General features: G+C 47.6%; 5 protein-coding genes across 8 annotated transcripts in view; 3 read left to right on the top strand and 2 right to left on the bottom strand.

The window, feature by feature from the left end:
* Nucleotides 1–14,641, bottom strand: part of TKTL1 (transketolase like 1) — a 23,411-nt gene extending 8,770 nt beyond the window's left edge. The window contains exons 1-6 of one of the 2 annotated variants that reach the window (XM_088795266.1): nucleotides 14,508–14,641; nucleotides 10,700–10,817; nucleotides 7,263–7,360; nucleotides 4,529–4,720; nucleotides 4,320–4,447; nucleotides 3,332–3,525 (exon numbers count right to left, since the gene is read on the bottom strand). In XM_088795266.1, coding sequence (XP_088651392.1) covers nucleotides 3,332–3,525; nucleotides 4,320–4,447; nucleotides 4,529–4,720; nucleotides 7,263–7,360; nucleotides 10,700–10,817; nucleotides 14,508–14,641 — 864 coding nt within the window. Of the gene's footprint in view, nucleotides 1–3,331; nucleotides 3,526–4,319; nucleotides 4,448–4,528; nucleotides 4,721–7,262; nucleotides 7,361–10,054; nucleotides 10,162–10,699; nucleotides 10,818–14,507 lie in introns of those variants that run through there. The other variant, XM_088795265.1, reaches the window with a different exon arrangement.
* A 3,517-nt stretch (nucleotides 14,642–18,158) lies between these two features.
* Nucleotides 18,159–29,168, top strand: TEX28 (testis expressed 28). The gene is given in 4 exon segments (XM_019755100.3): nucleotides 18,159–18,170; nucleotides 21,667–22,379; nucleotides 27,907–28,042; nucleotides 28,735–29,168. Coding segments are annotated over 4 exon segments (1,278 nt in total). The 3' UTR covers nucleotides 29,152–29,168.
* A 386-nt stretch (nucleotides 29,169–29,554) lies between these two features.
* Nucleotides 29,555–41,031, bottom strand: LOC109460066 (long-wave-sensitive opsin 1). Its single transcript, XM_019755096.3, has 6 exons — nucleotides 40,920–41,031; nucleotides 37,344–37,640; nucleotides 34,528–34,696; nucleotides 33,727–33,892; nucleotides 32,017–32,256; nucleotides 29,555–29,665 (listed from the first exon to the last, which is right to left on the bottom strand). The coding sequence occupies exons 1-6, from the start codon at nucleotides 41,029–41,031 to the stop codon at nucleotides 29,555–29,557; spliced, it is 1,095 nt and encodes a 364-aa protein (XP_019610655.2).
* Nucleotides 41,032–70,365: 29,334 nt separating this feature from the next.
* MECP2 (methyl-CpG binding protein 2) lies at nucleotides 70,366–129,403 on the top strand. 2 transcript variants are annotated; one of them, XM_074323944.2, is made up of 4 exons: nucleotides 70,389–70,526; nucleotides 75,454–75,577; nucleotides 117,775–118,125; nucleotides 119,509–129,403. In XM_074323944.2, exons 2-4 carry the CDS (start codon nucleotides 75,552–75,554, stop codon nucleotides 120,590–120,592), a joined length of 1,461 nt encoding a protein of 486 aa, XP_074180045.1. In that variant the 5' UTR covers nucleotides 70,389–70,526; nucleotides 75,454–75,551; the 3' UTR covers nucleotides 120,593–129,403. The 2 variants fall into 2 exon arrangements, with proteins under 2 accessions (XP_074180044.1, XP_074180045.1); XM_074323943.2 differs by lacking the exon at nucleotides 75,454–75,577 and having other exon boundaries at nucleotides 70,366–70,526.
* A 2,437-nt stretch (nucleotides 129,404–131,840) lies between these two features.
* IRAK1 (interleukin 1 receptor associated kinase 1) lies at nucleotides 131,841–140,821 on the top strand. Of its 2 annotated transcripts, none has more exons than XM_019755160.3 (14): nucleotides 131,841–132,092; nucleotides 132,176–132,343; nucleotides 132,458–132,589; nucleotides 132,708–132,817; nucleotides 133,004–133,189; nucleotides 133,430–133,494; nucleotides 133,681–133,795; nucleotides 134,555–134,673; nucleotides 135,160–135,367; nucleotides 135,681–135,746; nucleotides 137,264–137,500; nucleotides 138,199–138,634; nucleotides 139,074–139,217; nucleotides 139,714–140,821. In XM_019755160.3, exons 1-14 carry the CDS (start codon nucleotides 131,957–131,959, stop codon nucleotides 139,773–139,775), a joined length of 2,184 nt encoding a protein of 727 aa, XP_019610719.1. In that variant the 5' UTR covers nucleotides 131,841–131,956; the 3' UTR covers nucleotides 139,776–140,821. The 2 variants fall into 2 exon arrangements, with proteins under 2 accessions (XP_019610719.1, XP_019610718.1); XM_019755159.3 differs by having other exon boundaries at nucleotides 131,843–132,092; nucleotides 133,001–133,189.
* The last annotated feature ends 512 nt before the right edge of the window (nucleotides 140,822–141,333 follow it).

The raw sequence follows: 141,333 nt of genomic DNA, 5'->3' as shown, positions 1-141,333 counted from the left end.
CTGGGTCATGAGGTAGTTTTATTTTTAATTTTTTGAGGAACCTCCACATTGTTTTCCATAGTGTCTGCACCAGTTTGCAATCCCTCCAGTAATGCACGAGGTATTAATTATCATCTGTCTTAATAAAGAAGGCAAATTTGTGATTCAGCAATTATCTCCTTTAGGGTCATAAAAATGGACTGCTAGCCCACTTAAATCTACACTTGGCTCACTTGGTATCAATTTCTCAAACACAAATTGATTCTTTTGTACCATTCATATAGTTTATTAAAAATTTAAATTTCCCAAAACGCAAATGTCTGTGACTTTTTAGCTCTAAAACTGATTAATACTCACTGAAAAAAATTAAAATGTAGAACTTGAGAATACTAATATCAATAATAAAGAATTCCACTAGAATGTTGTTTGCGACTGGACTGAATTTATGAATCTCAGGGAGAACTGAAATCTTTACAATATTTTTTTCTATTGAAAAACAAGGTTTGACATTTCTTCAAAATGTTAAACATGGAATTACCATGTGACCCAGTAATTCTACTCATAGGTATACACCCAAGAGACAAATACATCTATATAACACCTGTATACAAACGTTCAAAGTAGCATGATTCACAATAGCCAAAAGGTAGAAACAACCCAAATGTCCATCAATGGATGAATGGATAAACAAAATGTATGATACGTCCATAAAATGAAGTACTGTACATGCCACAACATGGATGAACCTCGTGGACACTGTGCTGAGTGAAGGAAGCCAGACACAAAAGTTCACGTATTATATGATCCCATTTATATGAAATGTTTGGAATAGGCAAATCCACAGAGACAGAAAGTAGATGACCGGTTACCAGGGGATGGGTGGCAATGAACAGTGACTGCTAATGGGTTAAGGGGTATCTTTTGGGGTGATGGAAATGATATAAGACTGTGTGTGGGGATGGCTGCACAATTCTGTAAATATGCTAAAAACCACTGAACTGTACACTTTACATGGATGGATTCTATAGTGAGTTATACCTCAATAAAGCTGTTATAAAAAACAACAAGGTTTGCCTCTTCATTTATCTTTGTTATTCATCCACTCAAAAATATTTTTAAAAATAGGCAATTCATGTAGACAGTACAAAATTCAAATTATGAAATGGTATCAAGTGAAGAGGCCATCTTCCTCCTGCTCTCCTGTCCCCCAGCCACCCAGTTACCCTCCCCGGAGGTAAGTGGAAATGACAGGTTTATGCAGCATCCTTTCAGGAATGATCTACACAGAAATAGTTGGTGAGAATATCCTATGTACAAGGCACACAGATTTCTTTTAGGGCTATCGTTTTATAAGCATCTTAATAAAGATCTCTAATAAAGATATTTAAGTTTATTTTTAGTTTAGTTTAAGTTTTTTACTGTCATCATTAAAAGGATCACCTCTCCATTTTGTTAATATTAGGTTGGTGCAAAAGAAATTGCGGTTTAAAAGGTTTAAAAAAAATGGCAAAAACCACTATTACTTTTGCACCAACCTAATACAAGAAGGGAATTACTCCTTGTATATTAGTTTTGGTACAAGCTCTCTTTCTGGACTCATCTTATTTCTAACCATTTCTGGTTGATTCTCTTCAGTTTTCAAGACATACAATTCTGTCACCTACAGTGATGATAGGCTTGCCTTCTCGGCCGGACTGAGTCTTTTATTCTGTTATTTAACTGCATTTATTGTTATTTAACTAGTACTTCCAGAGTGTGGCTGACTCTCTGCCAGGTTAATGAAACATTTTTACCATGCGGTATGAAGAAGGCTCCAGGTTTAAGATATCTACATTCAGAAATCAATTTGTAGTGTTTCACCAATCCTAGTTTGTTTTACTAAGATGTTGTTTTTTTTTAAAACAACAGGAATGAATGAATTTTATGAACTCCTTCTGTTTCCCAAGTATCAAAATAATAACTTCCCCTCCCAAATATTGATAAATTATCCACATTACTAATTAGAACGACACTAATTCATGTACTTCTTTGAATGAACTAATGGAGTTGATTAGTGACTATCTTATTCAAAATTTTTACATTAACAGTCATAAGTGAGGCTGGTCTGGAGTTCTTCCTTTGGTCTAGCTTTGTCACATCTTGGCTTCATAAATGAATTGGAACGACGTGCTTGTCTTTCTCTATATTCAAGAAGGTTTGAGATAACCTAGGAATTACCCATCCCTTGGAGGTTAAAAGTCAGTCACTCTTGTAACTTGGTGAGCCTGGCTGGCACTTTGGAGGTGTAATTCTTTGGCAGTTTTCTCCTATGGCTGTTGATCTACTTAAGTGTTTTGTATCTTTTCAAGTCAATTTGGGTGTTTTATGTATTCTTACAAAATGGTCCATTGTTTTTACAGGTTTTCATATCAATTACCATAATTTTCTGAATGTTCTCCACATCTGTGGTTTATCTTTTGTAATGACTAATTTTATACCTTTATGGTTTTTATCTTTTTAAGTAGACTAGCTAATGGCTTGTCTGCTGGTTGGTAATTCGGAGTGCCAACTCTTAGATTTATGTATTAATGTGACTTGTTTTGTAATCCATTATTTTTTTTTTATGAACTGACCTACTTCCTTAATTTTTTCTATTCATAAAATACATAGACTTCTTTTAAAATATGAAAAGTTCCCATAATCCCACCTTCTAGAGAAAAACCACTTCAATTACGTGTCATTTCTCCAAGTATACTTTTCAATGCCCTTTAAAAATATGACACCTCTTTAAGATTTTCCACACAAAAATAAAATTATACTCTATGTTGCTTTGCAACTTAAAAAAAAATAATAATTTGGGCAAGCTCTTAGCTTTTTACTGGGTTGTTTCCAATTTTGTCATCAAAACCAATGGCGCAATCAACATTCATTCTGATAGACATCTCTGCACATTTGCACAGGTATTTCTGTAGGATAAAGTCCTTGAATTGCACTGCTAGTTTGAAGGGTGTGAACAGTTGAAGTGTTAACACATATTGCCAAAATACCCTTCATTAATATGAGCATTTTCCTTATTAACTCCTTTCATCTGCTTTTTGTTTTCTAATCTCGAGTATTACAATTTTAACCCATATTACCAGGCTAAGAAAACATAACAACACTCAGAATGTCCCCAAATAAATAAGGAAAATAAAGAAGGGCCAGAAAATGTTTTTCCTCCCAGCTCACCACCTTGCTTCCTTAGGTCCTGAAGACCCTGCCTATTTTGGGTCTGCTGTAATATATCAGAAGGCAGGATATAAAAATGATTAAAAAAAACCCCTTTCTTTCCTGTGGATTTAGAAGAAAGCAGAGAACAAAGCAGTCAGCCTACCTTGTCACCGATTTTGTAAGAAGGTGGAGAGGTCATTTCTATGTTCGTGATGTTGACTTCAGGTGCATCTTCAATAGGGGGTTTTGGTTCCAGATTCATGTTGGTCTGTATCTGGCTCTCGATAAGTTTGATAATTGCATCTGCTCTTTCTTTTGGCATTGGCTTTCCATGCCAATTTTCTGCATCTTCAACACCTGCAACAAGAGGGAGAGATGGAGAGGAGCGAACAGATTTGAGATATGCTTTAGAGAGAGAATCAGTTAGAATTAACAGTAGACTGGATGTGTGTGCAGGGGGCATATAAGGGAGAGGCAAGGATGATACGCAGGTTTCTGCCGGGAGAAAGTCGGTCAAGTGCTCCTTTCCTGAACTGGGTGCGCCAGAGTAAGACTGTCTTTTGGGGAGGAGTCATAGAACAGTTTTATTCTAAGATGTCAATATTAAAACACAACAGGAATCACACCCTTTGCAACTCTTTATACTTGAGATGAACAACTTCAGGTGTCAGCTTTGAAATCTGTAAGAAGACCCCCTCCTTCTTAAGAGCCCCTTTTAAAATACCCTCCTTCCCCAGGCCATCAGTCCCACAGCTGCCTTTCCCGGATGCACCACTTGACTAGTTGCCGGCATGTTCTCCCTGAGTGGAGGCGTGGGTGTGTGCACCCTTAACGCGTCTGCACATGCGTGTCGCAGCAGCTTCTCAGGCTGCACTCCTATGGAGAGCGTTCCCTGCTGGTCCTCTAACTGATGGACGAGCCTCCTAGCCAATCTAGTGCAGGCGAAAAACCACTGCCCACTCGCTGGGGCTCTGCACTTCGCCCAACTCTAACCAGACACATGATCAAAGCCAAGGAGAGCGAGTGCCTCCGGCACGTATTTCAGGCATAGTCACTGTGCACTAAGCCAGTTGTCTGCCCCGCCCAGCCTGAGTCTCCTGAGCAGATAGGTGTTTTTAAGAACCCCCAGTAGAAAAGAAACACTTGTTTACTTGGAATGCCACGGCCCTTGAAGGTCTTGGCAATTATAGCAGTGGGTTTGTTCTTCACTTGAGTTGCTTGCCAGAACACCTGGCACAGAGCCTCCACGTCGCGGCCATCGACCATGAAAGTATTCCACCTGTCAACCAAGGAGGAGGCTAAGTTACAAGGTGAAGGGGAGATGGGCCAAAAGTCGTGACATGAAACAGGACACAGTTACCCAAAGGCTTCACAGCGCTTCTGATACATGTCCATGCAGTGCTCGAGAGGCAAGGTGCCACTGTGGCCCAGGCGGTTCACATCAAAGATGGCCACGAGATTGTCCAGATTGTAGTGGGAAGCGAAGGCCAACGCCTCCCAAACGCAGCCTTCCGAAGACTCGCCATCTCCCACGAGGCAGAACACTCGGTAGCTGGGACAAGCCAAGAGAAGGTTAGGACCCTGCTTGGGGCTCTTTGGGGACATTCGAGCAAATACATTTCATGCAGAGAAACTGAGAAAGAGACCGAGGCAGCTGCTTCAGGTCATCAGACTCTTAAGAGTATTTTCCTCAACCCTGTGCAAACTCAACATCTGAGGAAACACAGCTTTAAAAGCTTTGGCCTCCCAGACAAGAAAAAGTGAAAGGAGTTCATCACCACCAAACCAGTACGACAAGGAATGTTAGAGGGACTTAAGAAAAAAAAAAAATTCTGAGTAATAAAATGGCAATACCATGTTTCCCCAAAAATAAGACCTAGCCAGACAATCAGCTGTAATGTGTCTTCTGGAGCAAAAATTAATATAAGACCCACTCTTATATAAGACCCACTCTTACATGATATATATAATATATAGTATAAGAGTGGGTCTTATATAAGACTGGGTCTTATATAATGTGAGACCGGGTCTTGCATTATATAAGACCCAGTCTTATACAAGACCCGGTCTTATGTGAATTTTTGTTCCAAAAGATGCATTAGAGCTGATTGTCTGGCTAGGTTTTATTTTCAGGGAAACACAGTAGCTACACAGCTATCAACAATTACTTTAAATATAAATGGATTAAATGCTCCAATCAAAAAGACAAAGGGTGGCTGAAAGGATAAGAAAAGAAGACCCTTACATATGCTGCCTACAAAAGACCCACTTCAGATTGAGACACACACAGACTGAAAGTGAAGGGATGGAGAGAGATATTTCATGCAAATGGAAAAAAAGAAAGCTGGGGTAGCAATATTTACATCAGACAAAATAGACTTTAAAACAAAGGCTATAACAAGAGACAAAGAAGGACCCAACAATTCCACTCCTGGGTATTTATTTATCTGAAGAAACCCAAAACACTAATTTGAAAAGACGTATCATCCCTATGTTCACTGCAGTGCTATTTACAATAGACAAGACATGGAAGCAACCTATGTGCCCATCAACAGAAGACTGGATAAAGAACATGTGGTACATATATACTACGGAATATTATTGGCCATAAAAAAAGTGAAATCTTGCCATCTGCAACAACATGGATGGACCTAGAGAACATTATGCTAAATAAAATAAGTCAAACAGAGCAAGACAAATACCATATGATCTCACTTATATGTGGAATCTAAAGAATAAAAGAATAAAACACAAACAGACTCACAGATATAGAGAACTGATGGTTGCCAGATGGGAGGGGGTTGGGGGAACAGGTGAAAAGGGGGGATGGATGAAGATGTGCAAATTGCTAGTTGTAAAAATAGTCACAGGGATGTCAAGTACAGGAGAGGGAATGTAGTTAATAATATTGTAATAACTATGTATGGAGTCAGATGGGTATGAGACTTATCAGGGCGATCACCATGTAAGTTATTTAAATGTCTAATCACTATGTTGTACACCTGAAACTAAAAAAAAAAGTATGTCAATTGTAATTGAAAAATTAAAAAAATATTTTAAAAAAGCTTGGGCCTCATGAGATGGGATTCACCTGTGGCTAGCTAGTTTTCTCATTCCAGTTGTAAAGTCTATTTCTAGGTTCTTGTTCCACTTCTCTGGGCTCAATAAACAAGGAGGGATGGGGAGAAAGCAGCTCCCTTAAATACCCAAACCTTTACATCCTTGGTAAGCTCCATTTTAAGCACTGCCACCTTCTACTCCTGATTTTACAAAGTTACACTCGTAACAATCAAAACAGTCTACCTCAGGAGCATATGTTCTGTTCTAAATGGTAAACTCCTCTGTAGCAAAAGCATGAAACGTATCAGTGAAGCACAACCCAGACCCCACAGAAAGGCTGTAAGTGAAGTTCTGAAACAGTGATTAACTGCAGGATAGGGACTAAGAGCAGCAACGACGACAGGTGACAATGTTAAGAGACTTATTGGAAAAGGAGCGAGGCAGCGGCCCGAGCAGTGGAGGAAGCAGGAATTGCCTCCAGCTAGGTCGCCTAGGCTGGAACCAGGGACTGAGGAGCTCTGGACTCCGGGTCCGCCTAGGAAGTCGTGGAGTAGAACGTGCATGCTACCACGCCAACCTTGGGCCCCTCCTTAGCCGCCCGCCCCTGCCTTGCTCCCCTATCCGCAGTGGCTGGGTCCATGACCCTGTAAGAAAGGCACTGATCTGCCTGTCTTCAGGAAGGTGAAACCACTCCAGAAAAGAGACTCTTGATTATTAATATTTAGGGTCTTCAATGCAAAGGCCAATGTGCCATCTGTCCAGCTCACCCAGATGGAAAACAGGAAGATGTCTCTAAGGAAAGACTAGAGTCCTAATAAACCAGTTTCTATATGCAGGCAGCACTTAGAACCCAACCAGAAATGCAAGAACAGTCTTCCAGAAACACGCTTTCTTTACTGCTTGAACACTTGGTAATCTGAGCTTTTAAAACAATCACTTTCTTCCCAAACTAATAAGCCATAAATAAAGCCAAAACACCCGGGGAGGGGTATGGTGGGGACAGTAGTCAAGTGGTTTCTGGGTAAGCGCCTTACCTGGCCTTGTCAAAGTACCTGCCAGTATAAGCCATCCCACACGCGGCCCCCAGGCCTTGTCCAAGTGAGCCGGTTGTTGTGTCAACAAACGGCAGTCTCTGGAAGAGAAAGGGCCAAGTGAACCTAGGGGTACCTGCAGGACATGGTATCAGCAAGCTGAGTAGCAGGATGACTTTTGGCAGGGAGCACAGGCAGCTCCTCAGAACGGCCCCTCCTACCCTGTGCAGTGCCTTCCTCGTCACTACACCCACATGCACCCCATGTCTCAGACCAACATCACAAATGTGGGAGCTGCAGGAAATCGACACAGCATGGCAAGGGCAACTGGAGCTTTGTGGACACAGGAGGAGGCTTTTCCTCCACATGGTCGCCTAAACAGAGCCCAGGAGCAAAGCAGAAAACTGAAGCATGAGCCTGGCCACTTCACAAGGCCTTTTATCCAGCCATGCACAACCCAAGTGACCAATCTTTTGGAACACAGGTTCTTAAGACACACTGAACTTATTCATCAATTCCACTGCTGCCATCTTGGCCTGGCCACAAACATCTCTGCCCTGCAGTTACTGCAGTGCCTCCCTGCTCCTCCACAGCCATTCTCAACAGTAGCCAGAAGAACCTGTTAAAACCTAAGCCTCTTCATCACTCTCTGCCAAGAACTGTCCAAGGTGTTGCCATCTTGTGCCAAGTAGAGCCCAAGTTCTTGCACTGGCCTGTCCACTCTGACCCCCATCACCTTCTACTCCCTCCCACCACTCCGGGTACCCTGGCCTCCTTGCTGCCCCTGAACGTACTGGGAACACGCCTGCCTTGGGGCCTTAGCATGTGCAGTTCCTTCCCCAAATGTTCAGTGCTCGAGCCTGAAGGAGCACACAGCTTACTCCCTTACTCCTTCCAAATCTCTGCTTGAATGTCCACATCAAGGGCTTCCGGCACCATCTCCTTCATCTAGTATCCCCCACCCCTCCACTTCCCTTGCGTGCAGGATGCTCAGCCCCGTCTGACATGCTAGCCATCTATTTATAGGTTTGTTTCTTGTCCGCCCGCTCCATTCAAATGGCAGCTCCTTTGAAGCAGAGGCCGGTGTGTGCTGTCACTGCCACGGATGGGTACTTGTTAGTCTCAGATTCCTCTCCCATCCTGCTCTACCCTATTCCTCTGCTCCTCCCGGGGCTCTTGAGCTTCCCTAGCTTTCTTCACAGGCTTTCTGCCCCGAGACTCCCTGTCCGTTTTGTATCTCTATGCCCACGGAACTACCCCACTGAAATCTCTCCGGATGACATAGTAGCTCTCTCCTCCTCCCCACGGCTCCTACCTTATTTCTGTAACGAGCTCTGGCTCCCAGTCGCCTTGCAGACCCTTGGACTAAGTCTGGGCACTCAGACCAACTCTGCTTCTCTTTGGCTTTAAAGCAGGGGCAAGTGAAACCTCCTCTCCAAGGCTGCACTGTACGGGTGTGATGGACACGAGAGCCCTCCTCGGGCAGCAGGAGGCCGTAAGATTTACTGAGAAGCCTGTTATGGCTCCAGCACGATGCTGGCATGGTAGAAGTGCTCCCACATGGGGTCCCTTCTCTTCTCCAAGAACTCTTATGCTGTGGAGGGAGGCACTCACAATTGAGGGGGGCCAGGGCTAGAACAAAGATGTGTACAAGGTGCCATGGGCACCCAGAAAAGAAAGAGTTCTTTTCCACGTTCTCATTTTTGTTCCAGCACAAAGTCCACTTCAAGAACAAGTTTCCAGAAAGGCCTTTTGGTTATTTTCCAGGCCGGCTTGGCTGGAGAAAATGAAAGAGTTGATAAAACAAAAACAAAGACCTGGGTAGGGGGATGGGGGCATCACAAGGACCCCTCCCCTGCAAGCCTTCAGCACCATGAGGGCTCTAAGGGAATCCAAGCACCTCACAGCGACACTGCCAGATGTTAGCAGTTGTCTGCGTAAGACACTCGTGTCCCAGGAGCACCGACCATGATGACCCTGGCTCTTCTGCCTCCAGTGAGTCCATTTACTCCACTCCCAGCCAAAGCCAGGATGGGCCACGCTCCCATGTTTTCTATTTTCTACCCATTTTATCTGCTGCTTAAATCTGATGAACACGAGTTCTGACAGCTGAACAGTGGCCAGCCTGCTGTGTGCCAGAAAGCCTCTTTATCCCTCCAAGGGACTCCGACGATTTGCTAGGATAGCAACAGCTATGGGATAGTCTAGGCACCTTTCCTTTTTCTAAACTGGAGATCTGAACACTCATACTGTGTTTGTACATCCATATTTATCAGATTTTTATTATAAGGGGTTCAAACTCATAAGCAAGTTGTAAGAACAGTGCAATGAAATCCCATATACCCTTCACCTAGGTTCACCAACTATTACTAATGGACCCCTTGCTTCATTTCTTTCTATACACATACTCACCTATTTTATTTATCTTATGCCAAACCTCATTTGAGATTATGTTTCAGACACCAAGACAAAAGTCGTCACTATGACCCCAGGTACTCTGACCAGTTCCGTATTCTGACTGTCTTTAAACTACTTCCTGCTGCCCAGATGTGGGGTTTCTATTTATACGTGGCACTCTACTAGTTGAGTTTTAAATGATTTCATCAGGACACAGTCAAGTTTCTGATAGCATTAAAAGAGCTGCTCATTCTTCTAGATTGACCTTGCTTTTAACATTCCTTTTCTGTCCCATCCCCCAATGTCATGAGGTAACTGCCGCCATATCCTAGTGTAATGAGAAAGTCTCACATTGATGTCAAGTCAGATCTGCAGAGAAATAGAGAAAACTGACTGACAGGGGGGGGTGTCCCTCCAAATCCAGCTCAGTTTTCCTCGCGCTCAGCAAGTCAAATCTGCTGCTGTCTACCTCTATCCAGGTGGCAGAGGATGGGAGGAGCACGCCCTGCCATGGGGGGCTTTAGAGGTAGTGGTGTGAGGCGAGCACCAGCGAAGGAAAGGAAGGGCGGCCTGCTGCCATAAGTCACCATTCCCACTGAGCAGTGCTCACCAGGACACCTTTTAGATCTTCATGAGATGCGATGATCTGAATGTCTGTGTCCTCCCCAAATTCATATGTTGAAAATCTAGACTAGTGTCCTTGTGAAAGAGGCCCTAGAGACACCACTTCTCCTGCCATGTGAGGATACAACGAGAAGTATGTCACCAGGGAGGGGGCCCTCACCAGAATGTGACTGTGATGGTGTTTTGATCTTCGACTTTCAGCTTCCAAAGCTGTGAAAAATACATTTCTATTGTTTATAAACCACCCAGTCTGTGGTGTTTCGTTACAGCAGCCCAAATGCACTAAGATATGAGGCAAAGAAAGAAGAACCAAAAAGATCAACAGAGCCCTTTTCAGGCCTTGTTGCCACATGGTGGCTTTGAAAATGAGTTTCAGAAGCAAGCATCTGAGCAGGCCCTGGGCTCCCGTGCCGATTTACCTTGTAGAGGATGAAGCGGTCATTGTTCGGGTTCTCTGGGTCCGTCTGCTTATATCTCATGACGTGGAAGAACAGCACGGACATGATCTCAGCAGCACTGCTGCATGATGTGGGGTGGCTGAAAGACAGTCATGGCATAGGTCACTTCTCACAGGTAAACGACTCACCAGGGACATGGTGCACGAGGAGGCTTCTCAGCACTTGGTCCCCTCAGACCAGAAGCAGCCGTCAGTACTCCCCGCCCTGGAAGAATCCAGCCAAGGGCAAGGGATATAGGGCCACTGCAGCCCAAGGCCCATAACTTTTAAGGATGTTTTAAGCCTCACAACATCTCTCCCTGTGGAGAGCAAGCCCTCCAAGACCAGTCCCCTTCTATCAATGGAGCCCATGTACTTGGGGCGAGGTCACCATAAGCACTTGAACATTCTTCCACTTGTTTGAATTCATCTGTGATATCATTCATCAGAAACGCCATGAAGCAAAAAGAAACCAATGCATATATGGTCAACTAATATTTGACAAGGGAACCAAAAATACTCAATGGAGAAAGAACAGTCTCTTTAATAAACGGTGCTGGGAAAATTGTATAGTCACACATGAAAAAATGAAACTAGACCCCTAGCGTATGCAGAAATTAACCTGAAATGGATTAAGAGTTAAGTGTAAGACTGGAAACCATTAAATTCCTAGAAGAAAACAGAAAAAAAGCTCCTTGACATGGGTCTTGGTAATGATTTTTTGGATATGACACCTAAAGCTCAAGTAACAAAATAAAAAACACGTGGGACTATAGCAAACTAAAAAGCTTCTGCACTGCAAAGGAAACCATCAACAAAATGAAAAAGACAACCTACCATATGGGAAAGAATATTTGCAAACCATGTATCTTATATAGGGTTAATATCCAAAATATATAAAGAACTCATACAACTCAACAAAGAAAAATCCAATTAAAAAATGGTTAATGGACCTGAGTAGACATTTTCCCAAAGAGGATATTCAAATGGCCAACAGGTACATGAAAAGATACTCAATATCACTAATCAAGGAAATGCAAATCAAAACCACAGTGGGATATCACTTCCTATCTGTTAGAATGGCTATCATCAAAAAAAACAAGAGATAAGCGTTGGTGAGGATGTGGAGAAAAGAGAACCCTTGTTCAATTGTTGGTGGGAACGTAAACTGGTACAACCACTATGGAAAACAGTATGGAGGACCTTCAAAAAATTAAAAACAGAACTACTATGTGATCCATCAATTCCACTTCTGGTAATATATCCAAAGGAAATGAAAACACTATGTAGAAGAGATATCTGCACCCCCTATGTTCATAGCATTATTTACAACAGCCAAGACATGGAAACAAACTACGTGTCCACAGAATGGATAAAGATGTGGTACATGTATACAATGGACTATTATTCAGCTACGAAAAAGAAGGAAATTCTGACATTTGCAACGACATGGACGGACCTTGAGGACATTATGCTAAGTGAAATAAATCAGACATAGAAAGGCAAATGTACGCTCTCACTTATATGTGGAATCTACAAAAAAAAAAAAAAAAGGCAAAAGAAAAAAAACCCCCGCCAAACATGAAAAAAGGGATCATCAGATTTGTGGTTACCAGAGGTGGGGGTTGGGGGAAGGGGAACTGGAGGTAGGTGGTCAAAAGGTAGAAACTTCCAGTTATAAGATAAATAAGTAGCAGGGATGTAATGTACAACTTGATGACTATAGTTAACACTGCTGTGAGGTATATTTGAAAGTGGTTAAGAATAGTTAAATTCTCATCACAAAGGAAAAAAAACAATTTTTCTTTTTCTTGTATTTGTATTAGATGATGGATGTTACCTGAATTTATTGTGGTGCTCATTTCACAATATATGTAAGTCAAATCATTGTGCCATACCCCTTAAACTTATCCAGTACTATGTGTCAGTGATACCTCAATAAAACTGGGGGAAATGAAAAAAAAAATACCATGATGATCCCATTCTACTACCTAAAATACATTTCTTTTAGGAAGTGAATGGTGAGACCGAGAAGTTTTTCATGGTGGAGTAACTGAAGGCTCTTATTGAATGCCAAAATAACCGCTGTTCTTAGAAAGCCTGCATGCATGTCCAGCCAATCCCTCATTAATTAAGAACGGAAAGGGAACAAAACCAATTCCCTAGAGCCCTGTCCCGACCGTTGGAAGCGTAGGATTTTAGGCCCAGCTCACATGTATTAATAATCTCTCAAGTTTCACACTATAGAAAATGGAGACTTAAACCTCTTGTCTTGCAAGTATTCCCTAAGAGGATGATCTGGATTTAAAAGCTATTACCGATCCCTTGAGAAAATGTAAACCATTATTAATTTTGAAGGTGAAGGGAGCAAAATGAAAGTGTAAAAACAAAACAAAACAAAACAAAATAGGCATGTCTTAAACAACCAATGGACCAAAGAGGAGAAAGTACAAGAGAAATTAGAAACTACTCAAAGACAAATGAAAATACAACATACCAAAATTTATAAAATATAGCAAAAGTAGTACTGGGAGGGAAATTTATAGGTGCAAATGCTTACATTAAGAAAGATCTTAAATCAAAAACCTAACTTTACCACTTCTGAACTAGAAAAAGAACTAAACCCAAAGCTACGAGAAAGAAAATAATAAAAATTAGAGTGTAAATAAATAAAATAGAGACTAGAAAAACAGAAAAAAATCAAAAACAAAAGTTGGTTCTTTGAAAAGATTAACAAAATTAACAAACTTTTAGCTAGATTAACTAAGTAGAAAAGAGAAAAGAAATTACTAAATTTATTAAGTCAGATTTGAAATTTCTAGTTTCATTTCAGAAATGAAAATAAGGACATTACTACCGAGTCTACAGAAATAAAAGACTATAAAAAACACTATGAACAACTGTATGTCAACAAATGGGCTAATGTATAAGAAATTTCTAGCAACAGAAAACCTAAGGCTGAATCACGAAGAAACAGACAAATCAGAATAAACCCGTAACTAATGAGGAGATTGAATCAATAGTCAAAAACCTCCGACAAAGAAAAACGGGATGTGATGGTGTTACTGGTGAATCCTACCAAATATTTAAAGAATTAACATTAATCCTCAAACTCTTCTAAAAAAGTGAAGGGAAATACTTCGAAACTCATTCTGAAGCCAGCATTGCCCTTAGACTAAAACCGACAAATACCTCACAAAAAAACTGCTAACATCTCTTATGAATATTAAGGCAAAAATCCTCATCAAATCACAAGCAGACCCAAGAGCCCACCTTTAGGTTTTATTTCCTTAAACTTCCATGTTCTGGGTTTCTAACCATCGACAGCAACCGCTTATAAAGAAAGCCCTGAACCCTCCTGCTCCAACATCAGCCTGATCCAAACCCCAGAACCGCTTCCGCCCGCCCACGTCCAGTCAGCCCGCCCCGCCGGCTCACGTCGGTTCTGGGGGCCACCGGTTTCAGCCGGATCACGAAGGGGGATCACGAAGCGGGATCACGAAGCGGGATCACGAAGCGGGATCACCAAGCGGGATCACCAAGCGGGATCACCAAGCGGGATCACGAAGCGGGAACCCGAAGCGACCGGCGCCTGAGCACGCGGCCGGCCGCCAACGGAGACTATGCCTGCATGGCGTCTGTGGGTGGCAGCCAAGCCCCCAGTGGCCCTAAACCAGGCCTCTACGACCAAGCCCATCCAGCCCCTTGGCTCCCTAATTTACCTCACACCCCCGCCATTGCTGCCGGGGATGGCGATTGGCACCACGTGGGCTTCGACCAGGGGACCTTACCCAGAGCTCAAGGCGCATGTGGCCCTGATGGAGTGGATGCGCAGGCGATTGGCCAAGTCCCGCAGAACCTGAAGAGTCAACGCGTCAGGCATGGTTTCGTAGGCCATGGCGGTGTTCGCCTCAGAGTCGGACATAGCTGCGATCGCTTTGGTCTCCCAGGAGCAAGTGCCGGAAAGGGCGCTTTGCAGTCCGTCTAATAAACCCCACGCACAGATCCCTCCGCTCCACGCTCCCTCCGCACGTACGCAGTGCCGCTTCCAGTGACCTCCACGTGCGGATCCCTCCGCATCGTGGCTCTCAGCGCGCACGACTTTCTGCGCAGTGCGGCGGCAGTGACTTGCACGTGCAAATCCCTCCGCACCTCCGGCCTCCTCAGCGCGCGCGACTCCCTCCTTGCGGCTTCTTCTGCATTCCTCATTCAACGGATTCTGAACATTTCTCACTTGCGTGTAGGACATTATTCAAAATCATTTAATTTATTTATATCTTCCCTAGTGTTATTCAAAGAGGACTGTCTCTCTAAGTGGGTATACTTTTGGGGTATCAAAAAGTTAGGGAACTAGACATTGTGGTGGTTGTTGCACACTGTGATGAAGGTAGTAAAGGGTTAACGGATTCACACACTTTAAAATAGTCACAATGGCAAAGTTTGTTTTGTGCGTTTTATCACGCTCTTTAAAAAGCCACGCTGGAATTTTACGTTGCGGGATGTCCCCCTCCTCATACCCCATAGCATCCCAGACCTCAGGTGGGCTTCTCAGGAGATGAGAGCACAGGGCTCTGACACAGCATGGCATCTCTGCGCTGACCTTTCTCTTTCTAGAAACTTCTATACATCAGGACCCGTGTGGCTGTTTAGGTGGCATTAGCCCAATGCTGGCCTGCAGCTTTCCCGGGGAGCCTGACTTGAGGGTACTGCCACTGACTTTCTGTATGAAGGTCCCCATCTTCAAGGCCATGATATAGTCTTGGAGAGCTGTCCCTCTGACTTTGAGACGGTCTGCCAAGAATCAGCGTGGCTCCCAGTGGCATCATCTCCACAACACTGTACCCTAAGTTCAAACACTGAGGAGCATCGTCAAAACTGCCGAGGTCCTGAGAGCTCCAAATGTCCCTGATTGCGGCTAGGCACTCACGTTCTTGCTTGGTTAACGGGTACGTGCATTGAAATTTGTCATCGCTATTGCTGATTGCTCAAAAAACCCCACCCTGTGTGTCCTCCTACTTGCAGAGTACGCGAGTGCTCGTTTCCCCACACCCTCATCCTTGTAGTCCGTTCTTTCTGAGTTGTCTATTGCTGTCCTTTACTGTTTTTATATTGGGTTATTTCTTCTTAGCTTCTCATTTGTAGGACTTCTTTATATGTTATGTTGATGAGCTATTTATCTATTAGAGATACCGCAAATCTCTTTCTCAATCTGTTGCTTTTTAAAAAAACGTTAACAGAGATATTTTATTTTTAAGAAGCAAGTATTTGAACCAAAACTTAAATGTTAATTCTTTTTAATTTTATATTTTCCCCCCATAAGAATGTTTGAAACCATTTTATGCAGTAAAATATGTAAATCTTTTGCTTTATGGTTTCAGTCTTTAGAAAGGTCTTCTCCACACAAAGATTATTTAAAAATCCTATTGTGTCCTTCTAATACTTTTATAGTTTCATTCTTATATTTAGTTCTTTATTCTGTCTTGACTTTATTGTTGTATCTAAGGAAACACTCTAACTTAATTTCATTAAAATCGGCAATTGTCCCAAGGCCATATTTATTATTCTTTCTCAAAAATTTCTTAGCATTTTTCTGTGCATTTTTTTCTTCCAAATAAATTTTGGGAATCAGCTATTTTAAAATTCATGAAGACATTCCTATTGAGTTTTTAATTAGGGTTTCATTGAATTTGTAGGTCAATATGTAGAGGGCTGACATATTTACTGTATTGAGTCTTAAAAACATGGTATATAGCCATTGAAAATCACAATTTATTGACATCCTATTTTATATTTTCTATTTTCCCTGCAACCTTGTTTCTTTTCCTTCCTTCCTTTTTATTTTTGTGTGGATATTTCAAGTTTCATTTTTTTGTTTCCCCTTGGTTATTTGGATGTTGTGTACCTGGCTTTGTCCTAGTGGTTACCTTTAATTTTTTCGACCAACATTCTTCTCTCAATTTTGAGTTTTATGTGATATCTATAAATTTCCCGAATAGAACAAGTCATTAACAAGTTCTAATATTCCTTATTTCCTATTTTGTTTTTAAACAGTTATTTAGTTCTTTCATTTATCAATGGTATATATGAACATAGTTTAAAGCAGGGGTCAGCAAACATTTTCTGTAAAGGTCCAGACAGTAAATATTTGAGGCCATATGGGCTCTGTTGCAGTACTGAACTCGGCTGCTGTGGTGGCACAATATGTAACCATGGACAATATGTAAATGAACGAGAGTGACTGTATGCCAATCACACTTGGTTTACGGACACTGAAATTTGAATCTTATGTAATTTTCACACATCGCAAAATCTTCTGACTTTTTTTCAACCATTTAAAAATGTAAAAACCATTCTTAGCTCACACCTGTACAAAACCAGGCCACAGTTTGCCCACCCCTGGTCCAAAGAGTTCAATGGTTCTACAATGTTTGTGACAAAAAATAGCAATCCCTGGCTTCCATCCACCCAATTGTCCATTCTCCAGAATCAAGTACGTTCCACCCTTTTTTAAAGCTGTTTCTTGGCATTTACCTCCAGTTCTCTAAATAAATTATTTATAGTGCTCTTGCTTTATTTTTTATATTTTAGGAATTATCAAATGACTTCTCACTATAAAGGATGATGATATAGCTCTTTCAGTCCCTACTCCATCCTTTCAGTATGGTATGCAGTGATTTGAGTTAGATCTTTCCTTGGTGTTCACATTACTAAGTCCATGGAAACACTGGTCACAGCTGAGTCATTACTCTGATGATGTTTCCTTTCTCTCCTGACGTTTTGTTTTCCTTAGTTAACACTTGTTTCCCCCAATCCCTGTGTTGTTTGTTCTCTGTGCTATAGGTCGGTACTTCTGCCAACTATCTACGTCTCCTCTCTAGCTGGTTAAAGATGTCTGGCATTTCATTCGTTTCATTTGCTCGGAGCGCTCTTTCCTGGAGCCTTCTGACTTGCCCCCCAGGCCCACTGCCCAGCCGCCAGCCTAGACTCCCCTACCATCATCCTGGAGATTGTATTTGCCTCTCTTTTGGCTTGGGGCCCTTGTTTCATACATTCTATCTCTATTTTTTTCTTAGGTTGCTCTCTGGTTTTGGTGAAACACCTTCTCTAGTAGCTTCCAGAGAAAGAATCCAGAGGTGGTAAACTATTTGAGTACTTCCAAGTTGGAAAATGTCTTTAGTCGAACCTCACAAAATGACAGTTTGAGTGTAGAATTCTAGGTTGGAAAATCATTTTCCTCCCAAATTTGGAAGGCATTAGTTCATTGTGCTCTAGTTCCCAGTGCTTTGCTGAAAAGTTTGAAGACATTCTGACTTACGATTGTTTGAATGTGACCTATTTTTTTTCTCACTGACAGTTATTCTCTCAGCATATTGAAGATATTATTCAACTCTCTTCTGAATTTCATTGATGCCATTGAGAAGTCAGCTCTCAGTCTAAAAGTCATGGTTTTAAAGGTAATCAACTTTTTAAATCTAGCTGCTTTTAAGATCTTGTGTCTATGCGTAGATCAATTTCTGTTCTTCCTGTTTGGGATTTATTGAGCTTCTTTGATTTGTGTCTTTCATCAGTTCTGGAAAGTTCTTAGTAACTGTGTCTTACAATCTCACCACTGCTTCAGTCTGTCTTCTCCTTGTGAGATGGCAATTTGATTTTTCTTTTAGACTTTTCAACTTTACCTTCCATGCCTTCTGTTTTTCAATTTTTTTTAATTTCCTATTTCTTTGTGTCTGTGTGCTGCATTCTAGATGCTTTCTTTAGCTCCGTTTTCCAGTTTACTAATTCTCTCTCCAGCCATTTCTAACCTAGTAAATCCAAATATTGAACATCTAAAAACTTAAAAATTGTGAAATCTGGCATATGTACATTAATGTCCAGAAAACATCAACATACAGTTTAGGAAATAATAATAAGGTGAACATACATTTAACTACTATTCAGGTAAAGCACCCTGGCCTCCACGTCTCTCCCAATCCCCATCCCCTTCTCCCACCCTAGTGGGAGCCACTATCCTAACTTTTTTTTGTTTTGTTTTGTTTTTTAATTAGTTTCAGGTGCACAAGACAAAGCAAAACTTAGACGTTTATCATTTATATCCCTCACACTGTGTGAACCCCCCTCCCCCCATCCACTATCCCTCTGTACGTTCCCAAAACCTCTCACCTTCCCCTTATCCCCACCCCCCCGCCCCTCTAGCAACCCTCTGTTTTTCCTCCATGTTTCCAAAACTGTCTCTGATTAGTTCATTCACTTATTCTTTTCTTTAGATTCCGCATATAAGTGAGATCATATGGTATTTGTCTTTCTCTTTCTGACTTATTTCACTTAACATAATGTTCTCTAGGTCCATCCATGTTGTTGCAAATGGTAAGATTTCTTTCTTCTTTATGGCTGCGTAATACTCCATTGTATAAATGTACCACAGTTTCTTAATCCAGTCATCTACTGATGGGCATTTCGGTTGTTTCCAGGTCTTGGCTATTGTGTATAGTGCTGCAATAAACATAGGAGTGCATAAAGATTTTTGAATTGGAGTTTTGGATTTCTCCGGATAGATACCTAGGAGTGGGATTGCTGGATCATAAGGTAGTTCCATTTTCAGATTTTTGAGATACCTCCAAACTGTTTTCCATAGTGGCTGCACCAATCTGCATTCCCACCAACAGTGCACCAGCGTTCCCTTTTCTCCGCATCCACGCCAGCACTTGTTGTTTGTTGATTTATTGATGATAGCCATCCTGACTGGGGTGAGGTGGTATCTCATTGTGGGTTTTATTTGCATTTCTCTGATGGTTAGTGAGGTTGAACATTTCTTCATATGTCTGTTTGCCATCTGTGTGTCCTTTTTAGAAAAATGCCTCTTCATGTCCTCTGCCCATTTTTTAATTGGGTTGTTTGTTTTTTTGGAGTTGAGTTGAGTGAGTTTTTTATAAATTTTTGATATTAACCCCTTATCAGATATATCGTTGGCAAATATCTTTTCCCAATCAGTGGGTTCCTTTTTTGTTTTATTGATGGTTTCCTTTGCTGTGAAAAAGCTTTTTAGTTTGATGTAATCCCACATGTTTATTTTTTCTCTTACTTCCCTCGCGCGAGGGGATATATCAGTAAAAATCTTACTCCGGGTAATGTCTGTGAAGTTTCTTCCTATATTTTCTTCTAGGAATTTTATGGTTTCAGATCTTACATTTAAATCTTTAAGCCATTTTGAATTTATTTTTGTATGTGGTGTAAGGAGGTGATCCAGCTTCATCTTTTTGCATGTGTCTGTCCAAGTTTCCCAGCACCATTTATTGAATAGACTGTCTTTACCCCACCGTACATTCTTGCTTCCATTGTCATAGATTAAATGGCCATATAGGCATGGATTTATTTCTGGACTCTCTATTCTGTTCCATTGATCTATGGGTCTGTTTTTATGCCAGTACCATGCTGTTTTGATTACTGTAGCCTTGTAGTATCCTAACTTTTATGCTACCAATGCACATGCTTTTCTTTATAGCTTTGCTGCCTGTGGATGCATCTCTAAACAACATCATTTTGTTTTGCCTGTTTTTGAACTTGATGTGAATGGAGCCCTATATAGTGTGGGTTCTTCTGTGTTTGGCTTCTTTTGTTCAACATTATGCTTGTTCATTCATGCTTCCAAGGCTCTTGTTCATTTTCATTGCTGTATAGTAGTATACTGTTGCCTGTATTACTGTTCGCTTACACATTCTACTATCAATGGGCAGGTGGATTGTTCCTAGCAGTTAGCTATTGAGAACATTAGTGTAGCTGTCTCCCAAGGACATACCTAGAAATGCAATTGCTGGGCCATTCGGTTTGCATGCCTTCAGCTTTACAATATTTCCAAATGCTTTCCCAAAGTGCTTGTACCAGTTGCTCTCCCATCAGGAGTATTTGAGAGTTTCTGTTGCTCCACATCTCAGTCAATATTTATTATTGTTAGTCTACGTTTTACCAATCTGCTAGATGCATAGTGGTATCACATTGTATTTCTTAAAACTGAGGCATGATTTGCATATAATACACAGAACCAAGCTATCTATTACAATACAATCACTCCTGACTTGTTATTGGGAGAGTGTTTTCAGATAAAAAATGATCGTGAACGCACTTATGGTTCAAAAGTAGAAAGAGAGCAGAGGCTCTACCTGTTCCTACCCCACCGATATCTCCTAGCTCATCACCGTCCACTCTGCCCTGGTCCACTGTGTTCTAGCTATGTTGCTATGGCAATCTTTATTTTAGAGATAAGAAAACTGACCCTCTGAGCAGTTTATTAACTTTCCCAAGGTCCCGGAGTGGTAGTAGAGTCAGGATTTGGACGGGGCTCTGTCTTGAAGGTGCTCTTTCTGTTATCCTTTGCCATGTGAAAGACTCGTTTGTTTGCATCACAATAGAATTTTCTACCCTGGACTATCAGCTCTATGTGAGCAAAGAATGTGTTTGGCTTCTGTACCATGTGACAGGCACTCAGTAAATAGATGTAGAAGGAATGATTGGATGAAGGAACGAGCCTGTTAGGATGCAAAGCTCTCTGCCTACCTCTTCTATCTGCCTAGCAGTAGCAATACAACAAGGCACATGGCCTAATGGGAATGAGTTTATGCCATACTTTACAAGAACAGTTTTTTTTATAGAATGAGGTGCACAGTTGGTAATTCTTAAAAGAGAAGAAGCCAAAGAACAGAAGGGGTAGGTGTGGAGGGGGGGATTCTAGCTGGCTGGGGGTTGTGATGAGGTACACCTATAGAGCAAGGAGTGGATGCTAAAACGGAGGGGAGGGGGCCCAGATGAACTCAACTTTTTCAGTCTGTGTTGGGTCCACCTTGAATGCATAAATCTTGTATATGTGAGTATCTGTGCATACATGTAAGTATTTTTATAGAGTGAAGCAATAATGTGTTCAAGTCTCCTACTCATTTTGTGATTTGTTTCCCAATGCAGGGTGAATATACTAAGAGCCCACGTGCAACCCTCCCCTCCAACGTGCCCTTGTGCAGGTCCCTGCATTCCAGCAAGGATGGCCCCAGTGGCCACTCCAGCCTCTCGGATAGGGAGCTGGTTCGGAACTTACAGGATAACATCCAGCATCGCATCCTCTACCTCTCAGAGCAACTGAGAGTAGAGAAGGCCAATCGGGATGAGAACACTGTGGCCTACATCAAGTTGGTATCCAACGCGGACCGGCACCAGGCCCCCCACATCCGGCAAGCCTTTGAGAAGGTGAACCAGCGTGCCTCTGCCACCATCGCCCAGATTGAAAGAAAGCTCCACCAGTGTCACCAGCAGCTGCGGGAGCTGGAGGAGGGCTGCCGGCCCAAGGAACGCAGCCCAGACAACTGCCAGCAGCCCAGTGAGAAGGCCCCACTTTCAGAGCCCCACAAACCAGGTGGGGAACACTGCTTGTCCACTAACCTGTCTGACATCGTGAGACACTTCCCTCCGGGGAGTGACTTTCCAGCCTTGCAGCAGAGGAAGTCCTCAGAGACAAAGCGTGTGGCCCAGCAGCGAAACCTGCCGTTGCAGAAGGTGAAGGAAGAGCTGAAAGAAGTAGAGAAGTTACACGCCAGCCTCCAGATGTCCTATCAGAGTCTAAAGGAGAGGTATCTGACAGACCTGCAGGTGTTGGTGGAGTCCCTTCAGGAGGAGAAATGCAAGTGAGATGGAACCCCTTCTGCCACCTTGGCTCTGGGGACAGCCCCCAGGGCCATCCAGAGGAGGGTGATGGGGAGCCGAGGAGAGGGGAAGCAGCTCAGTGTTCCTCTAGACCACTGGGCCCCGCAGTGGAGAGGGCTCATCCCATGTCCCAGGTTGCATACCAGCCTGGCCCTCTGCTGGCAAACAAGGCTCCAGCTCAGGGTCCAGCTCAGGGTCCTGCAGCTGCTGCTCTGAGTGTGGTGGTGGGAGACAGCCAAGGTGGCGGTGAGCCCAGCAGACAGCCATCATCAATTAGGGAGGTGTCCTGCCATCTTGTCTGCTGGGATGGTGTGGAAGGACTGGAGTCACCTCGCCAGCCACAATCCCTTCACTGGTGCTCATGGCTGAGCTGGGGCCCAAGGTCCCGTGTGGGACATTTATTCTGCAAATGACTTCCTTCTGGGGAATGCTTTCTTCCCACTGTGCAGTGGGTCAATTTTATTTTCATCTAAGATAAGACTAGCCCCCACCCAAAGGCAAAGTCAGTCTCTCGAAGGACCCTCTCCATTCCTATTTGGTCACTTCTCAGGGTCCCACCAGCCACCAAGGGTGCCACGCACCCTCCCGTGATCCCTGAAGTCTTTTGACTTCATTAACTCTAATCCGTTCCCTCTAATATACTGAGAAAGGGGTTTTTATTGTGTCCATTTCTGTATTTCTCACGCCTAAAGCTGTGCCTGCCATTCAGCAGATACTCAACAAATGTTAAATAAGTGAACTAAAAGGGGGTGGGTGGGTGGGATTCACTTAGATGAGCCCAGATTCACAGCATTTTCATGGAAGTAAGAACTCTGCAGTTCCTTCAGTACCTGTGTGCATGTGGGGAAGAAGCGTGGGGAACAATCCTTTTCTGTTTTCACTGGGAAATCCTTCCCGCACTTACACTGCTTGACAAATCCATAAAGGGCAGTTCAAGAATATTATGGGGCAACCCACTGTCCAGTAAGATAACCAATCAGAATTACAACTTTCTTTTGGAGGTGATTTTCATTGGACACGGCAACCCAATCTAAAATCTTGTGACTCTTAAAGCCCCCTTTGTCGACATAACATTTCCAAGGTTGGATTTGTATAAAAGTAAGACCAGAGCTCAGAGGCGGTTATACACATCCCGACACATTTCTATACTGCCCAGGCCAACCGGACTGTTGTGCTCAGGTGAGCTCTTAACCCCTTAGCAAGTCAGAAGCTGCCAAGTGTGCAGAGGAGCAGGGCAACCTACTTCCCCCCAGACTCTGTGAATCTACAAGTTAGTACTTCTGAGCTAGACACCCCACCACCACCACCATTGGACTGTGAAATAAACTTTGTGTTCCGCCACTGAGATTTTTCTGGTGGTTGGCTACAGCAGTTAGGTGACCCTGATGAATATACATGAGAAGCAAAAAAACCCAAAAAAACAGATCTGTAGGACTCAGATTTACCAAGAGCAATGGAGAAGGGGCTGAAGACGATGTTAGGTGATAACAGTGACAGCAGGGAGCATATAGCGTTGTTCACCTATAGTGTTCAGATGCCCACTTTACAGATGGGGAAACAGAATCTCAGAGAGGCGCAAGCAGGCCACACGGCTAGCAAGTGCAGACCTGACAGTATGTCAGCCTGGCCTGGCCTGGCTGTGTGGCTTCCTAAGCTAGGTGAGGGGGACACAGGAATTCGTTGCATGTTTAAATATATATACATTCTTCAAATACTTTTAAAATCCTTTATGTGAGCTAGATGCAGACATGGAAAGGTCATGTTACATATGTGTTCAAGTCAGTGAAGTGTTACCTGGTCTCCACTCCTGTGTGGTCACCACTCAGGCCCCTGTGATTGTCATGTCTTCTCTGGTGTGTCATGAACTGAACTTTCAAACTGAAAAATCCTATGACACTTCTCACAGGTAAATCTGTTTGTGTTCAAGATGGCTTTCTTTTTTATTTGTTAATTGAGATGAAATTCACAAAACTAAAATTATCTGTCTTGAAGTGCATAATGCAGTGACATTTAGTGCATTCACAATACTGTGAAGCCATCACTTCTATCTGGTTCCAGAACATTTTCATCACTCCAGAAGGAGGCCCCATCACTCCTGCCTCCCCCAGTCCCTGGTAACCACCAATCTGCTTTCTGTTTCTATGGATTTGTCTATTCTGACATTTCGTATAAATGGAATCGTACAGGATGTAGTCCTTTGTGTCTGGCTTCTTTCACCCAGTGTAGTTATTTTGAGATTCCTCCAAGTTGTGTGTTGGAGTAGTTCACTCCTTCTTGCTCAGCAGTATTCCATTGTGTGGATGCACTACAGTTTGCTTATCCATTCCTCTGCTGCCAGTTGGGGCTGTTATGAGTAAAGCTGCTATGAACATTCTGGTAGAAGTATTTTTGGGAACATATATTTTCATATGTGGAATTGCTGGACTGTAAGGTAGATATATGAGTATGTTGAACTTTTCAAGAAACTGCCAAACTGTTTTCCAATATGGTTACACCATTTTACATTCCCACCAGGAGTGTATGAGCATTCCAGTTGCTCCACACATTTACCAACATTTGGTATGGTCAGTCTTTGAAATTTCAGCCTCTTAACTACAACCACAACTTGGTGGGCCCTAAACTCCAAATTGTGTCACCCTAGCCCAGTTTTCTAAACCTCAACACTATTGACATTTTGGACCAGGCGATTCTGTGTTGTGGGAGCTGTCTTGCGCATTGTAGGATGTCGAGAAGTGTCTCTGGTCTCTACCCACTAGATGCCAGAGACACCCTGGAGGAGTTTCCTAAGCTCTCATAACAAATTACCCCAAACGTGGTGGCTTCATACAACAGAAATGTATTCTCTCACAGTTTTGGAGGTCTGACGTCTGAAATCATCTTTACTTGGCTGAAGTCAGGGTGTCAGCAGGCCAAGTTCCCTCTGGAGGTGTGAGGGGAGGATCCACTGCTGGCCTCTTCCAGATTCTGGTGGCTGCCTGGCTCCTTGTGGCAGTATCACGGTAGTCATTAAGGCCAGCATCTTCATGTCTGTCTCTGCTGTGTCTTCACACAGCCTTCTTCTCCGTGTGTAAAAGCTCCTTCTGTCCTTCTCTTACAAGGATATGTGTGATCGCAGTTAGGGCCTGCACGTGCTCAGGAGGAGATCCACTGTCCCCTGCTGCTTGAGTACCCCGCCCCACATCTGTTTCTCCATCTCAGACATCTCCAAGTTGTGGACCATTAGGTTCTAGATCAATTTGCCAAAAGCCAATCCTTAGGTGGAGTCAAGAATATACTGTATTGCAGCACCAATATAGTTTAGGACAATTTGTGTTATGGACGTTGGCCTTCACAGCTTTGGAAGACTTAGGAGGCATTTTGATTGGTCATCATTTTGTCTTCGTAAGAACATTTTCCGGAGTGCTCCATTTGCCTCTGCAACCTTAAGAGCTGGACAGAGAGGGATCCTTGACTAAAAGAGGGACAGGGAGGACAGCCAGGACGGTGCTGCCAGAGGGCGAGGCATCTGGAGGCAGAGAAGGGGGGACTGAGAGAATATCCTTATGAATTAATATCTTCTTACTCAATAATCTGTTCAAGAATACGTTTGAGGATATATTCATACATTCTTATAAATGTAATAATGAAGAATCTATTTGTTGACTTCATATTCGTGAAGAACGTATTCATGAAAATATAGTTGAACATAGTTAATATCTTGAATGTTGTGGCTAGGTCCTTCATGTTCATGGAAAGACAGTCGTGGGGAATCTACTTTTGGGGTGGACATCCTGCCATCTCCCCCTCACTGTGGGCAGTAGGGGCAGAGCAGATACTCATGGAATGTTCCTTGAAACGCTGTTGTGAATTGGCTCTTGACGAAGTGGCTTTCAACATATGAGTGTTCAGCTGCCCGGGGACATCTCCATATGGGCAACAGTCAAGTCCTTGAAACAGGGCCACATGACCTCCTCACTTCACCTTCCCTGTCGGTGCAGCAGCACCATTGGTTATGCTCTTGTGCACGTCAGAGCCATGGTCATCAGCCTGCTCCTTCGTGGCTCTGTTCTCCATAGTGCCCCAGGCAGTGTGTCTGCAGTGCTCTGCGGTCCCTTTCCTCTTCTCCGGTGTCACTGGCCCTGGCTCGGGTCAAGCCTTTCCTGGCTCTTCCCTAAATGACAGTGCTAGATGCCACCCGACATCTATCCTTCCGGCCTGTCCTTCTTGGTGCCAAAATGAGTAACCTCAAAGTTTTCTTTAACTTAGGAAACATTCTAAACCCAGGGAAAATGTAGAGAGTAACAGGATCAACACTATATACCCATTAGCTTTCTCAAATCTTAACATTTACCATTTTGCTTCAAATGTTATTTATTTTTTAAATGTATTATTATTTTTTGAAATTGGGGAATGTTGGGGAACAATGTGTTTTTCCAGGACCCATCAGCTCCGTGTCAAGTCATTGTTTTCAATCTAGTTGTGGAGGGCGCAGCTCGCTGGCCCATGTGGGAATCGAACCGGTGACCTTGGTGTTATGAACACTGCGCTCTAACCGCTGAGCAAACTGGCCATCCCCAAATATATTTTTAAAGTAAAACTTTACAAAATTCACTTCTGCCCACCTGGCTATCCTCATTGGGCACTTACCTTTTCCATGCACGTTTTTATACTTTTACTACTTACGTGCGTAGCCACAAACCACAGGTAGTGATGTTTTGTTTGTGTTTTTTAACAGTTCTACTGAGATATAATTTACATGCCATAAAATGCACTGTTTTAACTGTACATTTCAATGATCTTTAGTAAATTCACTGAGTTGTGCAACCATTACTCCGACACTATATTTGTTTTTTGTTTTAATAATAGCTTTATTGAGATATAATTCACATGCCATAAAATTCATCCATTTAAAGTGTACAATTCAGTGCTTTTTAGTATGTTTGCAAAGTTGTGCAACCATCACTACTGCCTCATTGCAGACCATAGCATCGTCATCACTCCAAAAAGAAACCCGTCCCCATAGGCAGTTGCTCCCCACCTTCCCCCTCCCCCGCCCCCAGCAACCACTATTATGTTACTGTCTCTCTGGATTGGTCTATTCTGGACATTTCATATAAATGGAATCATACACTATGTGGTCTCTTGTAACTGCTCCATCTCTATAACCCACAGATTTTGATGGAATAACTACTGCGTGCCAAACACTGGTGCTGGGAATATGTAAGGAATTTAATAGCATATGAGAGTAATTTAGATTTTGATTTGTACAAATCTTCTGGTCTATCTCTATTTTGGTAAAGCTTTTACAAAAGAGGAATGATATATACCGGTAGGAGATACCTGACTATCAGTGTGGGTGTGGCTGAGGTGCAGACGGGAGGAGGAGGAGGCAGGGTTTGACTAGAGCTTAGGACAAGAGGAGGAAGGCAGAACCCTGAACCCAGGTCTAGTTTTGACGTAGGACAGTCTCCACCAGCATGAGCTCCGGGCGGGGTACTCAGGAGTATTACTTTCTCTTTTGCTCCCAAGACCAGTGTTGCTGGGAGAACTGGTGAATGTCTACCTGCAGGGGCACCTGAATGAGATTTATCATCTCAAACAGCAGCTGGCCTGCACTGAAGAGAAAATGGTCTATCTGTCCTATGAGAGAGCCAAGGAAATGTGGGTGAGTACCTCACGCAGGAGCTTTTGGAGAAGTGGCCAGTGAGAAGGATGCAGGGATGAGAGTCACAAAGGATGAGCTAATCTGTTCTGATACCCTCCAAACCAAGGAAAGAGATGATCCACAGCTGTGCCCCTGCCGAGGGCTCAGTGGCAACTCACACATGTGTTTTACAGCCAGCAGTGCCCCAGCTTTATGTTCATGCCGCGCTTCCCCCCATCCAGTTTAGCTGATCTGGGAAACTGGGGCACTGTGGTTCTCATACTTGAAGGTGCGTCAGAGCCACCTGCAGGGGGTGCTGACGAGTCCCCAGGAGCTGCTGCTGGTGGGGGGAGCACCCGCTGGGAGCCCCTGCTTTTGACCCTGGGGTAGCAAGAAGTGGGTGAAGGACTTCCCTGTCCTGTGACAGAAAGCCTCCCTCTCTCCCACATCCTCGGACCTTACTCGTGTCCTTGGCCAGTGTTCTCATGGCCGGGTTGTGTCTCAGGCCGCACTGGGTCAGGGCCATGTCAGGGGAGACCTTCACTGTTACAGGGAAACACAGGCCCTCCCAGGATATATGTGCTCTGGGTTCTCCACCTCCCTCCTAAATCTTCAGCTCACCAACACTTGCTGCGCACGCCTTAGGAACTCAGGGAAGTGACCTCGCTTCCCTTCTGATCTCTGGCAAGGGCATGTGTTTTTGTCACCCGCAGGATGTCATGGAGACTTTCAAGAGTCGTATATCCAAGCTCGAAACTCTACAGCCAGCGACCCAACTGGAAATGACAGAGAGCCTCCGTAGCCGTCCCCAGTTCCTGTTCCGATTCGGGAACCTGCTCCTTACACTGGCCACCATCCTCCTCGTCTTCATCGCCACTGTGTGCACTGGCCCCTTGCTGCTGGTGAATTCGCACCTGCGCATGTGCACCATTCTCATGCTGATCGGTCTTGGGGTCCTGGCCTGGCAGAAGTGGCATGCCACCCTTGCCCTGCACTGGCAGGCCTGGGTCCCCTCCAGGTGAAGACTGTATTCCAAGGCCTCCAATCCACTATCAGACGGACCTAAAGGGCCTGGGTTTGCTAGGTCCTCCCCCTTCCAGGTGTCAGGGCGCCCAGCCAGTCCTCCCTAGACAGCTACTTCTCAGCTCTCCCTTTTGGATTTCATCAGCCCCAGCCCCAGGAGAGGTGTGCGGACACCCACCTGCCTCACACTTCCCTTTCTCACAATTCATCCATGCCATCTGCAGACACGAGGTTTGGAAACGATTAAAGTCTCTGAAGTGCAGTGCCACTCTCCTTTCTAAACCCCTCACACCCTCTTGCGACTCAGTGACTGAATACTCCGAGGCTCAGGTGCCCCCAAACTTCAGTGGCAGCCTCTGTGACTTGTTTTTGGCAAGAGAAACTACATTTATTTCACAGGGATGGAGAAGAAGGGACGGTGAGGGTGGTAGCCAAAGCCCCGGTGGGTGGGTTGGGGGTTACGTTTTCCGGTAGGAGGCAGATCTTTTTGTTGTTGGGGCCAGGAGCTACTCATGCCGGTGACACCGAAGAGACACATGAGGCCTCCGTTTTGGAGGTGCTGGAGAGTTCAGAGCTATCATCCACTCTCTTCCCAAAAAGCTGCAAGATGCAGTTTCGAAACTGGCAGGACAGAAAGTGTTATTCAGCAAAGCAGGAAGGGCCAGTGTTCCATGCTTATGTAATGCTTGGGGCATTCGGAGGAAGGTGTTCATTAAGTGTCACCTGGATGACTTAACACCTTCTCTTTGACTATTCCAAACCCCACAGAGTGAGTGGAGGAAGGCTCAGGTTGTTCCTTGCACATGGGGATAGTCTATTCCTGACTATTTGGTCATCTATGTCATCTAATTCAGCAGCTGGTGGTAACTACTGTGGGTCACATCGTGTCCCTCCAAAATATGCGTCCATGTCCTAATGCCTCAAGACTGTGAATGTGACCTTATTTGGAAATAGTCTTTGCAGATGTGATTAAGATGTACATTACTATGAGGTCATGCTGAAAGGAATTTGGACACAGACAAAAGGCACAGAGGGAAGTAGGCCATGTGAAGGCGAAGGCAGAGATCAGGGTGACTCGTCTACAAACCGAGGAACAGCAAGTACCCACCAGAAGCTAGGACAGAGGCAGAAACAGATTCTCCCCCAGAGCCCTCAGAAGGAACCAACCCTGCTGACACATTGACCTCAGACTTCTGGCCTCCAAAATTGGGAGACAGTATATTTCTGTTGCTTAAAGCCACCCCATCTGCGGTAGTTTGCTATGGCAGCCTAGGGAACTCACACAGTGACTGAAGATGATGCCAGCTAAGGGGCCTATACACAGAGTGACCTGTCTCCAGAATGTCCGGGAAGAGGCATTTTAGTGTAAGGGAACGTGATTGTCATCTTGTTTCTAGTCCATCAATTTGGGGGCCAGGCTAGGACTAGGTAGACAACAGTCTAGCCACCACCTCATCGCTTTAGCCTAGAGAGTCGTCCGGCAGCAGGGGGTCCCTGCTCTTTGCTACTTGGTCCCTAAAGAGATCTGGGCCCTATTCATTTCTCAGATTATATCTCAGATCATCACTGAGCTAACCACAATACTTTGAGAACCAGACCAGATGCATTTCCTATTGTATTCCAGGCCTATTGTTGACTACCTCCAGCTCCTTCCAGCATCAAAACTCTCAAACATAACAAACCTAATTGTTGAAATCGGTAATATAAGAAATGGGCTGAACAGCAGAATCAACTCAGCTGAACAGCTGGCCGATGAGGCTGAGGAATTCATTTGACACATTCACTCAGCATCTACCTGCTGAGCACCCATTCTGCACCAGACTTGTGTCCTGGGGGGGATCAGCAGTGAATAGAAAGAGCCAAGTTTCCTGTAGTCATGGAGTTCCATTCCAGAAAGTTCTCAGAATGCAACAGGAAGTGATAACAATGTGGAAAGAGTGAAAGAAAGCTTCGAATGCCTCGAAAGGTCCAGAAGTGCAGACAGCTGGGGAGAATGGGAAGAGTCAAGCAAAGACAGGACTTGGTAAGCTAGCCTAGGATTCCGCAGACAAAGCCAGACCTAAAATGAGTCTCATGTACAAGACAGGGAACGGGTCAGGGGAAGAACTGCACTCTGGGTATTGAGGTGCCAGCAGTGGAGTCCTGGGGAATTTGTTGTGGTCCTAGTGAATATTTCAGTGTTACCAAAACAAGGCATGCTGAAGGAACTCCAGAGAGTCAGGACCAGGCTGGAGGGGGCGGAGCCATGGGACACCTGTGAAATGGAGGCTCCAAGAAGAGCCAGTGGGAAGGAACGGACTGGTGAAATGGGAGGTTCCTGAGGGGGTGGTATTTCTGACCCACGAACCTTCCTGGCCACCATCCAGTCACATCACAACTGCACCTTAACGAAGTGGATGTGATGGGCTCAAGGAATAATAAGGCAAATTGCACTTGGGAGATGATGAATCTCAATGGTCACCTGTAACCTGCCGAGAAGTCTAGGAGTCACGGGCAGTTTGCCAGCCCATAATGGCTGCCATCTGGCAAGACCTTGGGCGGGACCACCGTGTGTCCCCCTTGAACTAACCCATGAAGTCATGAAAACCACAGGTCAGTGCAGCAAAGAAGGGCCTCTTTGTGTCCCTGTTGGAGTTCGGGGTTGAAGATGGAAAGATGAAGGTTGAGAGGAGTTGCACCTAGAAACGTAAGACGTGCACACCTACGGTAAATGTAGCCGTGTTCAGGCAATCCTCAGGTGTTTGAACTCTAGGTCAACAGAAGGGGAGAGCACGCAGCACGCAGGCGCTGCAGGCAACGCCCACCCTTAGGCGGAGAACATAAAAGGACCCAGAGGGAGCGCTGCCTGGGGCTGGGTCACGTGCTGTGCCTTCTCTGGTCGTTTTCCCGGGGACAGACAGGACTCCAGGTGGGAGCCATCACGGGGCTCTTCTGGGGTCTTTCCAGTTCGCACCACCGAAGGTGTGACTTACCTGCCGGTTCATAAAGACATAGATAATGGGGTTGTAGATAGTGGCACTTTTGGCAAAGTAGGCTGGCAGGGCGGCCACCAGAGGGTGGAAGGCATAGCCAGGGTGGGCAGCAGCAAAGCATGCGAAGAAGGTATAGGGCCCCCAGCAGAAGCAGTATGCCAGGATCATCACGACCACCATGCGCGTCACCTCCTTCTCTGCCTTCTGGGTGGACTCGGATTCTTTCTGCTGCTTTGCCACCTGGGGGAGACAGAGAGTTGTGCCAGGGGACAGTGAGTGGGAGTCTCTCAGCTCTCTGTATCTGAGGGGACTCCGTGTTCCTATTACTTGGGCAGCAAGTCCGGGAGGCAGTGAGAGGTGGGTGGTCCAGGGATGGGGAGTCGTGGGAAGGAGATGGGTCCACCCGTGGGAAGGGGATGGGTCCACCCCGGCCAGCCAGCAGCCAGCTCCCACCTGAGTGAGTGCACGCCTGGCCCAGGGTGGCGTCTCGGGAGCTGTGCAGACTTTGAGGTAGCAGCTGGGCCTGGCTAAGATGGCCCAGAGCCGGGGCCTTCCAAGCTCTTGGCTTAGCTTGGCTCCCGTTAGGAGTTGGAGAAGCAGCTAAGGAGGCTGTTCTTGGCCTCACCTGGTCCGTTATCAGCGTGTCCCCTCCTGTGCTCAGGTCTGAGGGGCTGGGCAGGAAAAGACTCAGAGGCTGGCCACTGCCTGCTGAGGGCAGGAACTGACGGCATGCAGCTGAGTGGACGTGAGGGACACGTTCTGGAGCCTGGGCTCCACAACCCAGAGGTAACATGGCCCAAGCCATGGTTGGACACGTGTGGGAACCAGCTACGTTAGTTCTGATTCCTGACCACTGACAGAGTCGGGGGAGGAAGAAAGGGGCAAATCGCAGGCTGAAGGCAGTGAGGGGAGGGGAGCTTATCTTGAGGCTCCAGCCTCCACTTTAGGGAGAGCTTATTAGCACATGCTGATCGGATTGTGGACACAAGCAGCTTCATATAGGTAAGGCACCACCCCAAAGGGCCTTCAACCACCTGTGCCAAGCAGGATCCCAACAGGAACAGATGGCACATCCAGATCAAGCTAATTGTAGCTTAGTTGATTGATAAAGGGACAGCTTATGATGTTCAGGGGACCACAAGGGGAGTGCAAAGCTCTAAGCACCCCAGGACCCAATTTCAACCTCCTGTCTCTCTCTGATTTCCTACAAGGGCCCCCAGTGGTAGCTCAGCATGCGGGGGTGAGATGCAGGGGGCACTGGCTGTGTACGGGATCAGCTGCCCAGGGAGGAGGGTGGGGAGAGTGCGCCTGGGGGGCCGCTGGCACCTATGAATCCACTCCTTAGCCTGCCCACCGGCCCATGAAGGAACAAGGGCCCTCTGCTGGCAGCCTTTTAAAAATACCCCTTGATTTGAGGGTTTCACTTGCAGATCTGGCTGCCCGGGGAACTGTCCTGGGTCAGGAGTAATGCAGCTCTGCTCCCTTATTGGGCCTCTCCATGGGGAGAGGGCGGGGGCAGTGCCTTCCCATCCTATAGGAACAAGGACAAGGGATTCAGGGCTGTAACTGCAGCCCTAAAGAAACTGCTTGAGTCACGTCTGGCTTTGGGGCAAGAGAGTGGGTTGGGTGATTCTCAGTCCCTACCCAGACCTCCCTGGCCCTCCAGAACCTACCAGCCGGGGGTACGGCCAGGAGGGCATGGAGACTTACTGCTCGGATGGCCAGCCATACTTGCAGGTAGCAGAGCACAATGATGCTGAGTGGGATGATACAGCATGTGATCATGAGGACAATCATGTACGACTGCACCCCAGGGTACGAGCTGCCGCTGAACACGTCTGGGCCGCAGGAAGTCTTCAGGCCATGGGGCCAGTACCTGGAGAGAAGGGCTGGCAGCCTATCCTGGTGCAGGCAGGTCAACCTGGGCCCCACCACCACCCCAGCTCAGGCATGCCGCTGACTTAGGTAGGGTTGTGGCGGTTTTTTTGGTTTTTAATTGAGGTGAAATTCACATGACATGAACTGACCATTTTTAAAGTGAACAATTCAGTGGCACTTAGTACAGTCATCACCACTATCTGGTTCCAGAACATTTTCATCCCCTCAATCATACCCCTCTTTTACAAGAGAAGGGTAAGGCATCCTCTTGCCTTCTAAGAACACGTGTGAATATCCAAATCATTTTTCTGGGGTCAACTAGCTCAGCCCATGGCCTGAGGTTGTCGGTGTTTTCTCCATGTGTTTCCATGAGCAGCTCGCACTTGGGAGAAACAGACATTTCCAGAGGCTTGGAGACCACGGGGCCCATTTCCATGTTGCAGCCAGCCAGATTCACACATTCATAGACCCTGTATGCTCCAAGGGTTCTCAGGGAGAGTCAGGTCCATCCTCACCTTATTCATGGGGCCCCGGAGGCCCAGAGACAGAAAGCAATTTGCAAATGGAATCACAAATCGGACCCTCCCCTCTCCGTCCTAACAAACTACCTTCCTGGCCCCCTGGCCTCCTTACCTGCTCCAACCAAAGATGGGCGGGGCAGTCCACACGGCAGACCAGACCCAGGAGAAGGCGATGCCTGTGATGGCCAGCTTGGTGTCAAATCGCATGTTGCCAAAGGGCTTACAGACCACCAGCCACCTCTCCCAGGAAATGATGGCCAGGGACCAGAGACCCGTGATGCCTGCAGGGGAGAGCCAACAGACGACGGCTTTGAGCCTCCCTCCCACATCACTTCTTCCCTCCAAACTTGCTGACGGTTCTCCACATGAAGAGGCATCTCCCCCGCCAACTACCTGCAAAACGTCATTCTCCAAAGAGTGTTTTCAGGTGCAGGGAGCACTGAGTCTCTTGGTCCATTTCTTTTTCTAACACCTGCTTTCCAGTCCTCCCCCATTTGGCCTCTCCTTGCCCCCTCTCATTCAGCCTCTTCGTCCATCTCGCTTCCCCTCTTTTACTTGGCCACCAGCCTGTCCTCTGATGCCATTGAGGCAACCCCCCAATGGCCATGTACACACCAGCGTGACCACTGCTATGGTCCCAGCCAAGAGCTGTGCCCCTTCTGCATTCCTTAGGCACTTGGAACCCGGTCCCTGATTTCCCACCACCTATCACCATTTGGTAGGCGGGGACAGCGTCTCCCGTCCTGCTTAGTCTCTGGAGGTCTATGTGCAGAATTCCGGGCTCCATGAACTGGGGAGGGAAGAACGACATCTTTGTTTCCACTCACCTCTATTGGCATTTCCTTCCAGTACGGGTGTGACAGCATTAGCAGTGCCTGTGACTCGGTCACTCTACAGAGGTGGCAGACAATTCCCAATATCACTATGTTCGTTACCACTTTGAAATTTCAGTGGCTGTCAGGCCCGATCCAGTTATTTGATATTTTAATGAAGAATGATGTCACTAATACTTCTAAAAACTACTTCTAATACTATTTATTGAATTATAATATAATTAAGTTGAGTATTATAATTTTAATACTAATACTTTAAACAAAGGACTGTTGCTAATTACTGTTTAATACGTCGATAATTATATTTCAATATCGTTGACTTCCTTTGTAATCCTATGGATCTCATTATGCACATTTGCAAACATTCTTCTGAGAAGGGGTCCATAGGCTTCCCCAGAGGACCAACGGGCATCCATGGCACCAAAACTGGGGCAGAAGTGCTGGCTGCTTGGCAGCTGAGCGACCCAAGAATGGACCGCAAGCAGAACCAGAGATAGCCGTGAATGTGGACACAGAGGCCACTCAGGGAGTGGCCATTCAACTGCCACTGAGGTGCATGGAGCAGTGTGTTCATTTAAATCTTCCTTCCTGAGTCCTGCCCCCATATTGCAGATGGGAAAATGGAGGAGGAACAGAGCAGGTAATTTAGTGGAGATCATACCACTAGTAATTCAAATCTGGGGCCAGGTTCCTCCCTCCCCAGACCCCTCTTATCTATCCTAGTGTCTCTTTCTTTTTCTACGTATATTGTCCACCTCCTGAGAATCTGAATTGGAGATCAGTTTAGGTGGCAATGAGACAAGCCCAAGTTAGATGTGGGAGCTAGGGACCCAGGCGTGCCAGGTGGCCCTGCGAAAGTTGAAAAATGGGACAGAAGCTGCAAGCCTTGGCTGGTTTGACAGCCGGGGGCCTGGAGACAGGCTGCACATGCCGAGTGTTATGGCCCTTGGGCTCCCTGTCTTCTTGGGTGTACACTGAGCTATAAACCTACCGCCCTCTGTTCTCTCAGGGGGACATAGTGCAAGGGTTCCTGGAGGGGACCTCAGCCTCATCAGGCCTGCTTGTCCTGCTCTGTTTCGTGGGCCCCTGAGAGAGAAACCTGGCCTCCTGGCAACCACCTCGCCTCACCAGGTACCCAACTGGCGACAGATCCAGTTCCTACTCTAGCCTCCTCGCCACTCCTACCGATATGGCTTTGGCTCCCTCCCTCCCTCCCTCAGCCTCCTTTCCACTTTCCAGCCTCCTCTTGGGTCTACCCCTCCAGTCTCCTCCGCCCCAACTAAAGTTCCCACTCCTGAGTGTGTCATCCCAGACCTGCCCGCCATTGTCTGCTCAGCGGTGGCTCGTTGTTCACCAGTCCTCTGCCCACCCGACCACTGACCGAGCCCAGCTGTCCTCAGCTTCTCAGCACCAGCCTCCTTCTCACGCTGCCGACTCAAGATGCAGCTCCTCCATCGCGCCCCCAGGACAAGGTCCTCTGAGAGGGCAGGTGGCACTGTGTAGTCCCTCTCTGGCTCAGGGCCCCCTGTCCTCAAGATGGGAGCACCTTGGGGCTCGGCCCTGTGTGTGGAATCCTGTATCCTGGTGCCCAGCACAATGCCCACACACGGGTTCTTCTCAGCCAATGTCCATCTGGGTGGAGCCGTGGCCCACAGAGCTGTTAGTGACGGGGCTGTGGAAAGGGGTGTGGGAATTGCTTCTTTCCCTGGGAAAATCCAACACAGGTGAGCTGAAAGGGAACGTGTCCCTAATTTGGGTGGGCGTTCTGTTTGGGGTGCCCAGAGCCCTCCCCTCCTACCTTGTGCTGGGGTCCCCTGGCTCTATATCTGTTTCCTCGTATGCCAGCTGCATGGCCCCAAACGGGCTGTCCCCGAGCAGAGCCCATCTCAGAGCAGGTACTCAGGGTGTGTGGGACTGCAAGTCCACACACCTACATGATGACCCTGGCCCAGCTTCCCCTGTGGGTCTGTCTCCCTTCCAATGTGTACTTTGCATGTGCATTGCAGGCACACCTGGGGTGGGGGTGTCATGTGAGTGTCTCCTTCACGTACAGCAGGCTGGGTCTTCCCCGAGCCCGGGCCCTTGGCTGGCTTACCACACAGGGAGACAGTGTAGCCCTCCACGACACACAGAGGGTGGCCCAGCACAAAGTAGCCATAGATCTGGTTCACAACGCTGATGGAGCTGGCAATGATGGTCTCTACCAGGTCAGCAACTGCCAAGTTCACCAGGATCCAGTTCAGAGGGTGGCGTAGCTTCTTGAACCTCATGGTGGCCACTAACACAAGCCCATTAGTGAACACCGATGCAATGACTACAAAGACCATCCAGGTGCTGGTGAGGTGGTACACCCATCTGGGAGCGATGTGGTAGTTGGGACCTGCAAAAGGGCCTGGGGCCAGGAGGTACAGAGTAGGCAGCAGCATCACTCACCTGTACAGCTACGCCCATCCCACCCCTCCCCGCCCTGTCAGAGCCTCCCCTCAACCCCCCCCAGTCTCCTGCGCACTGCCTTTGCAACTGGTTCTTTGCCTCTAGCTTTGCCCATCTGCAAGCAACCTGTCTCAGGACAGAGGCCATGGCTTGCTGGACACCTGCAGGGACATCCTTGAAGTTAACAAAGGGGAACGCTTCAGCATCTCTGCTGGCTGTCGCTCCCTCCTAGGATTCACCACCCCCAGTATGCTGGGCCAGCCCCATGGAGTGCTGTGGGCAGGTTTCTGCTCCCATGAACCCCCTGCACCCCCTGCACTGCTTCCCATGCACACTCCACGTCTTTCTGTAGCTGGATCTCCGCTCTCGCTCTCCCCTGTTACTGGGTCCTCTTTCCTTCCATACCATAAAGCCTGGTTCAGGTGCCCTTGGCTTCTGGAAGTCTTTCCAGATTCCCCAGCTGAGTCAACTTGGCCCCTTGAGACTACCATGACGCACCTCTATGACGTTCTAGTATGTATTGGAGTTACTCAAAAGGTGCAGAGGCTTAGCGTGAGAACAGCAACTGGAACAGGGAGGTGTTTGGAACACTCCAACTTGCAGGCAAATGCAAGAGGCCAGAGCAGTTTCAAAATGAGGCAGCCTGAGTGTCCTTCCCAGACGGTCCATGGAGTCCAGATTGGACAGGGTGGGGACAAGGGCTGTGCATGGCTGTGAGGGGACAGCAGCACTACGAATGTGGAAGGCCAGAGAGAAGGGACACTGGAGCAGGTGTCCCAATCCGCCCCTCCCTCCTGAAAGCTCTGGGACTCATTTCTGGAAAAATATGAGCATGACAAAGGTATCACAGTGAACACCCAGGCAAAGAACCACAGGGAGGGAGGGAATCAGATGTGGGGGCAGGCAGAGAAACAAGATTTCTTCCAATATACCTTGTTTTTCTAGATTTTAGTTGGAAGCCCTATAAATATTTTATTACACAATTATAAAACAAAATCAAATTTTAAAAAGCAATCCCTGAAAACAAAAAAATGAAACAAAATGGACCCAAATGCATTGCCACTTGGTGGCATAAGCACACAGAGAAGGATGATTCTAAGGGCCTTGAAAAGAGACTAGCTTGAGTAGGTGAACCGAGTGGCATATACCCTACAGATAAAAAGACCTGTACAAATGTTACATTTTTGGAAATCATATTGTTGGCAGTTGTGTTAGTGTCATATTACGAGACCATTGTGAGTGTGTGGCGAATAAAGCAAATGATTAATTAGATGATATTCAAATTCTGATTCTACTCAAAGCCCTCGAGACCACGATTCTTGGTAGGAGAGAAAGGACACACAGAGGTCAAACCCCATTGGCTCCACTGAGGAGCCAAGTCGTTATTTTGAAATGGGAGAGGAACAGAGGAAGAATCAAGCATTTCTCCCACCTTTTCCATACACACTACCCCCGGGGAACCCAATAGTGGATGAGGGCAATTTCTCTTTATCTGTTAGTCCAGCTAACAGATGAGGACAGTCAGAATGCTATTTTTGCAATTCCCAGTGGTTTAATGGGTCCTGACATTGGGCTTCAGCAGCTGCCAACACCCCAGAAAAAGGGACACCCTCCGGATGGCACGGTCTTGCCAAAACACCCCAAAAACCCAGCCGGCCTCCCAGCAGACCTTCCAATCAACTGCTTGAGAACATGGGAAGACGTCAGCAGAGTCTGAGGTGGGTGAGTCCAGGAACAAATGACTCATTTTCTTTGACACAGAAATTGTAAGGAGATCGAGGAGGAACCTCTAAATTCAAAGAGGATGAAAAGACATATCGATCAATGGGAACATGTGGGCCTTATGTGAGCCCGACTCAAGCAAACTGAAAAAAATGTTTAAATGTTGAGTGTTTGATGCTATCTTTTAGGTGTGATAATGGCATTGTGGTTATGTTTTCTAAAAAGACCTTTTCCCTTAGACATGCATACTGAAGATTAAAAGAGGAAGTGGTGTGATGACTTGGATCTGCCACTAGAAATCAGGAGGAAGGGTAAGTAGAGAGGGTTACAGATGAAATAAGACAAGTGGGATCAAATATATGGTGATGGAAGGAGAACTGACTCTGGGTGGTGAACACACAATGGGATTTATAGATGATGTAATACAGAATTGTACACCTGAAATCTATGTAATTTTACTAACAATTGTCACCCCAATAAATTAAAAATAAATAAATAAATAAATAAATAAAAAGTGAAAAGAAAAAAAAAGAAAAGAAGACAAGAGATCCATACCCGGGGCTTCCTTATACTCTTCCCTCTACTCTGGTAGATACTTGAATTTTGTGGGAAAAATTCACAAAAAGGAATCTTGAGCATTAAAGAAGCCCCAGAGGCCCCCAGGGAGAGCATTGTTTCATCTCCTTCATGGCTATTCTGGGGTGCAAACAGGTCAACACGAACTTCAGGGTTCTCAGCCAGTCTGGCCGTGACCCCTGTTGCTGATCACTGCCCGACCTTGAAGAATCCACAGCACATGAGATGTTCTTGAAGGAGCCAATGGTCTTTGGTTTGGAAGAGGCACCTGGGGAGGCGGCCAGGGGCTGGCGATCACTAGTGTCCTCAGCTCTTTGAATGGCTCACATGCAAAGCTTTTGGACTGGGCCACTCCCAGGGCAGAACTCTAGCTGCCTTAACAGTTTTCAGTTTCTGTTGGGCCCGAGCCCTCTCTTGGCATGGGCCAGCTCAAAGCAGAAAGGCGACCCTGGGAGCCGAGCAGGCTTCTTCCACCGGAATCTGCAGCCTAAGACTGTGGGCCCTGGCTCGGAGTTGGGAAGATGACCACTACAGTCTCTTCTGACCCTAAGGTTCTAGAAGTCACTCACCCCCCTCCTCAAGCCTCCTGCTCCTGGTGTTTGCCTCCTTTTGGTTTCAAGACATGTAAAGATGCGTCAGACCCAGCTCCTTCCCCAGCAGTGTGGGGCCACAAGGCAAGAGTAATGAACTTTCCTCAGACAGCGATGCTCAAAGGGTCTGGGAAGCCTCTGTGGTTAGAAAGTGCATATTTGATATGCTGGTGTCCATTTCTATTCAGAAAGGAAAGTCCCATTCATGTCATCATAAAGCTAAGGGAGAAGACCCTCTCGGCTGGTGACAATGTGCAGAAAACAGACTCCCCCATGGCCCCTTGGGCCTGGTGTCCCAGGGGGCCGCTCCAGCCAGCACGACCCAGCCTCTCTGGCACCTGCTATCTCACCTCTGGTGGTGTTGCTGTTGGTGTAGGTGAAGATGCTCCCCTGGGTGCTGTCCTCAAAGCTGGCCTGCGGCTGCCCTCCTGAAAGCCTTTGGGGGTCCCACCGCTGGGCCATGGCTCCAGAAAACCCTGCCTCTGATGCCTGCCAGCCCTGATGCCATCTGGGGGTCACAGTAATTTATACAAGCCTGCGGGATCAGCCTCCTCACCTTAAAAGCTCCCAAACCCTTTACCATCTGATCTCTTAATTGGGCCCTGGACTTAGACCTCCTCGTCCCCCACCCCCGCCTCCTGGCTCCTCAGACAAGCCCAGGAGGGCGGCTCAGAGGGATTTGCTTGGGACCAAACTCAGAGATCCCAGCTTTCTGAGGTGGCGGCGGGAGCTGCTGTGGCCTCTTGCTCCTGTTTATGTGTTCTCTGTTCCCTTCTACTGTCCAGCTCCCACTCTTAGGTCAGGCGGGCCCAAGGGTCAGGATTTTCAGATTGGGGTATGGGTGAGGAAGCAGCCTTTCCCATGTGATTCACCCCAGAGCCCTGGGAGGTGGGAGGCCAGGAGGCTTTGCAAGGCTGACGCCTGGAACTGGAGCTTCCTTGAGTATCAGGCCATCTGGGGGAGGGGGGCACACATAGATGCAAGTGGTGCCGGTGGGGGCTCCTCCCCTAGGAGGGGAGGGGCAGACCTGGGAGGAGGTGAGGAGACTCCACTGTGCATCTTTCTCTTTGCTTCCCCCTCCCCTTGCCCTCCATGAGCTGCAGCTCCTTCGGTCACCAGGGTGCTCATCCAGGCCCTGCCAGCAGCCCTTCTGCGGCACCTGAAGGTACCCACAGACACTCAGACCCCACCCGCTCAAGTCTTCCTCCCCTAAGTTCACGACCTTTCCTTGGACTGCCCCTGACTAAAATCTCCCTCTAGACTTGCCTTCAAAAGAAAACCTCTTTACAGTGTTCTAGACGGGAGGTCTCCACTGTCCCTCTGCGGCCACTGCAGTCTGTCTGCTGCTGGCTCTGCGCTTGGCCTGGGCACTGATTACTTGAGAATTGCCCAATTCTGCAGCCTTACTGTTTCCAACAGAAGACCCCGTCCCCCTCGGGGCTCCCCTGAGGAAGCACATCCTTTCTCATGGCTTCTGCCAGCTCCCCTCTATTCAGTCCTGAAATCCAGCTGTCTTCAGGCACCTCCTTTGGGTTGGCCTTAAGCTCACTAAAGCCAAGACATGGTGTGGGGACAGAGTCCCAGAGAGCAGTTTCCAGGCTCTGGGCCTCAGGTGCTGGCTCGGGTAGTAGATGGCCGTTAGCTGTGGCTAATTGGCCGTCAGTTGTAACCAGTTAGCCAATTAGCCCCTGATATAACTGCCACGGCTGCACTGGTTGGTGAGTCGAGTCAAATCGAGTCGGGAATACAGTCAGTTGGTTGGCAGGCAGAGAAGCGGACAGCAGGTCGCACGTCTTGTGGATCCAGCCTCCAGTGAGACTATAGTGGTATGACTACCTATGCCTCAGTGGGTGTTCTTTTTTGGCCTAGCCACATCCTGCGTTCTTATGTGGGAAGCGAGACCAGAGACCCCGCAGGCTGTCTCGCATGACAAATGGCGCAGGGAGCAGTGTCTCCCGTATGACACATGGGCTCATATCCTCGCTGCCCTGTTCTCAGTGCCAGGACTCTTTAGCACTCCACACTAAAGCTCCCAGTGATATGACCACTCCTGCAGGCAGAGGGGAAGCCTTGGCTGCCAGGCTGAGAGCCAGAGCTGCATGGAGCCCCAGCTGGGCCACCAATAACAAAAATGACTCTTAGCATTGGTCAGTGCCTGCCATGTGCCAGGTGTCAGGCTATAATATAGGCTCTGCAAGGAATTGAAGGAAAGCATCCTGGCCACAATCTTGCCAGGGCACATTGGCAGCCTGGAAAGCTGGGCTCGCAGCTCAAGGACACCTGGAAGACTGTGTTTTCCCTGACTGCAAGAGGAAGTCCAGCCAGCGCTTCTGCTCTTAGGTATCTACCCAAGATGATTGAAAACACCTGTCCACACAAAACCTTGTATAAGAAGCTCATAACAGCACTATTCACAAGAGGTCAAAAGGTAGAAACAGTCGAAAAGTGAATCAGCAGGTGAGTGAATAAACAAAACATGGTCTATCCGTGCTATGGAGTTCAGCCATAACAAGGAATGAAATTCTGACCCATGCTACACGCTGTATGAACCTTGAAAACGTGATTCTGAGTGAAAGAAGTCAGCCCCAAAAGGCCACATAGTGTATGATTCCATTCATATGATATGTCTAGAATAGAAAAATCCATAGAGACAGAAAGGAGATTAGTGGTTGCCGGGGGCTGGAGACGGGGGGCAACGGGGGATGACTGCTAATGGGGACAAGCATTCCTCTGGGGGTGATGGAACTATTCTAAAATTAGATTGTGATGGTGCAGTCGCTGTGGGAAACAATTTGGCAATTCCTCAAAAAAATCAAAAATAGAATTACTATATGATCCAGCAATTTCACTTCTGGGTATATACCCAAAAAAAGTGAAAGCAGAGGCTTGTAGCATGAACATAGCACGTTCAAGTGGCTCACAGTGTAGCTTGATGTAACAAGGTCAGATCCCAGGTCATTGTGACTTCTAATTCCATGCTTTTCCCTCTTCCCGGGTCCCAGGGAGCTCTATTGGCCTGTTTCCACCAGGGTCAAAGAATAAGAGCATCTGAGAATGTGGGAGCTGGAAGTGAGCCTCTTCTGAGATTGCCTGCCCCACCTGGTCCCTTCTGAGCACTGGACACAGGACTCTCTTGCCAGCACCACCATAGACTGGTTGGGTGGCCTTGGATGGGGCAACCTCTCAGTCTCAGACCAGGTTCTCCTTCTGTCTAAAGGGAGATGGTCAGTCCTGCCTGCCCCCCCCCCCATGAGGCTGCCGTGGGCATCCAGGACCACCATGTCATTTGGATGCCCTGTGTGAGCAATGTGACGTGCCATCTCAGTGGGGTCTGGCAGAGGAAGATTGGGCCATCTGAGGGAAACCTCCAGCTGGAGCCCACCACTTGCTCCACCCCCCTTGGTCCAGAATGACATTAATGACTGAGCTCAGTCTTGAGTTTGCTCCAAGACCCTGGGGAAGAGGAGACAGCAGAGACGGGAGGAGGTGGGGATGGCAGTGAGTCCTGGGACATCACCATCTCTGCAGCGCTGGGTGCTAATTGATCATTAGGGCTAACAGAAGATCAAGTCCTGTTTTAGCAGAAAGCAGATTACTGCCCTGGAAAGTCACCCAGCACCGGGGTGTACATGTGTGCTCCCCGAGGCCCAATGAAAGCTCACTTGGGGTCCCTCACTATGGCAAAGGGTGGATGAAAGGGGAGAGGCACTCAAGAAGGGGATGAGGAACAGGGAGGAGGAGGAAATGTAGGTGAAGGGCAGCAGGAGAAATAAGGGAGGTCCTCCACTCTGCCCGGTCTCCCTCCCTCGTCGCCAGCTGGGGCCGGCTGGAAGATAAGAAGATGGCCAACTTGTCTAATCCGACTACTCCTAAGTGACTGGCGGGGGCATGATTAGGAGTCCTGGGGTCTGACTGTCACCTTGACTCAGCTCTGGCTCTGGCCAGCAGCCAGAGGGCTTTGTCATTAACAGCCAGTGGCTGCTACAGCTACAGAGCTAGGAACCACTTGGCCATTTGCCTCTGACTTTTTTTCTTGTGATAAAATATACATGCATAACATCAAATTTACCCTCTGAACCATTTTTAGGTGTACGGTTCAGGGGCATTAAGCACATTCACACTGTTCATCCCAGAACTTTTCATCTTCCCAAACTGAAATCTGTCCCCACTAAACACAATCTCCTCCTCCTGCGCCCCCAGCCTCTGGCACCCACCATTTTACTTTCTCTGAGTTTGACTCCTCCAGAGATCTCATAGAATGGAATCATACGCTATTTGTCCTTTTGTATCTGCTTTTCAAGGATCATTCATTGTCTTTGTATTTGGAATAGATTTACGTACATGGGATTTAAGTTTTACATGGTCAAGTATGACTCCATTTCTCTTTTGGTTTCTGCCCTTCCTTCCTACCTTGTTGGAAAAGTTCTCCCACCCTAAGTTCCTCCGAGATCTGTAAACATGTACCATGTATCTAAAGTCCAAAGACAAGGGTTGGACTGTTTCCCCATTTCTTTGACGGTCCCATCGCATCCCGAATGGCTCAGCTCAGGACCTGACGACAATCAGATTTTCCTCACCCCTCCAGCTGACTGATGTTTCCTCCTCAATATAGTCTCTATATTCTCAGTTCGGTCCCATAATCTCACCTCATCTGCTGCAGGCCTCTTGAAGTGCTGCCATGTCTGCACTCTGTGACCTTGAACAAGTCGGTTACCACCTCTAGAACATGTGTCTTCATCAGAAGATGGGGATAACGTTTACTTGCCGTAAAGCTTGAATGAGGCCATCCTTTTGAAAAGTCCTAGCACAGTATTTGGTACAGAAAATTCCGTCGACCATTCATTACCCAGATATTCATTAAGTACCTCCTGTGGCCAAGGAACTGTTCTAGGCCCCTGTGAACAAACGGGTGGGTATCCCTGCCTTCTTGCAGCTTCCATTCTAGTGGGGGTGGACAACATGAACACCAGACATAATAAAGAAGTTGTGATGAGTAGGATGGAGAATGAGAAAAGGAAAACAGGGTGCGGAGGTTGGGGGTACCAGGCTGGGAGGGAATAGATGCCTATTTTCATAGGGCATCAGGGTGGGCCTCTTTGAGAAAGGGACATGTGAGCAAAGACTCAAAGGAGGGAGGGAAGGAGCCATTCAGACATTCAGAGATCTGAGGAAGGCATCCCAGGACAGGGAACAACAAGTAATTGCAAAGTCCCTGGGGCAGGAACCAGGGTGGCTGGAGCAGAGTAAGCCAGAGGAGACTAGAAAGAGGGAAGGTCAGAGAAGGGGTAGGGGCCAAAGCCTGTGTGTCCTGGAGGCCGTTTTCAGCATGTGAGCTTTCACTGTGAATGAAATGGGAGGGTCGTATGGTTTTGAGGGAAAAGTGATATGATGTGATTTAGATGCCGGCCAACTCCCTCTGGTTGCTGTTCTGAGAATTGTAGGGGCCAGGGTGGAAGCAGGGGACCAGGTGAAAGGCAGCTTGTGAGAGTTGGTGATAGCTTCCACCAGGGAGGGGCCAGGAGGCTGGTGGGATGTCAGATCCTGGATAGTTTTTGGAGGTAGAGCCAACAGGATTTCCTGGTGGCCCAGGTGGAAGTGAAACTGGAGGCTGAACGAGTCCGGGGCTTGTGCTGGCCTGCGCCACTCAGCCAATAGACCGACACAGGAGTTGGGTCATAGAATAAGCGTTTATTATCAGAGCACCGGTGGTCTGAGAAGGCAGGGGATTAACACCTCCAAAAACTGCCTTAACATTCTCAGACCAACCTGGGATATTTAAGGGAAAATCTGGGCATTCCTCTAAAGGCTTCGTGATGGTTCCGGGGGTCTGCATGCATGGAGCCTCCCCTCTGGCGATGTGGCTCTCCAAAGTGGTAACCAACCCAGGAGCAGTGATGACAATAACCTGAAAAGAATGCTAGGCCATAAAGATTGTAATCAGCAAGCCAGCAAGCAAGGTGGGGGGGGCATTGTGACAAGTAAGCAAGTATAAGTTTCAGGGTAATTATCTAAAGCAGGGAACTGGGACAGGGGACATCCTAAGCTTGGGAACTGGGACAGGGGACATTCCAAGCTCAAACCGCAGGGAGGGGGTTGATCAATTGTCGAGCTCTAAGGGAGGGAGAAGTGGAGCCTCTTTTGTGGGGGTCTCAACCGGGCCCTGTTTCAGAAGCAATTGGAGAAAGGGAGGAGTCAAAGCCCACTCCAAGGTTTGGGGCCTGAGCAACTAGAAGGATGGAGCTGCCCTCAGCCAAGAAGCCAGGGCCACGCGTTTGGCTGGTGGAGGGAGGGTGTGAGCAGCAGGAATTCAGGCATAAATGGCCAACATGAAGAACCAAAAGGGGCCATCACCTTGACCCACAGACATTAAAAGAAGATTTTCTGAACAACTTTATCCCAATCAATGTGAAAGTTTGGATGAAATGGAGAAATTCCTAGAAAAACACCACTTCACAAAATAAGCTCCAGACGAAATGGTACACCTGAAGAGTGCTGTATCTGTACAAAGCCCTACTTTCCAACCTGCCGACAAGGAAGGTCTCTGTTCAGTTTATGACCCACACACGGCTTAAGGTGATTTTTACTGCCTGTGCCTGCCTTTTTTGTATCGTCTTCACCAGGAATTCTCAGACCTTTGCAGCTCATCCCTAGAAGTCTTTAGTCCCACATTAGCAAAAGGAATCAACAAGTGATACTTAGAAAGTTGAGGTACAAATATCTGAAATTTGAATGCATTAAAACCCATCACACCTCCACCCCCAATCCTGCTTGCTGTGGTAGCCACACGATCACCACAGAGAAGAAACACTGTCTTGTTCAGTTACGGTACATGGAATTTTACTCTCAAAAAATCTTTTGGGGGCCGGCCCGGTGGCTCAGGCGGTTGGAACTCCCTGCTTCTAACTCCAAAGGCTGCTGGTTCGATTCCCACATGGGCCAGTGGGCTCTCAACCACAAGGTTGCCAGTTCAACTCCTCGACTCCCCCAAGGGATGGTGGGCAGCGCCCCCTGCAACTAAGATTGAACATGGCACCTTGAGCTGAGCTGCCTCCCGGATGGCTCAGTTGGTTGGAGCGCATCCTCTCAACCACAAGGTTGCCGGTTCAACTCCCGCAAGGGATGGTGGGCTGTGCCTCCTGCAACTAGCAATGGCAACTGGACCTGGAGCTGAGCTGCGCCCTCCACAACTAAGACTGAAAGGACAACAACTTGAAGCTGAACAGCACCCTCCACAAGTAAGGTTGAAAGGACAACAACTTGACTTGGAAAAATGTCCTGGAAGTACATATTGTTCCCCAATAAAAGTCCTGTTCCCCTCCCCCCCAAAAAAAAATCTTTTGGGGTTTGTTGCTTTTTTCTTCTTCCTTTTTGTTTGTTTCTTTTTCCTTGTATTTTTAAAGTGATGTTTTTCTTCCTCTTACTTGGAAAGAAAAGTGTTTTATTTCCAATCTGATCTAAGCCTTAAATTGGGCAGAATTTGCACTGTAAGTAAACTGTAGTGTTTGGGTTGTGCAGGGAGGGGGCGCTCTCAAGCAGGGGAAGGCCAGCTGGGAGAGTGCCGTGTCACTCTGTGTCCCCCTCCCCACCACAGGCTTCTCTTTTCACATTAGGATTATTATGTCCAAACTGGCTTCTTTATATCCTGGGACAAAACAAAAAGAAATTTGCTTCACAAATCCTGATCTTCAGCGTAAGAGAAAGGAGAGAGGTGTAATATTGCCTGTTAATTGGAAGTTTCCATCTGAACTCATTGTTTTAAATACACATGTGTGGATTTGTATATTGTCTGCGAATTTCCTAGTACTGTCTATCGGAAGTACAGGGTGAGCCTGGCACAACTCTGTTGTGGCAGAAACCGTGGGGAATGGCGAAAGGACATGGAAGCCAGCGTGAGGGGGTTCCCACTGGCCAAACTTGTGACAAATGGAGCATCAGAAAGACTTTCTGACAGGAGTGGAGTCTGTAGAAGCCCCTGACTCTGGCGCACAAAATGTTTCACTGTTTGTGTTTGATCGGCTTCGGTTTTCCACACTACCAGCTCTTAGCGCTGGTACCCACTGGGGGCAGGAAGGGGCCACCATTTGGCCTGCTCGCTAGCTCTCCGGCGCCCTCCTCTGGCGCCGCCATGCCTCTCGCCCACCTATACTAGATGCCCCATCGCAGCAGCCGCTTCCACTTTCTTGTCCTCTTTGATCCCTCCTTCAGCACCAGTCTCTGTCCTGATCCTTCTCAGATCTGCCCATAGCTGTCCCCACGCCAGATCCGTCTGTTCCTGAGGGGTGGGTCCTGGTCAGTGCGTCCTGGGGACCGCTGGGACCCTTTGTACCGCCCCGCCACCCTGCTACACCCTAGTGGCTTCGGGTCCTACAGATTCTTCCGGTTACCAGTTGTCTTCGCTTCCCGGTTTCACGAAACACGGAGCTTGGGGTGGAGGGTGGGGGGTGTCATTCGTTCTTCCTGTGTTTTTGTGCTTTTAGAAATGGGGGAATTCGGGTTTTTGCTGCCTTCCTACTCCTACCTGAACCCAGAAATCTCTTCATTATTATTTTTTTCTTTTTTAAAAACTGGTTTTTAAATTGTGGTAAAATACGCATGACGTTAAATTTACCATCACAACCATTTTTCAGGTCTGCAACTCTGTAACATGAGTACATTCACATTGTCTTCATTGGTGTTTTTGTATTAAGATCATGAATTACGTTTGTGGTCCAATTAATTGTTTTTTTAATTTTCTCTATCAGAGTGGAAATCAGACAAGCTTATACACAACATATACACAATTAAAATTATCAATAAGATGTGCACATACAATGATTCCCTTTAACTGTCTGCCATTGTTAGGGAAGAAATTCTAAACAGAAGCCCAGTTTTAACAGTAGTATTTCTTGTAGCTCAGGGCCAGGTGTCTTCATTGTGTGTATACCCTTTATCTGTTATTGTGTGTGTTCCTTTTATCTGTCCCATCTTTTTTACACAGTGCAACAAGAGATATGCTTTGTTTCCATTGTTCTAGAAATGTTTTTAACTGCCTTTGATTCAGGGACAGAAAGGTTGTTCCCACTGAGTCAGAATGCAGCGCACCCCTCCTTCTCTGGGGGAGTGACTTGCTTGCCTCTCTGTAAGGCTCTGACCCTCCTTGTTAGGCCATTTTCTGTGAGTTTCAGCTTTGTTCTTAAGGCTGGGTGTCTGAATCTGAGCTTTACAAGGGACATTTCTGGTGAGGATGTGATTACAAATTCAATGTTTCCAATTATGGTGTGGGAGGCAAGAGGACCCAGTTGGGATTGACCAGTGCAAACAACTGCTTTGCTATGAAGCAGAGAGGCCTCTGGGAAGAAGCATAGCACATGGTTGGCACCATAATACTCGGGGATGAGCCAACTGCCTTCAGTCAACTTCTTCATTGACTTTTTATAAACTGTACCTGAAGTTAGTTAGGTATAAATGTATCAGAATTTTGCTATGGTCTGAATGTTTGCCCCTCCCCCAATTCATATGTTGAAATCCAGATGCCTTATGTGCTGGTATTAGGAAGTGACGCCTTTGGGAAGTGATTAAATCATGAGGGCAGAGCCCTCTGAGTGAGATTATGTCCTTATAAAAGAGGCTGGAGGGAGACAGACCCCTTCCGATTCGGCCATGTGAGAATACAATGAGAAGTCTAAGGTGACTCAGAAGAGGGCCTTTATCCAACCATGCTGGAACGCTGATCTTGGACTTCCAGCTTCCAGAGGTGAGAAATAAATTTCTATTGTTTATAAGCCACCCAGTCTACAGTATCTTGTCACAGCAGCCCAAACAGACAGGCATTAAATTGGTGCGGAATAGTGGGTATGCTGCTTTAACAGATTCCCCAAAATGTGCAAGTGGCTTTGGAACTGGGTAATGAATAGAGGCTGGAAGAGTTTGGAGGAATGTTCTAGAAAAAGTCTACATTGCCATGAACAGACTTTTAAAAGCGATTCTGGTGAGGACCCAGACATTAAAGAAGAGAGCCTCAGTCTTCTTAGAGAATACCTAAGGGGTTGTGAGCAGAATGTTGGCAGAAATATGGACAGTAACGGCCATGCTTATGAGGTCTCAGACAGAAATGAGGAACACTATTGGAAATTGGAGGAAAGGCCATCTTGTTACAAAGTGGCAATGAACTTGGCTGAATTGTGTTCATGTCCTAGTGTTTTGTGGGAGGTAGAATTTGTGAGCAATGCATGAAATTGGTATTTGGTTGAGGAAACACCTAAATTAAGTGGTGAAGGTGTGGCATGGCCTCTCTTGAATGCTTGCAGTATAATACAAGAAGAGGAAAATGACGTGAAGATGGGATGGTTAATCAAAAGGGAAGCAGAACTTAACATTTTGAAAAATTCTCAGCCTATCCATATTGCAGAGAGAGAGAGAGAGAGAGAGAGAGAGAGAGAGAGAGAGAGAGAGAGAGAAGGCATGTTTGGAAGAGAATACGGGGGGGGGGGCAAGAGACCCTCCAATGAGACTAGTAGGGTTGTGAACCATGGACTTCATTGCCATCCCAGCAGGAAAACTGCCAATTTGAACTGAAGGGGAAGGACACACAAAGGAGTGAAGGAAAGCTGTGGGACTCCTTAGATTGTGCAGGATGGGGTCATAATGCTGTTCTTCAAGACAAGGGAAGGACCCCAAAGGCTATATCAGCATTGCTTTCAAAGGGGTGAGTGGGGAGCATTGCCTGGGTTGCATCAGGCCCATTGACTCCCGCCCAAAGCTGTGGGGACAGTGCCTCCCAATGCCCTGGGGATGGTGCTATCCAGGGAGTAGGGGCTGACACCTGCCCAACACAGCTCTGGGGATGTGGCTCCTTCCACCCGGATTTTGAAGGATGGAGCCGCCTGGAGCTGCAGGTATGCAACCCTAGCAGAGGGCTTCAGCTAGGGCAATGCTTAGCAGAGGGTGGGGTTGGGGCCACCCCAGGGCGCCAGACTGGTAGAACCACCTGCGTGTGATTCCAGCCTTGGGAGAACTGCAGGCACGCAACTCCAATCTGTGAGAGCTGCCACATGGGCTATGCCCAGCAAAGCAATGGGGACCAGATGCCCAGTGTGTCCAGAAGTTAGGCCCCCTGCCTCAGTGGGCCTGGTGGGCAGAGAATCAAGTTCAAGACAATGATTCTCAAGCCTTTAGATTTGATGCTGTTTTCCCTGTTATGTTTCGCACTTACTTGGGACCTGTCAGCCCTTTCTTTCTGATTTCTCCATTTTGGAATGGAAGTGTTTACCCTCTGTCTGTTCTGCCATTGTATTTTGGAAGCACAGAACTTGTTTGATTTACAGGTTCACAGCTGGAGAGGAATTTGCCTCACGATGGATGGACTGGACCTCGAGTCTCACATGTATCTGATTTAGAGGGGACTTTAGACTTTTGAGTCAATGCTGGAACTGGTTAAGAATTGTGGGGCTGTTGGGATGGAATTAATGTGTTTTGCATGTGAGGAGGACAAGAATTTGGGGAGTCCGGGGGCAGAATGCTAAGGCAAATATGAACAAATGAAAGTCAAGTTTAATATGTCCTCAGCCTGAACTTCTCTATCAAAAGACAGGTGTGGATTTTCAAATCATGTGTTATGCAAATATCTGAATCTCCCTCTGTGGTCATTGTCTTCATGTTTTCCTGCACGTTTTCTGCATTGCAATACTTCCCTTTCCTGTGGTGGCAGCTAGGAAATCTAATGTGATCCTGACGTTAGTGGGCTTTGCAGTCCAGTCTGCACAGGTATAGCATGTTACATGGAGAAATCGAGAAAGAGCAGGGAGGAAAGGTTTCATTGTATACCTACTAGAAAATGGGACAAAAAGGACAATGCCGAGAATATTCCAGGACTGATAATGACAGCTGGCTCTCCCTCATCAATTTCACTTGTTCCCTGAAAGTCCTTTGTAATTATGTCCCGTTCCACTGGTCTTGGGCCAGCAGCCTACCTTGGAAGTTGTCTGTTTCTGGTTAGGGTTTGTCCTAGGAATCTTGAACTTTAGTTCTCTATGGGTGGAGGTGTTTTTTTCAGGTAGTTTCAGGCTATTCTCAGGAGTTCACATATACCCTATGGTTTAGTCTGGATCGCGAGTGTATCTAGTGCTGCATAGCAAGCCACTCCAAAGTTTAGTGGCCTACAACAACAATCTGCTATTTCTTATGAGTTTATGTGTTGATTGAGCTCTGAGGGGTGTTTCTTTGTGTTGGTTGGTGTCCCTCATGCGACTTCATTCAGCTGGGAGCTTAGCCAAGGCTGGAGCATCCAAGATAGCCTCAGTCCCATGTCTGCATGGCGCTGGCTGCTGGCTGGGTTGTATTATTCTCACCCATGTGGCATCTCATCCTTCAGGGCCTCTCTCTCCATGTGGCCTCTCAAGTCAGGCCTCTTCTTTCCATGGTACTGGCTTCCAAGAGGGCAAATATGGAAACTGCAAAGCCCCTTCTGGCTTAGGCCTGGTAGTCACCCAGTGTCACTTCTGCCACACTCTATTAGTCAAAGCAAGTCAAAGGGCCAGCCCTGGTCAAGAGAAGGGGAAATAGACTCTACCTCTTGTTGGGAGAAGGAGTGGCCAATTAATATTGCAAAAGGATATGCAGAATGGGAGTGATTGCGATGACCATCTTTGGAAACAGTCCACCCGTCCAGCGAGAAGTGCTCTGTCAGTCCTCACATCTCAGAGAAAACCCAAGGGACAGGAAGAAGTTGTTAAACAGTTGGCACTGAGGTCTCTGACAGGGGAGCATGGGTCTATGACAGCAGCACTGCCCCTTCCCCAGTATTGGTGTGCATGTTGTCACCGCTCGATAAGCCTTGGTGTGGATGCAATAACCAGGCTGCACACCATGTCACTGTCCTGCTGGGCCATTTGTTTCCAGCCACCTTGGGCCTGACAATCTGTCCATTTTGTTTGTCACTAAAGCTATTAATAAACAAGGGGATTTTAAACCTTGGAATATGATCTTTCAGAAGGTATTAAAGTCATTGTGCTGAGACTGCTTATGTTAGCTCTCGCATAAAAATATGAGCATTTTAATATTCATCAGAAGTTATGCAATTATCAAAACATATTTTTAATTGAAGTGAAATTCATATAATATAAAATTAACCATCTTAATGTGAACAATTCAGTGGCGCTTAGTAAATTCGCAGTGTTGGGCAATTATCACTCTGATCTAATTCCAGAACATTTTCATCATCCCAAACAGAAACCCTGTACCCATTAGCAGTCACTTGCCATTCCCTGCTCCCCCCCAGCCCCTGGCAACCCCTCATCTGCTTCTGTCTCTATGGATTTGCCTGTGTCTGGGTTCTTTCACTCAGCATAATGTTTTTCAGATTCATCCATAATGTAGCCTGGATCAGTGCTTCATTCCTTTTTATCAAAACACATTTAAATTAATGACATTTTCATAAATTTACAGGGTAGCTTTTATGATCTCATTGAGTTGTTTTTAATAACTGAGGCACATTCTGATCATGCCTCATTATTTCTGACCCCCCCCCCTTAGTCACATGTGCTTTGCTATGGGTCACCCAAGCCAGGCGAAGGGGCAAGCACTAACACCACCATGCAGCCATCACCCAAGGACAGTGGTGTGGCGAAGACCCTTGTCACCACTGTCATTAATTTGAGGACTGATCTTGGAGAAAGCCAGCATCAAAGAGAGTTGAGAGGAGGCTGGTCGGTTGCTTGATAGGAGCACAGGTGCCCTACAATTAGAAATGCCCAAAGCCTTGACAGTGTAACCAGAGTCACAATATTTGATAACAACCCACAGGAGAAAGTAACACGATAACTGGTAGGAATTTCAGCTCCTCCACTAAGGAAGAGCCTTGGCTGCTTGTTTTGTTTGCTTCCTTATTTTCTTATAATTGGCCTCAGTTGTGAAATAACCACGCCAAACAAGGAACAGCAGAAAAGCACCTCTGTTAACAGAATTTTGAGCTGCCAGTTCCTACTGGGGTGATAAAAAACCTCTGCCCTCTGGGTAGAATACCTGTGCTAAAAAGATATTGATTACTTAAAGACCCTTTTTCTTCTCAGCACCCAGGCCTCTCTACTCTATCATACATTAGCTTTTAAAACATTTACTGACTTAATATGCCTTGATATGTATTGTGCAAATTTACACATATACAATCACAGTAAAGATGTTCAGATGGCAATATTATTTAAAGCTCTAAGACTTTAGGTTTTAAAATATGATTAAAACAATCAAGCAGAGCACAAAACAATGTTATACTACAGTGATTTTCTGAATTTAATTTGAGTGCTACGAGGGGCAATTGTGATTATACACAGACAAGAATATAAGTAAAAAGTAACTACGTACTTCTGCATTCTCTCTCTCTCTCTCTCTCTCTCTCTCTCTCTCTGTCTCTGAATTTTAACTCCTTTGGAAATTATCCAGATAGAGATTACTTGCTAATTACCTCAATTTATTATTCGCCCAAGGTCTCAAAAATCAATGAATTAAGAAATCCTAGAAATTATAGTAGGTTGACATAGAAAAACAATACAATCACAGTTGATGAACAAAAATTACTTTGCAAAGTGGAGTAGCTTTGCAGGGCTACATAATTACTGCTATTGTTGGAAATTTGAAAGGATTAATTTTTAAAAATAAAGACATTAGTTATTTTAACTCAATTTAGTTTATTTCATGTGTTTACATTTACATAACCATAGATATTTAATGTAAGAAAGAACATGTCTAGGATAAGTATCATGAGTTTAAAAAGTTCCATTTGATAAAGTTTTTTGTAATAAATACATCTCAAATCTTGCAAAAACTCAAATGTAGTGTTTGCATAGTACTTCATACTGTGATAAAATTAAGGAAGAGAAAGAGCTCTCTTTTAAATGAAATTTAGCACAATTTAATTGATTCAACAGTTTACCTTGCATAAAAATACTGATGGAAATTGGAGATTTAGGTTATTTTCTTGGCTTCGTTTTACCAAGTGGAGTATAACGAAGGCCACAACTTGATAAGTGGGGCCCAAAAACCTTTATCACAAACAATGAGGGGTTGCGTGCGTCATTTGGTGATGAGTGCAATGACCAGGGCCTTCGCAACCCAAGGTCACCCAGTTCTCAGCTTAAATGGCTGCAGAATCCTGTGGACGACGAGGATTTGAGGAGTCTCCCAACAGTTAGCACCTGTCCCTTGGCCTGTGGAGGCGTGTGGAATTGGGTGACCACCTCAGTGGTCAGGGACTTCCTCTCTGCTTTTCCATTCCCACCAGGCTCACAGGCCACTTCCCTGTTTGTCTCTCCTACGTTGCTAGAACATTTGAAATACTGGTAAAAGTGTTGAATGCAGAAGGGGTTCCTGAAGCTTCTTTATAACTGTTCATGTTTGGCCTGATAGCAATTTGCTTTTCCTTGTTCCTTATCCTGTAATAGCAACCAGGACATCGCGGCAATTGAAGAAAATAAACTCCAGTTTTCCATTTTTCTCGCATCCAAAAACTTTATTTTAGAGAGAAAGCGTGTATTAAAAGTCCTTAACTGTATTAAGGAAGCAGGACTACTGTTTAGACTTTTACTAATAGCCTAGTTGGTTTTATCTGGTTATTTACACATATTTTATCTTTTTTTATTAGGGTGTAATAGTCCCAGATTCTATGATTTTATTGATTAATTTTTCTCTTTTCCATTTTGAACATTTAGAAATTACCTTTGTATACAGAAAAAAAACACATGATCTTGTCCCCACAAGATCAATTTTTTTTAGATTATTTAATATCTAAATAGGTATGCCAGAGGGTAGATCCACGTTGTACTGAGACTGAAGTTTACACAATGTGAATTCTTCTTTTAGAAAGAGAATATAAAGTTAGTTCTAAGAGTGTGGATTAATTTAGACAAAGGAAATAAATCACAACAAATTACAAAATTTAAAAAGCTGACAAATACCACAAAAATAACAAAAGCCAGCAAAACACTATTGATATTGTTGCTGTTGTTATATTTTGTACTTGACCTACCTGTCTTATCTTTTTCTCCCTGCATTTGGGCTGCATGCTCTTTGATCACATCTTCATATGACAGTGCTTTTGAAACATAATTTCTGTAGCGGGGACAGTGTGATAAAGCAGTCTTTCTTTCAGCATGCTTGGGTTAAAATGTCTTATAGTTGATGGTTTAGAACAGCCTCTTTCTGTTTCACAAGTCCTTATCAGGAAAGCCACCTCAGGAGCTTCCCTGCTCCTTGTTCTTTGGGTGTGGCCTGGGGGGGTAGGCACGGAAGGCCCATCTCCCTCCTTGTGCCCACTGGGTCACTGTCCTGGCAGCAGTTGGCCCAGCCTGGCCAGGCCTTTGCTGTCCCAGCTCTCTCCACTCCAGGACCATCCTGATGACCTTGCAGCCCAGTTGCAGGCTCCCCAGCCAACCCCCCTTGACAGACCCCTCTCCGCAAGGTCACAGAGAAGTCGGGCTACTTAATGAGACCCACCAGCCCTGGAGCCACCCTGACCAGGGTGTGAAGGTGGCTCAGGGCTCTGGTACCAGCTCTCCTTCCCTGGGGAGAGCCCCCTGAGCTGGGAGGGGACTGGCAGTGAGGGCTGCATTGGGGAAACCTGCCTGGGCTCTGACCAGCCTGTGGTTTCTTTGTTTCCAAAACCTGATGGGTGAGTACTTTTACAGCATTAGAGGTGTGGGCTTGAATTTTGAAATATTTTCCTCTTGGGATTCTTTGGAACCAATCGAAGTAGGAGTTCCATCATCTCTGAGAGCCTCCAGAAAGTGGGCAAAGATGACTTTCAAAGCAAACTCCTCCTACTGATAGGCATACAGAGAAAAAAGCCTTGCCCTCACCCAGCAGATGTTACCTTCTCAAAGTCTCCTGCATGCTGGAAACTGTCAAGGAGGCCTTCTGTGAGGACAAAAGTCCCCCTCACTGCAATTGTGCCCAAACTGGGGGTCTTAATTGGGCATGGAGATTCAGGGTCTCCCTGGAGTGCATTTTGATAAGCTCAGGAACTCCTGGGTGTGGATTGACAGGTGGGGGCCTGTCTTTGTTTCCTGCAGCATGACAGAAAGTCGGTGTTTTGTTGGAGCACACTGAGGGCGAGCTAGGGCCCACAGCTTCTCCTGCCGCCCTGCCTTAGCCCACTTGTGTATTTTCCTGGGATTCCTCTGGTTCTTCAGAAGGGAAGAAAGGAAGAAAAAGCAGTCAGAACCGACTTCGGGGAGCTCGGGTAGAGATCGGACTTATGAGCTGGCCCAACCTCACTTGCTTCCCTCCCAGTACAAGACTCAGACCCCCCCATAGCTGTGCACCAAATGTCACAGGTGCCCTCCCTGGATGCCCCCAGGAACCAAACTCCCCCCAGGAAGTCATTCTCATGGGGCAGCTCTCTTGCAAACCTATCCCATTTCTACAGCTACTTGCATGTATCTTTCCTTAGAGGACACAGACAGGCAGCGTGCCCTGGTACCCTTGGGTGGTGACTCCAGAGAGCAGAGCTCACGGGCAAAGGCCATAGAAAACAGGCAGAACCAGTTCTGCAGCAAGAGCTAGAATCTAAGTGAAAACAGACCCCCGGGTCCACAGGGAGGGCTACTGGGCTGGGCCTGGCCCAGGCAGAAAGCACTAGCCCTTGGGCACAGCCACTCAGGCCTCAGACTAGAAGCACAGAGCGGACAACCAGGGTTGGCACTTCAATATGGGAGACAGGACACCTCACCTAGGCTTCCGGTTTCTCAGAAACAGGACTTTCAGTATCAAACCATGAAAGACAAGAGGAACTAACCAAGAAGGACCAGGGAACCAGAAACCTCAAGTGGCCACCAGACTTTGACAGACGAGAGCCCAGAAGCCAGCTCAATTGCTGAAGCAAGGTTCAGATCCCCAGTCAGTAGCAATCCTCCTAGGAAGCAGGACCCCAGATGAAAGGACCCTGCCGGGGCAGCTATCCTGAATATACTCTTGTTAGAAGGCAAGCATAACCTTGACACCAAAACTTGTCAAGGACATTATGAGAAAGAAAATTATAGACTAAGCTCACTCATGAACATAGACACAAAAATCCCAAACACAATAGTAGCAATATATAAAAATGAAAATAGACGGTGACCAAGTTGTGCTTATCTCAAGAGTGCAAAGTTTTTTTAACAATAGAAAATCATTTATTGTAATTAATGACATTAATAGGGTAAAGAAAAAAATTACATGATCATTGCAATAGATGCAAAAAAAGCATTTGATAAAATTCAGTATCCATTCATGGTTAAAAAGAAAACTCAAGAAACTAGGAATGAAAATGAGCTTCCTTAACAAAAGGCCTATAAAAATCATTACAGCAGCCATCAAATTTAATGGTAAAATGTTGAAAACCTTCTTTGGAGATCAGAAATAAGACAAGGATGCCCATTATCATCACCACTTTTCTAAACGTTGTGCCATTGGTCCTAACTAGTGCAGTAGGGCAAGAAAAATAAATGAAAGCTAAAGGCAAGAAAAAACTGTCATTATTATTGTTATTATTTTTTTAAATTTTATTGAGGAATATTGGGGGACAGTGTGTTTCTCCAGGGCCCATCAGCTCCAAGTCGTTGTCCTTCAATCTAGTTGTGGAGGGTGCAGCTCAGCTCCAAGTCCAGTCGCCGTTTTCAATCTTTCGTTGCAGGGGGTGCAGCCCACCATCCCATGCGGGAATTGAACCAGCAACCTTGTTGTTGTAGAGCTTGTGCTCTAACCGATTGAGCCATCTGGCCGCCCCGGCTGTCATTATTTACAGGTGATTTGATGCATGATATAAAACGCCAAAAAATCTAGAGATAAATTATTACAGCTACTAGGAGAGTTGCTGGATACAAAAATCATTTATATTTCTATCCGTCAGCAGCAAACAGTTCAAAATGAAATTTAGAAAATGAATGTACCATTTGCAATAGTATTTTTTTAAAACACAAAGTACCTAGGAATAAATTTACAAAAGATTTGCAAACTTATTGTGGAGGAACTTGTAAAACTTTAATGACAGACATTAAAGAAGACCCAATTAAAGGAGATATATCCATGTCCATGGATTGGAAGACTCAGTATTGTAAAGGTGTCAATTTTCCCCAAGTTCATTTTTAGATTCAATGCAATATCTATCAAAATCATAACATAACAAGCTGATTCAAAAATTTATATGAAAATGCATAGCCCCAAGAACAGAAGAGGTGCTTGTGAAAACGAAGGACAAGAAGGAAGATTTGCTCTCCCGAATATGGAGCATATTCTAGAGCTATGGCAGTTAGAACAGTGGAGTCTGGGGACGGGGACAGACAAATAAACCAGTAAGGCTGAATTGAGAGCCTAGAAATAACCCCCTTGTTTATGTGGACTCTTGAACACATGACAGAGGTGGCACTTCGGGCAGTGGAAAAAAGATAAACCTTTTAATAAATTGTTCCAGGACAACTGCATTCATATGAAGATATGAACTTGCAACCCTCCCACTGCCCGTCATTTGAGACTGGAGCTAGAATAGTGAAGAAATCTGACAAAGATGCTATTTCATTCTTGACACTGATAACAAAGGTAATAGAGGTGCAAGTGTGTTTTGGGAATTTATCCATTAGGTCAACTGACATTGAGTGCTGGCCATGAGCCAAGTACTTTTCGGGCTCTGGATAGAACAGAGGACAATGTGCGGCCTTGCCCTCGGTGCGCTCATCTTTCAGTGGAGGAGACAAAAGCTAAACCACCCCTAGAATCTGTAACGTTGGACAGAGGTGCCAGGAAGGGAGGCAAAACCAAGCTGTAGAGTGCTGCATAGCGCAGCCGTGTCAGCTGCTATTTCAGGTGCAGTGGGTAGGGAAGGCTTCTCTGAGCCTGGGACACTTGAGCGATTCATCGATTCCAATATGCTTTGCAGCATAATCTATGATCACTTTTTGTGAAATCACAAATTTCTCATTGGAACTAAAAAACATGGATTCTCTGTAATGTACACAGTTCGACATATAGTTCGACATGTCATGGATGATAGTTTTAGCCAACCGTATTGCAAATATTTTTCACATCCTAAAACTCCCTTCTCAGGGCTAGCCAATTCTTTGAAACAGCAAATAGCAAAGGGGCCAGCCAGGGAGCATGTCTTTGATATGCAAATTAACCAGTCCAGTGCCTTACGTCCCCTCGCTGGCCCTTACAATCCCGGAAGCAATAGTCCTCTGTCTTCATCATGCCAGGTCCAGGTGCCACGCAACTAGATACACCGCTACAGCCCAAAGCCCACCGAGACTATTCAAACTAGCCAATCCTACACTGTTTGCCCTGTCCTACGTGCGTTTCCCATGGAAACCCCAATAAAAGCTCTGACCTAAACCTCCCCTGGTTCCTCATCTCCTGACCACTCTGGGGCTTCCCCATGTGGCCCTGCATGACACGCCTCCTGTCTCTAGGACCAGTGAATGTATCATAATAAACGGTTTCTCGGGGCCTCTGCTCTCTCTTCTCTGGCGGCTGCACCTGACTGGTCATCCCACAGAAGAATATAAAACACCAACTTGTATCCTTCTCTTTGTTTTGCCCCCCAAAATAAAACTTAAATTTCTGCCCATTTCTTCTTCGTATATTTCTAGCAAATTGTGCTTTCTTTGCTTCAATGAAATACGAGTACTGCTCAGTTCACAAAGATTCATTACAGTGACCTTTTTATTGTAAAGCGCTCTCCTTATTGACATAAAATGATACTTTCGTGGTACCATTTAATATTCTTTTAATTCTACTTTGTCAGACACTAATATTGCTTTTCCCATGAATTTTAGAAGGAGACTGCTGAGATCAGACACTTCTCTGAAGAGTTCAGTGAGTGCACAGGTTGTTCAAATTAACTGGCACATCTAAGGGACAAACCAGTGAGCCTTGGCTTGGGGTGTCGGGCCCACGGGGTTTGGTAGGCCGCGGGGTGTCTTCAGTGACTGGTTCAGGTGGAATTATCCCGTTTTGGAAATAAGTGATTATCTGGAAGGAAACATTCTGAAACCTATGCCAAAATGCTTGATGGCAAAGTCTAATAACCCATGTAGGAACAGCGTTCTGAAGAATGACAAGCATTAAAGCCATGAAGATCAAGAACCGTGAAAAAGCCAAGCATCTGTGGAGCTGCTCTTCCAAAATGGAATGGAAATGTCCGGAACTGTGAAGATACAGAAATAATAACTCAGAGAATGAAATCAGGGGTGGAGGGAGAATAGGTGGGAGAAAGTTCAAGTAGGCTGATTTCCTTATTCTTTCCTCAAAATTGCTCTTGTCAATAGACTGGTCTCATGTTGATCAATAAAGTAGTAAAAGTTTCAATATGTTATTTAAAGGTATAAATAAAACCACTAGAAGAACTAAAAGTAATCACATAAACAAAAGTTTGGAGGAGGAGAGGGCAGGGAAGGAGGGGAGGTGGCAGGGAGGATAAGTCTGCTAATTTCCTAGTCTTTCAAAGTAGAGAGTTCATAAATGGGCCTGCCCCAGGCCTGTTCGTCCGTAGATCCATTCCTCACCTTTCCCTCACCCTGCAGAGTGAGGCCTCACTACCGGCTTTCCCAGGCTCCTGGCTCAGCTGGTTTCAGGGTGGGATTGACCATGAGAAGCGGGTGCGAGAGATTAGAGGGTGGAGGAGGGGAGCAACCAGAGTATTGCCTCTCTCCCTCTGCCCCAGGGGCAGCAGCTGCAGTTCCCACTGAGGCCCTCCATGATTCTACGTCTTCTCCCCGTGTCCCTCCAGCCTAGGGGTGGCAGCAACTTCCTGCCCATGATCCTCAAGCTACCTCACTAACCCCCATCACACTCCCCGTGGTCCTAGGTGCCCCTTTCCTGGCATTCAGTGCTCTCGATTGAAGTGCTTTCTGTTTCCCTGGGAGGACCCTAATGGATAAAATAGCCATTTTGAGACCACAAGAAGGAACAGCCCATGCTGGCATCATGGCAGAGGCAGGTGATGAATGAACCACTCGCCAGACATTAAGCAGGAAAGAGTCCTCAAGAAATTTCAAAAGATAGAAGAGAAAATAATATAGAATGCATTCTTTTTTAAAAAAAAATTCGTTTCAGGCGTACAAAACAATGTAATAGTTCGACATTTAGAATAGATTCTTGGAGTAGAATGTTAACAGAAAAATGGAAAAGAAAAGAAAACAAAAGCCTACCTTTAGAATTTAGAACTCCGTTAAAAGAAAAGCATTTGGTTAAAAAACAAAAAAAATCCAAGAAAAAATTTCAGAATATCTAGAAAACAGTAATGATGCGAACAGAAAGTACCTACTAGTTGGAACACAGAGAAACCAGATAACTAATAAATCAATCCCGAAACTGGTTCTTTGAGAACCCAAAAACAAGACAAGAAGATAAAACAGTAGCCAACCTAAGCAAGGGGAAGACAAAAAGAACACAAATTTAAAACCCCAAACTGGGAAGTAACATCAGACACTGACGAAGTCTCTAATCTCACAAGACCTCACAGACGTGGCCTTAAGCCCCCCGGGGTCATAAGCAACTTGCGATCCAGGCAACAGAAAAAGTACTAGTTATGGCAGGGGAATCCTTACGCACAGAGAAAATTCTCATAGAGACCCCTGATGCCTGATTGAGCTACTGCCACCGATTCAGATGTCACCTTGAGACCCAACACAGTCCAGGAGGAGCAGAAGGGCTGCGGCTTCCCAGAAGCCCCTGGAGTATTGGCCTGAACTTCTCATTGGCCAGAACTAGGTCACCAGCCACCACAGTTCACCACAGCAGGATTTCTTCCTGAATCACACAAGAAAAGAGTGGGAGCCAGACTAGTACAACCAGGGCTCTACTGACAAGGCAGAAGGGGGATCTGCCCAGACTGTACCTGGGTCTCTTCGGGACTCTACTCAATGATCATTTGTCCCTTTAGGCACCAAGCTGCATTGTTTACATCAATGTCATTTCAGAGTGTCTTTGGATAGCTGGTAAGACAAGTCTTCCCTTGAGTCAACATTTTTTTTGGCCCACCTTGTGCATTTACTCTGAAGAACCTTAGAATCATATCATCAAGTTCCATGACACTCAGGGAGAAAATGGATATCATTTACTGGGCCCCTTCAAACCCCAATATGCTTTTGTTCCCCCTTCCTCCACTCTCTCACCTCTCCCTTAGTGATTCTCTTTTCATCTTTACCGCGATGGGATGTAAAATGTTAACTCTGACAATGTGAAAGTGAAGTGTAGTTGATACCAAGTGATCAAGGATACATTACTATTGAAAGTTAATGGAACAAGAGGTTTGAGTGTATTGTTTTAAATCACAAAGAACTAAATATAGCGTGAATATCAAATATGGTGTGTCAGGGGTTCCTAAGACCACCCTCAGGAACACCCAGGCCTGCTGAGTTAACCGTTTCCTACACAAAAGGGGAAGAGGGCTATGTTCTATCCTGTAACAAAAACCTATTCCTCCATGTTTTGTGCATGGGTTGACTCTAAACGTTGAAAACCAAAGACAAAAATTAACATTATGATGTTCCTGTAACTATTTTGTAATGCCAGATCAAGAAGAAGCATGCTATGCTTATATTTCCTTCTTATAAATCTAGTTTGATGATCTCTGGACCGTTTGAAAAGAAAATTTTCTTAACATCAAGGTCCAGTGGATTCTCTTCTCTTACACACTATCACTTGGTAAAATTATAATATATTTTACCTGGCTTCTTATTTTGATCATAACTTTCTTGTACTTTTTCCCCTTGCTACTTCTAATTCTTTTCCTTATTTTCTTGCACTAATTACCATCATATTCAGTTTTCTTTAGACTCCCAATCATACCATCTAATATGTTGGGTTCATATACACACACACTTAAAAATAAATAAATAAATTCTTGGAGTCCTTTCTCCCAGAGCCTGCCATTCTCTTAGTCCAATCTGGATTGATTGCCAATCAGCCCTTCTGCCCAGTTGGCATTCCTGGTATTTCCTGTCACTGCTCTCCTGGATTAGATCCACTGTGTTGTGGATCCCACATCTTCTTTTTTCTTGGCTTACACCTTTGTTTTGCTGGAGAACATCCTCAAGTAGCTTCCTAAGAAAGTATATCTGAGAGGTAAATTTTCTTAGTTCTTGCATATCTAAAAATGTTTTATTCCATTGTCACATTTGATGGGTATTTTGGCTGGTGTAGAATCCTAAATTGAAAATCATTTTCTCTTGGAATTTTGAAAGCATTGTCCTATTACTATTTTTTAATTGTTGTTCCATTATCTTTTATCATCCAGTGTTGTTATGAAGTCTGGTACTGTTTATTTTGATTCCTATTCCTTTTTCTGGGTTTTATCTTTCAAAAATTCTTGTTAGTTGCTTTGTGGACTTCTTAGATCACTCTTCATAGTCCTAATATTTTCTCTCATACTTTTTGTCTGTATTGTTTTGTTTTGTTTTCTGGGAGACGTCTTTGGTTTTATCTTTCAATATTTCTATTGAAATTTGAATTTCAATAATCACATTTAATTTCCACTAATTCTTTTTTTTTTTTTATTTAAGATTTTATTGGGGGAGGGGAACAGGACTTTATTGGGGAACAGTGTGTACTTCCAGGACTTTTATTTTTCCAAGTCAAGTTGTTGCCCTTTCAGTCTTAGTTGTGGAGGGGGCAGCTCAGCTCCAGGTCCAGTTGCCGTTGCTAATTGCAGGGGGCGCAGCCCACCATCCCTTGCGGGAGTCGAACGGGCAACCTTGTGGTTGAGAGGATGCGCTCCAACCAACAACTGAGCCATCCGGGAGGCAGCTCAGCTCAAGGTGCCGTGTTCAATCTTAGTTGCAGGGGGTGCTGCCCACCATCACTTGCAGGACTCAAGGAATCAAACTGGCAACCTTGTGGTTGAGAGCCCACTGGCTCATGTGGGAATCGAACCAGCAGCCTTCAGAGTTAGGAGCACGGAGCTCCAATCGCTTGAGCCACCGGGCTGGCCCCTCCATTAATTCTTTCTTGTTCCCCACTCCTTTTACACAATATTCTGTTCTTTTCTTTTGGATGCAATATTTTCTGTCTGGTCTCTGAATAAGTCAATCAAATTAATTTTTTCCCCATATGTTCCCTGCATTTTCTGGGATTTCTTCAAGTTCATTTTCCCCCTATAGGCTACACTTGACTATTTTTAATGTTGCAGGCCTTATTCAAATTTATGATGATCCTTAGTGGTTGGTTAATATTTAATAAAGAAGGACTGGATAATTATTGTGGATTTATTCTGCTTTAGGGCAAATAGTTCCATTTTCCTGCTATGACTCTTCTGTGTAGGGTAGGGAGCTGAGGAACAGAGTATACATCCCACAAATGCTGGAATGAGGAGAAAATTGTTCAGGGGTTACCAACATCAATGCTGGAAGCCCTAGCTCTCTACAGACATTTCATTCAATTTCATTAGAGAACTGTCAGGTATTTTCGCTGCAGGCTTACACCGGCTGCCACCTCAGCTGTCTGTGTCAGGAGAGGAGGTTCCAACTGGTGCAGTCATTCTGTATTGGGCCCTTCAATCAATCCCCAAGTGTTCAGTCCCATTTAATTCTATTGCCTTCCACCATATGCCTGCTGATTTGGAGCCTACTCTCTGATGTTATATCTGACAAACTGGCTCCCACTTCCTCTGTAGTTCCCTTGTCAATTTTAGGCTGGATTTTTCCTGCCTGTTTTATCCATCAACTAATTCTCATCTGCTTTCCAAAATGAATGTTGAAATCTGTCCATCGAGGATAACTTCCTATCCTCACCACATTCTCTTCACTCTGATGGGTTTATTCCTTTCTGTTAATCAATACTTTCCTTGCGGTAAGCTTCTAAGGGTAAAGAAGGAAAACCCTGTTTGTATATCTGTGTATGTGCGCACGCACATGAGTGCAAGCATGATGTATCAGAATCAATTCATTTCTCATCTATTTTCTAATAAATGTACTTAAGGTTATTAATTTTTCTAGATGACCATTTTGGCCACACAGCATAGGTTTTAATGTGTATGGCTCTCATTGTTGGTCACTGCTGAAGAGTTTATAATTTTAGTTTTTGTTTCCTCTTTAAACGAAGAGTTATTTTGAAGCCTGTTTTAAAACTTCCAAATGGAGAGTGTTTTATTGTTTTGTTTTGTTTTACTTTTGCCCATTCTCTTCTTAAGTTTTAATTTTATTGTATTGTTGCCAGAGACTGAACTGCAGGATTTCTACATTTTGGAATTTACTGAGATTTTTTTTTTTTTTTTTGAGAGGTCTAATTTATAAGCAACTGTAGGAAATGTCCCATAGTGTTTGAAAAAAATTTGTAGTTTTTATTTACTTATGTTTTGTGATATCATCTGGGATGTTCTAAAATTTTGAGCTGTCTGTTTTACCCTTCTCATGAAAATATATATTTTCTATTAGCTGAAGGGATTTTTAGACAGATAGAGAAGTTTGAACTCTATCTGCCATATCAATAAATCCTTCTGGTTGTTGGTTTTCTGTCGTGGTTGCTATCTCGATGACGTTTTCCTGGTTTTTATCTTCTACAGTCCCATTTTTTAAATGGCCCATTTTAAATTCCCTAGTAAATACTTTACACTCCAGTATATTTTTCTACTTTTCAATGGCAAGAGTGAAATTCTATCATTTAAGTCCTGTTTATTCAAACTAAGGATTTAGCAAGACCCTAAATGCTCTCCATTGGTTTTTTTCTTTCAAAAATGTCTTGACTTCTATCCTTGTACACTTACTCTTCCCAACCTAGCATTAGCTTGTTATAGTCTATAAAAACTCCTGGATTTTGACTCAGGCAAAGAATTTCCAGATTAATTTGTGAAGAATTGACATCTTTATTGTGTTTTTTAATATAGGTTTTTTTGGCATTTCTTATGATGTTTATTCTCAACTGTTTTATAATTTTGTAGCTAGAGTGAGTTGAATCTTTTTCCCCCATTAAATTTCCCAGCTCTTTATGCTGGCTGGGTCTCTATGTCTGCATCCTAACAACCAGGGAATCAACTTGGAATTAATTGGTCTTTCTCCTTGCGGTGAACTCCAAGGATGAAGTTTAAAAGAGAATGGAAGGAGAAGCACACATGTGTTTTATTTTACACAAGTGATGTTGCCCTGTAGATCTTGTTCTGTTTCTTGCTTTGTTTCCACTTCACACCATTAAATCCGCTGTTTGTTCTAAGTTTTTTATAATAGACACCTTTGATTAGATCAAGAAAGTTCCCTTCTATTCATAGTTCTCTAAGTTGTTGGGGTTTTTTTTATCATAAGTGGGTGTTGAATTTTATCAAATGCTTTTTCTGCATCTATTGAAATAATCATATAATTTGTTCCCCTTAAATTAGTTAAGGTTGATTTTCTAATTTTAAACCATCCTTGCATTCTTAGGATAAAACTCACCTTGGTTATATTATTATATACCGCCAGATTCAGTTTATTTGTCTAGAATGTTTACATCTATTTCCACATCCAGTGTCATGCTTTTATTCGCTCGTTATAATAGCTATATTAGTTTCATAAGTTTGGAGAGATTTCTTCATTTTCTGTTTATGATTGGAATTACCCACTCCTTAAAGATTTGGTAGAACTCATCTGTGAAACTCTCTGAGCTTGTTTTATTACTTTTTTTTTGGGGGGGAGAGATTTTTAAAATACATAATCAATTCCTTTGTGGTTATAGAGGGTCTATCCAGGTTTTGTTTCTAGAGTCAATTTTGGTAAGCTGTGCTTTTCTAGGAATTTATTCATTTTGTTTATATTTTCCAATTTATCTACCATCTATTGTATAATCTATTCTATCTGTAGGCTGTGGCTCCTTTTCATTTCTATTATAATTGGCTGGTCTCTTCTCTCCTTACATGTCGCTTCTTAGAGGCTTGGCTTTTGTTTTTCAGCTTGTCGAAGAATCAGCTTTTGATGTTCTCAGTCTTCTCTATCACTTGTTTCTGCTTCATCAATTTCTGCTCATTGTTATTTTTCTTCTATTTTCCCCATGTTTACTATGTTGCTCCTTTGATAGCTTCTTGAGTTAAATGTTCAGCTTGTTGACTTGTTGACTGCTTGTTGACCCAAGCGCCTCCTAAACAGCTCCACTTGCACGTCTAATAGGCACTCTAAGCTTAACATGGCCAAAACAGAATTCTTGATCTGTACCTATAAAAACGTGCTTTTTCTACAGGGGAGCCCAATCGTGGTGAAAGGCACATGTTTACTTAGTTGCTCAGGCCCAAAACTCAGGAATCATAGTTGTTTCTTCTCTGTCTTTATAACCTACAGCCAATCCTTTCTGCCTGATTATGAAAACATGGCTTGAATCTCACAACTTTTTAGAACCTCCACTGCTACCATCCTAGTTAAAGCCACTCTTACCTCTCCTAGATTGTTGTCAGGAGCTCCTGACTGGGCTCTTGCTCCTAGTTTTGTCCCAGCATGGATAGTTCTCCACACTGCACCTACAACATAGATTTGATGTTGTCAGCTCCCAGTTCAAAATTCTCCAAGGGCTTCTCATTTCAGAATAAGCTCCCATTTCCCATAGTGACTCCATCCCTCTCTAGCCACATAAGCTTCTTTGTTAGTTCCAGGCATAGTCTCTCCTCAGGGCCGTTGAACTTTCCTGAAATGTTCTCTCCCAAGATATCTACATGGGGGAATAAAATGAAGGCAAAAGCCTGTGGATATCTAAATAGCACCTCTTCACCCTTGTTTTATGTATCTCAAAGCCTTTATCACTATGTTACATTATATTACATACTTATTTGTATGGTTAGTATGAATATTCCACATAAGAATGTTAGTTTGCTGTCTTATTCAGTTCTGTGCTTCCAGAGCCTGGAACAGTGCCTGGCACATAGCAGCTGTTTAGTAAATGAATGGCGGGCGGGGGGAGCCAAATCAGAATTAGAAGGTTCCTTGTTAATCATAGGACTTGCACAAGGAGCACTGGATGAATTGGAGGATGGCTGGAATCAGAGTAAGTTCGCCTTGACAAACAGTCTTATCCTGAACACCCCACTGACTAAAACTTTTCTCATACTCTTATTTTTCCAAAACAGAATAGCTGGACCTTAGCTCCCAAATCACCTCTTCTAGGAAATCTTCCGTTTCCCCTCCAGGTAGAGCTTAGGGCTGCTTCCTCTGTGCTTCCACTGCCTTCTTCACACCTCCACCAAACCATCTGATCCAACAATGATGGGTCTCATGCAGACTTGTCATGTACCCTTTTCCCCCACCACAGTTTCACGAAGGCCAGGGCTGTGATTTGTTGTCAGTTTATTCCCTGCCCCTATGAGAGTCTGGCTCATGGCAGGCTCAGATGAAAGAATGGAATGGATAGGCCTCTTAAACCAAGGTCCTTCAGCTGGAACGTCAGGCTCCAGGGCAGGCAACTTTGCTGCTTCTACTGAAGGTGGTGGCAATAAGAAAATGCAGGTGCAGTGAAACACTTATTGCAGCTTACTTGGCGTGTTTGTGGACAGCGCATCAACCGCCCAGGAGGGCCGCGCAAACAGGAGTGCGAAGGCTAGGCCTTCACTTGCCCCAGCATCCGCAAGGGCCCATTAATCCTTAATATTCAAATTCCTCCCACTAAACCAGCCCCTCAGTGCCCAAGCCGCCTCTTTTTCCCAAATGACGGCCAACGGCAGCCAATCGGCAGCTGGGCAGGGGGTCCGCCCCCTTTTCCCTGGCCAGAATGGACACAAACTATCGCCAATTGGTGGCTCCGCCGCGGAGGACCCGCCCCGCCCCGATCGTCGCACCCAATGGCAGACGGGCTCGCGGCAGCGCCGGGGGCGGGACGCGGGCGCGCAGGTGCAGCTGCGCGCAGTCCGGCCGGGAGGGCGGGGCGCGACGTCGACCGTGCGGAGTCCCGGCGTCGGCGGCGCGCGCGCTCCCTCCTCTCGGAGAGAGGGCTGTGGTAAAAGCCGTCCGGAAAATGGCCGCCGCCGCCGCTGCCGCGCCAAGCGGAGGAGGAGGAGGAGGCGAGGAGGAGAGACTGTGAGTGGGGCCACCGCGGCCGCGGGCGGGGACCCTTGCCGAGGGGCGGGGGGTAGGGGCGGGACGTGGCGCGGGAGGGGCCCGCGGGGTCGGACGACACGGCTGGCGGATGGCGTCCCTCCTCTCTACCCTCCCCCTCCCGCCGCCGCCGGTGACGGCTCCCCCCTCGGCCCGTCACCCGCACTTGCGGGTGACCGTCCTCGCCCCGGCCTCCCCGGGCCACCTTCGCCTGGCGCCCCGCTCTCTCCCGCCTTCAGCGCGCATCCCGGCCCCCGGCCCCACGGGCGCCGCTGTCGCTGGGGCTTCGCTTGTCTGGGCTGCGCGCGCGTCGTGCCCTTCTCGGGGCTTCGGGCCCGCGGCGCCGTCGCGCGCCCGCGGCCCCAGCCTCTCCCTGGATCGCGCTCTCCCCTCTCCCTCCCTCGCGCGCCCCCTCTCCCGTTACTCGGCCCCCCCACCGGCGCGCGTGCGCAGTCCGCCTCCCGTCGGGAGAGTGCGCCACAAGGGCTCCTGCGCTCTCACCCCCCATCTTCAGGCTCTGCCTCCCCCTCCTTCTCGCCCATTCCGTGACTTTCTGCCCCCATTGCGAGCGAGTCGGTCCACCATCTCCTTTCCCATCTAGCAGGAACAAGTAGGTGGGAATTATTGTCCACCCACAAAAGGGACTGGACATTGTGTTCCTGGTCCCACAACTCATCCGAAAGAGGCTGTTCTAGTTCCCATCAGGAGCCGTGGATAGGGGACTGTTTGTCCGGCAGCACCTGAGGCTCTTCTGTGGGAGTGCGCCTCCAGGGTCTTTGGGGTTGCTGTGGCCTCCGAATATGAGCGCCCTCCCATCCTCCCCCCTTCGCCGGCGATCTTCCAGTTACATAAGTGGAGTGGGACACCGTATGTAACGGGCTCCCATAGTCCTGGACGCGTCCTGCTCTAGATCACCAGTACCATATGGGGCAAGTTCATCGCATCGCTGTAGTTCCTGTCAATTGTCCCTGAAAGTTTATTTTCTTTTTAGTTTGGTTATGCCTGAATCGCCCACACTGAAACTCAGGTGACTTTTACGTGTTGTGGCAATGTGTCTGTGGTTTTGCGCTGAAGGCTTAAGGTCATTGTGAAGAGTCTAAAAACAGTGGTCTCTCAGAGGAGAGACCTTTTGCGATATTGCTAAGTATGGATCCGAGAGGGGGAAGCTTGCTCTGGAATACCTCTGTGGCAGTCGTTTCTGTTGTGTGTTCCGTGTGGATTGGTCACAGCAGAAATGGGCTCAACCACAAAATTGATATTCCTGACTCATGGTCAGGCAGATGTGTGCTTCTGGTTATTTTTCCAGGAACAGAAATGGGCTCTGTGGAGCCATTCACATGTTGTGTCTGCTGTGTGGGATCAGTACCCCAAGTTGTGAGACGGTAGGATCAAATTCAGGGGGTGGTTGGTGATCCTGGAACCATACCTACCGGCTTGCGCTGATGCTAAGTGGCTTAGACTTCCGGCGTGTGATGATGTGAAGTGGTTTAGACTTGGTAGGACTCTCCCAAGTTGTAGGCATTTTGTCATCCTAGAAAAACGAAGCATAGTCAGACCTTGGTGTAAAATTCACTGTTAATGGCAGTTATTACTCTAGAGGAGAAATTTGGGTTTCATGGCTGGAATTTTCATCTGGATCTCAGTGATTGCAGTTAACAATGAGATTGAGCCTGATCTCTTGGGTCTCTTGAAATATGCTAGATCCTTATTGAAAACACAGGGTCTGGATTTTTTTAGGTCTTCTGGGAGTTTCCCCCAGGGATTTCAGGGAAATGGGCTTATTTGTGGGCTTTTTAGGACTTGCACTTCAAATCCCAGTGGGGAAGCCTAGAAAACACTTTTATTTCCTTACCCACACATGTCAGAACCTTAAAGGGCACAATCAATCTAGTAGAAGTACAGTTGATTAAGTAAGTCGCCACAGAGCACCCATTCGTACATGTCAGCTAAGTGGCCTGTCACTGAGGTACATCCCGTCCAGAACACAGACACGCAAGCCTCGCTTGACAAAAGATTCCAAGGTTTGTACATCTGAACCTGAGATGTCACTGGACAAGGGCTTTGCTTTGTTTTGCCATCGTTGGCAATGTGTTTGCCTCCTCAGGTGCCCTCCAGCTAGCTGTTTGTCATACCCCAAGCCCTTTAAACAGCACAGGTAGCTTCCAGAATATAGTTTATCTGCGAAGTTCTTGGTGGTATGTGAAGTAAGCATGTTCTAACAGCTTGAAGAAACCTTCTATGGCTTTCTTGCTCATATTGGCCTATCACGCTGTTCTATTTCTTACTGTTACAAGTTTGCCTGGAATGCTTTAAACTGAGTACCAGGTCTTTGTTTCACCTGGCAAAGCATGATGCCGTCAAATCGTACTCCAACTTTTGGGCTGTTTGTGTACTGGGGGATGGGGTGGGGGTTAGAATACAGTTTTGCGTTCTATTTGTAATTTCCAGTCAGAGCCATTGTTTCCCTGCCTGCCCTGCCGCTGAGTGGCCGGGTCTAGTGGGGTAAGGAGGCAAGCTGTGGAGTTGGACAGCACAGCTGGCTAGATGAGTCCCATATGATGTTGCCCCCACCCGAATACTCCTTCCCCCACGTGGAGATAAAATGAGAAACTCTCTTCTTTAACTTAACTCTCTTCTTTAACTTATAATAAAGAAGAGCAGAGTTAAAATTGTTGGTTCCCGTCTCAGGCCCGTTGCCGCTGCTAAGGTACCTGCCTGGGACTGTTTGCACGATAAATGATGTGTCCTGGAACCAGTCATCTTTTCTAACAGCGAATATCAGAAGAAATCTTTTAATTGGCTAAGAGCAGTTTGTTGGAAGGCTGCCTGAGAGTCCATGAGAGAATAACAGAAAATGTTTGACATTTGTAGTAACTAGTGTTTTAAACGCACGGGGGGTAAAAGAACAGCCCTAGACTGGCGCCGAGTTGCAGGGAGTGTGGCAGGACACCTGCTTGGTTCCACTGCCCTCTGTTACGGTGACATGCGTGCAGACCAGCCTCATGTGGCCAACAGACACAACCGTTTTTCTTGGGCAGAGCATTACTGTCACTCCAACGGAAGGACCTTGTCCTCAGTGCTTCTGTAACAGCCCTCTCTGGGCAAACTGCCATTGTCACCACTGTGCTTCTACCTTGGTTTGGTTAGGACACACGTAAATGGGTTCCTCTTCCTTGGGCTCACTCACACAAAGGTTGCGCTCTTCTGCCTTTATGTACTCTCTTCTGCCTTTCTCTTGCAAGGAACCTTTGAACTTATTGAAAACTTGATTTGCATGCCATTGCTTAAATACTTGGTTCTACCACTTTGATGGTAGATAGGTGTGTAGGGAACCTGAATGGAAATGGGAATTTGGGGGCAGGCAGGGCACCCCCACTCCTATACTGGGAGAGGGCGGTGGCCATTCCATTAGAGGCCTCGGCCTCTATAGCTTTTTCAAGGCACACCTGTGTTGGGTCTGCTGGCATATGGCTATGTCCTCACTGTAGCTGTTTTGCTGTTACTGCAGAAGTCTGGACTCGGGAGCAAGCCTGAGGAAGTGGTCACTTGTCTTCCTTGCCTAAGAGCTGGGGCTGTTATGTATATGGACCTGCAAATCACTACTTTATTGGGTTTTCACCTAACTGCTCTCTTTTGCTGGCTCTTTTACTTCTCCATGAACTCCTTGAGTTAATCAAAGATCTTAAACTTTCAGAGTTGGAAGGAACCTTAGTCCAGCTCCCTCAGTTTACAAGTGAAAAACATTGTGGCTATGAAAAGCTGTGGCTTTTCGAGGGCCTCCCAGCCAGGATACCAGTTTGATTTTTATTATATATTAAGTTGGTGCAAAAGTACTTGTGGTTTAAAAGGTTAAGAATAATTGCAAAAACCGCAATTACTTTTGCACCAATCTAATGGCTAACTGAGTAATACTGCTACCTTGACTTTGGGATTTCAAAGCATTCTGTCACTCGACTGTTTAAGGGAATTATAAGGCTTCACTGCACCTCAGTAGATAATTCTAGGAACTATCCTGCTAGTTATAGACCAGCCGTAAGTAAAAGACTTGGTTGGTGTTGCCCTTCCTCTGAGTTTGATTACACAAGTAATTATTTGTGTGAATATTCTCTAAGTTGTACACGCTAGGCTTTTTTTAGTCTAAAGATAAAAGTGCTCCTCTTGGGCCAGCAAGGTATTAGAGATTAGCTTATATAGGCCAGTTTAGGTTTTAACAAGGAAATAGTGGTTATCTTAATGATGAAAAATGTAATGACAAAAGTTCTTTTTGAATATGTACTCAAAAGCAAAAGAGAAACTCAGATTAATAACTCAGTCTGTTGAACTTGGCGACTTGCTGATCTGAGAAGCTTAAAAGTGATTGCTCTGAGACAGACTTTTGGAGGATGGCTTTGGATCTCCCGGGGCACTTGGTGTCCGTTGGTGCTGCTTCTTTCTCTCAGGGTTAAAGCCCCTTTCCACGATGTCACAACGGCTTGTTGCAGCTTCAGCTGCTTGAAAAAGAAGGGAGACTATGCCTCTGGATTTCACGTGTTCTTTTTGGGATGACATTTTAATGCTGCATGTTCTCTTGAACATGTATTCTCTCCCCGAGTATTTCTATATGACGTGGTACAAGAAATACTTGTCCGAGATCACCACTAACGGTACGCTTTATAGTGTCACAGAGTCCTTCAGAGGAGACAAGCCCTGTCATAGTGTCGATTCTAACATGCATGAATCTTTCCTTTATTTTAGCACTGTGTGTTATGTGCCAGTAATTTGCAGTTTATCCTTTGTTTCTAGCTAGGTAAGCCGGGAAATAGCATAGTACTTTGTCTATATGTTTATCTTCAAAATGTCCCAAATAGCCCTGGGAAAAAGGTCGTGCAGCACAATGGGGGCTTTCAACTTACGATTTTCTTTGTTTTAGGCTCCATAAAAATACAGACTCACCAGTTCCTGCTTTGATGTGACATGTGACTCCCCAGAATACATCTTGCTTCTGTAGACCAGCTCCAACAGGATTCCATGGTAGCTGGAATGTTAGGGCTCAGGTAAGTAACCTTCCTTTTTTTTTTTTTAGTATATGTCCTGGTTTGGCCATCTGTTTTTAAAAAAAAAAAAAAAAAGGAAAAAAAACAAGATATACTACTCTTGGACAGTATAAAAGTACCCCAAAGACTAAAGACATAACTGTGCCAAACTGTGCCATATAATAAAAAAAAGTCACTTCCCTGAGCCCTGAAAGGTCAGTTTGGGTAGGGTTACTTGGTAGCCACAGCGTGATCTGGGGGCGGGCGTCAGATTAGAGCCGGAACTGGTGATCTGCAACTTCAGTTCACCTTGAAGCAGGTCAGCTGAGCTGAGAGTGCTTTGACTGAGCTCTTCACCTGCCGCTGCTGCTGTTGCCCAGTGGTCTTCAGCGGAGCGCTTTGTTTGCTTTGGTTTTGGGTAAATGACTTCCTGGTCACCGTTAGTGAGCAGTGGTACCACGCACTTTCAGATCCGGGAACCGGTGTGTGGTCCCCTAGACCGATGGCCTCCTGAAAGCTGTCATAGAACAGGGGAGCCCATGGCTAATGGCATGTGCTTGCTGCACTCCTCCCACGGGCACTACAGAGAGCAGCACCCAGACGCACGTCTGGCTCTTGAGACTCTTAGAGCAGAATGAACGCCTTTTGAAACGCTGGGGATACAAGCCATTCGAGGTCTGACACTCAGGTGCCTTATCGGCCGCACTTTTGGCTTCTTGGGTGCCATTGTGTAGACTTTAATTTTGTAAAATGAGTGGTTCTTTCATTTCTCAACTGTCAGGCTCAATATCTTAAGCTTTTAAAAACAATCAGTGGTCACTCCACATTTGCTGTTTTGACACCTGGATTTTCAAACATTCCATGTGTTAAGGCAGAACATTCTCATTGAATTTTTCCATTTCTTTTCCTGAGGAAAAAATGTGAGCTTACCCATATGCTGCCATTGTGATTCCAGCTGAGACTCCCAAGTAACACTTTGTTGTATCTCTCTAGTGGTTTCTGACACCTCAGTCTAAAGTTGTGTGGACATACCAGATAGCTGATTTAGGGACTCCGTGAGGGGCAGGGTTTCGGGGGGAGGAGAAGAGAAAGTGTGGACGGAAGGGAGGAGCATTGCACTGCCTCCAAGTCCCAAATTTGGTTTCACTCGTGATCCTGTGACTCAAATTGTCATTCCCTTTTGCCGCGGGATGTACCCTGGGCCCTGCTGACAGGACGTTCTTTGTATGCCAAGTATTTATGCTGGTGGGAGTTGTGTGGCTGGCGCTTTGTGCATTGTCTCAGAAATTGTGTGGACTACATGTAATATGGACAGTGAATGGGTTTCTTCTGGTAGATAGGGGTGGTTAAGGTTTTTAATAGTCTTTTTCTAAGATCACGAATGGATTTTATAAAACAGGCCATGATGACTCTATACAATTTCTTCTAAGAAATACAGAAGAGATGTTTTTAAAAATACCTCTTATTATTTATGAATGGGAACGACATGGCCATTTGAGCTTCAAGGAACTTGGAAGGAAATTCTCAAAGGACAGAACCTGTCTTTAGTAGATAAGTGCTTGTATCTTCTTATTTTTCTTCTTTTCCTTTTAAAGAAATTATAAAAATAATACATGCTTTTGTGGAAAATTCAAACCATTTTAAAGTATATCAAATAAAAAAGTGAAAGCTCCCTGTTACTCTCTGTGCCCACTACCCAGAGTAACCACTGTTAGTTCATAGCTTAACCTAAAGCCTTCTGAATCTTCTTCTCAGGCTATGCAAACATGCACCTTTTGTGTTTTTAACAAAATGAGGATAGTATTATACATATTCAGCATCTATCCGTATGGTACATTTCTGTATGCCCCATTTCTGTTACATACCAGCGTGGTCTGGTGCCGACTTTCTGTCATGCATTGTCCTCATATTGATTTTCCCAGTGGTTCGCTATTAAAGAGACTACTGGATTGAACATCTTCATGTGCCTGCCAGTCTTTCGGAAGAATGGCTGCCCAGACCTGGAGTTGCTGGTGGGTACCACCACGTTGTCTTCCAAAATTGCTACCCCAGTTCCCACGGTAGTCTGAGAAAGTGCCACTTCCCCATACCCTCCCAGAATTGGATAGCCATCTTTTAAATGTGTGCTCCTTGGGTTATTACTGAGACTAAACCTCAGCATAAATATGTGGCGTACAGCCCTCAGTCATTGGCCATTTGTATTTAGTCTTTCGAATTGCCTCTTCGTGTTCTGTATTCATTCTTCCATCAGGGTATTTTTAAGTGGATTTGTAAGAACTCTTAATGTCTGTCATCATGCAGATGTTTTTCCTACTTTGTCATATATCTTTTGATTCTGCTTGTCTTTTTGATATAGAAAATTTGATATGATTTCTTCTTTTGCTTTTATACGTAGAAAATTCTTTCCTACTCTAAGAACATGTCAATATTCATCCATATTTTCTTTTTTCCTAAAAAAGCTTGATACACTATTCATACATACTACATATTTGATATGTACAAAAGGATCTTATAGGTAAGTTACCCTATCTTTGGGGTGGTTTTCAAAAATACCTGTATTTGTATGTGACTTTAGGATGGGATGAGGTCTAGCTCCCACTTAGCCAGTTGCATCATAGCTATTTGGTGAACGAGTCATCCGGTCTTCACCTTCATCGTGTACTGACTTCAAGTGAACAAAGCATCTCTTACTTTTTTCTTTCTGTATTTTTTCTTTGTGAGGCTTGATGGCAAGCCTGTTAGCAGATAATTATGTATTCATTGATCCAGCAAATATTTGAGGCCCTGCTTTGAGCCAGGGGTGCTGCTGGGCCCTGCAAGTACTGCCTTCTCCTTGACTGCAGGCAGTGCTACAGAAGGCGAGGTGCCAGTGGCATGGCTACAGTGCTTATTCTGGAAGACTCAAGAAAGTAGTGGATCTTCACAAAAGTAGGTTTTAGGTAAACTTGGAGGAATCCAGAGAGAGAGCGAGAGAGAGAGAGAGAGAGAGAGAGAGAGAGAGAGAGAGAGAGAGAGATTCTGACATATAAGTTAGAGCTTTAGGGTAGGTTGCAACATAAAGCATAGTTTGTTTTATAACTCATGTAATTGCAGGCTGATTTTTGTCTTGAATTATGATGAGGGCTTTTTGCTGTTGAAACAGTTCTGTATTCAGCTTGGTTGTTATGATAGAATAAAAGTTGCGTACTGATAAAAATGGTAATTTTCTTCTATGATGATTTTGAAGCTTTTCTGTAAAAGCTGATAAAAATAAAGACAGGCTTTTGGTTAATACATTCTTAGGGGAACAAGTGTAATTTTTCACAACTTGCATCATTTAAGTCTAATAAATACCCTCAAAACTGAAGTGGAATCCTGATTTGGATTGAAAATATTTTTTACTTTAAGAAAGGATATAAATGACTTGTGATTAAGGAAAAGGCTTCTTGTATAGGCTGGGTTTTTTTAAAAATGATTTTTTTAATACCGTTTTTCCCAAAAAATAAGAACTAGCTGGACCATCAGCTCTAATGAGTGTTTTGGAGCAAAAATTAATATAAGACCCGGTATTATATTATGTTATGTTACATTATATTGTATTATATTATATTATACCCAGTTTTATGTAAGACCTGGTCTTATTTTAAAATAAGACCGGGTCTTATATTAATTTTTGCTCCAAAAGATGCATTGCAGTTGGTGGTCTGGCTAGATCTTATTTTCAGGGAAAGACAGTAGTTAGGTATGTAGTGCAGAATGAAAAAGGTGGTATAAAATGTTTAATGGTAAAAGATCTCCTTGCCACCCTGTCCCCAGATATCCATTTCTCTCCCTGGAGGCAGCCATCGTTATTTCTTATTAATCTGTGTGTGTGTGTGTGTGTGTGTGTGTGTGATTTTTAACTTGTGATAAAATATACATAACATCAAATTGACCGTTTTAGCCATTTTAAGTGCACAGTTTAGTGGCATTAAGTACATTCTCATTGGGTAGCCATCATCACCATCCATCTCCAGAACCCTTTTCATCTTGCAAAAGTGAAACTGTCCCCATTAAACCATAACTCCGTTCCTCCCTCCTCCCCCAGCCCCTGGCCCTCACCCTTCTACTTTCTGTCTCTGAAATTGACTATGCTAGACATCTCATATTATTACATGTATTTTATATATGTGTTTATGTACGTATTTATGTATATAAAAGCAAGGGTGTGTGTGTGTGTTTACACCAAGAATAAAATGCTGTGCACATTTGCAAAGTTTGCTCTTTTTAGTTGCTGTATCAGGTATCAGTTCCTGCAGAGCTATATCACTCTTTTTAAGGGTTGGGTTAGTACTCCATTACGTGGCTGCACTATAATTTAACCAGTTTTCTATTGAGGGATACTTCTGTTTCCCATGTTTTTAATTTGATGAATGCTGTGGTGAATAGTCTTTTAAATATACTATTTTGCTCACAGCCGACATTATCTGTAGGAGAAATTCCTAAAGATGGGACATGCTGGGTCAAAACTTTGATAGATGCTGCTAAATCAAGGGTGGTCCTTTAATGGCACCGTTTTAAAGGAAAGACTACATAAAGATAAGCATACAAATTTATGACTGCAAGGCTATTTGTAGAGATTAGAGAGCTGTTAATTAGGCTAAGAAGACATAGTTTTTAGCAGTTAGCACTAGAAAGCAAAACTTCAGAAGCTTCCGTTTCATCCCACGTGACCTCGTGTGAGTAGAACCTGTGAGGTAGGACCCCTTAGTTGGCAAGAGGAACTCCAGCCAGTTCTCCTTTGTGAATCTTGAAGAAAAAGGAGCATTTTGATTTTGCTACTGTTTGAAGTGTCAGTGGCTCCTTGGGATTCCGGTTTGAAGTGTCTGTGGCTGCAGGACCTTCTGTCTCGTTTGAATTGTAATATGCATAAAGAATAGTATCCTGGAAGTGGTCAGGACCAGACTGCTGTTGCTTCATTTCTCTTTCTCTGTTGTACTCGTCACATAGCTATACTTCGTTCATTTCCCCTGTACTAACTCAGCATCTATTAGGTGTTAGTTACTGTGCTAGATGTTAGGGACTGGCCTCCTCTCGGTGACCTCAGAGTCTAAAGGAAAATCCAGACAGACAAACGAGCCATTTCTTTACAAGGGGCTAAATGCTACAATGGAGAAATACTGGCCACTGAGGGAGTGCATAAGCATTATAGGGGTCCGGCTCACTTAGATGTAGGGGTGGGGTCAGGGAAGACACTTCTTTGAAAAGTGACCCCTGAGACCTGAGCGATAAGGCCACATTAGCTAGTCCCAGAGAAAGTATGAGTGGAGGCGAGACCAGCACGAATGAAGGCTCGGACAAGAAGAAAACTTGTTTGCCAGGGTCAGAGGAGTTTGGGGTGTGGAGGTGAGACAGGAGGAGCGAGCCCGGCTGGGGGCTGGGAGCAGTTCCGTTTGCAGAGTGTGGTGGTAGGAAATCAGACGCAGCCGCACCAGCTATGCTGAATAGGCTCCGCTTTCCTTCCCAGCTGCATCTACTCAGACGTTCCGCACCCTGGAAGGTTTTGCAAGGTGCCCTGGCCGTCTGTCCTGTCCCCTGTGCCCCCCTCACTGCTCTGGAGGCCGCCTGCCCTAAGCTGACTTCTCACCCACCCATCAGGCCCCTGGGGCTCCCACTCCAGGTCTCTTCATGGAACCTTCCATCCCTCCACTTCTACCCCAGGAGACCCTGGGGGACCCGTGAGGAGAGGGCTTCCCCTTTTCAAACACACTTCATTTTCTGCTACTCAATACTGAGAGAAGGGCAGGAGCGTGAGGCAACGATGGTACCACGTACATTGCTTAGTTCTTCTGATTTTTACAAATTCTTTTTGACCAAGACTTTCATGGTGAAAGAAGCAGTGCATAAGCAAGCTTACTCCTGGCTTGTCAAGGACTAGTTCCACCCCGACAGGCAAGCCACTGGAGGGCCCCGCTGTAACCCCTGCAAGCCTGGGCTAGGGGGGTGGAATCAGGGCCCCTCACCACTCCTCCGTGTGCCTGCCCCTGAGGTCCTGCCTTCCCGCAGTGCGCCCTCTCCTGTTCCTCCTATGCCTCTGCGCTCTGCTCATGTGCGAGCTACTTCAGGTGCTTTCCGCTCGGACTTTGGAAACGTTAGTACTTTGTGCAGTTTACACCAGCCTCCTTTTCTGGAATTCAAACGTGACAGCTCCAGAGAAATGCCAGCCTGTTGCTGCCCTGCCTCCCCAAGATAGCCAGTTCCCCAAAGGTGATGGGGATACTGTCCATGCAAGAGTTATGCTGAGTTCCGCATGACCAGTACGTAACATTTGAAAGAGTTTTTGCAAATTAACGTCACATTATGCAACTCACTCTTTTCACTCAATAGTTGGCTTTTGAGCCTGGTCCGTGTTGCTCTGTGCACACCTTCGTTCATTTAGCATGTCTCCTTGTGCTATAGAAACATCTTTACAGCAGAAGCCCCGCCAGAGCCCTGCGGGACAATGAAATGGTAGAGAAATGAGGATTGACATCTGGTTTATGTTTATGTCCTTTGGTCCGATTGACCGAGAAGATATTTTTATTTCTATGTTTGTTAAAGCTTTCCACAAAAAAAGGAATCCATTTTCTAGACTTATTAATATGGCAGTTCAAAGATTTTATTTTTAGATTTGAAAGAAAGCAAAGCAGGCTTCTGAGATATGCACATTTCCCTTCATTCCCATCTCCTTTGCAACATTCCACAGTGCTGCTAAAACATGAACTTGAGCACTTTTAAAGCATGAGCTGACTTTCTATGTGTGAGTTATTTTTGAAAATACTAAAGTGTTTTGGTTTTCTTGGGCTTCTAGTGGTACTTAAGTTTTGACATTACTTTGATAAGTTGTCTTTTAATTTGTCTACACACATTTAGTAACTTATTTTTTAAATATAAATTTTCATGTTTCTGGTTTTTGTGTTTTTGTAAACAACAGAAGGTATTAGTCCATATTAAGTACTAATTTGCTCTAATAGTTTCAGCTGTTTTTGGAATTACACTTGGCAGAAAAATAGACAAACATCTGCAGTTGTGACAGTTTGTCTTTTCCTTTTAACTCCAGAGTAAATATCTAGTGAATTTTTTCTAGGCTTGTAAGAACATGGGAATGATTAAAGTTGTCATAATACTTGAGTGGTTAGGGAAGGTTGAAAGTCTTTTTTTAAATGGTATCACCCTGTAAAAAATATTAATGTAGATTGTAAGCAGCTGCATAAAATATGTTAGCCACCTTCCAGGTTGTTTAAGGTAAAGCAAACAAACAAAAACATAGTATTTATTAAGTTCTTTATTTTTTAATTACAGAAGTAAAACATCATTGTAAAAAAAATTAGATGCATATGGAAATCACTCTGGAAATTCCACCATGAGGAGAAAACTGCCCTCACTATTTGGTGTGTACCTTTCTAGACCTAGGGTTCTGACGCAGGGGTTTTGTGACCTTGGATGGGAAAAGCACTACTCGATCTTTATTTTCACCAACCTCTCATTGAAAATGCAGATTTCCTTCAAAGACAAATGTAGGCAAGGAAACACCTTGGTAGCATTAGGAGTGCACTCTGTGACTTTGTCACCAGTGAAGATCAAAGATGCTTTCATATCTTACTATATAGTTACAGATATTTGAAATACTGTGTGTGCTCATCAATATTTCCAACTTGGGGTAGTTATTAGACCCAGCAGTAGATCTGGTTATTTAATGGTTTACTAAAGAAGCACATATCACTCTAGCTGCAATTATCAAAGTATGTTGTTAATCAATTTCTATGCATTTTATTTTATGCATTTCAGAACATTCTTCTGAGGAGGGGTCCAGAGGGCCGAAAGGGTCCATGGCAGAAAAAGATTAAGAACGCCTATTGTGTACATTATACCATGCAACTACAAAAAGAAGAACAGCCAGCACTTGAGTAGTCATTATGTGGGGGAGAGAGACCAAGGAAAGCCCTAAAGCACAGGTGCAATAAAGGGAGACAAAATGACATTTAAAGCTTAGTTCAAATTATTACATCAAATATTTTTATGAACACATTTGGTGTTTTACAGGTATCATGCACAGTGTAATGCAACTAAAACTGTTAAAGAATTCTTTTTTTTTTTTTTTTTTTTTTTTGTGGAGGGCGGACATCATCGTACCGGGTTGGGAATGGCTCTGAGTGTTTCTTTTGTGCATCTCGACGTGGGCATCTCTTGGCCAGCACGATACACTTTGGCACAACTGCCAGCTGCAGAGTTTTAAACGCGACCCCCACCAAACCGGGAAGGCTGGCCCTGGATTCGGGCGCAACGTGTGGGCGTCTAGGCCAAAGAATTCTAAATGCCATATAAATTGCTTGGTAGATAACGGCCTAAAAGTTACCTTTGCTGTTGGCATTTTAAACATCCTTCTAGACCCTTCTGTATGTATCCTTGTGCATATGTGCGTATTGTTTTAGGTAAAGGGATCATATAGTATGTGCTGGTGTAACTGCCTTTTTTCCTCAGTGATATGCTGTAGATATCTGTCCATGTCAGTAAAAATAGATTTATATCATCACTTTTCCCTAAAATGAAAACAACTTAATTATACTTTCTAATTATAAAATTAATATCTGTTCGATGAAAAAAATTAGAAAATATAGGAAGATGAAAAGTAAGAATTGCTCATAAATCTGCTGTGTACAGATAGATAACATCTGGATGCTATCTTTACAGCATCGTTTTTAATGACCACGTGACATTCCATTGGTAGCAACGCCTTGATTTAATTAGGGGCATTTCCATTGTTTGTGTGTTTTCATTGCTCTGAATGACAGGTATGGCTGTGTGCTGATGATTCTACTCTGCCTAAATCTCTGAGCTCCCTCTTGAGCCCCACATTCGATCACCTCTTCAGTGTTTCCACTTGGGTTGCTCGTAGACATCTCAACGTTAACAAGCCCCAAGCAGAACTCTTGCGTTTTTCCCCATTCACATCTACTTCTCCTCCTGTCTTTTCTATCTCAGTAACAGCATCAGCGACCACCCAGCTACCAGTCAAATATTCTAGGAGCTGTCCTTGATTCTGCCCTTTCCCTCACCTTCCTCTAATTCACCAGGAAATCAAAAGATGCCCCAGAATCATCTCCACTGCTAAGACCTCCATCCAAGCCACAGGTCACCGCAGAGGGACACGGCAGGACTTGGGGTGGTATATTTTACAGCTTCCTCGCTGACCTTGGTGAAGCAGTCTACATTTCCTAAGACGATTTGTTACAGTGACACTAGGTTCTAAATTATGGGATTGTTCCACATTTAGTAACTTTTTCATCTGGCCAGTATAGTTCAGTTTAAGTACTGAGTTCCTTGCTGCTCCGTGCTGAAGGGTCTGCAGTTCATTAGGCTGTCATCCGGCTGTTCATTTCACGATGGAGTCAGGTGTCTGTGGTACCCCAGGCACTGTGGTAGGCAAGCTGTGGGGTCACTGACACACATGGGTGGGACTTTTCCTCCTGGAGTGTACGTTTAGCGGGAGAGACAGACTAAATAATTCACAAGTAATTACGTAATTACAGTGGGTTAAGTGCTCTGAAGGACACGTATGGGGAGGCTCCCTGGGATCACGGGTAACGGGGGGACAGCTCAGCCTCGGGAGGAATCAGGAAGCCTACCCTCAGGAGGCAGTGAACACGAGTGTTGGACAGGGCTTTTCCAAAGAAGAGCTTGTGGGAAGTCCCCCACCCAAGCGCGGCAGGAGCTTAGCCGTCTGAGGCACTTAAAAAGCCCCGTGTGGCTGGAGCCGAGCAGGGCTGGGGGTGACAGAGGTGCGGGCACAGAGGCCGACAGGCTGGGTGCGGGGTTTTTGACGTTCACGTCAGAGCAATAGGAAACTATTGAGGCTCAGCGGGTTTGGGTTTTGAGTTTTTATCAAAATATTACAGCCACTCTGTAACAACATAACCTCTCTCCAAAGAGGTTATGGTGAAAACAACAGTCTGCCCCTTCCTCTTCCTGTTCCACGACCGAGAGAGGACAGCTTTTAACTATTTCTACTTTTATTTCCTTTAATGGTTACCTTCAAAATGAACACATATGCTTAGATATCTTTCTTGATTTGCCAACTGTGGGGAATTATATGAGCTGAAATGAAAGAGGAAGACTTAGCTTACATCACCTCCCATGTTGAAATTCATATTCACGTTTTCTCTGTAATTTTAAACAGTGGTTACTGTTCCACCAGCTTTAGTCTATGTGGCATTTCCCCTCTGTATAAGATGAGGATATGAATGACCCTGCTTTTCCTTCCATGCACCCCCACTTCTACTTTCTAAAAACTATACTTGATCATTTCCATTCTTACGATCATTAACGGTTATGCTCTGCCCTGCAACCACATCCAGTGGCCGAAGGTTAATTCTGAGGTTGCAGACCAGTCACCTCACTGACATTACACGTGTGTAAGTCTTGCTCACGGCGAGGCCGGCTGATGTGTGCGAGGATTCCATTCCCTTCTTCATAGATCTAGAGTCACGGTCGCTGGACCACTCAAAGGAGAATGACCAATCAAGGACAGATGGATTCTCTTTTCTTCAGACTCGCTCACCTGCTGAAAAGTCTTGCCAGAATTTAACCTGCCACATAGTTGGACCTTGGCTTTGTTGTATGGCTCCTAGTTTTTCCCACTGTTTCTGATTACCTTTCACCTTTGTTTAATAGTATTCCCTGATCTTGTAAAATCCCCTCAGCCATGCTGTTTCTTTCCTGCGATTCTGCGTTTCTCACCCCCAAAGGCCTTCCTCTCCGAGCTCTCTGTCCTTCTGCAATCTGGACAAATACTTATTCTCTAAGGTTGTACACAGCTGCCACCTGGATATTCCCTTCACTGAACTCTTAGGTTGGAGCTGCTGTTTCCTGGAACCCATATCTTTTATTTGATTTAGTCCTTGTTTTCTGAAATACATCTTTAGAAAACTTGCTGAGATAGGGTGCGTGGGTAGTAAACTGTAGTGGACACCGTTGTTGCTTAACCCATGTCCATTTTCCACAGAACCCTGGTATTATTCATCTTTCTACCTTATTCCCAACTCCAGCAAGGGTCCTGAAGTCATTCCACGCATCGCATTCCCTGGACAACTGTTACTGATCAAGGTTGGACCTCTGATCTCAGTTGGTCCGCTCAGACTGAAGGGCAGGGCTTCGGTGGCATGTTCAGAGGAGACTGTCTTTCCCTCACTAGACGTAAATAAGGAAGGTGCTACTGGCAGCTCTGGCGTAACGTGACTGAGGGAGCAAGCCTGAGAGCAGTGCTTCCTCACCGAGGACACTGCAGTAGAGAGACCGGAGGAACCCAGGGCCTGCCCCAGCTCTGGGATTCCAGTTATGTCAGACAATACATTTTCTCATTGTTTAAGCAGTTTGAGTTGGCTTTTCTGCTAATTGCGACCAAAGACATTATAACAGACATGTCTTTTGCTCTTCTACTCCATTGGCTAAGCAAAGGATTCCAACTTGAAAGTCGTTTTCCCTCCTAACTTTGAAGGCATTTCTGCCATTGTCTCCTAGAATGTGGAGTCACTAATGAAACCATCTAGTTACAGTTCTTTTGTAAGTGGCCTTCTTTTCTCTCTTCTTCCCTAGAACATTTTTAGGATCATTTTCTTTAGTGTCTTGTAATTTCATGAGAATGTATCTAGAGTTGTGTCTTTTTCATTCATTGTGCTAGGATCAATCAGAATATTGTCGATTTTTTTTTAATAGGTTAGCTTCCATCCTTTCATTTTCTTTTTTATAGAAACTCCTGTTAGCTTATTTTGGGCTTCTTATATTGATTCCCTGTCTTGATCCTCTCTTATATTTTTCTTTTTTCTTTTTCTTTTCTTCTTTTTTTTTCCCTCTGAATTTTGGAAGATCTCCTAGACTTTCTTTTCTGCCCTTCCGTTAAATTCTTTATTTCAGCCCAATCTTTTTTTTTTATTGTGAAGCCTGTATGCCTACTATGTAGATTCAACAATTGTTACCATTTTGACGTATTTGCTTGGTCTGTATAGATACATGCATTTTTATACCCTTTTGCTGATCATTTCAAAGGAATTTGCAGACAGCGTGGCATTTCATCCCTAAGTACTTCAGCATACATCTCAAAATAAGGACAATTTCCAATATAAGCACAATGTCCCAAGTACATCTTTAAAAATTAATGATAATTCTCTAATGTTATCAGACAGCCATTCCAAATTGTGACTTCCCCCAAATGTCTCTTACAGCTTTTTTGAGGGGAGGGGATAGTAAGCAATTAAGATTTATACCTTGCATTTGCATATGCTTCCTTTGTCTCTTTTAACAAAAACAACCTTCCCACCTTCAGTCAATCTTGACATTGACTTTTTGAGGCAACCAGCTCAGTTGTCTAATAGAAGGCCCACATTCTCGATGTGTATCTTTTTTATCCCTTATATTAATTGTAAACGAGAGGTTAGATCTGCGGGCTTATTAGGTAAACATTTGGGGCAAGAATATTTGATATTAGCATCAGACTGGCTGGGTCTCCTGTGGTTCCTGATGCTACATTTGACCACTTGGTTGAAGAAGGCGGTGACTGCCAAATCTCTCCATTGCGGATGTACAGTTTTCCTGTTGTAATTGATAAGGAATCTGTGGTGTGATGCTTTGGCACCATGTGAAGATCCTGTTGCCCAACAGCCATTCACCTAATGATTTTAGCTTTCATTGATAATCCATGTCTGCATCTGTTATTGCATTGGGCGTTACGAAATGATGGATTTTCTAACTGTCATCTCTTCTACATTTGATACTGGCATTCTGTAAAGAACTTTCCCTCATCAAGTAAGGAGGAGCTATATTTCCTCCTAAAAAGACAGTATAGATGCTAAACCTTTGCCTTTAATTACTAAATGAATTACCAAATTCTAGAGGAAGGAGTTGGTATAATTAATCATCATGTCAAATGGTGGCAAAATATTTGTTGTTGTGTTTTCTCTTTCATGTCAATATGACCTCATGAAGTTTTATTTATTAAACGTTTTACAATTCAGCTGTAGTCACTATTCTTTTTTGATCAAATCATTCCAAATTTGGTTAGTGAGAGTCCCTTCAAGCTGGCACTTGTGTCCTCTTGGCATACCCTCATTAATTAGTCTTTGAGCGATTCTTTGCTTTCTGGAATAAGACATTCCATCCAACATGTTTTTCCTGCCCCAGAACTGGTTCCAAGAGCTCTGGTTCCTTTTATTGGGGAATTCTATTTAGAATCCAAGAATTGGGTGCTATATGTGTTCATTCTTTCTGGGGTAGCATTGTGTCTAGGCCCTTTCAGTGGAAAAAGCTAGAAAATATATTGAAAAAAAATTTTTTAAGTCATGGATATATAATGATGTCTTCAAAGGAAATTTAACATTAGAGGATTTGTCTTTAACTTTAGCCTTATACATCTCTTTCTTACACTGAAAATGTTGATTTCTAATTAACATTAAATAGTTGCTTATTTGTTTTATCTTATAATATACATTAATAGTTATTATACCAGTATCACTACTAACAATAAAAATACTGAATGAAGTTTACAATTTCTTTTTGTCCTTAGGCTATATTTTACTGAGGATGTAAAATCAAGTTTATTGTGTTCAAAAGTCGCCTGGGGAATTCGCTTCTGATAGTAGTGAGGTAGCTCATTTTGCTGCTCCTCTTACAGATAACAGTGAAAAACTCGGGACAAAAATAAAAAAACAACTATTTAAAGGTACTAGACAGTGACTAAAAGCAGGCAGAAACTGGAGGGAAGTTGATATTTGGAAGAAGGGGACGGTTGGTGAATTTCCTGTTCGTAATGGCTTTTCACCTGTCAGTCCTGGTCAGTGCTGGTGCAGGGAGGCTGAGACTCAAATAGAGACCATCACTCGGGTTGAGGAATCAGAGGACAGAGTTCAGAGCAACCACAGCAGCTGGAAACTGAGGGCAGAAATCCTGGAAAGCAGCCTCAGGCAGGGGGCCCAGCCTCTTCTTGTAAACTCTGCTAAACTCCGGCTAAGTCAAAAGAAATGAACAGTGATTTCAGCTGCTGCCCACCTTAGGGAAGAGAGTTTGGAGTTTGAGTTCTACCAAGTTAACTGCCTGCTAAAATGAAAAATCGGTATTCATCATGGGAACATAACAGAATCCAAAGTTTGACAGTGTATCACTCACCACGTCTAGACATTTGAAGAAATAGGAAAATGTGACCCTTACTTGAAAGCAGGGTTAAGCACATTTTTTTCTTAAGCAGTAACTGTTTTATGTTTTGCAGCCCATACAGTCTCCATCAAAAGTGCACAGCTCTGGTGTTGTTGTGCAAAAGGAGCCATAGACAGTATGTAAACAAATGGGCATGGCTGCTTTCCAATAAAATTTTATTTACAAAAACCGGCAGTGGGTCAGATTGGGCCTGCAGATCATGCTTTGCCCACGCCCATTTAAGAGAAAACCAATCAATGGCAACCTACCTCAAGCTAACTCAGCTATTAGAATTAGCGAAGAAGGATTTTAAAGCAGCTGTTGTAACTATGCACAAGGACATAAAAGAAAATATGCTTATAATAAAAGAACAAATCAGTAGTCCTAAATCTAATAATACAATAATTGGGTTAAATGTAAATTAAGCATTTCAGTCAAATGGCAGAGATTATAGGCTGGAGTAAAAAGCAAGACCCAAATATAAGATAAGCACTTTCAGTGTAAAGTACAGCTATATTGAAAATAAAAGGATGGAAAATGACATACCACACAATCAGTAAGCATAGAAAAGCAGGAGTGGCAATATTTAATATAATAAATAGCAGACCTCAAAACAAAAGATATTACCAGAGATAAAGAGACACATTTCATAATAATAAAAGGGTCAGTTCTTCAGAAAGACATTATCAGTCGTTAAATGTATATGTGCCTAATTACAGAGCTGTAAAATACATGAAGAAATATTGGCAAAATTAAAGAGATATAGATAAATCCATAAGCATATTTGGCAGTTTTAATCCCTTTCTCTCAGTAATTGATAAAACTAGAGAAAAAAATCAGTATGTAGAAAATCTGAACATTACTAGCCACCTTGACCTAATTGACATTTGTAGAATAATACACTTAGCAACTGCAGAACACACATTCTTTTCAAGTGTACATGATAACAATTCAGTGTATCATTTGCTGGACCATAAAACAAGTCTCAGTACATTTCAGAAGCTTGAAATCCTACAAATTATGTTCTGTGCTTAAAATTAAATTAGAAATCATAACAGTAAGATCTAGAAAAAACCAAATATTTGAAAATTAAACAATACTTTTCTAAATAACCCATGAATCAAATCATAAGAAAAATTAGAGAAGATTTCAAACAATAATAAATTATAACGAAAATACAACATGTTAAGATTTATAGAATGCAACTAAAGGAGTACTTAGAGGGAAATTTATAGCTTTAAGTGCATTTAATAGGAAAAAAGAAAAGTATAAAATTAGTGATCTAAGTAAGATTCTACCTTGAAAAGCTAGGAAAAGAAGTGCAAAGTAATCCCAAAGTAAGTGGAGGAAGGAAAGGTAGTGATAACAATAAGTACAGGAATCTGTGAGATAGAAAACAGTAAAAAAAAAAAAAATAGAGAAAATTAACAAAGCCAAAAGTAGTTTTTTTTACTATATCAACAAAGTTGATAATCCCTTGGCCAGACTAATCAAGATAAAGAGAAGCACATAAGTTACCAATATTAGACATAAGAGGAGATATTACTAAAGCCTCTTCAGACATTAAAAGGATTGTAGTAAATGTTATAAACAACTGAAGTTGACCACTTGGATGAAATCGACAAAGTCCTTGAAAAACAGGATCCTACGTAAACATACGCTTTTAGAACATAGAGGAGGAAGAAACACATCATAGCTTGTTTTATGAGTCCAGCATGACCCTGATACCAAATCTTACACAGACATTACATAAGAAAAATTATACACCAATATCCCTTGTGAACATAAATGTAAGACTCTTAATAAAATAGTCATGCGCCGCCTGTTTTGGTCAATGATTGGTCGCATATATGACAGTGGTATGCCATATAGCCTAAGAGTGCACTAGGCTCTACCATCTAGGTTAGTGTAAGTACATTGTATGTTGTTTGTATAACGAAATTGCCTAACGACACATTTCTCAGAATATATCCTCGTTGTTAAGCAGCACATGACTGACTGTATTTAGCAAATCAAATCCAACAATGTATGTGTAAAAAAGATAATACATCACAGCCAAGTGAGACTTATCCCAGAAATACAAATGTGGTTTAACATTCAAAAACCAGTCTGTAATTCATATTAAGAGAATAAAGGAGAAAAACCATATAATTATCTCAATGAATATGGAAAAAGCATTTGATAAAATTCAATGCCAATTCATAAAAGAATAGAAGGGAACTTCCTCATCTGATAAAGTGTATTTATAACAGAGCTACTAAAATGTATTTAATAGTAAAATATTGACCATATTACCCCTAAAATCAGGGAAAAGGCAAAGAAGTCCACTCTAAATACTTCTATTCATTATTGTACTAGAGGTCTAGCCAGTATGCTAAGGCAAGAAAAAAAAAAACAAGGCATTAATTTTAAAAGGAAGTAAAACTTTCTTTTTGGAGGTAATATAGGAAATTTGAAAGAATCTATTAAAAAGAGGAACAAAAATCAACTGAAAAGTGAATTCAGCAAGGTCTCAGAATACAAAGGTCAATTATACAAAAATTAATTGGAGAAGAAATTTACACTGTAGTATCATTAGGAATAATTTGATGAAAAATGCACAAAGTCTGTACGCTGAAACTGAAAACATTGCTGAAAGAAATTAAAGACCTAAATAAATAGATATACCATGTTAATGGATGAAAAGATTAATCTTTACAATGTCAGTTCTCCTTGTATTGATCTGTAGATCAAACATAATCCCAATCATAACTATAGGCTTTTTTATAGAAGTTGACATGGTGATTCTAAAATGTATATGGAAATGCAAAGTACCGGGAATATCCTAAGCAATCTTGAAAGAGAACAAAATTGGAACATTTATACTACCTGACTGACTGACTGACTGTAGTAAATCTACAATAAGCAAGACTTCCTGGTACTTGTATAGGGATAAACACATGGTTCAATGGAATAGAATACTCAGAAGTCGACCTAACTTCTGTGATCATTTGATTTTTTGAAACTTATTTATTTTTAAGTGTGTTTTTCCAGGACCCATCAGCTCCAAGTCCAGCAGTTGTTTCAATCTAGTTGTGGAGGGCGCAGCTCACAGTGGCCCATGTGGGGATCGAACAGGCAACCTGGTTGTTAGTAGCAACACACTCTGAGCAACTGAGCTAACCAGCCATCCCATCATTTGATTTTCAAAAGAGGTGCCAGAGCAGTTCAGTGGGAGAAAGGAAAGCGTTTTAAGCATATGGTTCTGGATGATAGCAAGTGATGTCCACACCAGACAAAAATGAACCTTGACCCTGCCCATATTAGTTTCCTAGGGCTACCGTAACAAAGTACCACAAACTGCGCAGCTTAAAACTGAAGGTGTCTGCAGGGCACTACTCCCTTTGAAACCTGTAGGGGAATCCTTCCTTTCCTCTTCCTAGCTTCTGGTGGTTTGCTAGCAGTCTTTGGTGTTGCTTGCCTTGCAGCTGCATCACTCCAGTATCTGCCCGTCTCATCATGTGGCATCCTTTCGGTTTGTGTCTTCACGTAGCAGTCCTATAAGGACACCAGTCATTGGAATAGGGGCCCACCCTCCTACAGAATAACCTCATCTTAAGTAATTACATCTGCAAGGACCTTATTTCCAAATAAGGTCACATTCTTAGGGACTGGGGATTAGGACTTCAACATATCTTTTTTTGAGGAGCACACATTTTAACACATAACACTACTTTGCACCATACATAAAAATTGTTTCAAGGTGGATTATAGACCTCAGTGTTTTAAAAGCTAAAATATAAAGCTTCTAGAAGAGAACATAGGAGAATATCTTTACAACTTGAAGTTAAATGATTCTTAGGCTACAGAAAGCAATAACTGTTAAAGGGAAAATGGGTAAATTGGTCATTAAATTTAAAAATACTCTTCAAAAGATACCATTAAGAAAATGAAAAGACAAATGAGAAGATAGTTGAGGCAAGTCAGAGAGAAAATAAAGTCATATATCTGACAAAGGACTTGGAATATGTAAAGAACTACAATTCAATAAAAAGGCAACCTATTTTTACAAGGTGACAAGATTTTAATGCGTAGTTACTTCAGAAAGGAAGACTAAATAATGACCAGTATACCCATGAGAAAGTGCTCAACATTAGTCATCAAAGATATGCAGATTAAAATCACAATGAAATACCACTGCACCCCCAGTGGAATGGCCAAAACTGATACCACCAAATCTTACTGGGGATGGGGGCAGGGGCTGATTGGGAAGTGGCGCCAGGGAGTTTTCTGTGGCCCCGGTGATGTCTTCTATCCTGATAGGGATTTAGCTTATGCAGGTGTGTACAGTTGATAGAACTCATCAGATAATACACTTAAGAGCTGTCATTTCACTGGATGTAAATTTTACCTAAAAGAAATTTCAGGGACAGCCGGTGAGCTCAGTTGGTTAGAGCGCGGTGCTCTTAACAAGGTTGCTAGTTCGATCCCCACAGGGGCCACTGTGAGCTGCGCCCTCCACAACTAGATTGAAACAACTGCTGGACTTGGAGCTGATGGGTCCTGGAAAAGCACACTTAAATAAATAAAAGTTAAAAAAAAATTCAACTCTCTTTAATGATACGCATGCTGAAGTGTTTGGGGGATGAAGTATACTGGTGTGTGAACTTTGAAATGCATCAAAAATAAGATGGCTTGATGGATGGATGAGTGATGTCAACAATGGTAGACTATCTAGGTGATGGGTATGTGGGTGTTCTCTATAGAGGTCCGTTTTTCTATATGTTAGGGAAAAGCCACTTGGAGTAATTCTCTTCTGTGTGGTTATGTTATTGATTTGATATACAGTTAGGTTTATTTGTTTTCAGTTTTGTGGTTTGCTTTTTTTCCTCTCTATTTTTGGGATACATACAGTATTTAATGGTTGAAAAGTCAAGCCTAATTTAATACAGGGAATTGCTACTTCAGTGATCTTTGTTTAGCTATGAGTGTGGAATAACAAAATGTTACGATTATAATAGTGATTCTTTGTATTAATAGCCTATATACACATTTTATGTACAGGCAAACAACACACATGGTTTTTGTAATTCCCTTTTGTTATATTCTGATTATATTTATTGAAATGCAGTTTGATATCTGTTGAATATAATAGACTTGAGTTGTTTTTGTCTGTTTGTTTTGTTTTTAAAGCCAAGCCTGCAGAGAAGGGTATACTCAGAAGTCACATTTCCGCCTCTCTCCCCTCCATCCTGTTTCCCGAACCTCTTATAAGTGACTGTTGTTACTGGTTTCTTGCTCATCCCTCCGGTGTTTCCGCCAATAAATGTATATATTTTTATTTCTCCTTTTTTCTTAAAGAGAAAGTTAGCATGCTGGATATAGTGTTTTGCATCTTGTTTTCAGTTTCTTCTCACTTTGTCCTGAAGATCACTCCCTATCAGCATAGCTACCCTGCTGATTATGGCAGCGTGGAGTTCTCCCTTCCTCAGTCTCCGTGTTCCTGCTGCGCAGACTCTCGCAGAGAAGGGCCGTGCTTTAGTCAGGCAGCTCCCTGTGGATGAACATGTGGGTCCTTTTCAGTCTTTTCATATTGTAAACAGTGCCACACTTTTGCTTTGGATTTGTAGCTAACCCGTTTTTCATCTCAGAACTCTTTTATCGTCTGTTTATTTCTTGTGGACATTTTGTTCTGGTTTTATGGCTGTATTATCTTCTAGAATTTCTCCAAGAATGTTATCTGTTTCATCTAGGGACAGAATTGGTCTCCCTTCCATGTTGCTGGGTCTCTTCCCCTGAGCCTGCAGAGCCGTTTGGTTTGGGAACAAGAGGCTGGGGTAGCTGGCCCTGCTCCAGTGGAGTTGCCCGTTTCCTGTGGGGTCTCTCACCTGAAGGGAGGTTTGGAGTGGGAGTTCTGTGGGGAGCAGGGAGGTCGCAGATGGGTCAGCCCTCACGCCATGGACCCTCAGAGGCCAGAGAGAGATGGGCTTCCCCTGGGGTGCTGCCAGGTGCACCAGGAGCCTTGGGAGGAAAGGAAGGTTTCTTGCCCGTCAGAGGAAGTGGCACCTGACTATTCCAAGTGGGCTCCGCTGACCAGCCCCAGTACCAGCAGCCTCGTCTGGGAGCTCACTGGAAGTGCCCTGCCCCGAACCTTCTGGGTCAGAATCTGACTCTGGCAGTGGTGACTCATATGGACATGAGAGTCTTGGGGGCGCTGCTTGCCCGTGATCTGCTCTGAGAGCCTCTTTGCGGTGCTAACAGGCACGTAGGCTTTCGTTTCCTTTGTAGCTCCCTTGTAGTACATTCTGCTCTGTTCCATTAGTCAACATGTTCCTCCTATTTCCAACATCTAGAAATTTGTGAAACATCTCATCTGTTCGGAAGTGCCTGCCTGCCATCATCTCTGTCGGAGGTTTCTTCCTCTTTATACATCTGTACTTTGTTTCTTTGAGGTTTGAAGGACTAGGTAGTAAATGCATATATGCAGTGGGTCATCTAGTGAAGAATTTGTAGCTGTGATGCAGGGAACTTTATCAGAGGTGATGGGGACAGAAGCCAGATCGGAGTGGGTGAGTGGCATGTGAAGGAGTGGAGTCTGGGGGTAGACAGCCCTTTCAGAGAAGTGTGGCCGGGCTGAGGACGAGAGAAATGGGGGTGGGGTCAAGGGTGATGTGAGGTTACCGAGGGTCTTTCTCAGGTGGGTGGCTGTGAGTGTGTTTGCGTGAGGAGGGGGAGATGGAGCCTGTGGAGGAACCGAGTCCTTGCCCAGAGACCCGCTGAGGCAGGCATGAGGGTACAAGGCGCAGGGATCCTTCGTGAAAGCTTAGGAGTCTAGTGAGGGTTAGAGCTCAAGTAGGAGCTGGGGAGTTTATGGGACAGCTGCAACAAAGGCCCCCAGACTGGGTGGCTTACCTCAACAGCAGCTTACCGTGTTTCCCCGAAAAGAAGCCCTAGCCGACCATCAGCTCTAATGCGGCTTTTGGAGCAAAAATTAATGTAAGACCCGGTTTTCTTTTACTATAAGACCATGTCTTATACAATATAATATACTATAAGACCTAGTCTTATATTAATTTCTGCTCCAAAAGCTGCATTAGAGCTGATGGTCCAGCTAGGGCTTATTTTCGGGGAAACACGGTATTATTGCACAGCACTCGAGGCCAAAGGGCCAAAATCAGGGTCCCACAGGGCCCACTCACTGCGGAGGCTCTAGCACACGCTCCTTCCTTGCCTCTTTTAGCAGCTGCCAGCTGCCTGGCAATCCTAGACATTCCTTGGCTTGTCGAATCACTCCAATCTCGGCTTCCATCTTCACTTGGCCTTCTCTTGTGTGTGTTTTCTCACCTTAAATCTCGGATGGTCTCATCTTGAGACCACTTCATTACTTCTACAAAGACCCCTTTTCCAAATAAGGTTGCATTTAATGTGTCTGAGGGTTAAGACATATATACACCTTTTGGGGGCCACCATTGAACCCACTGTAGAAGCATGCCCATATCCAGGGTAGAAGGGCCCAGGGAAGGTCCGGATCCCCACAGAACAGTTGTTTCCAGTGAAATCCAGGCTCTATAAGTGGCAATTCAGCCCTGTTCTGTGTAGCATGACCATCGTAGATGGAGTTCACAGGAGACGTAATGAGACGCTTCTCTTGTCCTAAGTAGTCTTCACATAGCACCCACATCACCTTTGGCTGGGTGCCACAGTTTGGCAGCTGCAATAGGACAACCCTCGTTATTCGCTGGAAACTTCGTGTGGTTCTTAATAAAATCGAGTGTTCCCTTAAGTCCGTTCTCATACTTGTGTTCCTGGTTCTATGACTAGACATGGAAATGAAACATTTTAAAAAGTTAAAGTACTTACAGTGTGCTCTTCAAGACAACTTTCTAAACTTGCACGTGCTGTGAAGGATAGCCACATCCCTTTAATTCTTAAAGTCAGACAACTTTTACAATGGCTGTGCTGGTGCCAGAAAATTGAGCCCTAATCATTCGGTCATCTGCACAAAAAGAGTTCCTCCTGTATGTTCAGCTCACAGCCTCTGTACCCAACTTCAGTAATCCTTTGCCATGGATGGTTCCATCTCTAGTCTGACCCTTGCTGCCCTCGTAACTTCACTCATCTCCTTCCCAGGCAGTCATGAGTACTCACTGGCATACCACCTCCAAAGCCACGCCGCTTTCTTGCTTTGTCATAATCGATGAAGCCCCAACCCTGGTGAAATTCAGTCACCCGTCTGCCCCATCCCTGCTCTGCCACACCGCTGCCTGTGGCCCACCGGCTGCGCCCGTTTCAAGTTATCACTCACTTCAGGAGAACGTGGCACTGCCCTGTCGACATACTAGTGCCTCGGTCTCTCCTTGCTTCTCCCACCCTCCTCCTCAGCTGTCACACCGTCTTGCAGCTGCTGGTCTCTCATGTGCTCGTTCCCAGAGAGCAGGGCAGCCGTCGGAAGGAAGGGAACATCCATAGACCCCACTCTGCTCGCCAGCACCTACCCCCGCTCTGCGCTTCCCGCTCTGTCTCTCCAGCCCTCTCCTGATCAGAGATTTCTCCCGCAAAGCAAAGCGGGGTCCCTCTCATCCCCCAAGAAGCCTGCCGCTGCCACTGCCACCTTGACAAAGCTGCCCTTGGCCCCACCCCCCTTCCCTTCACCTGCAAGACTCCACTCTGCGTCTCCATAGGCTCTTAGGCCCTCTCCTCTCCGGTTGATCCTTTGCTGACATGAATGATGACCTTTGTCTTGTTAAACCCGGGGCCCAGTTGTCACTTCTCTTCCCCAACCTGTCAGCATCAGTGGGGCCTACCCGGACCGCCCTGTTTTTTCCCAAACCACAGCTTTGGTCCCTTTCTAACAGACTAGGTGATTGATCGTGTTTATCTGAACTGTCTGTCGTCCCTGCTGGGGCAGAACTCTACAAGGCAGGGTTGTCCACCGCATTCGCAGGTCGTGCAGGCACCTGGAACGGAGCGTGGGTCTTCTGCTCTTCTGCACCACAGCGTTGGAGGGCCTCGGCCTCAGACTTCTCCTCTCCACGCTTCACCCCGACGTGATTTTGTCCGGCCGCGTCGCTTTCTGTTCCATGTGCCAGCCACTGAATACCACATTTGTCCCCTGAACTCCAGACACGTGTTCCCAGTGCCGACTGGACGTCTCTGCTCAGCTTCTGACGGGCTCTCCAGGTGGACCTGCTCAGACCTGAGCTCCCGACCCCCCACACCTTCTCTTTCCCCGTGCTTCCCTTCCCAGAAACAGCAATTCCATCTTCCTACTCCTCAGGCCAGAAACCTGCTGCCAGTCACCCCAAAATGCTTTCTCTCACACCACGTCCATTCACCCACAAACCCTGTTCACTCTCCTTGGTGCGTTCTTTCCATCTCCACTCGTCCCACCCTGGTCCCGTGCCCAGCCTCGCAGCCTGCCTCTGCCCTTGCCGCCGTGTCTCTGTTCCGTCCTGCCACGTTTGGGCTGGAGCTTCTGCTCTTCCGTTCAGGGCCCTCCAGTGGGCTCCCCTCTCACTCAGTCAAAGCCACAGTCCTTCCAGTGGCGGACAAGGCCCAGGGTGGTCATCTCTCCTGTCATTTATCTACTCTGGCCTTCCCCGACCCTCCTTCCGATACACCCCTGCCTCGGGGCCTTGGCCCTGTCCTTCCTTCTGTTGGGGAATCCTTTCCCCAGGTGTCATGTGTAGGGCTCCCTTTTTGGTCTCCTTCAAGTCTGCTCGAGTGTCACCTTCCCATTGTAACCCTCCCTGAAGATTGATGCCTGCCTCTACCCTGCCATTTCCCCTGCCTGGTCTAGGACTTGTCATCATCTGCTATATGCTGATTTACTCACTGGTTTTATTTGTGTTCCTGCCCGCCCTCCCTCTCCTTCTTCCTGTCCCTTTCACTGGACTGTAAGCCACAGGAGAACATATTCTTTCCCCCACCTCTTCCCTGCTGTATGTCCAGTGCCTACAGCTGGAATACTTATTGGATGGATGGATGGATGGATGGATGGATGGATGGATGGATGGATGGATGGACTTTTAAGTGGGACCTTGCCCTAAGGTTTTGTCTTATGCTAAGAGGCAGAATAGACTGTAGCCTGTTCTTCTTTTGACCCATTAGCTTCTACGTGGACAAAAGGAACAATATTGTTTATGAGTTAATCGGACCTGCAGCCTGGAGTCAGAAGGTACACAGAAGGGGCAGATATGTGGAGTTAGAGTGTGAGTTACTTTTGGGGGATTTGCAGTTATTTGAAAACTTTTTGAGGATTTGCAGTTATCCAAAAACATGGACGAAATCGATGAGAGTCTAAATAGCACCTACACAGTTGCCCCACTTTTTAAACATACATCCTTTATGAGTGTATAATTTAACAGCATGATTTCCCAATGCAGCTTTGCAAAACAGGAGAAATGAATTTTAAAGGCTGTCAGGTGCCTTTGCAATCTGTGGCTTGGTATTTGTGTAACAACATTTGTGTTTTGCCAACAGATGTGCTGCTTAAAGTACCCATGAGAATGGCCTTTGTGGTTTTCCACCTGACTGGACAAAACCTCAGGAACTGCTTCCTGAGAAGGGGCTGACACTGCCTTCTCCAGCTCCCAGGCTTGAGGGACCTGACCACTACCCCCCTGGGCTCTTAGTGACCCCTACAGACAGCAGGTGCAGCCTCTGTAGCCAGAAAGGACAATGCTTTTCTCCCAGGTTGCTCTTTCCCTAGTGGGTTATGAGCTGGAGCAGAGAGCCCCTGTGACCCCTCGGGGCCTTCCCATGCGTAGCACAGCGCCCGGCATGAGTAGCTGGTGGGGTCCCCCCTCTAGGCACGTGCGTGCATACAGGTGTGCGTCCCCGCTACCTGGACCTGTGGCCAGGCCCGCTCGGTAGGCAGGGGCCGTGCTTTTCCCTGCTCGGCAGCTGTAGTTGGGGAGAGCAGAAGGCTCTGGCTGCCTGAACTTTCTGAGTCTCAGCAATTCGAACAATGTTTTGTTTTGTTCTGGTCAGGTTATGACACCAATACTAGGAAGGAAAGGAAAGGAATCTGGGGTCGTAGAAGGTGGTGTGTTGTGTCATTAATTAAGTTTTTTTCCCCATAGTTTTGCAATGAGGCAAGTTTTTTTTCAATAAATAATGCTGGGGGCTTATCACATGAAGGCATGTGTGTTGTCCTCAGTACATTCTGAATTAGCTGCATTTACTTTTGTCTCTTGATTTCACTTATAAACAACTCAGAGGCTGCATTTGTAGCCAACAGAAATAGGAACAAAGAATCTCAGGATTTATTTTGTCATTTTCAATAGCTCGAGGTATAGTGATTGTGATAACTTAGTGAAAAGGCTGTGTGGCAAGTAAACCTCACATGTTTGTGAACATTTTTTTTTTTGCTTCTAAGTATCTTAATACCGTTTTCGTGTTCAAAGAATCTCCTGTTGTGTGGGTCTTAGGTAGGAGGCAGGTGGACCCTAGCTTCTACTTAAGAAAACCGAAAGACAGAGTTGGAGGCTTCTCATGTGCCGTGAAGACTGCAAGCGGGCTGTCCATGGCCATGGCAGGGGCTCCATAAGGATCTAGGGTTCACAGCCCCTTGATCCTTTTCCTCCATCATCCTGCGCGGGGAACTTAGAGCCTCAAGGTTGCCTGTGGTCACAACATGGCAGTTGCAGCTCCAGCCATTGCATCCTCCTCCAAGTAGGAAGAAAAAGAGTGTGGGGAAGGGGCAAAAGGGCATTTGCCAGCTTACCTCCCGGGCCCATTCAATAATTTCCATTTCCATCTCAGCGTTTATCATTTTTTATTGAGGAACAAACCGTGGCTACAACAGCAGTCATTTATTTCTCACTAATGGGTCTGGGTCAGCTGCAGGATGGGATTGAGATCTGTTCTTAAGCCTGTGGTTCCAGGACCCAGGAGGGAAAAGCAGCTGCTAGGAACAGTCTCTTCATAGGTAGATGTCAGGAGCCCAAGAACTGTGAGCGAGCAGAGACACAGAAGCCTCTTATAGTTGTACCCTCCTCGGTCCCGTCACTGGAAGCCAGAGCGAGTGTGAACAAATGCACAGCCGGTGGGCGGGGAGGTGTGCTCTGCCCACTCACAGGGCAAGGGCAGGCCTGAAGAAGAAAGGAACAGGCAGCACAGTTTGCCGCCATCTCATTGGCCAGAGCGTTATCTCAGCTCTGCGGGGGGGGGGGGGCGGGGGGCGGCGGCGGCTGGCACATCCTTCCTTCCTGTTAGGAAGGCAGACAGAGAACCTGAGTGTCGGAGGCAGCAGGCAGTGCCTGCCCCAGGGGACGGATATTCCCTTCCCTTGCTCCCTGGAAACAAGGGAATGGTGATGAAACCGAGGCTTGGCCAAAGCTGTTTTGCCTTCAGGGTCTCTGACGCTTGAGGGACAGTGAGAGAGAAGTCATGGTGGGGGCTCATATATCAGGAAGCAAGCGGCAGTGGCTAATGTCCAGTGAGGAGGTGATGGTGGTGCCTGGGGTGGGTTTCCCAACTGGTATTCATCGCTTTCAGTTATTCAACCACTTTTCTGGGCTTTGTTCTCTGGTCTTCTCTCCGTTTCCAGATGTGCCAAAGAACTTTGTAATGGAAGTAAGCTAGAGTGGCTTTCTGTTGCTTGCCACCCCGGACCTTGATGGAATGCATGGGGTCTGGGCAAGGAAAACACACGCTTTCACAGTTATCGCGAGATAGGAGGGCATAGGTGTTTTGAGCCACGGTTGCCTTAGGATTAAATCCCAGCCTTTTCTCCTCCTAGTTGTCAAGTCACTTTCCCCTCCTTGAGCCTCGTTGTTGTCAGTAAAAGACTGCTTTGGTGCTTTGCTGAGTTGCTGAGTATTCCGTGAGACGGTATATAAAGCAATGATTGTGCACGTATTGGGGAAACGTCCTGGATTGACTATATGTCATTTGGGGAATGGGCTAGTAACTTAGGAGTCCTGATAGCAGCCCAAAGGGCCCTCTGCAAAGGGGGAAGCACCGCTGGTCCCCGCGGTGAGCGAGGCTCTCCGGCAGACCCTGGCCTCCATCGGAGCATGGTGCTTGGCAGACAGGCTGTTCGGTGAATGAGTGCATGTGAGCATGCGTGCTGGGGTGTAATCCCATGGGATTTGGGTGAGTCTGAAGTGTTTGCATTGGGGGAAATAGTTCAGCTGCAGGTCACCATCCAACAAGTCGTCCTCGGCCTAATACCTCTGAGCGAGCAGTGGGCACAATTATCTTAGGCTATTCAGCAGTCATTTATTATGAGTGCACTTGCGCAGATTTTTCAATGTTCTTCATAGTCTAGATTTGTACGCAACACTCCTTACTGCTGACTTGCCACTAGTCGCCACTAATGAACAAAGACTATGAACAGGAAATTCGGAAAAGAGGAGATACAGGTGGCTAACGAAGACAGGAAAAGAGTCCTGCCTCAGTGATAATCAGAGACAAGTGAAAACAAAGAAGAGGCCATTTTCACCCACCAAATTCGTAAAGATTAAAAGGACAAAAAAATCAAATATATGGTGATGGAAGGAGAACTGACTGGGTGGTGAACACAATGGGATTTATAGATGATGTAATACAGAATTGTACACCTGAAATCTATGTAATTTAACTAACAATTGTCACCCCAATAAATTAAAAAAAACACACACAAAAAACAAAAAACAAACAAACAAAAAAGGACAAAAAGAAAGAAAAGACCTAGTGCCCGTTAATGTCAGGTGCCGCTGCTGCTGCACAGCTTGCTCCCTGCCTCCTAGGCCGGCCTGCACGCGCAGCCAGGGGAGGCCTTTCCTTGTCTACAGGCACATTTGGGTCCACTGTTGGGGGGGGTGACCCACCCACACAGGTCACAGCCCAGGAAGTGCAAACTCTAGAGTGATGCTTGGTCTGTGATTGTCCCTGCTACCACCCGGGCCCCTCTAAAAGCAGCAGCTGCTTCCAAGGTCCTGTGTGTTTTCTCTGAGGGTGTGTGTGTGTGTGTGTGCACGTGCACGCGCACGGAAACCTATTTTTATTTTTTCGGCACCTGTTCGAGTCAGTGTGGCTCAGGTATATTTTTGTCCATTTGTCTATTTTACTAAATTCACTAGCATGAAGTTGTGCATATCTTTTTATAAGCCTCTGCGATTGTCTGCATTTATGTCTCCTTTTTCATTCTAGAATTGTTTTCTTGTACCTTCTCTCTTTTTTCCTTGTCTTGGTAGATTTTTTGGGTTTTATTAGTCTTTCAAAGAGCAGACTTGTGGGTATTATTGTCCTGTAGTACTCTGTCCGCTTTCCAGTTCATTAAGTTCTGCTTTTATCTTTATCATATCTTCTACTTTCTTGGGGAACGTTCTCTGGTTTTCTTTTTCTCACTTCTTAAATTGTAAAATTAGCTCATTGATTTCCAACGTTCTTTGCAAATACTAACATTTAAAGCTGACCCTCAAACTATTTCAGCTGTATCCAGCAAGTTTTTAATGTGTAGTATTGCCACTTTAAGGCAACTTGAAGGGTTTTGTAAATTTCCTTTATGTTTCTGTTTTTGAACCACAAATTATTTAGAAATGTATTTTTTAAATTTCTAGGGTGGCCGGTTAGCTCAGCTGGTTAGAGCCCATTGCAACTAACACTGAGGTTGCTGGTTCAATCCCCGCATAGGCCACTTTGAGCTGCACCCTCTTTTAAAAAAAAAAAAATTAAAAAGAAATTTCTAAGCACATGACTTTGGTTTTTTTCCTAGTTACTCTTAAAAACTCAAGTTGTAGCTGAACTGCCCTGTGGTCTGAGAATGTAGGACGTGTGACAGCAGCCCTCGCAGCTTGTTGACAAGTGTGGACCTGCCCGACTAAAGCGTGTAGCCACCTAGCAGGGATGCAGGAGCCTGCATAAGCTTGTCGCCTCAGTCTTGCCCACTGGGTTATGAACGTATCCTCTCTTCTTACTGTCCTGTTTGTCTGCTTGATTCACCCACTGCTGGGAAACATTTGTCAGAGGCTCCTCTCATGCTGGTGGACGGACACGTCAGTTTCTCCATGGGTTTTGTTAATTTAGGCTTTATTATGTCTCTTGAGGCCAGGTTTTGAGTTTCAGAAGCGGTTTTACCTTTCTGGTGAATTGAACTTTGGGGCATTATGAAGTGACCCTCTTTTTAATTAACAGTGCTTTTGCCTGGAATTGTGCTTTGTCTGACAGTAATAGCCCTATGGCACGTGTGTTCCTGGCCACTGCCACCTGTCACTTTTCTCCCTTTTGTGTCTTTGTGGGTTAGGCGTAGCTCTTGACAATGGCAAATAACTGGATTTTTAAAAAAAATCCATTCTGTCTGTTTCATCCATTAACATCTATTTAATTACTGATGCATTTAGATTTGTTTATAGCATTTTATTTTGTGTGTTTCAGTTTCTCTACATCTGGGTGTGTTTTTTTCCATTCTTCCCTTCTCTTAGATTTATTTTTTTAAATTGTGGTAAGATACACAAAACTGACCATCTTAACCATTTTTAAGCATATAGTTTCTTGGCATTAAATAAATTCAAATTGTGGTGCTACCGTCTTTTGGATTGAGTTGTAATTGGTATCACGCAATCTATGTAGTGTCATACCCTGCTTTTTCATTTTCCATTTGACAATAGACCACAAGCATCCCCATTGTTATGGACTAACGTGTTTGTGTCCCCTCAGAATTCACGTGTTGGTGCCCTAACCCCCAGTGGGATGAGATTTGGAGACAGGGCCTTTGAGAGGTAATTAGAGTTAGATAAGCTCAGAAGGGTGGGGACCTCGTGATGGAATCAGTGTCCTTCTGAGAAGAGACACCACAGAGCTCGCTCTCTCCCTGTCCTGCCATATGAGCACACAGTGAGAAGGTGGCTGTCTGCAGGCCAGGAAGAGGGTCCTCAGCAAATACTGACTCTGCCACACCTTGATCTTGGACTTCCTGCCTCTAGAAATGTGAGAAATGAACTTCGTGTTTAATCCACCCATCTGTGATATTTTGTTATGGCAGCTCAAGCAGACTAAGACATCCATGTTATGAAAAGCAGTAAACATCCTTTTAAAGCTGCCTTTATTCCTTTGCAAATTTAAGGTATCTTCTCTGTTGGCCTTCTACCGACTCCCTACCGCTTGCATCTGGATGGCCCGTCTCTTCTCTGTGCCAGGCTTTCCCTAAGAGTAGTTTATATTCCCGCTCTCCCTCTCCCCGTTGGTCAGCCCCTGGATTCTCCTCTCTGTCCTTCCCCACGCAGTGGTTCTAGACGTGCTGCTCTCTGCCTGCCTGATCGGGACCCACTCATGGAATCCACACCAGCGCAAGAGGCGCAGTCCTCCTGACCCCCACTTCACAGGCGAGAGCTTCCCAGACTCAGGCATTTATCTTTGTGGACTTTCCATGGCGTGTGAAAACATCCGTTTCCTTCTTGCAGCTCTTCACTGGCAAAAAAGGGGAGTTAAAGCAGGTCCTATTCTTTGGCCCACATCTCGTTGTCCCCTCCCCTGCACTGTGCTCTGTGTCCTGCCTGAGGCCCCTGTGGGCTTGTCTCCCAGCTGATGGCGCAGTTACCTTTTGCTGTCTGTGCCCCTGCTCAGCTGAAGCCACTAAGAGCAGTGACTGTCTGCTCACCCTCCACAGCCTGCCCTTGTCACCGCTGCTTGGCACTTGTTACACTTCTTGTTCAGCGAATGACATTTGTGGGCGTGTCGACTGTGGGAGGAAGGCAGTTAGCAGCAAGGGGTGTAGCTCCTTGTTTTGCCCGCAGAGCGAAGACTTTTCACTACATTTTTTTTTTTGCATTCCTAAATTTATAAAATAAGTCCACCTAAACATAGAGGTGGCACATTAAATTCTAAACCCAAAAGCTGAGCTAGGCTCAGGTGCCCCAGAATTTCCCACCAGATCAGTTTCATGGACGTCTACCCGGTGGCTCCCTGAGTGTGACTCAGGTTGATAGTTGATCCTGGGAGTACAGAGAGGCCAGGTTGAAGCACATCCGCTGAAAATGATCTTAAATTGGACGACATATTATTAGGTTGGTGCAAAAGTAATTGCAGGTTTTGCAATTGTTTTTAACCTTTCAAACCACAGTTACTTTTGCACCAACCTCATGTTAACGAATGGATGTCTCTGTTAGCTCCAGGACCTCCGATCTTCAGAAGGTGGTCCCATGGACCTTAGAAGTGTCGTCAGACATCTGAAGTTAGCCAGGTGGGTCCTTCTCCACCCGGGCACTGTTTCATCCCCCCTGCCCGGGTGGCTGCTGTGTCAGAAGCCTCCCATCGCCCACCTGTCCTTCAGTCCCCAGATGAGTCTTTGGGTTTCAGCTAACATCCCAGTAGGTGGCGCCAGAGAGCACTGAAAAGAAGTAGGCTGGAAATAAACCTTGTTTTGCTTGATGTCAGAGAAAGGCTCACGGGCTGTATGTGCACTTCAGTCACATTTTACATGCAAGGCATTGGAAGGTTTTAGCCCTTTTTTCTCCCTCCCATTCTCGGCCCTACCCATTGCCGGCCATGCCCTCTGTCTCTGTCACAGTGGATTGCAGCAACAGTCATGCAAGTTGGGAACCCAACCCAAGAGTCTCCTGCCCTGCCCTCCGCTTCCCTCATCCCAGAAGCCAGCCAGCCCTGCCGCGTGTTCCTTTATGTCTCCAACCTCTGTCTCTATCCCTTCCACCGCTGGCCTGGTTCAAGCCCTCATCTCTCTCTCGGACTCCTCCGACACCTTGCTGACTCCACATTTCTGTCTTCCATTCGGTCCCTGGAGTTGAATCTCACTCCCCTGCTTTAAACCCAAGAGTGGCACTCCATCTTCAAATGCTGTGAAGGCCCGTAACGTGACCCCGGCCTCTTTCTGGCCTCTTCCGTTTCCGCCCCGTTTCTCATCCATGAGCCCCTCAGCATACAAGACTGCTCTCCTCCTCCTGTCCTCGGTCCATGCTTCCCCAGCTGCGTTTCCTCCTACTTATTCTAGAAGACTCCTCAGGTATCTCTTCCTGCAGGGAGCCCTTCCTAAGCCCGCAGGTCCCACCCAGGTTAGCTCGCTCTTCTCTCCTCCCACCTCACGGAGAGAGCAGCCTGGTGACTGTCATGACCTGTGTGCCCCAGGCAGGAGGAAGCGCCGTCTTCCGCGCGCTCATGAAAAGCATGCAGAGATGCTCGTGCCATCCCGCTTTCTAAGTCTGCACCTCCCTGTCATGGGCTTGCTCACTGCCAGTCAGCCCCCTCCGCTGAGGAGTCAGTGCCAGGCCCGCATTCTCCGTCTCTCTGACGCAGCCCCTTCCATCTCAAGGTGATTTACGTGTAAACATAAACGGTCCTCCTAGCACCTGGCTCCCCATCTCCCTGACCACCTCTGCTCCAGTGACCTCAGCCCCCCCCCCCCACCACGGTCCCAGCCCGGACTTTGTCATCACTGGAAACTGCTCCCCCCATGGAGCTGTGACACCTGTGCTGGCTCCAGGGTTCCCGTTCCCCGGACTCTCGTCAGTTTCCCCCTCACGAATCAGGCCCATTGACGTACAAACATGCTGTAGAATTTCCCATCTTCACTGAGCGTTCCGTCCTCCACTCCTGCCACTGCCCCATTCTCTGTTCCCCCTTTGGCCAAACTCTTCAAGACTTGGCTGCTCGCCTTCCCTTCCTCGCCTCCCGCTTTTTGCTCAGTCTACTCCACAGAAGCTTTCTTCCCCACGTTCTGCAGAGCAGTCTTTTCAGCCCCCAGTGGCTGTCCACGTTGCCGTGGCCATTGACAAGTCTCCCTTTTGACATGGTTTTTCCCTCCTGGAAACCTTGTGTCTCTTTGGGGACCCCACCCTCGCCTTGTGCAGCATCACTGGCTTCGTCGGTTTTATTTTCTTCGGCCACTTCACCTCACTTCTGAGACCCCTTCTGTGTTCGGGGGAACTCTTCACCCCACCTTATGAGTTTGATGGGAAGCCAAGTGACCTCTGACTGTAGTTGCTGAAAATTCCAGATGCTTCTTTTCTTAGATCCCCTCTCAGCAGGGGCAGCCATTGGCAACGGCCGAATCTGGTCTACCACCTGTTTTTGTAAATAAAATTTTATTGCAACCCAGCCCCATGCCTTTCTTTATGCATTGTCTCCCGCTACACCGGCAGCTTGAGTGCTTGTGACCGGCCGTGTGGCCTGCGAAGCACAAAACTATCTGGTCCTTTACCAAAAAAATGACCTCAGCACTGCAAGAGGGTATGGGCATGTGCCCCAGGCTCTGCGCGTCACACCCACCTGCTGGCTCAGTGTCAGGGCTGCAGGAAGGACAAGCTCCTGGGTGGAAGTGGCCGGTGGTCAGTGCTGCTCCCTGCAGGGTGGCAGAGGCAGTGCCGACCACCACCATTTGGAATATTGTTCCTGGCCTACTAGACTCAAAACTTGTTCCTCCAGCCCTCTAGGGATTCTCCGGCCACCCCGTGAGCCCTTTTTCCCCCTAGTTTTTGTTCTTATGGTAAAATAAACATAACATCAAATTTACCACTTGAACCATGTTTAAGTGTACCGTTCCGTGATGTTAAGTACATTCATACCGTGCAAACATCACCACCTTGCAGCTTGCAGTAGACTTTGAATCAAGTCCTTCTCTGTGGAAATCAGCTAGAGTTGGGCTCCGCTGCCTGCCACCAGTTCTCTGGACAGATACACCTGATCGTCCTTCTGCCACCTCGCTCCTCTTCCTCTGTTTCCTGTTCTGACGCTTCCTCCTCGTCACAGCTCACTCACCCGCGCTGGGGACTCCCCGATGTCTGTCTCTAGCCCAGACCTCTCCTCCGGACTCGAGGTTCGTATAGCCAAGTGCTCTGCAGACCACTAGAAGGCAAAATGCCTCAACAGCAGAAACGTAAAACATGGAAATCAGAACCGTTGATCTGTGCTCCGCCTGCCCCGCTGCACACACTTGCCCTCCACTGACCACACCTAGACCAGCCGTCACATCACCTACCTACACTCTGCAATAGTTTTAGTTGCACGGTGGTCACCCGCAGGTTCCCAGCAGGAGATGCCGTCAGCAGACAGCCTCCAGCTGCCTGTTCCTCTGACTGAGAGCCTTCTCACCAGGGCCCGCCGTTTCCAGGGCAGCACCCGGGGGAGGGCTGGCTTCTTGGGCATGCAACCTGCATCATGTCCAGGGCTTCAAAACCCCACGCTTGGTTTAATGCTCTAATGTGGCCATCAGAATTCCCCAGTTTTGAAAAGAGGCCCTGCATTTTCATGTTGCACTGGGACCGCCAATTATGTAGCCCTGTCTGCCTCATGTGGAGCTCATTTTCTCTGCCTTGCTCACTTGGCTCCAGCCTGTCGCTCTTGCTTTTTCTGGAACATGCCAGATTGTTCCTGGGGTCAGGGCCGTGGCTCTTGCTGCTCCTTATGCCCAGGCCCCTCTTTCCATGAGCTGCACCTTCTCCACTCATTTCCTTCAGATCTGTGTTCAGACTCACCTCACAGAGGCCTCCCCAGGCATGAGGCCCCTGCCCTCACTTTCTGGCCTCTCTGCTCTGTGCGTACACACACACCGCCCCTACCCCTCGCCCCCCGTAAATGGCTGTGCCGGGATTTGAGCTCACTGCTTGCTGGCTCCAGAGCCTGCGCTCCTGACCACTGCGCTGAGCTGTCTCGGAATTTCGTAGATGCTACGTGTACCTGGTTTCTGATGTTCCCCCCAGGAAGTTGTTTGCTTTTTCCCTTGGGATACCTGAAGAATTCTCTCTGTCTCCTTGAAGTCAACCAGAGTTTGTCTCAGCGTTGAGTGTTCTTTATCACATTTTCCTGGGAACACAACATGTTCTGTGCGGCTGCATGTGCAGCGCATCTTCGTTTCCGGTCAGTTCTCTTATAGCGTATCTTTGATGGCATCGTCTGTTCCATTTTTTGGGTTCTCTACCACGGGGACACGAATTATCGTTCTGTTGGATTGTCTTTGTCTCTCTTCCAATGCTTTTAGCTTTGTTCTAATTGCTTTAGCTTTTGTCTTTCTCATCTGCATTCACTGTTTGTTTAATTTGATTTTCAGCTATGCATATTCTGTTTTCGGCTCTTTTTAAATGTATTTATGAGTTCCATAATGATGTGGTTTGGTCTGCAGTTTGTTTCTCTTAGGCTGGGAATTTGCCCTTTCCCCTTACTGTGTTTTTATCATCTCATCTTTGAATTCTTACTGAGAACATGTTCTTATAACATTGTGGGGAAGGTCCTTCTCTTCCTTGCGGTGTGTTCTCTTCGTGGAGAGCGACTTTGACTTTCCTGAGCCATGTCCCCCCCCCCCCCCGTCTCTCTCTCTCTTCTTTTGGCCATAATGTGTTTGCATAGTTACCATGTTATTCCTTGTCGTGTTGGCTCCGGTGCGGATGGCTCTGTGCAGTCATTCTGTTTGCTCTGCTACCTCAGGGGGTTCTTGGTCCTCTCTCCCCAGTCTCTCGCACCCACTTACACTGTGTTCCCCTCTGGGCTATGGGGAGCTCGTTACCTTGTGGTCAGAGGGGCAGAGAGAAGTTGCACACCGGGGGAGCTGTGGCGGGGTGGGGGGGGGAGTCTTTCGCAGTATCGAGATTCTCTCCGTCCTAAGAATTGTGGGAAATGTCTCATGCCAAGGCTCACTCCAGCTGCTTGAGGGACATGTATGCCATTCCTGTAGGGATCGGGAAGGGGGCACCTCAGGCTCCAGAATGTTCCCTGAGTCCATGTGTACCCAAGAGCATCCACCTCCTGCAGAGCCAGCCTGGCTCCCTGGCACTTTACCTGTTTCTCCCCCACCTCCCAGTAGAAACTTCTGAGCCTAAAAGGAAAAAGTTACGGACTCCCACCCAGTTGCTTCTCTCCAGCTTATTGGCTGAGAGAGCTCAGGGTGTGCTTGGCTCCCCAGCATGGCTTCTGGGGATGAGGCAGGGGCAGGAGCTCAGTCTTGCTGCTGCTTTGTCCTCTAGAATCCTTTCTAGCCAGCAGTGTTTCTAAACGTACTGCCTTCAATTTTATGTTCTTTTCCTCTGTGTGATGAATTCTTCTCTTGGCACTCCTCCTCCCTACCTTTGTTTTGTTTTCTTATTTTATTGGGGATTGGGAGAGAACATTTCTGTGGGGAGTTTTAAGCTGCCATTTGAACCTAACTCTCTAATCCATGTGGAGTCAAGTCTGCTGTGTGATGCGGTGGCCACGAGAAGTAAGTCATGGCCCCGCACCCCCATATGTTCTCTGGCTGTTCGCAGATGCTGTTGTAGGGAAATGTCAGGTTCCGAAGGGAGTTCCATTGGGATCGTTACAGGAAGGACAGTATTCAGTCTTCCTGTTGTGTCTTTTACTCGATGAGTAAAGGGACCAATTTGTTGATATTTGTCTTGTCACCAGGCGTGTTACTTACTTTTTAGCCAGTCCCCAGAGTTGTTTATGTGATAGACATCTAGTCCCCGCTGCTTGTCAACTGCTTCCTGGTGGCTTTGGATCCCTGTTGTCAGAAGCCAGGGTGGGGGCCCAGGGTGCTGCCGGGGAAGTTGCTGAGAAAAGTGAGATACCAGCCACATCTGTGTATCTCTTTCTGGGTGTTCCAACAGTGCGGGGTCACGGGCGTGCCGCAGCCCTTCGCTGCCCCTCCCCTGCTTCCAGCCTGTCACTGGCCTTTCCTTGTATGGCTCTAGTGGGCTCACAGGTCCTGTTGTTCTGACCTTGAAGGTTTCCTGGGGTTCTGTTGGGGAATCCTATCCCCAGACCTCCCTGGCGGGTCCCTCCTTGGCCACATGTTGAGCGGGTAGGACTGTAGGACACAACTTGTCTCACAGCGACGGCAGCCGCACCACATCCTGCAGCAGTCTCTCCAAGTGCCTCAGCCCTTGGTGGCGCCTTGTTTGCCAGCACTGACGGAGAGTTTCCCTTTCTTTCTATTCAGGTGTCACCTCATTGGGCTCAGTGACCCTCCTGTGTGTGGGGGTGCTGACACTCCTCCTCCCCCCACCCCGGCACCGCTGCAGGTCGGCCACAGTCAGTCGTGCTCAGTGTATTCACTTGTGAAGGGGGTGCCTGTCAGGTTTCTTCACAGAACAAGACCCTTTACCTTCCTTCCCTTACTCTCTAGCCTGCGTATTCCTTAATTTCTTGCCAGCTTGTGGGTGCAGGTAAGACTTTTTAAATACTATCTTCTATAGCATCTTCTAGAAGGTGTTCAGTCCAGTGTTTTTAGTAGTTTCAGCAGGAGGGGTATCTGTGGACCTGACCTCCGCATTTCTGGAAGCCAGGCTGTGCAAGCCTGGAACTCTTCTTCCCAGTGTCACCATCCCCCAAACTGCTGCCCTCAGAACCCCTCCCTGCCCGTCACTGTAGGTGTCGCTGCTCCTGGGTGAGGGTTACACCAAGGCCCCAGCCTCGCCTGCCAACCCCCACCCACCAGTGCTCAGCGGGCCACCGGAAGCATGCAGACGCATCATTTAGTCACTTGAGCCTGCTGGGCCTGGGTGCTCAGCCAGCCCTGCTCCTTGAAGTGAATGGCCGCAGGGACACTGCCGTCAGAAGCAGCAGAGGTAGCACAGCGTCGGCCTTGGCTTGTCCTGTGGCACACGGTTGCTGAGGGCTGTTCCTGGGTCTGGTGCTGTGTGATGAGCAGGGAGACGACAACAAAAACGACACACACCGGCTGGGTGGGGGGTTGGCCATCGTGGTGGTGTGTTCAGAGTACACTGTGGGGGGCATGGGGTGCTCCTGCTCATGGGAGGCAGGAGCAAGAAAGGCATCTCAGAAGGGCCATCTTAACCCAAATGAAGCTGGGAGAGGGGGCTGGCCCAGAGCCTGTGGTCTCCCTCCCGGGAGAGGTGTCACCGTGGGGACAGGCTGGGGCCCGTCTGCCCATCTGGTCTCGCCCACTCTGAACCCTCCTGGCAGCCTGTGGGACTCCTCCTCGGGCCTTCTTCTTCAGGGAATCCCCATCTCTGGGCTGCCCCTCTGCCTGGAATAGGAGAGGGTGTCACTATTTCTTCGTTACCTCTCTGTCCGTCCTCCCCCCTCACTAAACCGGGAGCTCTAGGTGACCAAAGAATGATGCTCCCTCCGCCCCGCGTCTTTGTCCTTAGCTCAAGTCAAGGGCATCGTCCTTAAACACACATTGACTCAACCGTCACCTCAGAAAAGTTCCCCTGTCTGGTGGTACTTTTCTTTTCAGCTGTGACACTGTAGAGTTGAAGAGGTGGATTTGTGAGGGTACCCCCAACTCTAACATGTACGAACTTGTGATCTAGGTGCGCAGCTCTCACACTCATGATTGTGTGTGCTCGTGTGCGCGCACACGTGCAAATACGCTATGCTTAGAGGGGATGAAGACGGCTGTTTCTTTGAAAAAAACGAGTGCTTCAGCAAACCCATGACCTCCTGGTGGGCTTAGGGAGTCACCTGGCACCCCATCCTGGCCTCCCTCCTTCGGGGTCACCCTGGGACTGAGCAGGCCCCGGGGCCAGGGGTAAACTCATTCGGACCACCTGTTTTGCATCGTTTTTACCTCTACGTCCAGCAGAACAGCTTCCAGACTTGGTGGGCATTTGTTACTTGTTTTTAAGCAACAAACACTTGTGTATCCCTCAATGCACAGAATTGAAAACCAACATGTTGTCATAGTTGTTTCAGGTAATTTCAATTTAAAGAAACTAGACTATTACAGATAGAGTCAAAGGCCCTTTTATTCCCCATCTTCTGTGCTATTAAAAGTTCATTTACTGTATACTTGGCTAGAATGGCTAGAAAGATAAATTTTGTTAGGTATATTTTATACGTAAAAAACTTAACAACAACCACCAAACAGTTCCTTTGCTCCCAAGTCAGAGTTTGGGCACAGCTAGGTCTCCCACCTTTGTAGCCAGTGGGAACAGAACTATGTTCTCCTGTCCTTGAACTCCTAACCATGAGTGTGGCTGGAACCCCAACCTGCTCCTGGCCCAGGCTCACCCGTCTGTAGTCAGTGGCACCACAATCCTCCTAGGCCTTGGCCCAGGTCCTTCACTTGTCCCCACCCCTCACCCCCACACCAGTCTGTCAGCCAGCTCTGTTGCCCCACCTCCTGGTCATGTCCCCAATTCTCCGCTGTCTCCACCCTGGGCCACGCCAAGACCATTGCAAGAGGCTTCTCACAGGTCCTCCCTGCTTTCCTCCTGGGCTCCTGCAGTCTATTTAGAATGATCCTTTGAAGATAAGAGCCCTCGTCCCTGTTCCCTGCTCAAAGCTCCCTAATAGCTTCCCATCACACTTGGAAGAAAACCCAACAAAGCCCTGTTGAGGCCGCTCTACTGTCTGGAAACTTCTTCCTCCACACAGCCACGGGGCTTGCCCCCTCGCTTCCTGTAAGTCTTTCTTTTGTTCCTCCCCCACTACTACCACGTGCATGTTTTCTTCATTGGGTTCCAATCAGCTCGTTTTTTGGAAACTCAGCTAGTCACACACAGCATTGCCGATGCAAGGAGCCCATTCAGGCAGCACCTATGTCCTTTTGACGCTCCTCATTACCCTCTAAGCGCTCCCCTGCCTTTTCGCCCCCGTAGGCCACCCCAGAACGAGAACCACCCTCTTGTCTGAGGGGCCAGCCTGGTTCCCTTCCGTGGACACTAGGCATGTTCCCTGCCCCTGGGATGCCATCGTTGGCCTTAGAATATGTCCCACCAAGGCTGTACAGAGCAGTGTTGTCAAAAGTATTAGAAATAAATCTCTTCTTGGTGGTATGGTATCAGTTTGGTAGCGTTAAATTCATTTATTTCTGGTTGCAGTCATGCAAGGAGGTTTTGTTACCTTTGTTTTCATTTTCATTTTGGTTATGTAAGCTTTTTACCTGATTCAGGAGGTGAAATGATGCCCTGGCGTACCCAGAGAGGGCTCGCCCATTCCATTAGTTTCTGCTGTGTTTCCTAAAGTCCCCTTCTTTCTCACACAGCAAGCAGCCTGCAATAGATGTTTTTCACCTGGACGGTAGATCTGGGGATCACTCCCCAGTGGTCTGGGGCGCTCGCCATGGTGCCCCATAGTGTTGTCGTCTAGTCAGCGGGTCGCTGGCGGTGGCTGGCTGAGCTGTCTGCAGTCTGGGGCTTGTCAAAACAGTGCCGCCGAAAACAACATCATTCTCTGTTGTTTTGCCTTTCTGGAGGTGTCTCTTAAGGGCAGATTTCTAGAAGGGATTGCCCTAGATTGCATCAACACCCTTGATTGTATCTAACAGGCATTCCTGGGGCATGTGGCTTGTACTTGACCTCGTGGTGCTGAAAGTATTTGGGGAATACAAATGAGAGTTCTGAAGAAGCCAGACCTTTTCCATTGGCGCAGTGTTTTTCTCTGACTCTGGGACTGTCGGGGTTCCAGGGAGCAGCCCTGGCCTTCGGCAGTGCCCCAGTACACTGTGCGGAAGTGGTGATTCCAGTCTGCCACTCAGCTGTGGCCGAGCGCCCCTTCTCCCTCTGGGATCATGGGCCACGCCCAGCCTCCCATGGTTCTTCCTCATTTCCTGCTGAGAAGCTAAGACTGGGAGAATTGAAAAGTAGGCTCTGTGCTAAAACAGGTTAGGGAGCCCCACTTTACAGCAGAAAAACGCCCCCTGTGGGCCGAGGGCTGAATCTGGGTGACCCTGGCAGCCAGCCATTCTCGGGCCCGAAATTGCTGAAGAGCCAGGGTAGGGAGGAACTCAAGTGAACCCGAGGAGGGCCTGGACACACCCTTGCCCCACCACCTGTCTCCCCACGCCTGACCTTGGCTGTTCAGGAAAGCCGTGTGCTTGTGGCGCCAAGTGAGTTGTGTGCTAACCCGCCTTCGCTGACTTCCCCACAGCGCAGTGTAAGCCGCTTGGGGTAGAGCAGCTGCGGGGCAGTGCGTGGCCAGTGCAGGCAGGAGCTGTGTGGGCCAGGACAGCTCTGGGGCTGAGGCACGGAGGACAGGAATAGCCGTGCCCTTTTCCAGAATAGACTACGAGCTGAGGGGCTAGCAGACGGCTGATCCTGAGCCCACACTTCTTTCTCAGCCTCCCCTGGCCCTGGCGGTATTCGTGCCCTCTTAGTCCAGCCACGAGAGTAGCGTGGCCGGACTGTGACCCCAGTGTCCAGGGCCTCACGGTGAGCATTTCTGAAACACACAAGGAAGGGACCCTACCAGACGGAACTGGGGTAGGGAAGGGGCTGCTCTGTCGGCATGAGAGGTGGGGAGGCACCCCCCCCCCAGAACGGCGTGGACGCTGCTCAGTGCCTTTCTCCTCTCTCTGCCATCCCACCCACAAGGCCTTGTGTCTGTCATAAGGGAGTGCCTAGTGGCAAGGGCTCACCTGGCCTGGGGTCACTTCTCATGCCGGAACCCTGGACAGCGGTTTCTGATGGCCCCAATTAGCCAGGATTTGTATAGCACTTTTGTGACTTTTTCTTGCTCTGGGGTGTTGGGACCTGTTCCTGAGGTGAGGAAACTGAGGCATGGGATATGAGGGCACTTGCTCAGGTCTGTGTTGGCAAATGTCAGTTAGGATTTCAGCTCAGGTCAGCTGGCTCCAAACCTGTGTGCTCTTTCCACAGCGCTAAGCTGTGTGCCACCTCCCAAGCGGGTAGTGCGGGCCTCTGTTCCCATCAGTAGGTTGTACTGTGCCCCACGGCAGCTGTTTGTCCAGCACACATTTGAGAAAACCCCAAATACAAAAGCTGTAGTAACCTCCAAGCCAGGCCTTGGAGCCCCACCCCCATGTTGGGTGTGCAGCTCCCTGTCCAGCAGGCCGGGGCCGCCTCCTGTCAGCCATGAAGCCCAGAGGCCGTCTGGTGCAGCTCGGACAGTGGCCTTTTCCAAGGCGCATGCTCAGAAGCCACACGGTGTTTCTACTCAGAAAAATGGCACCTGTGTAAGCCGCTCACTCTCCTACACGCTGCGAGTGGGACTCGGGGGGCCACAGTGCAGGTAGAGTGCAGTCAGTCACCAACATCAGCAGCCCAGAGCCCTAAAGAAATCTGTGAAGGGAAGACCATCAAGGCCTGGTGAGCACCAGCGGGGTAGCCCCAGCTCCCAGAGCCCTTGCCTGTGCTGTGCTGCGCTGCCCTGAGCCTGCCCATGCGCACTTTTTCTGCAAACCGGTGTGTCCTCTGTGATACTTACATGCCTGTTTAACACTTCAGGGAAGAAAAGTCAGAAGACCAGGATCTCCAGGGCCTCAAGGACAAACCCCTGAAGTTTAAAAAGGTGAAGAAGGATAAGAAAGAAGACAAAGAGGGCAAGCATGAGCCCCTGCAGCCGCCAGCCCACCACTCTGCTGAGCCAGCAGAGGCAGGCAAAGCAGAGACCTCGGAAGGGTCAGGCTCAGCCCCAGCCGTCCCGGAAGCTTCTGCCTCCCCCAAACAGCGGCGCTCCATTATTCGTGACCGGGGACCCATGTATGATGACCCCACTCTGCCTGAAGGTTGGACCCGAAAGCTTAAGCAAAGGAAATCTGGCCGCTCCGCTGGGAAGTATGATGTGTATTTGATCAAGTAAGTAAGGGCAACTCCTGTCTCTACAGAGCTGGGAGGGCCAGGTGGGCAGGAGGTCGGGGACAGATGCTGAAAACTAATGGGGATCCCTTGGAGTAGCAGCTCTTTGCTGCTGGTTGATCACAAAAATGTGCATGCGTAACCCCTCCTGAGGTCAGGGAGGGGGCTTCAGTAATGAACACTGCTTCCAGGCGTGACCAGGTATGCTTGGAACGACTGTGTACAGAGATCTCTGCCCTGAGTGACGTGTGCACAGGGTAGCAGAGGGTGACTTTACCCCGCCTGCTCTTGAGGCCTCGCCTGGAGATGGAATAGCAGTAGGACCTACTCAGGGTTGCAGTGAGAATGCCAGGAGGGGTCACCTGGGAACCAGTGAGGTCATGGGACCTGCTATCTGCGGTGACCTGGGCTCTGGAGGCAAGCTGAGCTTGCTGGGGTTCCCGCTGCTTCCCGGCTGGAGAACATCCAGCCATGGGACTCTTTTCAGAACCTGTTAAGCTCATCTGCTTTCTGGGAGAGTTTTTCTGTGACATTGCTTCCTGCACCAGAAGAATTAGGAGTACCTAGGGCTCAGTCCATTCTGTGAATTATGTTGGGAAAGGTGGGCTCTTGGACAGGGCCCCTGGGGAGAAACACATATGGGTGCCATGTGCCTTTCCAACAGTCGCTTTTGCGTCTGTCCAGCTTTGGGGGGATCACCGGATGTTTTCTGTTGAAACAGATTAACTTCCAAAGCCAAGCTCCAGAGGAGGAGTGAAGAAGTACATTTCAGTTCTGTCCCTTAGACGATCCTGAAATGGTTAGCAGTTTTCAAAGGACATTTTCAGACATTTGCACCCTTGTTTGGTTCGAACAAATCTGAGAAGAGTGAGCAAAGCATTACCTCTTGCCAGATGAGGAAACCGATTTCCAGAGATGCTAAGTAGCATGCCCAAGTTCAGACAAAGGGTCCTCTCCTGGCAGATCGGGCCCAGGCACCAGCCAGCAGAATTGGCCCGAGCCTGATGGCTAGACAGGGTCCCCAGGCCAGACCCCTTTGGGGGCCAGAGGAGAAGCCTGAGTGGCAGGCAGGTCCTTGGGGGCATCTAGGCAACGGCTGTGGAGCAGCCAGCACCAAGCTGTCGTGACGTGGGAGCAGGCCATGCCAGTGCCCACCACTGCCCGGCAGCCCAGTTACCTCGTGCATAGCTGTGGTGGTGCCCATCTAGTTGTAGCTCATCCTGGCTTTTCGTAAATGTGACTCCTTTTCAATAATCTCATCAGGCACGTCAGCGGCAGAATGCTTTCTGTCAGAGTTCACCACCACCTTCTGCTCTGCCGCATCGCCGACATTGCTCTGGGAGCTTCTAATCATTTTTTGTGTCTCTCCATTTGTTCCCACAGTCCCCAGGGAAAAGCCTTTCGCTCTAAAGTGGAGTTGATTGCGTACTTCGAAAAGGTAGGCGACACCTCCCTGGACCCTAATGATTTTGACTTCACGGTAACTGGGAGAGGGAGCCCCTCCCGGCGAGAGCAGAAACCACCTAAGAAGCCCAAATCTCCCAAAGCTCCAGGAACTGGCAGAGGTCGGGGACGCCCCAAAGGGAGCGGCACCGCGAGACCCAAGGCAGCAGCATCAGAGGGTGTGCAGGTGAAAAGGGTCCTGGAGAAAAGTCCCGGGAAGCTGCTCGTCAAGATGCCTTTTCAAGCTTCGCCGGGGAGCAAGGCCGAAGGGGCTGGGGCCACCACTTCGGCCCAGGTCATGGTTATCAAACGGCCCGGCAGGAAGCGAAAAGCCGAGGCTGATCCCCAGGCCATTCCCAAGAAACGGGGCCGAAAGCCGGGCAGTGTGGTGGCGGCCGCTGCCGCTGAGGCCAAGAAGAAAGCCGTGAAGGAGTCGTCCATCCGGTCTGTGCAAGAGACCGTGCTCCCCATCAAGAAGCGCAAGACCCGGGAGACGGTGAGCATCGAGGTGAAGGAGGTGGTGAAGCCTCTGTTGGTGTCCACCCTCGGCGAGAAGAGCGGGAAGGGACTGAAGACCTGCAAGAGCCCTGGGCGGAAAAGCAAGGAGAGCAGCCCGAAGGGGCGCAGCAGCAGTGCCTCCTCGCCCCCCAAGAAGGAGCACCACCACCACCACCACCACTCAGAGCCCCCGAAGGCACCCGTGCCGCTACTCCCACCCCCGCCCCCACCCCCGCCTGAGCCCCAGAGCTCCGAGGACCCCGCCAGCCCCCCTGAGCCCCAGGACTTGAGCAGCAGCGTCTGCAAAGAGGAGAAGATGCCGAGAGGAGGCTCACTGGAGAGTGACGGCTGCCCCAAGGAGCCCGCTAAGACTCAGCCCACGGTCGCGACTGCCACCACGGCTGCAGAAAAGTACAAACACCGAGGGGAGGGAGAGCGCAAAGACATTGTTTCATCCTCCATGCCAAGGCCAAACAGAGAGGAGCCTGTGGACAGCCGGACGCCCGTGACCGAGAGAGTTAGCTGACTTTACACAGAGCGGATTGCAAAGCAAACCAACAAGAATAAAGGCAGCTGTTGTCTCTTCTCCTTATGGGTAGGGCTCTGACAAAGCTTCCCGATTAACTGAAATAAAAAATATTTTTTTTTCTTTCAGTAAACTTAGAGTTTCGTGGCTTCAGGGTGGGAGTAGTTGGAGCATTGGGGACGTTTTTCTTACCGACAAGCACAGTCAGGTTGAAGACCTAACCAGGGCCAGAAGTAGCTTTGCACTTTTCTAAACTAGGCTCCTTCAACAAGGCTTGCTGCAGATACTACTGACCAGACAAGCTGTTGACCAGGCTTCTTAGGGTACGCCTGCACTTCCCCTCCCACCCAGCCCTCCCCCCACGTGGTCGTTTAGGACAGAGAGCACTTGAGAGGACACTCCCATTTTCGGTGCCACTGGTGCCCCAGTCTCAGCTCTCCTTCCCCCCCACCCAGCCCCCCAGCTCTCCCAGCTCCCCCACTCCCACCCACGTTGGGACAAGGAAGTGTGAGGCAGGAGAGACAGGTGGCTTCTTTAGAGAAGACGACAAAAATGGCCAGTGGCTACAGCCCGTGTGATCCCACCTGTGGTGGCACAAATCTGGCCTCATGCCAGCCCCAATCCAAAACCCACAAGGACATTTCACAGATCAGGGGAGTAGCACCTGTTCGCTCCGGCTCTGGCATGGCTCAGAGGGAGTCCTTTGAGCTGCTGGGTGTCGACTGGCCTGAGCCAGAGGACAGGATGGCCCAGGGCCGGCCTCTAGTGGACGGCACTAGACAGAGGCCGTGGAGGCGGCAGGACGAGGCGCAGGCAGGCTGGCCGGGCTCCGGACCGGCAGAGCATAGCAGGGCAGGAGGGACTGGCTCCCGGTCTCTCCGAGCAGCCTGTGACTGGCAGAGGGGCGGGGGGACGGAGGGGAGATTGTTCTTCCAAAACTTTCCAATTCTACTCCTTAGGGACAGCTTAGAACTATTTGCACTATTGAGTCTTCATGTTCCCACTTCAAAACAAACATGCTCTGAGAGCAAACTGGCTTGAATTGGTGATGCTTTGTCCCTCAAGCCACCAGATGTGATGGTGTTTAGAACTGCCTGGATCTGTAGATACCTGCGCTTGTTTTAAAGTGGGCTCAGCACATAGGGTTCCCACGAAGCTCCGAAACTCTAAGTGTTTGCTGCAATTTTATAAGGACTTCCTGATTGCTTTCTCTCCTCTCCTTCCATTTCTGCCTTCTGTCATTTCATCCTTTCATTTCTTCCCCTCCTTCCTCCTCATTCATCCCTTCTGTTCCAAGCAGCAGCAGTGCCCAACTGTACAAGCCAATGCTGGTCAGCCAGAACTCGCCCTGCCCTCGGCCTTGCCGCTCCCAGCTGCAGCCCCAACCCGTTCCGAACCCTGCTGAATCCGCCTGGCCCCAGCGCCTCAGCCTCTCTGCAGGGCAAGAGAGCAGCAAGGCCTCACTCTCCTAGGGAGCCCTTTCCCTGGCCAGAGCCCAGACACCTGGCCTCCTCAACCTTCCACTCGAGAGAAGTGGGTGGGAGAAGTTGGGCCGGATTTGGATTTGGGAGCTGAGGGTAACACAGAGTTCCCCCCACCCCCGCCATGGCCTGCCAGAGTCATCGCAAGACCCAGCCCTGACCTCGGCCTCTGCCAGGCCCTGCTAGCGCAGTGCAGGGCAGCAGTGCAGGTACCCCCCAGACCTGAGCTGGCACCAGCGCCTAGGGCCCCCCTTCTCCGTCCCAGGTTCCTCCATTAACCACAAGTTCTTTTCTAATAGAAAACATTTGGCTTTTGCTTGCTGGAGACCGGGTAGGGCCAGTACATCACACATTTCCACGTCTGCCCCAGGGTGTCGCGTGGGGGCTTAGAGGCTTGGGTTTGCTGTGGGATCCCATCCTTTCAACCTCTCTGTTCAGGAAGTCCTTATCTAGCTGCATATCTTCATCATATTGGTATATCCTTTTCTGTGTTTACAGAGATGTCTCTTATATCTAAATCTGTCCAACTGAAAAGTACCTTATCAAAGTAGCAAATGAGACAGCAGTCTTATGCTTACAGAAACACCCACAAGCACGTCCCATGTGAGCTGCTGCCATGAACTGTCAAGTGCGTGTTGTCTTGTGTATTTCAGTTATTGTCCCCTGGCTTCCTTACTGCGGTGTAACCATGAAGGAGTGAAACATCCTAGAAACCGTCTAGCACTTCCTTGCCAGTCCTTAGTGATCAGGAACCATAGTTGACAGTTCCGATCAGTAGCTTCAGAAAAAACCGTGTCTGTCTCTTCCGGAATGGTTAGAAGCAAGGGAGTTTGCCCCGTTCAGTTTCTAGAGTCATAGCTGGCCTTTCTAGCATTTTTGTATCCATTTCCTTATGCTGCAAAAGCAACTCCCACAACCAACCCCACTCTGCTGTCAACCCTCTGGGCTTCACTTCTGACTCCTCCCCAGGAAGGGAAGGGGGGGTCAGAAGGGGGGGATGAGTCCTTCATCACCCCTCTTCCTCCAAGGACAAAAGGCTCCTGACCCCACAGTGGCCTTGCACGCCCGACACCCCCAAAAGGCATTTATCCACGTGAGCACAGCATCCAGGCAGTTTGTCACGGAGATGCCGTGCATTTTGGTCGGTGGGGTTTTCATGCGTTATACTTAGTCCAGTGAAATGTGGCTCCTGGGAACAATGTCAGGAGCTGCCCTCCCCATCGGCTTGGTATCATCTGGTCCTGGGAAGAGGAGTGCGGGGCCCGCCAGGCCCCCCTTTCACCCATGGCAGTTTGTTTATTCAGGGTCTGACTGGGCATTGGTGGTCGAGAACATAGCATTTCAAGGGTCGTTTCTTTCTGTCTGGCCCCCTAGCTCCCCAGCTTCTTCCCCTAGAGTTCCAAAGCTGCAGGCGGTGCCTGAGGCTCTTTAGGGTTTTCTCTCTCTCCCCCCCTTTCTTCCACATTCTCTCTTCTCCAAATAAAGGCATCAGGAGTGAGTCACCTTTTAAGCAGGCTGCCTTGGCAGTTTGTCACCCTGGCGGGCAGGGACCCTGCAGCTCCCATGCCACCCCTGTCCTGGAGTCAGGTTGACAGGAGGTTGGAGGGAAAGCCTAAGCCCTGGGATTCTCACCAGCTGTGTCAGGCCCATTTTGGGGTGTGACCTCAATTTTGTGTGTACTTGAATACCACAAAGATTGGGGGACATCTTTTAGGGACTGTGCGAAGAGTACAGGAATTGACCAATGGCTTTCGGAACCCTGTGGGCCAAGGTCACAGAAAGTCGCATTCAGTCTCCCGAACCCTCATTCTAGTTGTTAGTTACTACCTCCTCTCTCTAGAGAATTCCGTGTGTCCTCGAGCTCCTCCCACAATGCCCGGCCCAGCCCTGCCTGCCCGTCACGGGCTTGTCCTAATCAGTGGAATCGCCGGCCTTGACACTGTCATGAACTGGGGGCACTGGGCCACAGCCAGGCTCTGGTACGGCTCCCTTCTGCTGGCACAGGAGACACCTAGAAATGCCACGTCCCCAGTCCATCAGTGCCAAACTAGTCAAGGACCCAGCCCCTCAGCTCCCTGGAAGGTAAAAGTCGCGGTGGCCTGGGGTCACTGGCCACAGCCAGCACCTGGCTTCTACTCCCGAGACCCACCCTGTGCAGGTGCGGGCAACAGTCTGTTCAGTGGCATCATTCCAGGCTAGAGGCCAAGAACGGTGGTAGTGGGACCCGGAGCAACCCCAGCTTGTCACCGCCTCCTCTGCCCAGCTTGTTATTGCTGTCAACAGCGATCGTGAAAGGGTACTAGCCAGAAACAAACTTCCACGTTTGGTGGGGAAGGAGTTTCCTTAGCTGACAGGATCTCTGGATTTTAAGTAACTCTTAAGAAGCAGCTCAAGCCCAGGAAGGAGCAAAGGTTATGAACTGAACTCACCAGGTGGGGCTGAGGAGCGAGGAGCGTTCCCGCCCAGCTCTCTGAGCTGGCGGGGTCAGGGGAGGTTACAGGTACTGGTTCTTGGAGAAGACCTTTGTGCATCCATTCCTAGCCACTGTCGTTGCCCAGATTGCTTCCTGGTGCAAGTCACGCATGGAGTCTAGGACCCGTGGCCCAGACCTCGGGAAGCAAGCTGTGTCTAGAGCCCCATGGGCGTTTGCCTAGCCAGTACCCCAAGTGCAGCGCAACGACCATGGCGCCAGGCCTGTTGGCCGAGCCACTGCCCCCATGACCCCGCCATGGCAGTTTCACACTCTTACTCTGCTCTCTGCAAGGGCCCATCTTCGCTCTCTCGGTCAGTGAGCCTATCCGCTCTTGGAGGGGTTTGTTGACTCCATTTTTGTGTCTTTCTCTTTTAGATCAATCTTTAGAAAAGGCCTAATTGTTACAAATCACTAGGATACTGCCTGCCCCAGGGTCTGAAGTTACATATTAAAGGGGGAAAAAAGTGAACACTGAAACCGGTTCTCAACAATTCCGAAGGAAAACCTAGAGAATATTTGGCAGAAAATTACATTTCGCTGTTTCTGAATGAATAAGAGCAAGCTTTTGCTGCTCTCAGAATACTTGGAGCTTGACCTGATGTGTGGTGAGCGCAGCAGGCGAAGGGGATTCCAGCCCGAAGCTGCTAGATCTGAGACTCAGGGCCATCCTGTCACTGGAGAGCCCGTTTCTCCTTGGGTAGCAGTCCCTGAAGATTCAGCTGCCGTCCTGGCCTGTGGGGCGGCCTGGAGGTTACAGCCCGCCTGGTCCAAAAGCTGCAGGAGCCCAGCTCTTGGTGTGAGAAGCTGAGTGTTCAGCAGGGACTCGTGAAGGCCTGAGCCGTTTCCACTCCCCAGCGCCACCTGTTTCTTGCTCCATTCTCATCTCCACACAGCCTACCCGAAGTGCTGATTTGTCAGAAAAAAAGGAGTTCGAACTAGGGCCCAGCTAACTAGGAAGGAGAGGGTGTCTCCCCCTTGGCCTCTGCCTGTGGTACAGCCTGTCCCCTGAGTACATCCGCCTGCTCTGCTCTCCTTGGGGGCTAGGGCCTGGTAAAGCGGCACTCCCATCTGAACTCAGAGGTGAGGACGGAGGCCTGAGCACTCACTGCGGTGTGTGCCCCCCTCGTCCCTCACCCTCGAGAGCCCCTGGGGCAGAGGGAGGGTGGGTGTGAAGACAGGTGCTTCCCCCACCCACCACCAGCAGAGCCAAGACCCTCACAGGGGAAATCTGGCCTTTGAGTTTCAGAGCATTTATGAAACTTGCAAATTGTCTTTGCTCCCCGAGCTCCCCCTTCTATCTTACCTTTTCTCAAGTCCTGCTCAGCAGCGAGAGAAAACGAGATGAAAAGGCCAAGAGGTTTTTGGCTCCTGCCCACTGGTAGTCCCTCTCCCATCAGTGTTTGTGTGTCAAGTGACAAAGCTGTTCTTCCTGGTGACCCTGATTATATCCAGTATCTTATAGACTATACGCATAGGCCTGCTTGGTCTCCTCTATCCTGGGCTTTTGTTTTGCTTTTTAGTTTTGCTTTCAGTTTTTCTGTCCCTTTTATTTAATGCACCGACTAGACACACAAAGCAGTTGAATTTTTATATATATATATCTGTATATTGCACAATTATAAACTCATTTTGCTTGTGGCTCCACACAAAAAAAGACCTGTTAAAATTATACCTGTTGCTTAATTACAATATTTCTGATAACCATAGCATAGGACAAGGGAAAATAAAACAAAAAACAAAAAAACAAAAAAACAAAAAAAAAAAACAGAAAAAAAATGACAAATCTGTCTGCTGGTCACTTCTTCTGTCCAAGCAGATCCGTGGTCTTTCCTCGCTTCTTTCAAGGGCTTCCCTGTGCCAAGCAAAGGAGGCTCCAGGCAGCACCCGGGGTTTTGCACTGTTTCTCCCGTGTTTGTGAGAGAGGTCCCAGGGTGCCGCAGGACAGTTCACCTCAGTGGGTGGGTGCGCGAGCGCTACCTCGCCCTCGCGATGTCCGGAATGTAGTTGGCACCGCCTGGTCCCCTTCCACCTCTGGGTGGGGCAGCTGGAGTCCACAGGGATGGCCTGACCCCCCATCCCTTCTAGTGACCCGGTCAGAGTGATCACGTGTGGAGAGTCGGCTCAGCAGGCCTCCCCATCAGTAGGACTCCCACTTGCCCGAGTCCGGGGGTATGGAGGGGAGATGGGAGGCCCGTCACATCTCTGTGAGCCACACCAGGTACAATGCCAGGGACCCCAGAACCACATAGAAGAGCCCAGTGGGTCCCCTCCAGGAGGTAGCAGACTCCAGAAATGTCCCTTTCTCTTCTTCCCCATCCTATGAGTAATTGCATTTGCTTTTGTAATTCTTAATGAGCAATATCTGCTAGAGAGTTTAGCTGTAACAGTTCTTTTTGATCGTTTTTTAAGTAATTAAAAACACCAAAAAAATAAATAAATCCAGAAACTTGTTCTTCCAAAGCAGAGAGCATTATAATCACCAGGGCCAAAAGCTTCCCTCCCTGCGTCATTACTACTTCTGAGGCCTGAATCCGAAAGAGAAACACTCGTAGGCCCTCTGAGTGTCTGGGCTACCCTCGGGCCCCTTGGAGGACCTGGTCTGGGGCCCACTCCAGCCTGCGTTCAGTATTAGCGGTGGGTCATGACATCCTTGCCCACCCCGCCTGGGATGGGGCCAAGGAGGCAAGGAGGCCGTTGCCGCTGATGCTTGGCCACTAACAGGTGGGTGTCCGCATGTGTCCACATGCATGCTTTGTGACGGAAATGTGAAAATCAGCGCCCGAGTTAGCCTCACCCTGTGACCTCTCGCCCCGCCGGGCCGGAGCGGGCCCATCCAGTTGAGTGTTTCTGGGGAGCTGGACAGTGGAGTGCAAAAGGCTTGCAGAACTTGAAGCCTGCTCCTTCCTTTGCTACCAAGGCCTCCTTTTCCGTTTGATTTGTCACTGCTTCAATCAATAACAGCCGCTCCAGAGTCAGTAGTTGAATATATGACCAAATATCACCAGGACTGTTACTCAATGTGTGCCGAGCCCTCTCTTCGCGCTGGGCTCCTGTGTACCCGGACACTGTAACGTGTGCTGTGTTAGCTCTCCTCCCCCCCTCACCTGCCCCTCGTCTTTCTGGGGGTTTTCTGTTTGGGTTTGGTTTGGTTTTTATTTCCCCTTTTGTGTTCCAAACATGAGGTTCTCTCTACTGGTCCTCTTAACTGTGGTGTTGAGGCTTATATTTGTGTAATTTTTGGTGGGTGAAAGGAACTTTGCTAAGTAAATCTCTTCTGTGTTTGAACTGAAGTCTGTATTGTAACCATGTTTAAAGTAATTGTTCCAGAGACAAATGCTTCTAGACACCTTTTCTTTACAAACAAAAGAATTCGGAGGGTGGGGATGGTGACCAAGATGAGAGGGGCTGTCCTATGTCCCCTCCCTGGAGGGGAGATCCAGAGAGATGACCCCTGCTCAGATCAGCCAGAAGCCACCCAAAGGAGTTAAGCCTATGCCAGCGGACCGAATAGCTGATGTGTTGCCATTTTCAAAGTCAGAGCAAAACCAGGTCTTGTTCCACCCGGTGGATTCTTTTGCCTTCCCCCCCCCCCCAAGATTATTGGCATCATTGTTATTTTTAAGAACAGACAGATTCATGTTCCTGCGAGGGGAGTCAGGAGGGTGTGAGCAGGGCCAGCCTGGCCTTGGTAGGAGGAGGTTGGGGTGGGCCTGAAAGGCCGTGGCTCAGACGAAGGGTGGGCATCTCCCTGGAGATCTCCCCTGCTGTGGCCACAGGTCAGGTATATGTTGACGGGGCAGACTGGCCACTCTTCGCCTGACGCAGCTCTTTCTGGACAGGCCAGGTAGTGGGCATTACCGTCTAGGACACCTCCATCACATCCCACCCCGTCCTGCAGCGCCCCACACTAACGTGACCTCTCAGTCCCCACCATCTCGTGTGATGAGATGCGGAGGGTGCGCTCTCTTAGCTGTCATCCAATTCCCAGCAAAATTTGGACGTGAGAACCCCCCTTCCCTTTCCATGGCAAAACCAGATCCTTCTCAGAGAAGCTGTTCCCCCCACCAGACGTTGGTTTGGGTTCACTTTGCGCCAGGCGGCGCCTCCTCCCGAAGGTGAGGGTAGTGCTCACCGTAGCGACCATTTGCACGTGGGGTTTGGTAGCGGGTAGAACCAGGCAGGGTGGCTGCCCCCTCCCAAGTCTCGGTGACACAGGCCAGCCACCCTGTGCAGAGGGAAGCCCAGCTGAGGGTGGGAGAGGTATGCGTGAGGCACGGGGAGCCGCCCAGGACAGACTTGGCTGGAGATGTCTCAAAAAGCCCTCTATCACATTCACCTTCAGTTTTTGTGTTTTGGGACAATTACTTTAGGAAATAAGTAGGTCGTTTTAAAAAACAAAAAATATTGATTGCTTTTTTGTAGTGTTAAAAAAAAAGGTTCTTTGTGTATAGCCAAATGACTGAAAGCACTGATATATTTAAAAACAAAAGGCAATTTATTAAGGAAATTTGTACCATTTCAGTAAACCCGTCTGAATGTACCTGTATACGTTTCAAAAACACCCCCCACTGAATCCCTGTAACCTATTTATTATATAAAGAGTTTGCCTTATAAATTTACATAAAAATGTCCGTTTGTGTCTTTTGTTGTAAAATCAAGTGATTTTTTCATAAGGTTCTTTTACTATTTGAAAAGATGGGCAGCACGCAGTTTTATTTTATTTTTGTAAGTTTTTTAATACGTGTGAAAGCAAAGACTACTCAGCATGCCTTTCTAAGTGACGCGTTTGCACCTTTTGTTGGGAAGTACTGTATCCTGTGCTGTTAGCATTCTCGATAAATCTCTCTGTGAAAGTGACTCAAGGTCTGGGCTTTCATTATCAGACAGCTCACAGGACAGCATGGTGGTGTGTTTCCTGATTCGGTCTGGCTGTCCCTGAACAGAGGAGAGCCAGCCACTTTCAGGACCGCCCTGAGAGGAAAGGGCAGCCTGCTCCATACACTGCCTCCCCTTGGGGGTGCCAAGGCCGCCCTTGCCAGGCACACTGCTCCTGCATGTGTGGGGAAGCTCTGGGTGGCAGGCTGGGAAGGGCCTGGCACAAGTCAGCCCGCCGTGCGCTAGGTCAAGAGGCAGGCAGGCTGCAGAACAGTGGCACAACCTCCCTGTTCCTGAGGGCCACGGTAGGGGTACCTCTCTGGTCGGGATGTGCCCAGGTGCTTTTGGAAAAACAGCCCACCCCCAGCTCAGGCTCCTCCTGTGCCTACCACCTGAGACCCTCCCATAGCCTCTGCTGAACTGGCTCCCTGCCCAAGGGGGGGGACGCTGTCATCACTGGGGTTTGCAGGTGTCACACCCTGCCTGTGCTCCTTGGCTTCCCCGTAAGGCCCTGGCCTCTCAGGAGCTGCCTGCCCCGCACGGTCATCCTCACCAGGCCCTTGCTGGGCTGGAGGGGACAATTCCTTGTCCAGCTTCACGCGCAAATGTGGATGCACCTATTAGAAGATGCACTCGAAAGTCCTGGCCTTAAACATTAAAACAAAGGGTTGAAATTCAACCTGTGTGCACTGAGCATCTCTTGTGTGCCAGGCCTGTCCAGGGAGCTGCAGTCCAGCAGTGAGCAGGTAGGGCCAAGCGTCTGTTCCCTTAGAGCTTAGTGTGTGTGTATCTGCATGGTAATTCCCATTCTCAGGTGTGGCCGGCCCTCTCTTTGGGAGTGGCTGAAACTTCTGGGAAGAAGTTCCAATGGATGCCCATATTGGGCACGGGTTTTTGCAAACATCCCCGAGTCCCTGGGAGGACAACCTGGGGTGGGGAGCCCTCTGGGGTCAGAATCGAGAGGACAAGAGGGATGGACGGTCAGGGAAGAACTGTTACCTTGCAACAAGCATGCCTCTAGCTGGAGAAACAAAAGGAGAAGGCACCTGGTACTGTTGTCTGGGTCTTCCCCATCTACTGGGGGAGGCTCAAGAAGGGCGCACCAGAGATGCCAGGCACAGCGGGGGCTGCAGACAGCTCTGACAGGGCCCTAGGGAGCTTTCACCCTAGCTTCCACCTGGAGAGCTGTTTGAGCTCAACCTTGACACATGACGGCCAGGAAACTGCACATGCTAACTCGTGGACACAGAAGGCCTGGCGCCTTCTCGGAATCATAAGGAGTTCTGGATGGCTTAAGGCTGCTGGTGTGTGCAGAGCTAGACATGAGGTGGGTGCGCAGGGGCCGTGTGGTGACAGCCATGGAGGCTGCAGTCAAGAGCTGGGACTCATCAGAAGGCTCCAGGAAGCACAGGAGTCTTTCGGCAGGAAAGCCCTGTGGCTTGATTTGTGCCAGAGGAGGAGCACCCAGGCAGAGAGGAGGCATGGAAGCCATGAGGGAGCCGGCAAATTCATCCAGGTAAGAGGTAGTAGTGAGCGCAGTGGGCCCATGGGGAGGAGACAGGAACATAGTGGCTGCTGATGCAGAGTAGAGCCATGGAGGCTGCAGAGCACTATGGGAATGGGCAAGAGAGACAAATATGACCAAGACGTCAAACTGAGCTTGGTGCCTGGCCACTGCTTCAGAAAAGAGGGTGGGGGAGAGAGGCCTGACTCTGCCGCCCTCGCAGGGGGAGCGCAAACTGAGCCAGAAACGTGATCACAAGAGGGAAGAGGGACAACAGGAGCTGAAACCCTGTTTTTAAGAGAGACAAGCACGGTTCATGTGCTAGTGGGAAGGAGCCAGCAAAGAAGGAAGCGTGGCAGATATTGCTATGAGGGAACAATTGCTGATGCAGGTGCCTGAAGGAGCGGAAAAGATGGGACCCAGGACACAGGAGGTGGGCGGAAATGCTCTGAGCCAGGGCAGCCTGCTGGTACGAGCTTCCAAACCGTTCTCCCTGCACCCGACCTCACGGGCCAGCTGACGGGAGTGAGCAGAGGGTGGGAGTGGGGCCTTTGTGTAACCCCCATCTGACCCTGTCCCTCCAGCATCTCTGATGGCTCTCCATTGTCTCCAAATAAAGTCGAAACGTCTTAAGGGGACGTCCCAGCGGCTGACGTCCTCATTGCTGAGAACGGCTCTCCTCCATCCCTCAGAGCCCCACTCAGACGACCCCTCCTCCTGGAAGCCCGCCCTGCCCGCCTGGCCTCGCGCAGTGGCGCTGCCTCCGCGGGAAGGGACCGCGTGCGGCGCCCCCGTGTGGCCGAGGGCCGCGGCGGCCTCGGCGGCCTCGGCAGCGGGCAAGATGGCGGAGTCTCGGGTACCGCCCCTTCCGCCCTGGCGGGCGTCGCACGAGGACGACTTAAAGGGGAAGTGAGTCAGTGTTTGCGGACCCGGCCGGCCGAGGCCCGCGCCCGCCGCGGCCCCTAAAGGCCCCGAGAGGCCCCGGCCCGGCGGCGGCGGCGGCGGCGGCGGCGGCGGCAGCGGCAGCGGCCATGGCCGGGGGGCCGGGCCCGGAGGAAGCCGCGGCCCCGGGCGCACAGCACTTCTTGTACGAGGTGCCACCCTGGGTCATGTACCGCTTCTACAAAGTGATGGACGCCCTGGAGCCCAGCGACTGGTGCCAGTTTGGTGGGTGGCGTCGGGCCGGCCGACTTGCGGGGCGGGGGGCGCGCGGGACCCAGCGCCCAAGCCTGACGCCCCCTACCCCGCAGCCGCCCTGATTGTTCGCGACCAGACCGAGCTGCGGCTGTGCGAACGCTCCGGGCAGCGCACGGCCAGCGTCCTGTGGCCCTGGATCAACCGCAACGCCCGCGTGGCCGACCTCGTGCGCATCCTCACGCACCTGCAGTTGCTCCGCGCGCGGGACATCATCACGGCTTGTGAGTGCGCGGCTCTAGGACCGCAGGACCCCAGGACCCCCAGGGCCGGAGGCCTCCCACGGGGCCCCTCCCCCTGCCTGGGCCTAACCATCCTTTCTTTCTTTGACGTCCCAGGGCACCCTCCCGCCCCCCTCCCACCCTCCAGCACCACCAGCCCGGGACCCAGCAGCATCTCTGCACCCTCTGAAGCAGAGGCCCCCAGCCCCGGGAAGTTGCAGTCGTCAGCCTCCACTCTCCTCTCCCCAGGTAAGACAGCCCTAGTGTTGGGCTTGATGGACCTGAGAAAAGGGCCACCTTGACCAAGGCCATGGCTGTAGATCCTGCCCCTGGTCTCTGCCTGCCTCTCACTGGTGTCTTTATGAAGCTTTTCCAGGCTTCCAGACTCATTCTGGGCCTGAACTCGTCCGTATCCCAAGCCCTGCTGCCCTCCGGCCTCCACCACCACCACCACCACCTCTATCCCCTTCTACCAAGGTAGGTGGGTCCTGCCCCCAGGAAAGGTTCCAAACAAGTAACAAGAAACCCAGTCTTTGGTACACCAGGGATCCCCAGCCAGCCCAACAGGGCCAGCTGGGAGGCAGCGGGGATGGAGGTAGCTTGTGGCCAGGGCAGAGGGGAGGAGACAGGATCTTACCTGATTGGGGTCTCTTCCTACAGCAGAGCCCAGGGAACCCAGTGTCCCTCCTGCAAGGTACCCACCCCTCTCCATTCTGCTGGCCTCTCCATGAGATTTCCCAGGGCACCCACAACTTCTCAGAGGAGCTGAAGATCGGAGAGGGTGGCTTTGGGTGTGTGTACCGGGCTGTGCTGAGGAACACAGTGTATGCAGTGAAGAAGCTGAAGGAGGTGGGTGTAGCATCCCAGCGAGGGCCCTGGAGGGCCAGCAGCAGACCCTCACTTTTCTGGTCCTCCCCCCTGCTTCCCACACAGCTCCTTTAGCCCTCTGATTCCCCAGCTCAAGGCCCCCCCCCCCCAGCCCCTTGGTTGTTCTGGGCCCAGGACAGATGGCACTGGGAGTGGCCATCGAACCTTGGCTGCAAGAGCCTCATGCTGCCCCTCTCCCCCCGTTTTCCCTGGGGGCTCCAGGAGGCAGACCTGGAGTGGACCACTGTGAAGCAGAGCTTCCTGACAGAAGTGGAGCAGCTGTCACGGTGAGCCTAGGCTGTCCCTCTAGGACCATGCACCGTGGGACCTGGCTCCCTCAGGCCCCCAAAGCTTGCCATGCCCAGCCTAGCTGAGAAACCAGCAGGGACTGCCCACCCCCGACAGACACAGCTATATGGAAAGCGCGGTGGAGGCTGGGTGGCGGAGCACTCAGGCCCCAATTTTTCAAGCAGGTTTCGTCACCCAAACATCGTGGACTTTGCTGGCTACTGTGCTCAAAGTGGCTACTACTGCCTCGTCTATGGCTTCCTGCCCAATGGCTCCCTGGAAGACCGCCTCCATTTCCAGGTAGTCTTACCTGGCCTGGCATGCTTCCCCAGACCCACAGCGTCTGAGTGGTGTGGGGCATGGGGCCTAGCACCTGAGCTCTCAGCCTCCGTGAGTGGGTCCCACCGGCAGGCAGGGCCTAGGCTCAGGGTTTGGCCCAAGGTGGGATGCCGTTTGCCCCAGAACTCTTTCCCATGGCCTCTTCCTGGCTGTTCTGTGTGCCCAGGAGCCTGGGCCCATGGTACCTCTGAAAAGGGGGTTATTGACTCCGAGTAACCTGACTCAGACTTCTTCCCTTTGCAAGCAGAGTAGCTGAAGGGTCTTGTCAGTATTGCTCTTGGGAAAATGGGGCAGTGGCAGCATGCTGCACTGTCTGGACCCACAGTTGGGCCCTGTCTAGCGAGGCACCCACAAGACTCAAGGGCGAACTGCACACTGTGTTTGGGGAAGTAGAGAGAAAGCCTCCGATGACGTCCTGATCGCCCTGGGACAAATGAACGAACTTCAGGAACTGAGGACCACCAAATTCTGTGATGACTCTGGAAACACATTCTCAGCCATTTTCCCAGCATGCTTTACAAAGCAGTGGAATAGCTTAATCTCGCTCCTCTTGTAATGTAACTCATGGAGATTTTGCTCCTCATTTTTCAGAAGGAGAAACAGTCCCCGAGAGTGAAGTGCATGTCCAGACCCCGTGGTGACAGGTGGAGGGAGGGTTGGGGTCAAGGAATGGTGGCGCCCAGCGCCCCCTGTGCCCCTTTGCTCCCTCTGCTGCTCCAGGCCCGGGCCTGCTCCCCACTCTCCTGGCCTCAGCGCCTGGACATCCTTCTGGGCACCGCCCGGGCGATTCAGTTTTTACATCAGGACAGTCCCAGCCTCATCCACGGAGACGTCAAGAGGTGAGGAGGGGAAACAGCTAGTCCCCTGGGTCCCCTGAGAGCTGCAGGAGCGGAGTCCATGGCAAGCCCATCATGCTCCCAAACCTTCCACCAGCAGAGCGTCTGGTCCCCAGGAACCCTGCCCTGAGTGCCCCCATGAGAATAGGTCTGCCCTCTCCTACTCGAGGTAGAGGTGGGGATGGTGCAGCCCTGGGACGGGACGTCAGAGCTAGGGGCCCTGGGTAACGAGTAACTGGCATGGGACAGGTGTGGAAGCAGAGTCCAAGGACACCCCACTGATGGGGCCGAGCTGTGCAAGGGTGTACCGGGCTCTGCTTGCTTGGAGCCTCTCAGGAAGCTGAAAGTTCCAGCAGTACCAACTGCTCTCTGTGAGCAGGATGCGGGTTGGCAGTCCGAAGTCCGATGACATCAGGGCCAGGCAGGTGGGGGGGGGGCAGAGAAAGCTGGGGCCAGGGCCTGGCTGACACGGTTCCCTTCTCCCCCAAGTTCCAACGTCCTTCTGGATGATAGACTGCTGCCTAAACTAGGAGACTTCGGCCTGGCCCGTCTCAGCCGTTTTGCAGGGGCCACCCCTGGCCAGAGCAGCACTGTGGCCCGGACTCGGACTGTGCGTGGCACCCTGGCCTACCTGCCTGAGGAGTACATCAAGACCGGGAGGTTGGCCGTGGACACCGATACCTTCAGCTTTGGCGTGGTAAGCCACGGCCCCTCTGCTGGCTGGAGGGCTGGGAGCTGCAGCCAGGCCAAGGCAGGAGGGCCTGGAGAATTCCATGTGGAGCCAGAGGCCAACCTGGCAGGTCTTCAAGTCCGTGCTCCAAACCACCGAGATTTGAGTCCCATAACATGTCTCTGTCCCTGTGAGGAGCCGGTCCTGACCCAGCCATCCAAGGGCCACGCCACTCCATCCACCTTACAAGCCCCCTCTGCACACGGCCCTCCCCACCAAGGCCCAGGGTGGTGCCCTCCCAGAAGCCACTGCTGTGCTCTCCATCCTGCCCTCTCTCCAGGTAGTTCTGGAGACGCTGGCCGGCCAGCGGGCTGTGAGGACGTATGGTGCCAAGACCAAGTATTTGGTGAGCTTCCCGAGGCAAGGCAGGCTGGCAGGGAGGGAGAGAGGGGGGCAGGGAGGTGCTGCTCCTGACAGCAAACAGGTGCAGCCCTGGAGGGTGGAATGGTCTGGAATGCAGCACTTCACAGAAACCAGCCTCTGCTGCTGCTGACTCATCTTTGAAAGTAGGCAAGGCCCCAAACAGCTTCCTTTACCTTGCCGGGGAGAAACCTGTCTTTCTTCTGTAGATGCACTGGGCCTTTGCAGACCCAACCTGGGCTGGGGACAGGGGAGAGGGTATCCTAGCAGGGCAGTCCCAGTTTTCTGGGACTGGAAGCTACAGTGAGAAATAGAACACGGGGGCATGTGGGAGGCTGTGGCGGAGATTTGTCAGCTCTGGGAAGCCTTCTCTTGGGCCCCTCCGGGAACGCTGTAGATGAACGCTCCTCGTTGAGGAGGCAGGGCTGAGCTGCCCCCACCTACTCCTTGGTTCCTCTCTGCCTCGCCAAGGACTGAGCTGGGGCCAGAACACAGGAGAGCTGGGTTCCAGTCCCAGCTTGACAGTGGTCTTGGTACAAATCCCTACTCTTTGCTGGGCCCCCTAAGCTGTGCATCGCTTAGCTACTTCCTAAGCCCAGAACGTGTTCGGTCAACATTTCCTCTTCCCACTTGACCAACTGGTACACCTCTAGCTGCTTCTCCTGGCTTGGGGCTTTTTCTGTCTGTTACCAGGTCTCAGCAGGTCTGGAACCGGAAAGGCAGACGGGAGCCCTCTTTCCTTCACCTTCCACACTCATTGGTGCATCCCAGTGGGGCTGCTCTCCATGTTGTCATCACTGCCCCAGACTCCTCAGGGGTCCTTCTTTGGTTTTCTTTGGATCCTTCCTGTTTGTTCTCTGTGCTGCGGCCAAAGCAATCTTTCTAAAACACAGAGATCGTGGAAGCCCCTCTGCCTTCCCACTGTGCTTGGGGTGAAGGCTCAATGCCTGAAGGCCACAACTCTCCGGGTCCTGCCGTCACCACCAGCCTTCTCTGTGTCCTCCAGGCTCCCTGCTGCCTGTCCTAGGGCCTGAAAGGCCACCCCCCCACTCTGGTGATCCCTCCTGGCCCTTCCCATCTCGGAACACAAGGTGGCCTTGGATCCTATTTCCATCCTGGGGTGCCTGTCCATAGGACACTCCCTTCTTGGCTCTGCTCTCTCCGGCTAATTCATGCTTTTGGATCCCAACTAAGGTGCCGCTTGCTCAGGCCCCGGTCAAAAGGCCCATGGGCCCCCACCACAGTTTTCCATTGCTCTATAGGCTTGTTGTTGGCGTCTCTCCCCTCCAGAAAGTCTGTTCTGTGAAGGCAGGCCCAGGCTGTTCTGTTTGTTGGTGCTGGGCACACAGTGGGTGCTTTATCAACCCAAAGAAAGACCACAGGCATCAGTGACCGAGGGCCTGGGGAATGTGGCTGAAGGCGCGTGCACGCGCGTGTGCGTGCACGCGCATGTGCGTGCACACACACATGCCAGTGGCCATGCTCACTGTATCTGTCCCACAGAAAGACCTGGTTGAAGAAGAGGCTGAGGAGGCCGGGCTGGCCCTGAAAAGCACCCAGACCACACCCCAAGCAGGTCCAGCCACAGATGCCTGGGCTGCTCCGATCGCCACCCTGATCTACAAGAAGCACGTGGACCCCAGGCCTGGGCCATGCCCACCCGAGCTGGGCCTGGCCCTGGGCCAGCTGGCTTGCTGCTGTCTACACCGCCGAGCTAAGAGGAGACCCCCCATGACCCAGGTATCCTGGCAAGGGAGGGACAGGAAGCAATTGAGATACCCACTGCCTGTGGGGGACAGTGGCCTGCTGGAAACCAAATTCGTGGCGCTGTCCTGTAGTGAGCCAAACACAGCACCTGCGAGACCTCTTTCTGGAGGCAGAGTTTCCAAACATTCCTTGCTTGCTCTTCCGATTCTGCCTGGGGCGGCCGGAGCCCCACTGAACCCCACCTGATATAGAGAGGCAAAGGGCTTTTCTTTGCGCCCCCTTCTGGGTATACCGTGCCACTGCATCTGCCTTTTTCTGTTCCCTCCCTGTCACCCCCACTTTCCCTTTGACAGTTGAGAATAGAGAAGCCCCATTTGAGGGCAGCAGGAAACTGAGATTCGGTTTCTGGAAGACAGAAGCCATTCTCAGTCCTTAGCTTTGGTGGCTGTAGACTCTCAGTGCTCCTTGTTGCAGGGACAAAGGGACAGAGCTTTCCTAGCTGTAGGGTGTGCCAGCTTAGTGGTCCCCGCAGCCTCCAGAGCAGCTGTAGGCGGCTTGGGATGGCAGCCCAAGCCCCAAGGTAGGGCACAGATGACCTGGAGCAGCCTTGTAGTTTCGCTGTCTTCTGTGAGGGATGTGACTGGTTTTCATGGCCTGCCCTGGCCTGCCTGGTAGCAGGGTAGAGCCTGACCCAGGGCCCCTCACCCTGAGACCCCTCTCTCTCCTTGCAGGTGTACGAGAGGCTGGAGAAGCTTCAGGCAGCAGTGGCAGGGCCGTCCCTGGGGCCAGACACTGCTAGCCATGGCCCCCCTTCCCCACAGGAGAACTCCTACATGTCCACCACCAGCAGTGCCCCAAGCAGTGCCAGCCCATGGCAGCCCCCGGCAGTGCCCTCAGGAACCTCAGCCCAGGCTACAGAGCAGCTCCAGAAAGGTCCCAACCAGCCCGTGGAGAGTGATGAGAGTGTGTCCGGCCTGTCTGCTGCCCTGCATTCCTGGCACCTGACTGCGAGCTGTCCCCCAGGCCCAGCCCTGCCCGGCAGCCCTGGAGAGGGGGCCGCCATGTGGGCCCCAGCACCCCTCGGGCAAGCTGGCTGTACTCAAAGGGGCGCCACCCCAGAGTCAAGATGGGGGAGTGGCCCGGAGCCCCAGCCCCCAGCTGTGGAAGGTAGTTAGGGACAGGTACCCAGAATAGGGACCCGGGACCTTCTTTGGCGACAGTCCCCGTACTCCTCACCCCCGGCCTTCTGGGAGGAGAGACCTGGGGCCTACCGTTAAGCTCACTCTGTCCTTAGCAAGCTCCAGGCCTCTGTCTTGGAGCAGGTAGCCTGCCTGGCCTTGGAAAGGGGTGCACAGGACCGCCCACTGCTATCTCCTGTCCCCAAACCATGTCCCCCACCCCAGGTGGGTGAGAAGAGACCAGGAGCTCGCTTCCTGAAAGCTGGGAACAAAGAAGGCTCTGTCCACGACCAGGTTCCTGGCCTAGCTGGGAGCCAGGGCAGGGAGCTAGGCTGGGGGCCGGGAAGACTTGTGAGGGCAGAAGTGTCAGCAAGGAGTTCCCAGGTACAACAGTCCCTGAAGCTAAGAGGGCGCTCTCTCCATCCCAGGATCACTCCTGGGCAGCTCTGCATCATCACGGCCACCGCAGATTGTCATCAACCCAGCCCGACAGAAGATGGTGCAGAAGCTGGCCTTGTATGAGGACGGGGTACTGGACAGCCTGCAGCTGCTGTCGTCAAGCTCCCTCCCAGGTACCCTGTGTGCGCTCTGCAGCTGGATTGCTGGCCTCTGTGTCCACTGAGGCACGCTTCATGCTAGCTCCAAAGAGCAGTGTTTTCTGACCATACACGGACAAGTTCCCTGTTCCCGAGGGCATGGGACAGTGCAAAGGCAGGCCACCCACCTCTTCTAAAATGGCTAGAAACCCAGCCTGCCCCCACGCTTCCCTTGGGGTGTTGCATATTCTGGGAAAAGCTCTTTCCCAGCTCCTTCACCTTCTCCTGACAACAGTAACTTCCCTTTGCCTGGGGATGCCAGTGTCCCCTATGCTTCCAGAACATACAAAGCCCCAGTAGGCATTTTCTATTCCAGGTGCTATTTGAAGAAGCACTGCTTAGGAATAGAAACCCCTCATTTCAGAGAGCACCCCTGGAGCTGAGGTGGAGCGATGGCCCAGCCCTCGAACCAGCCCTCTGGCAGCCAAGGACCCTCGCATTCACTAACTGCCATTTCCTCCTCCTCCTGCAGGCTTGGGCCTGGGACACCAAAACAGGCAGGCCCCGGAAGAGAGTGATGAATTTCAGAGCTGATCTGTTCACCTGGGCAGATCCCCCAAACCCAGAAGTCAAAGTTCTCATGGTCGGAAGTTCTCATGACGCGCGAACCCTCAGGAGCCCGTGGGCAGTAGGGGTGGGGGCCCCAGCCTCGCATAGGAGAGCAGGTGGTGGCCCCTGTACTGTAGGGATGTGGACACAGGCTGGGCTGAGAGTCACCTGGGCCGGCTGCAGGAAGCTGTCAGTAGGGCAGGATATCTCAAAGGCCTGTGTTTAGTCCAGCATTTGGGGGAGAGGAAAGCCAATGTCGTGGAAGGGGTGTGTAGAGGAGGAATGCATGTGTGAAGGTCGCTGGCTGCACAGGCCAGAGAGGAAAGGTGGGTGGGACCACACGTACTGAGGGATGCAGTCGGGAGCCGGCTCCTCTGACAGCGGGGCAGGGCGTTTGCAGACCAGGCCTACTGCAGCCGCCCTTGGCCCCTCTCCTTGTACTTTGCTGGAGCCTTGGGGGAAAGCGGCCGCTCTGTAGAACAGAGCACATGAGGCCATGGCCCTCCCAGCCGCCTGCAATGTGGAAGAGTGAGGTGTGGCCAACCTGTGGTTCAGCCCACTAGCTAGGAGTGAGGGTTCTGAGCTAGCCCAGAAAGTCCAGTAGCGCCCCCATCAGGCCAGTGTCTGTAGGCTTCACCAAGGAGCTGCGAGCTAGCCTACTGTGACACCTGCTAGCCAGGCCACCCCTGGGTGCTACAGACTGGTACCAAGCCAAGCATCAGGCCCAGGCACTGATGGTGACAGAGGGGCTACTACCCAAGTTTCGCGTAGGCCCAAGTCCTGAGTTACGCAGACAGTAAGAAGCCCCAAGGTGAGAAGTTGGGAACAATGCAGAGAAAGAGGAAAAAAATAGGAGTCACAGTTTTAGAAGCAAGTGAGATTTCCTGTAACTGTCTTCGAAAGTGGCCCAGGGCTGTAGCACAGGCTTACAATGATTTTGTGTCCACAATCATGAGTCACACTACATGCCCCACGAAACTAGGCATTGATGAGTCCAAGTTGTCCTGGAGTAATAAAAGCTTATGTTTCGATCTCTGGCTATGCTTGTGGAGTTTGTTGCACTGAAAGCCTCAAGCTTTTCCAATGCTTTTCAACTCAGCGTTCTTGACTGTCCAGCCCCAAACACCAGACCCCCCCCAAATCCTCTGGAGGCTCTTGTTTCTACTCAAAGTGAGCCACCATACTGGTGGCAGAGCCACAACACTACTACCCAACAGTAATTGCACAGGTTGTTAAATTTTCCCTATGTATTTTGTGGGTTCTGATGCTACTATAAATGGTATCTTCATATTCTAATTGGTCATTGATAGTGTATAGAAATACAATTGAGTTTTGTATATTGGCTTTGTATTCTGTGACCTTGCTTAAATTCACTTACTAGCTTTAGCAGTTTTTTGGTAAATACCTTGGGATAGTTTATATACACAATCATTTCATCTGCAAATAGAGTTTTACCACGTCCTTTCCAATCTGTCTTTTATTTCTTTTTCTTCTCTTATAGCACTGGCTAGGGCCTCTAGTCAAATGTTAAATAGAAGTGGTG

Source organism: Rhinolophus sinicus, chromosome 18 (genome assembly GCF_057876585.1).
Source record: "Rhinolophus sinicus isolate RSI-liver-muscle chromosome 18, RSI-T2T, whole genome shotgun sequence".
Classification (NCBI taxonomy): domain Eukaryota; kingdom Metazoa; phylum Chordata; class Mammalia; order Chiroptera; family Rhinolophidae; genus Rhinolophus; species Rhinolophus sinicus.
This window is presented reverse-complemented; position numbering and strand designations above follow the sequence as displayed.

Coding starts and splice junctions, on each gene's coding strand:
- LOC109460066 (XM_019755096.3), bottom strand. CDS start 41,031: ATGGCCCAGCGGTGGGACCCCCAAAGGCTTTCAGGAGGGCAGCCGCAG. Junction 34,697..37,343: donor CTACACTGTCTCCCTGTGTG/GTAAGCCAGCCA, acceptor TCTCCCCTGCAG/GCATCACGGGTCTCTGGTCC. Junction 33,893..34,527: donor CCCATCTTTGGTTGGAGCAG/GTAAGGAGGCCA, acceptor CCTTCTCTCCAG/GTACTGGCCCCATGGCCTGA.
- MECP2 (XM_074323943.2), top strand. CDS start 70,465: ATGGCCGCCGCCGCCGCTGCCGCGCCAAGCGGAGGAGGAGGAGGAGGC. Junction 70,527..117,774: donor GGAGGCGAGGAGGAGAGACT/GTGAGTGGGGCC, acceptor TTAACACTTCAG/GGAAGAAAAGTCAGAAGACC. Junction 118,126..119,508: donor TATGATGTGTATTTGATCAA/GTAAGTAAGGGC, acceptor TTGTTCCCACAG/TCCCCAGGGAAAAGCCTTTC.
- IRAK1 (XM_019755159.3), top strand. CDS start 131,957: ATGGCCGGGGGGCCGGGCCCGGAGGAAGCCGCGGCCCCGGGCGCACAG. Junction 135,747..137,263: donor GTGCCAAGACCAAGTATTTG/GTGAGCTTCCCG, acceptor TCTGTCCCACAG/AAAGACCTGGTTGAAGAAGA. Junction 139,218..139,713: donor GTCGTCAAGCTCCCTCCCAG/GTACCCTGTGTG, acceptor CTCCTCCTGCAG/GCTTGGGCCTGGGACACCAA.